Below are 124670 nucleotides of genomic sequence, written 5' to 3' on the forward strand. Positions count from 1 at the left end.
CTTTCAGAGCCTTAACCTTGGTGTAGGTCCTGGTGTTTGGTCCTGTTACCAGACTTTTCAAAATGGAAACTTAATATATATTTTTAATAAAGAGCCACCATAGGATATTTGTAAGGTTGTATGGTTTTGAAGAACCACATTTTTCATTTCAATTTTTAAGGTTTTAAAATAAAGGAAACACATAAAACCTTTATAAAAAGAGGATAGACAGACTTTCTTCTAAGGGATGTAGATATTTGTGGAAAATGCTGTAAAAGAAAAAAAAAGTCCCTGGTTTCCAACCTAATGACAAGAAAGATAGATTTAAAAAAATATTTTAGCCACGTATTTAGAGGCATTGTGGAAGGTCCAGATTCGCAGGTTAAACACCCCTGATGTGTGTTAGTAAACCAAAATTTACTGCATTTTCTTTATATAGCTGTAGGCCTTCTTTCAAAGGAAAGAGACATTTTGCACGTAAAGATTCGATTAATCGCGATTAAAAATTTTAATCGTTGCCCAGCACTAATATATATATATATATATATATATATATATATATATATATATATATATATATTAAATTACTTATATGTATATATAAGTAATTTAAAATATCTATCTATATCGTTCTTTGAATTTGAAGAAAGCGGGAAATGAACTTAAACATGAATTATAGGCTTTGATGTTTTTGTTGGTTTATTCCACTTGAGATCAACATACTCTGAATGTGGCCCCAGAACTAAAATTAGTTAGATTCTTGGTTTAGAGAACATGATTAATTATTTTACCACTAGATGGAGACATTAATCAACTTTCAGCATTTCAGACTCAGATGAGCTGTTTCACATCTCAGAAAGGTCTGACCACATCTTTGTGTATCTGTCATCTGGTTTTACTTTCTTCATTAGAAAGGCTCAATCTGACTTTTATTTAGCCAACCTAAATGAAGGAGTTCTGGAAAGCAACTGAATCTTCATATGGAAGTGAAACTACAGATGATCTGCTAGCCTGCATTATCAAAGATCCCCGTCATCTTACAGCATAATTGTCATCAATACAGCATAATGAACAGAGGGTTTGCCAGTAAACCCAGATCAACCCTACAGTGCCCTCATTTAGTTTCACTCCTTTAGATATGATGGATATTACAACTTATAACAAATCAGCTGGTCCAGACATGCTTGATCTTTATTTTATTAAGCTTGCACCAGACCTTATAGCAGAACTAATAACATACTATTTAATCTTACAATTTCTCATAATGTCATTCCTACTATTTGGAACTCTGCCTTTGGTCTTCCTTTGTTGAAAGGAGGAATCCTACAGTTCTTAATAACTTTAACCCTATTTCTAAATTGTGTATTTTAGCAAAAGTTCTTAAGTAGCTTATCAGTGAGAATCTCAAAGATGTTTTAGATACTAACAGTATTCTGTCTCCAAAGTCTTGAGCGCAGTAACACTTTTACTGTCAACATTTCTTAAGGTTTTATACTTTCACCAAAAAAGGCCAAATAGGCAAAATAGGCAGCAATCCGGATCACCCCCAAAATCTAATCACTTAATCCTTTATTCCATTTCGAGATTTCTTGAACATTTAATCAAAATCCACTCGACCCATAACTTTTTAAGCCATGTTGCTAACAGACAGACGCAGTTGAATACAGCACCTTGACAGAGGCAATAAATTGTCTTAAAAATATAAAATAAAGATAAATATTTTAACTCTTTTGTTAGTGCTTTGTCTACACAGGCAAGGACATTTCCTCCATTACTACCTGGATGATGCAGATGTGTGGTGCATGGGCTGTTCTCAGCTTCTGAGTCAAGTATCATCTATCTATCTATCTATCTATCTATCTATCTATCTATCTATCTATCTATCTATCTATCTATCTATCTATCTATTTTCTTCATGAAAATCAAAAAAACAAACTGAATCTTTTGTGGCATTTTCTTATTTTTTTCTTTTAATAAGCGCATTTCAAACCGGAATTTACGACACTCCGTGGCGTTATGACGTATTCCGAATTTGATTGGACGATCGCTCTTAAGTTGTACTTGACCAATGAGCTAACAGCTTCAAGGCCGGACTTTCTATTTATGAAAGAATCCGTAGGCGAATTGTATTGATTGCTGAATTGTAATTTGAAACAACAGAGGAAACATGTCTGGACGTGGAAAAACCGGCGGCAAAGCTAGAGCTAAGGCCAAGACTCGTTCATCTCGTGCTGGGCTGCAGTTTCCTGTTGGCCGTGTCCACAGGCTGCTTAGAAAGGGTAATTACGCCCAGCGCGTCGGTGCTGGTGCTCCAGTCTATCTGGCAGCGGTGCTTGAGTATCTGACTGCTGAGATTCTGGAGTTGGCTGGAAACGCTGCCCGCGACAACAAGAAAACCAGAATCATCCCCCGTCACCTTCAGCTGGCCGTTCGAAACGACGAGGAGCTCAACAAGCTGCTGGGCGGAGTGACCATCGCTCAAGGTGGCGTGCTTCCCAACATTCAGGCCGTTCTGCTGCCTAAAAAGACCGAGAAGCCCGCCAAGACCAAGTAAAGCTTCAATACCACAACACAACGGCTCTTTTCAGAGCCACCCACATCTTTTCAAGAGCTCACTTCCTCATAACATTTATATATAAACCTTTAAAACGCGTGGCAATGTTGCGAACCTCTGTCCATGTTTCTAGTTACGTTTTGTCTTCTGATCTTAAATGTATCGCCCTGCATAAATGTTAACAACGGTACATTTATTTTTAGTTTTTGTCTTGTGTGCCGGGTCAGAGACCAATGTCAGAAATGCTAAAAGTAAGATGCTGTTTTTTTTTTTTTGTTTTGTTTTTTTTTAAACACAATGACACATTTAGTTCCAACGTGGCTTTGTGTGTTTACTTTAAGCTGAGAATAAACTTGATAAATATGTTTTATAGTTTGTTTGAATGAGTAATTTTTTTTCGTATGGGTGACATGCCCCTAAAGTAATACGTTTAACGGTCTGTTGTTGGAATAGTATAAAAAAAAATTGCCGGCTACATGTCCTCTCTCACGTCCGCAACTCTATGTTAAATACGAATGCTTGATACAGTTGTTTTCAGTTCGGTTATTTAATCCTAACCTGACGTTGTTAGACAAGATGAGCGGTCGTGGAAAGGGCGGTAAAGGACTCGGTAAAGGAGGCGCTAAGCGTCACAGAAAAGTTCTGCGTGATAACATTCAGGGAATCACCAAACCCGCCATCCGCCGTTTGGCTCGTCGCGGTGGCGTCAAGCGGATCTCCGGCTTAATCTACGAGGAGACCCGTGGTGTGCTCAAGGTTTTCCTGGAGAACGTTATCCGGGACGCGGTCACCTACACTGAGCACGCGAAGAGGAAGACCGTCACCGCCATGGACGTGGTCTATGCTCTCAAAAGACAGGGCCGCACTCTGTACGGCTTCGGTGGTTAAACACCTTACCTTCACAATATAACGGCTCTTTTAAGAGCCACCCATATTTATTAAGAGATGATTCCGTCCTTTTAGTAGACAGAAATAGTGGTTTTATGCCAATATTAAATTCTTTGTTGCTTAAATTACAGAATGTTGGAGTGAATGATTTGTTACTTTTTGTTAAAGAGCTGCTACAGTGTTCACTACGTTTGTATGACATGCAGAAGCTCTGAATAGGGGTTAATTAGAGTAGATTTATTGAAATTTCATGTGATCAGTGACAAAAGGTTAAGAATGGGGCTTTTAACATATATTAAAATCACTATATATATTTATACATGTTATACTGTACTCTGTGTGTGTGTGTGTGTATATATATATATATATATATATATATATATATATACAGACACATTTAAATGTTGTATAGTGGGAATTTAACATGTTAAATTCGATTGTCTACAAAAAAAATCCCATTAAAAATGAAAAAAATAATCGCAGTTTGCATTCCAAAGTGGAACATTTGTCATGGCACGGTTTCCAGTATGGTTACAGTGACACATCAGAGCTTGGGCTGTATATTTTCCAGACTGCGTATAGAGCCATACGCAATAAATGCAACAGATTTTAACAGACTTTTTTTTTAATGATTAATGATGTTTTCTAGAAAATAATTAATAAGCTCTGTTAGTTCCAGGTTCAACACTTGCATCAAGGGGCAGTGGTAGCCTTGTGGTTACAGAAGTGGGCTTGGGTCTGGAGAACATGGCTTCCCCAAGCTGGTAACTCAGTGGGCCACTGAGCAATCCCCAGCTACTCCCTGTATGCTGAAATCTGGCCTGGCAGCCCACTGCTCCTAGCAACTAGAATGGGTTTAATGCAGAGAAAGAATGCCCTTGGATTAATAAAGTAGAATTAAAAAAAAAAAAAAATACAAGTTAGGTCCTTTTATATGAACATTGAACCAGTCTGGCCCTCATTCCATTTTTTTTATTTAAGCCCACTGTTTATTTGAGTTTTATACCCCTGCTTTAAAGCAACACAATAGTCTTTATGCTAGTGATGTGTAGATCAATACTGAAATATCAGTACCTCTGATATAAGCTTTTTATGTTCTTGAATCAATTTTTATATCAGAATATTGATATTTTAGTAAGTTGGGGTAAATATGTAGTTCATTACAAACTGGATAACAGTGTAAACTAACTATAATGTCAGGATCTTATTTAAATTATACCCAGTTTGTAGGAACTACTTCTTCCACCTGCCATAGTCATGTGTGAAATAAGGTACAACACAGCGGTGCAGCAGCGTGTTGATCGCTTCCTCAGTCCGTTCAGCTTACATGTGGAGCTGAACAGCAACAGTGCTATACAACCCTGGTGTGTAGCGCAGATGATTGGAGTGTTGGCTTCTAAGATGTGGGGTGGTAGGCTCAACTGCCAAGGTTTTTTTGTTTTTTTTTTTTTTTTTGTGCCAATTGTGGTTTATTGAAAGGATCAAATGTTGCAGCCCCCAAAGAATGAGTACTTTTATTCTATGTATATGATCCAAAATAATATAGATACACTTTAGAAAATACAACATATATAATAGAGGTGAAATCTGTGGTCGTTTTTAATCAGATAGTCTTTTTTTTTTTTTACATGAATGCATGTCACGAATCTTGCATTTTATCCTGCTGCTTGTTTTATACACTTCAGCCTTCCATGTGCACATGGAACCTCAAGAAATTATTCATTTTCTGAACCAATTTCTTGGAAAGCTTCAGTGCTTTATGAGGCTTTATCTGGCAATCATTTAATGATGAGGAAGAGGAGGAGAGGGACAACTGTTGCATGGGAAGGACATCACTTATGGAATCCTTTGATGCTGCAGGCAGGTAATAACCACCATTCAGATATGTAGAGATTTGTTTGCTGTTTTTTTGTTTATGCATGCGATGAAAGTTTTATTGAAATGTTAAACTAAATTAAGTAGTTTTGTATCAAAATAATTGCACAAAAGGGGGCAAATAAGGATTCTCTAAAAAAAATGCTGAATACAAAAGGGTTTTCAAAGCAATTCATTTTTTTTAGAAGTTAAGGAAAATTATGGGGCTACAAAAGATGCTAAAATAAGCCAGCATTTCTTTGGGAGCTGAGCCAAAAGAGCCATACATCCCATCACTAGTTGGTATTCAAACAACAGACGTTTTCAGTCTAAAAGACTGCTGCATCCTATACTGTTATGCATACAGCATTAAACATAGCTATGAAGTAGGTAAATGTTACTAGAGATGTGGCGTTCATGAACGAATCGATTCTTTTGAACGACTCTTTTAAATGAACGATGGGAACCGATTCACAGCTGTGAGCCGTTCATTTGTGAGCCGTTCTTTTTATATACAATTTTTTGACACTGCCTTCATCAAATCAAACTTTATTTATAAAGTGCTTTTCATGCCATAGGCAACACAAAGTTCTTTACATAATTAAAAACATTTATGCATATCTCAGTTCATATCCCTGTTCAATAAAACAAGCATTAACACATACATCACGCCATTGTTTGGTAAACAAATACTGTGAGTTCTATCCAAAACATTTACTAGAATTTGCACTGACTGCTCAGGTTTATCCTTTATCTATATTTTCCTATAATTTTTTAATCTTGTATAGTAGATTTTATATAGGTACATATTTTGATTGTTTGTCATTCTTATATATTGTGAAATTTTGTAAGATATTGTGAGAACGAGCCAGTCTTTTGAATGGCTCTTTGAAAGGAATGGCTCCTCAAGATCCAGCTCCCTTCAAAGAGCCATAAATCCCATCTCTAAATGTTACAATAGGAGTTCAGCTTGGAGTGATATGTCCCTGAGATCACCTCCAATAAATGCAGCAAGCCTAGAGCAGGCAGGTCTCATTTAATATTCAGTAAAACAGCAAATTTAGGGCTTAAGAAAAAAAACATTAATAATAAAACGGCTGAAAATGTTTAACAGGATAGGATAAGTGTTAAACGTGCAGTTAGTTTGGCATTAATGTAATTATGCATTTTAACTTCAGTTTGATAAAATAAGAATCTAAGCTACCTCTCCCCCTTCTAAAAAGCCAATTCATGTCTTCCACCTTCGGTTGGAGTTGTGATATTTACCTGCATGCCTTTGACTAATTAGTTTTGCCAATGCCACAAAAAAACAAGCGCATATTCACTTGTATACATTACATAGTGGAGAAAATAGGAGTTTTGCCTTATTATGAGCTGTGGGGCTCTTGAAAGAGCCGTTAGGTCTTCAATGTGTAGAAACAAGTTTACGCTCGTTCCCCTCGGATGCGGCGAGCCAGCTGGATGTCTTTGGGCATTATGGTGACCCTCTTAGCATGGATGGCACACAGGTTGGTGTCCTCAAACAGACCTACCAGGTAAGCCTCGCTGGCCCTCCTGCAGAGCCATTACGGCAGAACTCTGGAAGCGCAGGTCGGTCTTGAAGTCCTGGGCGATCTCTCTGACCAGCCGCTGGAAGGGCAACTTGCGGATCAGTAGCTCAGTGGACTTCTGATAACGACGGATTTCCCTCAGAGCCACGGTACCAGGCCTGTAGCGGTGAGGTTTCTTCACTCCACCGGTAGCTGGAGCGCTTTTACGGGCTGCCTTAGTTGCAAGTTGTTTCCTGGGAGCTTTCCCTCCGGTGGATTTACCGGCAGTCTGCTTGGATCAGGCCATCTTCTTAAAGAATGTTTCTCTTCGTGGGAAGTGAATGTACAACTGCTTCACGCAGATGTTAATTTATAGTCAGCGCCGGAGTGGCTGTAGGGCTGATTGGTCAAAACTGTGCACGTGACATTACCGCCGACGATAAGACGTTCAAAATTCAAACTGACCAATCAGAACAGACAGCCAGGAATAACCCAGGTACTTTTGTTTTCTTACATTACATACAACATTCAGATAACACAATTTATAAGCATAAACAACACAATACATTATTAACTGTTACAGTAATCAGAAAAACACTGAATAAAGCAGAATTAAGAAACTTGCAGCTGTATATTCAAACAGGCTTCATAGAAATAACAATTCCCCCAAAACCAAGAACAACCGGAATTTAATTCAAAGCTAAAATAGGACAGAGAATTGTGCTAAACGGTTATTCAAATTTGCTTTCATGTAGCAATAAACGATAAATAAATTATATTATTTATCACTCAAATACAACATGTTGTGTACATCCATGTGCATAAATGTTTATATGTGGTGATCTGGGGCTTATTGCACAAAAGCAGGATAGGGGAATGTGGGATCTGTTATGGCATGAGTAACCAAGATTTATTCTGTAGAGTTAGCTTGCTCCAGACCAGGCTAATTTCCAGGATTTATTTAATCTCATCTCTTCTTACAATCAGCAGTCACCACAAATGGAAACCACTATTTATTCTACTGCCTGCTACACGTTATCATATTCAACTAGACCCACTGTCATTATTTAAATACTTGTGATCAGTAACTGAAATAATTTCTTATAAATAGTTTTTACAATCATTAGATAATTTACAATTTCCCATAGACTCTATATTACTATGTGCAATGCTTGTTTATATTGTTTTATTAACTTATCTTATTGTTATTATTGTTATATTTATTACATTCTATTTGCCTCTATTTTGCTTTGTACTTGTATATATTGTGTCTTGTGCTTGTCCTGCTTTACTGTTCGTGTTGTATTACTGCTGGTACCCAAATTTCCCTGAGGGCTCTCTGAAGGGATTAACAAAGTATTTCTATTCTATTCTATTCTATTTTATTCTATTCTATTCTATATAAAATACACATCCCATATAAACACACAAAGAGTAACATGATGTTATTTTATTAAATAAGGATAAATAAAAACAACTGAACCATGAGCTCCATTCGAAACGGATATATATATATATATATATATATATATATATATATATATATATATATATATATGCTGTGTGTGTGTTTTTTTTTTTTTTTGTTTTTTTTTGTTTTTTTTTCTTGTGATTCTCTGAAATGATTTTGGGACCCCCACTTTAAAAGATACAAAAGACTGAAAGCACAGAATGAAAGCATAGCATGCAACACAAGAAAAGACAGACTTTCACAAAGGTATGTATATAATACACCCTCATGTCTGCACCAAGCAGCAACCTCAGGTGGTAAAATGTGAAGCCTGAGCATAAGTACAAAAAAATTGCAGTTACCCCCTTATCCACTAGGGGCTGGCCCACAAAACAGAGTCAATCCCCATAGACTCCCATGTTAAAAAGACCAACTTCACAGCAAAAATAAACATGTTTAAAGCCTGGTACAAAAACCCATTTTAGGATTATTAGGTCAAGGGTGATTTTTTTTTTCTAACTCATCCGTTGTTGTTATTTGTTGATGTTATTTAATCTTGAAATTCAGCATAACTAGGAGTGTGTCCTTTTGATTGACAGGTATCCAATATCCGAGACAAGAAGGGAGAGTGTAGCAAGTGCGGTTTTACACCAGCTAACAGTGTGCCTTATATCCGAATAGGCTCAGTTAGTTCTTAGCTACAGGCAGCTCGGAGTTTGATAGACGTCAGTCATCCACCCCCACGCTCACATCCAGGTCTCAGCTCCACCACTTTGCCCATTTTTGAATTTTTGCGAGGATCTATTTGTGGAAGCTGTGAGCGTGCACTAATCCAAGTTTCATCTGGCTTGATGAATTCATGTCTGCTCATCCTGGCTTCCACTTTATGCAACCAATTAAGCCTGGACACTCTTGTTTTGGTTTGGATGAGCCAGCTATTCATCCCAGATGTCTAAATCCTACTTTTGTGCAATAGGCCCCTGGTTAGATCACTAATGGTAATTGTTGCCAAGCTTAAAACCTGTTGTTGAGGAGGATATTTTTATTTCAGGATAAATGGGCTGGTAAAGTGTCAAAATTTCACTGAGGCAATGTGTGAAAGAAATTTTGCTGCATAATCACTCATATATACTCATATAATAATCACATGTATATTCAGTTTTCTTTATTAATTTATTATTCTTAATCAATTCACTATTACATTTTCATATTGTGTGTTCTCATTTTACAGAATACTGAAGTTACAGTTTTCATTGTGTGTGTGTGTGTGAGGTCAATACTTCTCCTGCAAATAAACCTTATATACTTGTACTCATTCCAGAGTCTTGGTAATTTTTCTACAACACAGTGTAGGACGAAGGATGAAAGAAGAGAGGGGGACAATGTTCATTTAGGACTCTGATGGCCTGGCTGTTAGCCATTCTGTTGGTTCTAGTGGGGAGTGACCTGCACCTCCGACCAGAGGGCAGCAGATGGAACAGGGAGTGTGCTGGGTGGAAGAAATCTCTTATGATGTTATGAGTTAGACGCAGGCAGGGGGACGTGTAAAGGGGAAATCTCTGGAACTTGTAGTGGAAATTTTATTATCAAAGATTACACACTAAGTGAGAATCAAACAAAATATTTTTATTAAGAACTGTTCAGCAATGAGAGTCACACAGTCAAACAGCTTTGGCTGAGCGAGTCCGAACAGATACACATGGGCTTGGTTAAAATAAAGCATCAAGGTCGCAGGTGCAAGTCCTCAGTACACTGTCTTCAGAACCTGCTCAAACTGGTTTTTTGACACACTTCTTCTCTCTTCTCCTTGATGAGTTACAGAGTTTGTGAAGAGCACAGATAAAGAATACTAACAGTAATGTGATAAGAAAGAGAAGCTCACTGCCAAATATTTGCAGGGTACAACTCGTTCTTACTCAGTGAAAAATATAAGGCCATGGTTTTAATACAAGGTGGAAGATTACATGTCTCATCTAAATATCACACAAAGATAAGAGTTATATGTATAATTTAATTACAAACTACATCTATGTTTGTTGCTTAGTACATTTTATAGAGTAGGAGCTCCAGAAAATCCACAAATAGAGCTAGAAAAGAAAGAGTCTTAGTTGGGTATTTGTGCCATCAAAATGTAACTACTTAGTGGCCTAAATGTTTCATTTCTGCACACATTTCTCATTGTCACTATTTTAGATCAGTGTAATTCTCCTGACAGACCATATTAAGGTAAAACATGCCGAATTTTTTTTTTTTTATCTATGCAGGTTTCTCTTATTATTGCTATTGAAAAACCTAAATTATATGTATATAAGTATAATTGCTCATAGTCATGTAATTTTTAAAAATCACACATAACACACAGTTTGATCTCTTTCTCACATATTTCTCTCTTTGCATGTCAGTAAAATTCCTTGTATATTGTTGTCATCTTTTTTATTAAGCCCAATATGACTTTTGACCTGTAATTATGTATTATTGCTTTTATTAAGCATGTTCTTTGTCACTGAGAAGATGCACACATTTGATGATTGTTCACAGAGGAAGCTGCTGACGTATAGCCCAGGATGAAACCTGCAATGTCTAAACATTTTAATCTTACAGAAAGTCACTCACTGCTGCAGACTCTACTATCCAGCAGCAGTAGTGAAAATGTTCTTAGCTTTAATCATCTGCAACAGTAATACCAATATTTTGGTAATGTGTTTAAAAGATTTGATACACACATACATGTGCTCACATGCTGGGTTTGATATGGACTTCCATCAATGTTATTTTCCCCAATTAAAGATTATTCAATGAAAAGCATGTGAAATGGTTTTAAACTTGCTTAGGAACTGTCAGTCTTCCAAGAATTTCTTGGTATTAAAGTCATATAGTGACATTTGTCAGAACATTAAACAGGACACATTAAAAACAGCTGCCAAAATATTCATGTGTACTTCTTGTCTCTTGCAGTGTTTAAAACTAAAGGAACAGATTCATTTTCATATCAGTTCATCTATAACTGAGGTTAATTTCCCCAAATATGGACCCCAGTTGATCATTTGTTTTATTTTCTTGTATTTTTATTTTAAAAATTATGGAAAAGTTAGACTTCCCTGCATTTTTAAGTATGCATGCTTATATTTATGAGGTTTCATTTCCATTATTATTACTTTGTAAATATTCAATGAAAAAAAGAAGAAAACAAGATTTTTTTGTAACCCATGAAGGAATGTCCCATGGAAAGCATCCCATAAATGTGGGCACAACCTCAACGCACCTGAACATGCTCATTTTCATTTCATTTCATTTTATTTCATTTCATTTCATTTCATTTCATTTCATTTCTATTAATTTAATTTAACCTTTAGGACATATGGTGAATCACATCAGACGTTAAACACAGACAGATTTTTGTCTCTTTTTGGGGCTAGATGAGAGTAATGGTGGACTGCCAATTTAGTCTTTAAAAATGTTTTCAGGGATGACTTGTTAATTCCTTATGCATAAATTGTGTGGTGTGAAATTAAACCAAATGCATAAATTTCAAAATTTTAGAATTTAAGAAAAGTGGGTTTGTATGATGTTTGTAGTCAGTACTGTGCACAGGTCTTCTTTGCAGACAACATGATATATTGGCTTGTCATGTTTTTTTTTGTTTTTTTTTCTGTGTTCACATTCATAATTTACAGAAATACACAGAATTGCAAAATGTATACAAGTCAAACCTTAGAATAAACCTAATTATAAACAAACATTAAAATCTGGAACCGTTTCTTTTCCACTTTACAAATTGAGATAAGACATCGCTCAATGCTCTGTGGGCCCCAGGGTAGCCTTATCTGTCTGCATAACCCTGTTTGTTGCAGTGGCATATAAATGTGTTTCAGATTTTAGACTGTAATGTCTATGATCCATTAAGGTTTCATTATTATAAAAAATAGTGTTAAATAAAGAATCTGCTCTGTCAGGCACTGCTTCCGCCATCATCAGTGTGTTTGCAGTCACATAATTAACCTCTGTTTTATGAAACACGGTCCCCGACAGATTCATTTCAAACATCAGGCGTGTAAACACACCTGACATCTTGTTGTCAGGTTTGCTATAGTAGGATTATTGTGGATTTTAAAAGCCTTTAAAATAGAATTCTGACAAAAACGTAGCGAAACAATGTCCAGCCTGGCGAAGGATGAGGCTGTTTTAAACTCTTCCCCCAGAAAATGAAGTTGTGTTTTCAAGTCTTTACGGCTTTATCGTGAAGAGAAACTTGTCTTCTATAAGTACAGTTATTTTTATATTAAATTATTTGCTACCGGTGTGTATTTTTAACATTATTTGGTGAAGAGAAAACACAAGAGCCGCTTTGTTCCTGCTGCGACTGCAAGAGGGCGGCTGGGTTGAGTCTACATGGGTCTCATGGTGTGTTTAAGATCCGGTTGTTGGAAAGTTTCATTCAGTCTTATCGGACAATCCACATTGAATCATTAGGATGGCAGAAGTCGCCCCAGCTGCACCCACTGCACCGGCTAAAGCCCCGAAGAAGAAGGCAACCAAACCGAAGAAGTCTTGTCCAAGCGCCAGGGAACTCGTCCTGAAAGCAGTGGCTGCTTCCAAGGATCGTAAAGGCCTTTCTTACGTGGCGGTGAAGAAGGCTCTGGCTGGTCAGGGTTACGACGTGGAGCATAACAGCGCTCAGATCAGACGCGCCGTGAAAACCTTGGTGGTCAAAGGAGCGCTTGTCCAAACCAAAGGAACTGGGGTTTCTGGATCCTTTAAGGCAGTGAAAGCTGCGGAGAAACCAAAGAAGACGCCGAAGAAAGAAGCTGTCAAAACCAAGAAACCCGCTGCAAAGAAGCTAAACGCCGCCAAGAAACCCAAAGCAGCTAAAACTACCCCGAAGAAGGCAAAAAAACCCGCCGCTGCCAAGAAACCAGCGACCAAGAAAGCTATAAAGAGTCCGAAAAAGGTGGAAATGAAGGCAGCAAAGCCCAAAAAGGTAGTGCAGAAGGCAGCGAAACCCAAAGCTGTTAAAGCAAAGAAGGCTCCAACAAAGAAAACGGCCAAGAAGTAAACCTGTGCTATTCTTCTTTAACAAAAGGCTCTTTTAAGAGCCATTCAACATGATACCACAAAGGGCATATTTCCTTTATTGTTGTGCTGTTATTTTATAGGTTTATATTTTCTATTAGCTTAGGTTGTTTCTGCACTATACTAATCATCTGTGTATGTATATGTATTTTTTTTTTATTTATTTTTGTCTGAAACAAAAATTATGCAATTATAGGAGCTTGTTTGTGAAACAGATCATGTAAGTACTAAGTGGGCTGACAAATCTAGAGATTTTTAGCATAGGCATTACTTTCTTTAATAGTCCAGAGTAACAAATTGTAGTTTTTAGTTTTTACTAGATATACTTTTAATTGCTCATAAAGCTGGAAAAGGGGTGGCAGCAGCACGAATTGGTATGGAAGACTCCAATAAACAAAAAATGATGTAACAAAACATACCAATCTACATAGCAGGGGCAGTATTCCACGAAGCCGAATTCAGGGAAAGTCGAGCTTATCTTGATAAATCTGGCTCATTTAAGCCAGAGTTCCATTCCATCAAGGTGGTTTATTTGAATGTCCCCTGAGTAACCATGGTAACCGGGACTAGCCTGCTGGGGGGCAGGCTTAATGCTAAGGTTAGCTTAGCTGTGTCTCAAAGGTCTGACACAGACTCCCAAAAGAAAGTTCCACCTGGTAGAACGCTGCACTCCCACCCTCATTCTTCTATAAACACATCACAACTTTGTCTTGAATAATCAACAAATCTGTCAGCGCCAGTGTACCTAAAGAAACGCAACTATACATGTACTGAACATGAAATTTAAATGAAAAAGAACATGGTGTTCATTAAAACTAATTAATACCTTATTAACCTCCTCCCCAGGTTCAGGAACACCTGACCTCCACTACCTCTGGTTGGCTAACAGTAAAACTGGGATCAGCTGAGTCCCGTCCACACAGGCCGAGGGTGTTTACCGAGCGAGATAGAGAAAGAGAAAGCTGATCCAAAGAGATGGACAGAGAAAGATATAGATAGATAGCCTTTTATTAATGACCCTGCAGAGGGTGCACGCTTCATTCAAAGTTCATTCAGGCCACCAGCCACATGGGTTTTCCGGGGGAGGACCCCGCAGTGGTCTCTGACTTGGTATCTACAGTGCAACATATTTACAGCTCAACACGTTTAAAACAAACAATTCTTCAAAGATACCTCCCACTCTGACATATGTTCTGGTTCTTTATTTCCACCTGCTGCAGGTAAGATGCTGCTGTTGATGTAACAGTGCAGAATTAATGTAGGTTGCACACACACACACACACACAGACATGCACACATGATGCATATTGATTATTGTGTTGTTAATAAATTAAGCAGGGCCAGTACATACAGAGACAATTCAGCTGCTTTATGTAAACAGATTTATAACAAGAGAAGACAGAAATAAATGAGGACAGTGAAATCAACAACTGACAGCAGTCCGAAGAGGTGTCATGATAAAAAAAAGGAAAAAGTAGATCAAATAAATATTAATATTTTCCACTGATCTGTGTTAAAAATGTATTTTCAGTATGACTAAAAATCACCGAATTCCCGATCAATTCTAGGGCAGAAATCCCAGGTGAGGCCATGGGGAGCTGGGCCTCCTCTGACTGGTGATCCAGTACAAACTGGGTTCATGACGCGTTTCTGTTCCTCAGCACATCGCCAATATGAACTTTACAGAAATATGTGTTATACACCATGACTCTCCACAGTCTGTGTAACGTCTTTATTGTGTGTGCGAGAATTATCCCTGTTGATCTACAATAAAGTGCAGAGAAAAGTCAGCAGGTGAGGCAGGCAGTACTTACCTCACCTCAAGGGGGCGTAGTTGCATGCTGGTGGATGAAAAGTGAAATAAGATGCTCTTTTCAGTTCTTACAATGTAAATCTCACTCCAGAAGAGTCAGTGCCTCGCCAGCCATGAACCCACCGCACGTCACTGATCTCCATCAGCATTCTTTGTTCAGCTGCTGAGAAAATGAAGCTCTCGGCTTGCTCTCTTTTTCTGCTGCTCCTCTTTTCCACCATCCACTCGTCAGGGCTTCCTACGCTGCTCATGATGCTGCTGAAATGTGTTAGTGGAACACTTGAGCCTTAATTCAGAGATGGTGTTGGTTCAAGCAAGGCTTTCCTGATACAGCTTGGCTTTCTTTAACTACGTTCGTGGAATCCCTGTCACATAATTAACAAAATATACAAATCTACTTACAACATATACAAATCAACAGAGCAAGATAGAATAACTAAGAATAGGCTATTTAAATAAGTGTGCAAAATGTAAGAAATCTGAAAAAATCAGAAAAGCAGAATAAATAAGTAGAAGCAGCAGGTAAAGCCTGTTATCTAAGCAGGCTCATACCAGTCTGCTAGAGGTGACTTACTGAACAGTGATGGAATGTGGCAAGAAAGATTTCCTGTATTTGTCCATACCACAGCAGAGCATCTGACCAGGGAATGGTGGAGAGGATGGTCAGGTTATCCATGATGGAAACCAGTTTGTTTTGCCACCTCCTCTCCACCACAGTTTCAAAATCGTCCAGTTTGTGAGTCTGTTATTCCTTTTTTTCACAAACAATTGTTTGAGAAAAATAAATTCTCATCACGCTGGTATCAACTGATACCAATACTAGCCCAGGTATTGAAAATATCACTATTTAAATCCAGCCCTATTTCAGACAATTGTGTATAAAATTAATGTTATGTTGTGGTAATGCACATTTATTTTATTTATCCATGCATACAGGTAAAAGTCAGTATTATATACTGAATATCTTAATTTAGGCTTGTCTATGAACTCAAACAATAAGCTTTTAAAGTTGCTGAAATAAAACAAAGACTTAAAAGAAGCTTTTACCTTCAACTTACCCCGCAGTCCTGCCACCACACTGTTTACCACGTTTACTAGATTTGCTTTTTTCTTTTTTAATCTATTTCTAACATAATGCTAGTATTTATAATACACTGTACAAAAGAGAAAGGAGGTAAAAAAGATGAAAACAAAGAAAAATTCAAACACTGACGGAAAACATTAAAAAACTGAAGAATAAAAATCAAGATTTGGTCAAGTCTTTAATTGATTAAAGATTGTCAAAATCATAATAACAGAATGACTAAACAAAAACAACAAAAAACTCTCACCCTATATTTATTTTACAACTTATTGTAATTTTACATATTCATATTCTTGCAGTCTGGGGAGTGATTCTGCTCACACATTATTGCATTTTTACATGTGTAATGACGTGACAAATAAACATCTTGATTTTTATTTTATTTTATTTATTTTTATTTTTTTTAAGATTTTGCTCTAACATGGTGACAGAAGTAACCTTTTTGTCTTTATGGACACGAAGTAAGAATTGCTGAAGGCCATTTTTCTTTATTTTTACAAATAGTGGCTTATTTTGTAAACCCCAATCACTGTGGAGCGGAAGTCTCATTCTTTCCTCAGTAACATGATCCAGACTTCTGATTGGACAATCACGCTACAGCTGCTTCTGTCCAATGGGTGAGCAGCAGCAGCTATAAAAGACGAGGTACGGCGTTGACAACTACTTCTCTCTTCTTTTGTATAGTAGTGTCACTGTTTTTATTTCGAATAACAAAGATGTCTGGACGCGGAAAAACCGGCGGCAAAGCTAGAGCTAAGGCAAAGACTCGCTCATCTCGCGCAGGATTGCAGTTTCCGGTCGGCCGTGTCCACAGATTGCTGAGGAAAGGTAACTATGCTGAGCGCGTCGGTGCTGGTGCTCCAGTCTATCTGGCAGCGGTGCTTGAGTATCTGACTGCTGAGATTCTGGAGTTGGCTGGAAACGCTGCCCGCGACAACAAGAAAACCAGAATCATCCCCCGTCACCTTCAGCTGGCCGTTCGAAACGACGAGGAGCTCAACAAGCTGCTGGGCGGAGTGACCATCGCTCAGGGTGGCGTGCTTCCCAACATTCAGGCCGTTCTGCTGCCTAAAAAGACCGAGAAGCCCGCCAAGGCCAAGTAAAGCTTCAATACCACAACACAACGGCTCTTTTCAGAGCCACCCACATCTTTTCAAGAGCTCACTTCCTCAAACTCCTAAGCAGCTACATACTGACTTAAGTTTTTTATTTTTATTTTTTAATGAACATTTATAATTACTTGGAATACCAAATCTTGAATTATTAAACTAATATGGTTTCTCAATGCCTGATAAGTCATGTTACATAGTTTCCTTTCAAAATACAAAATTTCACAATATGGCAATTAAAATATGTACCATGTAAAATCTACTATACAGGATTAAAAAAATCATAGGAAAAATGTAGATTGCTCGGGTTTATCCTTTCAATTAGTGCAGATTCTATTAAATGTTTTGTTTAGAACTCACAGCATTTGTTACCAAACAATACTCTGCCCATAGATGCGTCACATGAATGGAGCGTGTTGGACATCAGACTTCTATGATGTGACAAATGTTAATTTTTTTTTTTTTTTTCATTTTCAACTGTACTAATTTCTTCAGTCATTTTTAGCTGGAAGGGGGGTGAGGGGGATTGGGCTTGGCGTGTGTGTGGAAGATTTCATTGAGTGTTTTATGTTTTTAATCATGTAAAGAACTTTATTTATGGCATGAAAAGCGCGTTATAAAGATTTGATGAAGGCAGTGTCAAAAATTTGTATATAAAGAATGGCTCACAAATTAACTGCTCACAGCTGTGAATCAGTTCCCATTGTTCATTTAAAAGTCATTCAAAAGAATTGATTTGTTAATGAACGTCACATCTATTATGTATGACATAATTGTATCAATAACTACTAAATAAAAATTTAAAACAGGAATAGGGTAAAAACAACAAATTTTAGACAAGTTTGTAATCCGGTCTGTGCACGTAAACAAAGCACTTTTACAAAACAGTGGTGATGCGTGTTAAATGTACATAAGATAAAATAAAATTGCATATATTCAAACCATACTTTATTCCCAACAGAACATGAACAATAAAAGATGTCATTTAATGGACAATGCTCTTATTTACAACCTTTTTGGCATTGGGACGAGATTTTTGGATCTGAATTTACATTTGACAGGGGACATGCACAATAGATTGACCTGTAAGAGAAATATCTTTTGCCAGGCTTTAGCAAAGCTGGTAGTTTCCACCTTCAGTCCCTGGAAAAAAATACCATTTTAAAATTACAAACACGAACAACTTTTTTGATCCCGAAAGAAATTGTAATTAATAATAAAAATAAATAAAACATACTTGTTCACAGACATTCGCACACAACTGTCTTTCACCTTCTCATTATTTTCCTCTTCTGACCCTGATTCCTCATCAGTTGATTCTTCTTCCTCATGATGATCAGCATTGCTCTTCTTTTCCACTTCGTAAAAAATCACTTCATCAGTCCCCTCCATAGTAAAGTTTTGCTTTCTTATGTTGCTACATGTTTTTCTCGCACTAAAATGTGAAACATCCGTCAGAAAAGACCCTACTCGCAATTTTTAAGCCATTGCTTGACCTCACGACTTAAACAACCAAGATTATAGAGATTTTGTAAAACAGTGCGGCATGACCATTTGACTCATTGCTCCGCTTTGTGCTGCTAGGTGTAGTTTAAAAATGCATCTTACAATTTTCAAAGTAATTAGAAGTCAAAATGATAACCTTAACATAAGATTAATTTACTGTTGATGGTTCTCTTCACGTTATTTTGCTACCTGAATAAAACAACACTGTTATTTTGAAGGATGGCTTATGGAGGCGGAAATTCATTCACTGATAAAAGCAAACTCTCACAAGGAAGTAGAAAGTTTTCTGACATGTCCTCTCTCACGTCCGCAAATCGACTTTAAATGCGGATGCTTGTAGGAGTTGCATCGAAAGTTTGATTGCCAAGCTTGATCTCAATTGACAAGATGAGCGGTCGTGGAAAGGGCGGCAAAGGACTCGGTAAAGGAGGCGCTAAGCGTCACCGAAAAGTTCTGCGTGATAACATTCAGGGAATCACCAAACCCGCCATCCGCCGTTTGGCTCGTCGCGGTGGCGTCAAGCGGATCTCCGGCTTAATCTACGAGGAGACCCGTGGTGTGCTCAAGGTTTTCCTGGAGAACGTTATTCGGGACGCAGTCACCTACACTGAGCACGCGAAGAGGAAGACCGTCACCGCCATGGACGTGGTCTATGCTCTCAAAAGACAGGGCCGCACTCTGTACGGCTTTGGTGGTTAACACAACCTTTTCCCTCTTTCTTAAGACAAAGGCTCTTTTAAGAGCCACTCAAGCTTCTTAAAGAGATAATTCTAATATCAAATATAGTAATCAATTTGATTTATGCTCACGGTAAACTTCATCAAATTGTAATGTTCTCCGTACATAATTATTTTACAAATGTCAGCGTTTATGGCATGCAAAAAGGAGCAGGGTCCTCAGGTTGTGTGTGTGTGTGTGTGGTTTTTTTTTTTTTTTCCTAATAGTAATCATTCCATAAGGTGACTTTTATATCCTCACCCTATTTAGGGAAATCACTCATTTTGATTTTACCCTCACAAAAGAAACTCCCCATTCTACAAATAACTTATGCAAGATAACTTTAGTCCAAATATTTTCCACATTGACATTTTAGTAATGCAAAAAAATCAATGTGAATAATAAATGTACTAATAAAATCTACTATATCTATATCTATAAGATCTATATCTATATATATCTATATCTATATATATATATATATATATATATATCTATATCTATATCTATAAGATCTATAAGATCTATATCTATATATATATATATATATATATATATATATATATATATATATCTATAAGATATATATATATAAAATGAAACTTTAAAAAAAAAAAAAAAAAAAAACAGTGCAGATTTTAGTACATGTTTGGGAGAACTCAGTACTTACTCTGTACTCTGGCCATAGACGCATCACATAAATGCAGCATGTTGGACATCAGACTCCTACAATGGCACCGGTGTGAAAGCATTATGCAGAGTGGATCATTTGTAGATTAAAAAGAATGGCTCACAAATGAAGATCACAGCTGTGACTCAGCTTCCATCGTTCATTTAGAAGAGCCATCCAAAAGAATTGTTTCATTCATGAACATCACAGCTCTAATAAGGAAAGATCATGATCATTCAAACTTAAGCTGGATTTGTACTCGTGCGGTGTCTGCCTACTGTAGGGCGGTGCAGCTGACGCCGGTGAAATGTTCTCCCACACCCGAGCATTTGGTTAGGATGTCATGTTGCATTTTCTCCTCCACAGTAACCACACAAATTTAGCTAGAAGCTCCAAAAGTCTGGAAGGAGGTTATCACACACTGACCAATCACAAGGGAGTACTTGCACGTAACTGCGCTGCAAGCAGCATCAGGTCTGGAAGAGATACACATTGAGTCTCCACAGACTTACACAAAGCATATGGCGGTGACACCGTGACCGACCTCACACAAGTATAAATCCAGCTTTACACACCCCACCAATATACAGTATACAAGGACAGGGCAAATTTTGGTATCAATCCACTACCAAGCAAATCCAGGCAAGTATCGCCAATACTGATACCAATACATTCTGCTTGAAATTTCACAATGATTTAATGACTTTGTCTTTCATTATTGTTATCAGAATCAAGCACAGTATAAAGATTATTGTCAAATAAATTTTTTTTATTACCAAACTGAATGACAGAACTGAAAATTTAAAATTTAAGTTTTCTCTTTTTTATTTGTAAAGAATATAAAATAACAACATCAACATTGTAAGAAAAGAATAAAATAACTGTTATTCCCATTTATACATAACTATTTGAGAAAAATCAAGTCAAGAGTGCAAATCAGCTAAACAAAAGCATAACCTACTATTGGTTGGCTCTCATTCTCATTAATAAAAATGTACTTATTTAAAATTTACTATTAAAGATTTTAAAAAAAGTTATATGAAAAATATGAATAAAAAAATAAATCTGAACGACATCAAAGCAAATTTTTAGTAAAGTTTTAAATAGAACTCAGAACTGGAGTATTTGGTTCTGATACTTACTTTCTGCCTTTACATGCATCACATGAATGGAGCGTGTTGGACATCAGACTCATATGATGGCACACGTGTCCTGTAGAAGCAGAGCGGTTAATTTGTATATTAACAAGAATGACTCACAGCTGTGACTCAGTTCCCATCGTTCATTTAAAAGAGTCATTCAAAAGAATTGATTCGTTCATGAACATCACATCTCTATAATTATTATTTTTTTTATCTTTTTATACTTTATTTAATCCCAGCTGGGAATTTTTTCTCAGCATTTAACCCATCCTGGTTACTAGGAGCAGTGAGCTGACAGGTCAGATTCAGGTGCCCGGGGATACCACGCTATTTTAGAAATATACACACACTCTTGCTGAGAATAAAATTCTAAAGTTTTTGACAAAAAAGACAAATAGTAGAACTTCAAGGGAGAGGTTAACTTTTGATGCAAGAACAACAGAGGGAAACGTTAGCATTTTTGTCTGTGGTGTGATGTTGTGGGATGGATCAGCTGAAGAACAAAGCATGACCAGGTTAGTAAAAAAAAGACTTTTTATAGAATAGAAGAAAGGTTTTAACTGAGGGCTCACTATTATCGTAGTCCTTTTCCCTTTTAATTTTTTTTCTATTTTGTTTCAGGTTGTGCATGTGTGAATACCATCCATGTGGATATATCTAGGTTTTGTGTTTTGTTTTGTTTTAATCATCCACAGTGTACATGAAAAACAACTAGTGCATTGATATCCTTTGCTAGCATATGACGTGGCAGGTAAAGCAAAACTCAGCGCCCTGGAAGTGAAAGTAGCTAGCTGAGGTTTCTCATTCTCAGGATGCTGCTGGGAAATAACGGCTCAGGGAAATCACTGTGCCATCAAAACCAGCCAAAAGCACACTTGTTTAGGTCAGTCAAGTTATATTGATGCATTAAAATGAGTTAAATGACCCAAGAGGTGTAAGACAAAAAATAATAAACTGTTTCATTATCAGTGAATCAGTCTTTATTTCTAAAGCACTTTTTTGCCGACAAAAACTGTAACACAAATAGCTTTACACAATAAATAAATAAATAAATAAATAAATAAATAAATAAATAAATAAATAAATAAAACAGTAACATAAAATGTATTTTAACAGCTAAAACTTCTCTGAAACTGGTTCATGCAACAGAACAATGATGACAAACAGCTGCAGATCTACAACAGAATGACTGAAACAGAAAAGAATTAAGGTGCTGACAGTCGAAGTCCGGACCAACCAGGTTGAGATGCTGTGGCGGGACCTTCAGAGTGCTGCAGAAAACAATGCTGCAAACCTCAGTGAACTGAAACTCATACACTCCCTCAGAGTTACTTTATTTTAAGACCTAATTTTAAAACGTGGGTGTATGAAGTATATAAATTATCTTGTGCCATCCCTCTTTAATAAAAAAAAATCAATGTTGTAATTATGACATGGAGCTCAGTTTAAAAGGGTTACATGGGCAGAAATTATCATAACAATAACAGATGTATATATAATATGAGCAGCTAGACATAATCTTTTACAACTTTATGTGATAAATTCACACTTACTGGAGGAAAATGTTTGAACTTTTAACTGAGAGAAGTTACCTATTTACTTTGTAAAAACATCTTCCGCTCATGAACAATTCATTAATTAATGCCATACATTCAAACCCTTGCAGCGGAACAAAGTGATGTAGCTCAGGGGTTTGGCAGAGGAGAGATGGGGCCCCGGGGTCAGAGGTCATTCCTGCATCCTCGCTGATTGGCAAACAGATGTCGGCCATCTTGGATTGTAGCGGAGAAGACAGATTGATGCGGTGAGCTCTTTTTTTTTCTAATTAATTATATTTTCTTATTTATACCAAACACACTCCTCATTTAAATAAAACACGTTTCGTGTTGTTGATACAACAGAAACACGTTTTGAAGGAAAGGTCGTAAAATGCTTTCTGAAGGCTGCAGTCGTTCCGGTGCTTTTGTTGTTGTTTTGGGGGAAATAAGCTACCGAGGTACAACAGGCCAAAATACGAACCTTAAAGACGCTTTCCCGCCGGTCTCCTCTCCGCCTGGCCGTCTGTCCATTGGACTGCATAGGAACCAACGTTATTCGCGTGTGAAATAAAGTTTAACGTTGCACAGCTTCCCGGGCCTTGCTGGTTATACGTTGCTAATTGCTGTAAGCTTGCTTGGTACCAGTGTTAGCATTGCATGTTAGCTCTCGAATTCTATTAAGTTAGCTTTTAGCTGGGCTTAGCTAGTTAGCTAGAAGTAGTTTCTGATAGAATGAACAACAAACCAAAAGCAGTTAGAATTTTTATTACTCAAAATCATGAACAAATGAAAAGCTCAGCGAGGCAGTTGAACTAACTGGTAGCTTTGTGTTACAATGGCCCTATCCGGCATTAGCTGCTAGCATTAGCTTGCATGGCTACTGTTAGCTTTCTGCCACACTACTTAACTTGCAACGCTGCTTCCATATTAAACTTAAATTATTCTACTTCTTTTCGCAGATTATAGCGAAGGGTTATACTTTTTTCTAAAATGATGCACAGTGGAGGCAATAACTTTAAGTCCTCTGTACAACAGCCGTGTTTGAGCTCATTTAACCGACGTTTGCAGAGTATGTGTTGTCTTGTGTATGAGTTCAGCCTTGTTTAGTAAACAAAAGCAATATCAAGACACGAACGTTGTTGCAGGAATCAGGCTCAGTACGTTTTTTTGCCACTCCTGTTTCTTCCTTCAAGTTTTAAACGTTCTGGATCTCAGTGAGGATGTGTGATGATTATGTGCAAACTCAGTTCAGGATCTTTTAAGAACATTTTGATGGGATCATGTTGGCCTTTGTTTATTATAGTCACAAATAAATTATGAAGTCGGCCATAGTAACTCAAGATTTAGTTGCTTTTGTGCGATCTGATGCGATTTTTAGAAGTTGGCTTATGCTTTCATCTTTTGTTTCTTTGTTAATATAATACTGATTTTGCTGCATACTAAAACCAATCAACTTTAGTGGCATGTCAAAAAATGTCTGATTAGTATCCTTCAGTTTTCCTTTTTTAGTATAATGCATTTTTAAAAAGCAGAATGTTAACAAAAATTTAAAATTATACAATTGTCTTTTCCAATTCTGTTTTATGTTAGCCTTTTCTCTTATTTATCTGTGGGCACACGGCTTTCTGCACTGAGCTAATGCGTGCTCTGATTCCAGATATTCAGATTGTACAGAAATGTCCATCCAGTCCTCATTTCTTCATATCTGTCTTTATTGTATTTTTTTTAAAGTGGTCTTGATTAATAACTCTCCAGCTTTCACAAGGTCTTTCACAGTTTTTCTTCAAGGTCCAAGGAATCTTTATTATCCTATGCGGGTAATTTGCTGTGCAGCAAGCAGTGAAAACAATCAGTCAGTGCAAAATCATACAATCAAGGATAAATATCTAAAAAGAACATGAGAAATAGATACAAACAGAAAATGGAGCTACTTGTTCAACTTGTTAAGCAGAGCAATGGCTGCAGGGAGAAAAGAATATTTGTCCCTGTTAGTCCTGCTTTTAGGCAGGATGTACCTGTGCCCAGATGGAGGCAGCAGGAACTCATGAGCCAAGGTGTGGCTTTGATCCGCAAGGACTGATCAGGCCTTACTTAGGACTCAAACTCAGACCTGAACAGGTCTGAAGGAGGGATGGATCCTCTCCACTTCTGAGGTAGTGTGGGATGAGCTGGACAGAGAACAGAACAAAAGGCAGAAACATCCAAAGAAGATTTTTTTTTTAAAGTCCTTAAGTGATCCTGGATAACTATTCCTGGAAAGTCCTTCAAGGATTCTGGACAACTATTCCTGAAGCTTCTCTGAGAGGGTTCAGACTGGGAAAAATAATGGCTGTTGTGTTTCTGGATTGTTGAAGTCTTTTTTTCTTTAAGTCTGTGCCACTTTACAGATGTATGCTTTTTCATTAGACCCATGACGCTGCGGTGTCTCTTCAGCTTCCTGCAGTCTGTTACTTACTCTGATGGCGGGTTTTTCAGGTGACACGCGGCATGTTTGGTGCTAACCGGAAGAAGTTTATGGAGGGAGGGATAGAGAGCGACTACACGGATGACTCCAGCCTCTACTACAGCCAACAGTCTATGTTCCCTCCTCACCGAACTGACAAAGACGTAAGTCCATGATCCTTCAGCTTCAGAAGTTTGTGGTGTTAACAGAGATCCTAAAGATCAGGTGAATCCTCTCTTATCTGTTCATTAGTGTTTTCTAAATAGATCCCAAAACTGTTGTTGGTAAAACTTGTATCATAAGACTAAAGATGCCAAATGTTTTCTAGTTGGAGAGAAAACTGTTATTGTCCGGGGCGTTTCAGTCATGAGATGTTCAGAGATGTTGTCAGGATGGGAGGAAGAAGAGCTATCCAGGAGACGTGAAGTTGTGTCTGATACTGTTTTAGCTGCCAGTTTTAGTTTTTATATTTATTTTGTGCTGCATCAAGCAGCCTGATCCGCGCTGAAAGCTGCATTAGATGTGTTATTCTGGCTGTATATGATCAAGTGGGGGAAAAATCTAAGCTTCTTCTAAACTGTCATCAGTCATGATATTTGTTATTAATAATTATTTGTTATAATTTTATCTGAAAAATCCTCAGAAGTTCAGTCTGTCTTAAAAGGAGAGGAGAGTTACCGGAGAAACCACACAGCAGCCTGTTCCAGTTTCAGGACCATCACAGAACATCCACCATTTAGTATTTTCTGCTTAAAGTAAAAAAGTATGAAACAGAGAAACGCTTTCAGTTAATCACTGCAGGATCATTTAGTCCTACTCAGGGGTGCTCTCAGTTTTATTATAATCGCATCAAATTATTTTAAACCCCATGAAACTTTCTTTTCAGCTCAGCAGTGAAATTTCAGATTAGTACATCAGAAACAGCGTTTGACCCTAAACTGAATACATTGTGTGATTAATGATCGGTGCTGGCCACTTCTGCTTCTGTTATTTTTCATTTTATTGTTCTATCTGTTGGGGACCATGCACAAAAAAATTAATCTAGAAGAGAAAAGATGCTTTGTACCAGATTTAGCCACCGGTTAGCTTGCACCTGGGCAGTGATCAGACCCGGAAAGTTTCATCTGAAAAATACTTATTTTGGGGAAAGTGCATAAAACAATTAAATAATTGTTTTTCTTAAATCAATTGCTGTATTGATCATTGCTATAGACTTTCGTGTCTGTATGTTTCCTTACCAAGGAACACTGTTTATGCTCAAAACATCACCTTGATGTAGTAAAAGCTGATGGCAGAAAAAGTTTCTGACTCCAAATACGTGTTTGTGTGCAGCACCTAGAATTTGTCATGTGTTTTGTAGACTTTAACAGAAGCACATGCTACTGTTGTAAACAATGCATAAACATTGTTGTAAACAGACTATCGAGGGAAGTTTAGTTCAACAAAATAAGAAATTAGAAAACCTTCAATTCCAGCTCAGCTTAATTTTTTTACCATCAAATAGTTAATAAATGTATGACTAGTGATATTTTTCGAAGGATTTCTAAACAGACTACATCAGGCAACATCAAGCTGCTTTGTGGGAGCAGCTGTAAAGGAGCAGATGCTCTTGTCGGCTGATGTGCGGCTGTAGAGGAACACGGTGAATTGATGAATTGTTTATTTCCTTCTTTAGATGCTGGCGTCTTCCTCGGCCTCCTCTGCGGGTCAACTGTCACAGCTGGGGGCCAGTTTGTACGGCCCACAGAGTAAGTCCTGCCGTTAGCAGTAAGGGTGCACCAGAAACCTGCCAGACACGTGTTACATTATCAAGTTTTCATACATATTTCTGACTTTGACTTACAGAGTAAATGTCAGGTCCAGGTCAGTTCATCTGAAGATGGCTTCATGTTCTCTCACACATCTCTGCTGCAGTGAAAGTGACCAGTCAGACCAGTTAAGCTGACTGATTGGTGACATGAAGTGGAAATGTGATTGTAGAAGCCAGTTTTATATCGATGTTACATTAATGGAGCAGAAAGGTCAGACTACTCCACCTGGACATCTTCTATTTAATTATAATTGTGTCCTTTTTTTTTCAAATGTCAGATTTATTTTCTCAGCAGCTTTTTTTTTTATCTGATCTTTAGAAGTTTTACTGTGATACGCAGTGAGCAGATGCTTGTGGCTTAGTATCTCTTGGACGTGACTGCAGATGATGTTTCTGTTATACTAACTGTGACGCATCATGTTAAATAAATTACTTTTTTTTATACCTAATCTTCAGAACATATGCATGTGTCCTTTTATTTCATAAACATAGCATCAGACCTTCATGAATATCTGTAATGTTTCTGCTCTCAACTTCCTGTTAAGCAAACGATGAACGCAGACAGAGACGAACTAACTCTGATATTCAGCTTCAGCCATCGTTAGTTTGGGGTTTTGACAGCCATCTTGCTTCCTCTGTCTGCATGCAGGTGCTTTGGGGTTTCCCATGCGTGGGATGAACAGCAGCGCTGCAACTCAGCTGAGTCGAAGTGGACTGAACCAGTCTGCTAATCAGCTTTCCAGTCATGCCAGCACTCCCAACTCTGGCACAATGCACACGCCGCCCTCTCCAAGCAGGTACGCCACAGTAACATCTTCCTGCCCACTTTTCATCCGTCATGAGAACATTTAAGTGGGGCTTGAACATCTTGCCTGGAGCAGGATCTGTAAATGCTCGCTGACTTCATTCTGACACCTGACAGTTTATATAAAAACACCTGCACACAAAAATCCAGCTGCGAACGGTGAGTACGAATCCTGCTCTGTCGCTTTGAGCAGGACTCAAAACAAGACTGGTGAGAGAAAATGAACTCTGAACTCACGTTTTTCCTCTGCGGCTTCCTCTTCACATCAGGGTTCCAGCTCCGTTTTTATTGTCCTCTCTGGACCGAAGTAGACAAAATCCTGTACTGAACTTTAAACTGGAGTCAGATTTTCGCTGATCTGATTGGTCTCTGTAGCCCCGCTGCTGGTTTCAGCTGTTCTTTGCTCTGGATCGGAGTCTGAACTTTTATGCCTTTGTTTCTTGTTAAGATGCTGGAACGTAAATATTTGCAGCATCTTTAGCTTGTGAAGATACATTTTAGCTTCTCACCGTTGAAAAGAATTAGCTGGGAAATTCTGCTGGATGCAACACTGAAAGAAGCTGCAGTGTGTGTGTCCGCAGAAAGCAGCCAATCAGAAACAAAACATATCATTCACAACATTCATGGGTCCAAATGGATCATTTTGAGGAAAAAAGCTTGAGTCCAGGTAAATGTGGACTTAAGAAGTGAAACAGTAGCTGTATCCAGTAGTCCAGTTTCTCACACATTTTATGTCACGTACCACCTTTATGACTGACGTTGGCTCTGTGGAAAAACCTTCCTTTTCCATCAGGCGCGTTTCAGACAGGCAGGTTAGTTCTAAATGAAAGTATTTATTGTCGAGTTGCAAAGACTTAGCTTTGTAAAAGGGGTTCACGGGTAACCCCTCAGCAAAGTCCTGATAACCCTGAGGGTGGTAAGACTTTTCTCATTATTTTAATAATTTTGATAAATTCTTTATAGACCACATACAAAGAACGTTGATCACAGCCATCTTCAACACCTTCTCTAAGATCTGATCATTGTTTTCACTTTAACCTGCTTTATGTGAACACATTGGCCCCAAAACTCTTCAAATCCAAAAATACCTATCCAGGTACACCCTGGTAGCAGATTGTTATGACCTCGGTAATCTAGGGTGTAAGGTCGATAACAAACCGGGCCGGAGTCAAATCAAACAATATCAAAGATTTATTGTACAAAACAATTATCAAAATATAAACACAAATACTGCCTCCGGCTATAACCAAATATAACAAAAGGTGTCCACGGTAGGTGCTTTAACAATTATATCTACAAAAAAAAGGGTCCACCAGACAATTAACGTACTGGGACTATCAAAGAAATCAATAAAGAAACAAAACAATCGCTGAACAAACACAAATTCCTCCTCCTGTTGAGGGAAAAACCAAACCAAAAACAGTTAGCCAAAATCGCTCTAATAATGTAACTCAAACACAAATGTCTTTTCTTCAAACCAAACTTAAATCACTGTCACAGAAAGCTCTCACAAGTCCACTATGTCACAAAGAGTTCCCAAACCGGCAAGACTGTGCTCAATGCTCACAGCTGCCACGACTGAAGCTGGAATGAGCCATTTATGGGCGAGGCCTCCCAGCCGAACGGTCCTTCGGGCGAGTCCGGAATGCTGGTCGACCAATCCCGGTGGAGGAGGGCGGAGCCGAGGCGGCCGACGAGGCACAGCTGTTCCCAATATTACGGCCTCAGGCTGGCAGGCTGGGGGCCGTAACACAGATTAACAACCACTCACACTCACTCAAAGGGAGAATTTAGAGTGAACAGTTAATCTAACATACACGGGGAGAACATGCAAACTCCACACAGAAAGGCCGACGTTTGAGCCCCTCCCCAGCTGAGGCTTGAATCAACCTGCAGCCCCAGTAATACTAAAACATTTCTCTGTTATTTACAGATTAGCAGAATGTTCATGTTTTTAAAACCAGGGAAAAGGAAACGTTTAACTCGTCCTGCAGGGTTTTGTGATACCCGTAAATTTCTTCTTTATATTAAATCATACATTTGTACAAGCCGATCGAAGCAGCAGTGCTCTTCATCTCTCCTGCTGGGTTTCCGTGCAGGAGTATCCTACCCATGAGCAGCCGGAGCGTGCTGAACCACAACCAGCAGGTGGGCGGTCCGACGGGCCAGACAGGCGGGATTGGAGGAGACAGGGTAGGTGGCAGCGGTGGAGGAAGGAGTGGCAGCATGGGAAGTCCCAGCCGGTCGTCTCCCAGCATCATCGGCATGCCTAAACAGCAGCAGGCTCGGCAGCCCTTCACTATCAACAGGTAATACACACACACACACACACTCGTCATTTCCTGCCATTCTGTTGTCCATGTTGAACCTGATGATGCTTCACTGAGGAGATCAGTTCCTGTTCTAGGAAAACTCACTGTATGAGCATCACATCTATAACATGCTTCTGTTTTCAGCTGCTGAGCATGTTGTGTGTCTGTGTGTGTCAGTATGTCAGGGTTCGGGGTGAACAGGAATCCAGGCTTCAACATGAACAACTCCTTATCCAACAACATCTTCAACGGCACAGGTACTACAAAACTGAAAGATCTTCTCTGATTCCAGTTTGATTTCTGACAAGTAAATACAAACTTTATTTGAACTTACCAGAAACACATCTTATTTTGTTGGTGGATCTTTCCTTTCATTCTCTTTTCTTTTGACACAGACATCTATATAACCATCTCACCAGGAGACTATAGTCCCACCCAAACACTGATCAAATGCATCGATTAAATTAAAGATTTGATGTTCCAGAACTTCCTTCATTTAAATGAAGGAAAGCTGAAATAATAGATTTTGGAGAACTAAAGAAGAAAAGATTAAAAGTCAACACTCAGCTTCAAATAGTGAGGTTAAAAACCAACAACCAAGCCAGAAATCTGGGAGCCGACCTGGACCTGGACCTGACAGTTAACTGTCATCATCTGGGGCCTGTTCAAAAAATTTAATCCAGATAAAAGCTATCCGGATTTCATAATCCATTTTTTTGGACAGGGGATCACGTAATCCAGCTTCCTTTTACTCTGGTTGTTCAAAGGAAAATAGGACTGGATCACCCTGATCCAAATCCTGTTTTTCAGGATCACAAAATCCGGATTTCCAGCATGTAGATCAGTGTTCGCTGCCGGCCATGTGAAGAACAGCAGGTAGAAGAGACGGTTTACATGCTTTGGGAGTGGAACCACCGGGAGCATGTAACATAGTACGTGCATGTATTATCCTGCATGTGACCATGTTAATGATGCACTGTAGCCCCGGGTGGAAGTACCGGACCAACCTCTGTCATTCTGTCAGAAAGACGGACGGACGGGACGTGTAGAGGGATGAAATCTTTAGACATTTCTTTTTTGACAGGTTCTTTACTGATTGTGCAGTGATGAGTAACAGGAAAATTAAATATTTTATTCGTGTTTGTTATTGGATTTGTTTGGAGGTTTATTTAGTGGGGACATGATAATGTCATGTTTTTATGTTTTTTTTTACCATTTTATTTCACTACACTGAAGACTTAGCAGGAGCCTGTCCCTATGTGAACCTCTTTATCCCAGTAACGGTTAAACAAGTCAGGTGCAAAATACAAATACAAACATATGCGCCGAATACATCGGATTGTGTATGAACAACCGACCCCTACAGAACATCTGGAGGATTAACGGACCGATGACTCAGCAAGATTTCTTTTATCTTTAGTAGACTAGACTACTAGAACCCTGTCCTTGTTGTAGGTTACCAACATAAAACCCAAATCTGAATCTGGGATGCTGCAAAGCTGTGTCTGAAGACAGAGAGGTGCAGGGTGCGTTTATTGAGGCAGCATAAAAATATAGACAACAAATGAGTCAAGACCTGGATCTAGACTGGTTTTACTTTCCTTGGGTGCTGTGTTTACGCTGCTGCTCCAGTCCTCACTAAGACCAGGAAAGTAGATCCTAGAACTCCAGTCCTCACTAAGACCAGGAAAGTAGATCCTAGAACTCCAGTCCTCAGATCTTTACACTAACTTACTGTCTGTCAAAGGGTTGACTTGAATGGTTTAGGACCAAAATACATCTTCTGGTTCGTTAAGAACCAACCAGATCCCTCAGGTCTACTTTCTGTTCCTAGAGTCAGAACTAAATGTGGAGAGGCAGCGTTCAGCTTTTATGCTCCTCACATGTGGAACAAACTCCCAGAAAACTGCAGATCAGCTGACTCAGCAGTTTTACATCAGGGTTTAAATCTTTTCTGTTTGCTGCCTTTTATCAGAACTGCTGTTATTTCCCCACACTGTTAGTCTTTTACTTCTGCGTCTTATCTCTCTTTGAGTTTATCTAATTCTAGAAGCTCTTGGTGTCTGCTTTCTGTGCTGTTGCAACTTTTTTGGGAAGAAAAGAGAAAAAAGGTGGCGAGTGAAATAATTTTGAATCAAAGCTGCGTTTAGTAGTCCTTTGACTCTCTTGTTCATGCATCCAGGACTCGCAGATTTGACTTGTGCTGTCGAAACAGAACCGAGACTCATGGTGACGAGCATGTTTTAGTCTAATTGTAGATGAGGAACTCTGGGTTCCTTTTCACATCATTCAGATCGGGAACAGAAATAGCAGATTTGCCCAGATGGACAAATTTTGTTCTGTTTTTATTTTAGTTCTTTCATTCTTTTTATGTTTTTTCCCCATGGACAATATTTTATGGAAAGAAGTTTGAGTTGTTTGTCTGTGAAGTTTGCTTTACAAAAACCTGCCCTGCCTTCATGTTCTCGCCTGTTTGTTTCTTCCAGACGGCAGTGAGAATGTGACGGGGTTGGACCTGTCAGACTTCCCAGCATTGGCCGACCGGAGTCGGCGGGATGGAGGCTCGAATCCCACCCCATTGCTCAACCCGCTGGCCGGCCGGGCGCCTTATGGTAACACAACATGCACACAGCACAAGTTTTTTTTTGTTTTTTTTTTATTGTACTCTTAACTCATGTCTGTTCAGTTCATTTATATAGTTTTTAAGTATTTGTGAAAGAATATTTTTAATGAGCTGCCAGACCATAAAGTTCTCTCTGCCCATCCGCCCGCACTATAGTGCAAAAAGTATTCACTCGCCCATCCAAATAACTGAAATCAGGTGTTCCAGTCACTCCCATGGCCACAGGTATATAAAATCAAGCAGCAAGGCATGCAAGCTGTTTCTACAAGCATCTGTGAAGGAACGGGTCGTCCCAGGAGCTCAGTGAATTCCAGCGTGGTACTGTAATAGGATGCCATCTGTGCAACAAGCCCAGTCGAGAAATTTCCTCACTCCTAAATATTCCACAGTCAGCTGTCAGTGGTATCATAACAAAGTGGACTAAGCGGGGTCAGTTGTTGTTAAAGTGCATGGGGCTCAAAGTAGGGCTGCTCGATTATGGGAAAAATGATAATCATGATTATTTTGATTGAAATTGAGATCTCGATTATTTCACACGATTATAGATAAGAGGGGGGGGGGGGGGGTGACATTTAACGTGTTTACTGTGGTAATGCCGACCAGTTTCTTTCCACCAGGTCCTCATAGCTATTGTTTGTCTCAGACCAGCAGCTATGTTCCGTCTGGTGTGATCTGGAAAAAAAATAGTCTGGAGACATTTCGTTTTCACGTTGAAATCCTCGTCAATAAAATCTAGCGTGACATTTCTATACGGCTCTGGTGCGGCTTTACCACAGGTCCGTAGCGGTGGTGAAACATCGGACTGTCACCACGTCTTTCACAACACCCTCACTACACTCATCATACAGGGAAGAAAGAGACAGTCCACTAACATGGTGCTGACATGGCAGTGATGCCGTTTGTACAAAGTGTTGATGAGTTTCTTAAATCCCGGATTGTTCACTGTGTTAACTGAGAAAAAGGTTCTGTTTATAACGTATGTCTCTCTGTGACTTTGGGAGCTGGTGGATTATTTATCGACTCACAAAAATTGAACATTTTTCTATTTTTTTGTGTTGCGTCGCAAGCCCCCGTGTGCACGTCTGCGTGTACGAACGCAACATTTTACATGCACGACTGTCGCCTGTCGCTTGGCTGGAGGAGGGCAGCGATTTTCGCTTCCTCGCGCAAGTTTACATAGAAAATGATGGAGAAGGAGCGACGCCGCCTCCCGTGTGTCCAGGTGTCTGCAACTCGTTCTGAATAAAACTAAAGCGGTCGGGACTGTGGGAGGAGTCTGCAGCAAAGCGCTGCAATGACAGCTGCGCTCGATTTGAAAACAGCATAAATCGAAGGACAAAAAATAATCGGACCATTTCATTTTTATGATCGTTGAAAACCCAGATCGTAATTGCGATTAAAATTTGATTAATTGCCCAGCCCTAGCTCAAAGGTCGACAACTTTCTGCAGAGCCGATTGCTACAGACCTCCAAGCTTCATGTGGCCTTCAGATCAGCTCAACAGGGCGAAGAGAGCTTCATGGATCGGGTTTCCACGGCTGAGCAGCTGCATCCAGGCCAGACATCACCAGAATCAAAGCAAAGCATCGGATGCAGTGGTGTAGAAAACCACTGGACTCTGGATCCATGGAGAGGCGTTCTCTGGAGGGACAAATCATGCTTCATCATCTCGTGATCTGATGGAAGAGTCTGGGTCTGGCGGTTGCCAGGGGAACGGTACTTGTCTGACTGCATTGTGCCAAGTGTAAAGTTTGGTGGAGGGGGTATTATGGTTTGGGGTTGTTTCTCAGGAGCTGGGCTTGGCCCCTTAGTTCCAGCGTAAGGAGCGCTTAATGCTTCAGCATACCAAGAGATTTTTCATGCTCCCAACTTTGTGGGAACAGTTTGGGAATGACCCTTTCCTGTTCCAGCATGACTGTGCATACGAGAGTCAAGGCAGGTGAGCCAATACTTTAGGCAATATAGTCCATCCATCCTTCCATCCATGCAGTCAGTCACCACCTTTGTGTTTCTTCTGGTATAGGCACCTAGCTGAGCCCCTCCAGGTCTGCTGCTACTTATTCTTTTTCCAAGATGGCAGCTCACATGGAAGCAGCTGCATTGCTCCAAGTTGTTCTTCCTGCTGTTTGTTCTATTCTTTTCTTTCTCAATAAGCACCTCAGCATACAAATGAGACTTAATAAGAAATGCATCATTTTGTGGTGAATACAGTTTTCACAAAGGGGACATTCTGAGAGAGACCATGAGGTCTACGTGGATCGCCATGGTGGTGACAGAAACATGGCTGATCCCCGATGAAGCAATCATGCTAGCAAACCGGACAGTTGAGAGTTTTGTTTTTGTTTTTGTTTTTTTTTTGTTTTTTTATCTCTTTGTTTTTAACTTGAGTTGTCCAATATCGGGCCAGTCTCATCATGCTGAACATATTTTTTTTTGCCAAGACTAGTTTAATGGAGGATCAAAGGCTCCCATTGATGCGCGATTATTGATCGTTTAATGGGCAGGAAAAAAGGGTGGCAATGACAAATGAAGACAAAAAAATAAACAAATGGAACAATTGTACAACCAAAACAAAAGAGAAACTGGTAAGAAAAGAAAAGCAGACCGTTATCAGGAGCACCTACATGAAGACAGAGTGAGAAAAACATGAATAGCAACAACCCAGGGTTTTTTTTTATTAGGGATAGAAATAAGCTGTCAGCATTTTAGGGCATTTTAGGGACTGGCCATCGCTCCTTTTTTTCATCCCAGCATATTGAAGGTTTGGCCCGAGAGTACAATCTGTTGGACTACTTTAAGTCAGCAAGATCTTGCAGACTGTACAGCTACAATTTTATTTAACATCCAAACAACAAACCATGAATGACAAGGAATGTCAGGCAGCTGTCGAGGGACAGAGGTCCAGTCTTTGGGTCTGAAAATGTGGATTTATACTCACAGCCGGACCCAACCTGTAGAGTGGTTACCAAGGAGGTATTCTACAGAATAGAGACTGACCCCTCCTTTATACCGGATGCGTGTGCGTCACGTTATGGCTGCGCCACGGTTTTGTTCCGAACTGCGTGGCCCAGCATTTTATACAGGGAACGTGTCAGGTGTGTGCAGTCTACCTATCAGGATCCGCAAGATCACAAAATCAAAGGAGAAGCGGAGAATCTTGTGATTCTCCACTTCCAGGATAAACGTCTCATCGTCTACGACAACAAAAAAAAACCCACTATGAACTATAAACCCCTGATGGTTAAACACATAATGTTTTTATGCTTCAGCAGCACGAATCTGCACGGGGCTTTTATTTTAAATAGTTGATAGTCGGCTAGTCATCGACTATTAAAACGACTAGTCGACTAATTGGATTATGTATGTCATAATTATTATAAATGGCTCATATTTCACTTTCAGCTTTTAAATCATGAGGTTGTTATGTAAGTCCGAAGTTCCTTCTCCTTAAATGTTCGAGCATTGCAGACGTACTTCCATGGTATGCAAGGTCGGCTTTACAAATCTCACATGTATTTAATTTATTTTATAAGTTTAACGTGAAGTTATCCCAGACTTTAGACGTCTTCTGCCGTCGTTTTGTTCCCTGGTCCGCCGCCATATTTTTCCCCTGGTGGACTTTATTGTGCATGTGAAACTCTGCAGAGATAGGAAAGAGGACAAAGATGTCTCACTCTGTAGGATTTTTCTTTTTTGCTGACAATAGTCGACGATTAAATATGTTGATTATTTTCATTGTCGACTAATGCCAACAAAGTCGACTAATCGTTGCAGCCCTAATTTGTTCCTTAAAGTTAATGGTTTAGTTTTTAGTCTTTATTATAACCTAGAACCTCCCAAAATAAAACCAGCCATAGGCTGGTGCCTGGTCAGTGTGAAAGGGCTATGAGAGCTCAGAGGTCAGGAGAACGATCCAGTAGGACACACTGCACCAACCAGCTGGCAGAGGTATTTACTTCAACCTTTAACATCTCTTTGTCTTGCTGTTGCTGCCTTCAGCAGCTGCTTTTACAGCACATTAAGTCCACCCTACCTCCCAGGTTGGTTCAGCCAGCAGGTCCATGGGTGATGCTGTTAACGTGGCTCTACACGCTGTATTGTCCCACCTGGAGCAACCCTTTACCTATGTGCCTATGTGCGAATGCTGTTTGTAGACTCTCTCTCTGCTGTCCTGACCCTCAGCACTGGGATGGAGTGTGTGTTACATCTTCTGCTCTACACTCCATGCATCCACGACTCTACATGGACCCACAATAATAACCTCATTATCAAGTGTGAGGATGACATAGCTGTAATTGGACTGACATACATGATATGATTGGGTATGATACCAGGAAATGAAACCTGCTTTTTACATTTATCAAAGCCAACAGAGAAGTTTGGCAGGTTTTGTTTACTTTGTCAAGACACCAGATTACCTACAACGTCCGACACTAACTTTCACCTTCTTAATGTTTCTACTGCTGTACCACAGCACTGTTTATTCCAGGGTTTCCTCAGGACGGTGGCTCAACAACAAAAACCCCCTCAGAGAAATATCACCAAAGGGGTGAATCACATCACTAGTTCTTCAGTTTCTTGCATTTATTTGTTTTTAAACAGTTATTGTTCACAGCAAAGCAAACATGTAGATTTTACCAGAAGGTCTGAGATATGGTTGAAAGGTTTAGGTGCAATAAAATTTCTGTAATGATTGAGATGAATTCACGTTTTCTTCCCCCACGCTTCGGTTTGACTATTTTCTTTTTCTCTTTTTTTGTTTTTTTGTTTATTGTGGTCAGACACGTGGGCAAGTTTTATATTTTTATAATTTTTTATAAGTTTTATATTTTGCCTTTGTCTAGCTGTCTGAGGTGGGGTGTTTGTGTTTCGGGAATATGTTCTAAAAAGTAAAAAATGATTTACATGTCATATGTTGTAAATTTAATTGAGATTTCACTTAATAAACAGACCTTTGAAAGAAAGAAAGACACGTGGGCAGTCGGGCTCAGTCAGGCTTTAAGAATTAAACATTTTCTTTTACAAAACATCATAAAGTTAGTTTGTTGTGCATCTGTTTTCCTCTTATCTCGCTAATGTCTGTTTCATGTGTCTTGTTTTCAAGTTGGCATGGTAACCAAGCCGTCCAGTGAGCAGTCGCAGGACTTCTCCATCCACAATGAAGACTTCCCAGCTCTCCCCGGGTCAAACTACCAAACAAAAGACCCCACCAGCACCAACGAAGACAGCAAAACGGTTAGATTTCTAAATTTAAATTTCTGTATTTTGTTCTCTTTTTTTTTTCTCTAGCTCATTTAGAATTGCCTTTTCTCATCATGCAGCACTTTCCTGTTTTTGTCCAACCAGAATCTGAACTCATCAGGAAAGTCCACCTCTAGCTCAGATGGTCCAAAATTCCCCGGCGATAAAAGCTCCGCCCCTAGCAACAACAACCAGCAGAAGAAAGGGATTCAGGTGCTTCCTGATGGTGAGACAAGACAGTCATTAGAAGAAGAAGTGGTCAGTGAGTGAGGTCAGATTTCAATCTCAAATGTCCTCCTGTGTTTTTGTGTGTCTCAGGGCGTGTGACCAACATCCCTGTCGGCATGGTAACGGACCAATTTGGAATGATTGGCTTGCTGACGTTCATTCGGGCAGCAGAGACGGACCCCGGCATGGTCCATCTGGCGCTAGGTTCTGACCTCACCACACTTGGCCTCAACCTCAACTCACCAGAGTATGACGTGCTCTCACACACACACACACACACACACACACACACATCACTGTGGGCATTGTCCTTTCACACGATGGCGTTCCTCAGCTTCTTACCTTTACCTTAACCATCACCACTAAATGGCTGTGGGGGTGTTGGGCGATCTGGCCTATATCTAATATTGCAATACTTTTTTGACTTTACCATGATAGACGATATTTACCGTATCTTTATATTATGAAATCTCTAAAACACTACAAAACTGTTAAGTTTAACGTTAAAAAGATACCAGTAAAATGAAACATACAGGTGAGCTACACCAGCACAGCACCTGAGGAAAAGACAAAAATCTGTTTTTAAATGTTTCTGGTGTGGAAACACTGGCTCTTTGGCTCCGATTCTTCTGTCAAGAACTGCACGTACGTGCACAGCTGAACAATCAATCACAGCTTAAAGTCTCCCCTTCAGCTTCCACCTCTTAACGTTTGGAAACTAGCTTGATGTGAGTTTGCTGGGTGGACGCGGGAGTGAGAGAAGCCAAACTACAAAGTAAATCACATGTTCACTTTAAAGCCTTTTCATCTCATGTCAAACAACCCGGAACAGCTGGAGTATAGTCAACTTATCATCCGCCCCAACTGTCAGGGGAATTTTGATAGGGTTGAATTGAGGTAGATGTAATTATCAGGGAAACTGGTTCGTGGCTAAATGTCAGGTTCTTCAGTAGCTCCCGGCCTTTATTTCAGATGATATTTACATGTTATTGTCTCAGTCCTACAACTCCCCAGCAGCCGAACGGTGCAGCACAGAAACCAGTGGACATCTTTTCAGGGTAAACAGTCAACTGTGATGCAGATGAACACAGGATCAGCTGTGAGAATGACACCTTCACAGAGCACAAGGAGCAGTGACAGTGTTGGTGATGAACTCCTCTAGCAGATCAGTGCTCTGCAGTGAATTCTCTCATCAGCTGCTACTATCAGCTCAGTGTAAGCTGGACATGAGCAGGAGAGTGGAGTCAAAGTGAGATTAACACTGAGAAGGATTGCGTCACAGAAAATTGGACTTTTCAGATTTTTGTCCTTTTCATTTGAGTAAAACCTTATTTTCAGAAGCACAAAAAAACCTTCTGATCCCAAGTTTTCTAAGCTCAGCAGTTGGACTGAAATAAAGTAAATCTTATTTTCATGCCTGCATTAGAAAATGGTGTTTTTTTTATTTAAACATTATCTAAAGTAAAGGCTTTAATGTTATGATGAATCAGCAGCTTTTTAGTTCTGGTTTTCAGCTGAAACTTCTCATCTGACAGCATTGATTTCATTTTGTGCTTCTTTCTGTCTCTGTCAGGAATCTCTATCCTAAGTTTGCATCTCCGTGGGCTTCGGCTCCGTGTCGGCCGCAGGATATCGGTGAGTTTGACGCCAAATGTGTGATCATTTAAAGATTATCCCACACTGCTTCAGTGATGTTGAGGATTCATCGCCCCACCAGAGCTGTAGACGCTCATTTTCAGTCCATTTCTTATTTTGCGTGCTTAAGAGAAAAATCACTAGATACATCAAACAGGTGGAGACGAGCATCAGGATCTGTTGTCTAAATGACCTCCATCACAGTTAAAGACTCGTGGTACTACATGCCTGGAAGCAGCACGTTTGCAGTGCAGCAGTCCTTCACAGAATCAGAGCCACTTCTGCCCCCATGTGGCCAGAATGAATTACTGCAGTTTGAAGCAGACTGGGATTTATTTGCAACTTTTCTCTGTAAAGAAACTCCCCAGTTTCAATATTCTCATCTGTGTTTTCTTTCTCCTCTTCAGACTTCCACGTCCCCTCAGAATATTTAACCAACATTCACATAAGGGACAAGGTATGAACCTGAAATAACCCCCAGTAATATTTTACTGGTTGTATCTCAGCGTTGACATATGTTAGTCATTTTAATCTTTTCATTAGTCGACAGAATATTCCCTTTGAGGTTCATCCCATTGATTTTTAACAATCTCATATAAACTTTTGTTTTGTGTACAGTTAGCAGCCATCAAGTTGTCTCGGTATGGTGAAGATCTGCTGTTTTATCTTTACTACATGAACGGAGGAGACCTACTACAACTGCTGGCTGCAGTAGAACTGTGAGAACAACACAATGATAATCACACTTCCTGTTACGCCAACAACATTTATCCCTGTAACAGGTTTTCTAAATCTTGTACAGACAGAACTGTGGTGGTGTGAATGCTTTTTGGAGTTGACATGTTTTGTGTTTCCAGGTTTAACAGGGACTGGAGGTACCATAAAGAGGAGCGGGTTTGGATCACTCGGGCTCCTGGGATGGAGCCCACGCTGAAGACCAACGCCTATGAAAGAGGGACCTACTACTTCTTTGATTGTCTCAACTGGAGGAAGGTGGCCAAGGTGAACACACACACACAGTGCTTTTATGTCAGGGATGTACAAGACTCATTCATGTCTGGACAGGAGGAGGAACATGGTGTTAAATCAGATGTCAGATCAGTTTGATTAAAATCTGAACTGTCAGAACAGGAAGACGGAAATTCAATTACGGAGATGTGAAGATTTCTGTGTCATGAAGATGGATCTCTTTCAGCCCGCTAGATCACCATGGTAACAGATGCTGAAGTCAGAAGATTATATCTCAGAGATAAATGTCAAACTGAAGCAAAACCTAAACAGCGTTGATTTAGCACAGAATGAAACTAAATTCTAGCTTTTTTACCCGCTGGGGTCTTCTGTTTTTGACAAGCTTTGTTTTTACCTTTTATATTTCAGTTTTAAAGCAGTTTACCTTGTTTGGTTTTATTGTTTTCAGCATAACCTCAGAAAAAAAACAAAGTAGTTATTTTTTTCTTTCTGACCTCCTTTATTGACACACAGGACCTAAAATCTCACAAAAGTATAAAATAACTTAGAATGCAAATATAAATAGTTCATTAAACATTTGTAAAAGATTTAGCAAATAAAATTGTAAACAATTTTTTACATCAAAATGCAACAAAACTCTGTACAAAACAATCAGTTATCAGCATAAGATGCCTCATAAATAATAATTCCAGTCCAGAAATCACTTCCTGTCCTCTAAAATATAGAGCGGAGGTCACAGATTGGACATTTCTAGGGTATTTTAGTCCTCCATGACATAACTCTGGTGTGCAGAGTTTTTGCAGTGAATAAAAAAAGAGACGATTTAATAACCGGACGTGTGCGTCATGTTGTTACATTGAGTTCATCCACCAATGGAATGAGAGGAACGCTGCTTTGCTCTCAAACGCTTTACTAACCAATCAGAAGTGGAGGGGGCCTTGGAAGAGGTGTGGTCGGGATCCAGCTGCAGTTTAGATCTGCGCTATCTTTCAATACGCTGGAGCAGATACGCTGGTGAGAGTGTAGCTGGAAACATCGGTGCCTCAGTTCTGTTGGTGGGGGGAGGGTAAACTTGTGCAGCCTGGTTATTACTTATGCCACATATTTTCAGAGACATGTTCTCTGTGTGTCCACTGGAGGGACAGTGTTCACCGCACAGACTGAATATAAAGAATGGACGGAGCCGCCGTGATGTCACCCGTAGGTTTCTGAAGGGAAAAAGTGAAGCGGTGCCTACCATCGCCATCTTGTCAGCGTCACGCCTGCTGTTGCTCCTGGAAAATCCAAAAGTGGGCAAAGTGGTGGAGTTGAGAGGGGGACTGTGAAGGTGGGGGTGGATGATTAACGTCTAACAAACTCTGAGCTGGCTGTAGCTAAAAGCTAACTGAGCCAGCTCCGATCTAACGTGAGCTAACCAGCTAACGGAGGTAGGCAGGCTAAAGCTAAGGCACGCTGTTAGCCAGCTAAAAACTGTGGTTGTGCTGCACTCTCCCTTCTTGCCGCGGATATTGGTAAACTAAGAAGGCAGTATAGTATTGAAGAAGCCAGCTGCTTCACTTAGTCATCATAAACTCATGAACACATCGACAGAATTAAACTATCCCACTGCCATTGAAAGGAATCTACACCTGCTATGCTTTCTGCAAACAAGATGACAAGTTGAAAATGTCCGTGTCCCGGCCACAAATTTTAATATAATGTTATAAATACAACAACACAGTTACTATCTCAGTTACATAAGCACGGTGCTTCAACACTGACTTAAACACTGACAAATGAAAACAGCAACATAGGGTTGAGAACTTCCTTTATCAAACACTGAGTCAAGGATGAGACAGGGAGCTGCATTTCAGTATAGTATATAAGAGCATTTCAGTATAGTATATAAGAGCATTTCAGTATAGTATATAAGAGGCAGTTTCAGTATCATACATGAGAGGTTTCAGTATAATGTGTGAATGACTTAAATTTCGCGTGTCTGTGAGAGGGTAATTCTGAATAATGCCTCAAACGGCCCCTCATATTAAAGAGTGGAATGAGGTGACAATGGTTATATACAGGATGGAAAAAATAACCTTTTCTGTAAACTTTAGAAAAAACTCTTTTGTAAAACATTGGAAGAAATGGGAAGAATATGCCAGATAATATTTTCCTGAAACAGGAAAAGGTGGATAATCTTCCCTATTTTCCTTTCATTTATTAATGCTTTAAACTGCTGCATCCGCTTCTGTTTTTTTTTTTTTTGTTGTTGTTGTTGTTGTTTGGTTGTTTTTTTTTTCTTCCTTTTATTAATTTAATCATTATTAAATGAGAGAGATAAAAAAAAACAATGAGAAAAAATCTTTACCTTTTTTTTTCTTTTTTTCTTCCTTTTTTTTATATAACCGTATTATTTAGATTTGAAACTGTTTTACTATACATGGAATGTACATTTCAATCAATAAAAAAAATGAATAATAAAAAAAAAGTCATCCCCCTCACAGTTATCATGAAGGTAAACTTGACTTATTAATCCTAAAATGTCTTTTGTACCAGGTGTTAAACATGTTTATTTCTGCTGTGAAGTTGGTCTTTTTAACATGGGAGTTTATGGGGATTTGCTCTGTTTTGGAGCCGGAGGTTGCCGCTTGGTTCACCCATAGATCAGTGGTTCTCAAACTGGGGTTTGTGAGATAATTTCACACGGTTGCCAGATAATTGTAAAAAATATATAGGTTACATTTATAAAATAAATTTGGGATTTTTTTACCAGGGCTGTCAAAATTAAACCATTTATGAAGAGATAAACCTTTAAAATAGAGAATGATCTTTTTTTTTTTAACACATAAACACCAAAGTTAGTACACATGCAAAAGAAAATTGCATGTGTACTTACTGTCGTGAAAAAGCTGATTTTAGGCATATAGGTGCCTTGTCACAGCAGTGAACCACCAAAAACCACTTAACATACCACAAAATTAACCACTAAGTCCTTGCGTGGGTGTGGGGGTCTCAAACACCCACAACGTATGTTGGCTTAGGGGCTGAAGCTTAAAAAGTTTGAGAACCACTAGTACACCACAATAATCCCCCTCCAACCCACCCAAAAAAAATACATAAATATTTTTAACTTTAAAAAAAAATTTACCATTTTAAAGCTGGTTCAGTTTGTAGTGCACCGTGTGGACAGACATTGGAATGGAGACTGCGTGGCTGCATGTTGCTGATAGGTCATCTTAGATCGATTATACAACGTGCTGCTGCGTCTGTCGAACCCAGAGGATATAAACTATCGGAAATTTTCAGTCAGTCATATAAGGTTTGTTTTCCCGTGCATTTTTATTTAAAGACTATAATCACATATAAGAACCTTTCCCAGCTGTGCAAATATGACATGTATGTGTTAATGCCTTTTACTATTTCTAAATAACTGTAATGCCTTTGTTTTATGTAAAGCACTTTGAATTGTCCTGTACAAATAAACTGCCTTGCCATGTAAACCGTGCGAGCTGCAGCTGCATCGTACACATCAGCGTCTGAATAAAAATGTACATTTAAATTTTTGTAACGCACAGTTTTTATTAAATATGGTTAGGCGAATCTCTGTCTTCGTGGGTTTTTTTTGTTGTTGTATTTTTAACTCACTTGAGGTTTTCTGGCAGCCATCACTCAGCTGTCTCCATGACGACGGCTTAGCACACAGTGATGTAGGACTGATGCGCTTCTGTTTGGGACGAGGAGGAACCGTAGCGGGTTGACAAGTTTTTTTCCTGTGAGACAAAATAAAGACTGGCTGATTCTCAGCTTTTATTCAGGACTTGTACCCTTTTTGGTCATCAGGAATTAAAGTTGTGTTTTAAAACAAGGAGCAGAGGATGTGATGAATAAACACTCCTGCTTTTGTCTTCTTCCTTTCAGGAGTTTCATCTGGAGTACGACAAACTAGAAGAGCGACCTCATGTTCCCTCCACCTTTAACTACAATCCTGCCCAGCAGGCCTTCTGATTGGCTCTCCCTTCTGCTGCCTGCCTACTATTGGCCCTCCTGGTTCATCAGCCACCACCCCTTAGGTTTTCCACTTCAACACACTCAAATGAATCTGACCTGTAAGGACTCGGGACAGTAGAGGACTTCCTCGCTCCTGTCCAAATCTCTGACAGACGTTCTCATTTGAACTTTTTCTGATTTATGTTTGTTCTTTACCTCATTTCCCCCCTTTTTAATTTTATTCCCACTTCTCCACACAGAGACACAAGCACTGCAAATAACTCTCCATCTGATCCAGAGATTCTGGTTTCTACTCAGTCTTAAGAATTGAATATTTTTGTCTATAGAAGCTTTTAAAAAGAAGCAGATTTTAACACAGAAGACAGGATTTGATTAGCGGTCAGGATGGATGGTTATTTCTCTCTGTGCTGCACCTCTTTGACTCTGTGCAGAAGCTGAAAATATTTATCCTTTTTAACAGAATTTTCCAGCGTTACAAATCAGAACACATCAGTCAGGAAAGAAATGCAATGTACATTGTAGCACTATTTCTTAATAAAAGAGGAAAAAATGGCTTTTTTTTTCTTTTGGTTTTGTTGTAAGCTGTTCAGCAGCCAGAAAAACCAAACGCAGAAAATGCAATTTCCACATTTTAAAGCTTTTCATTTTTTCTTTCTTTTTTTTTCTTTTACTTATATTTGTTTGTTTGTTTTTTTGTCTAGTTTATTTTGTTTTGTCAACAAATCGTATTGACAGATCCAAACCAACAACACATTTATTCATCTTTTAACCCTTTTGGTTGCTTCAATTTACAACCCTTTCAGGTCATTAGAGGACAAAAAATCACTAAGGGTGGGACTCAATTAAAAATGTCTAATTGATTACAGGCTTGTAATTATTTAATCTTCATTAATTGAATTTTAATTGCACAACAGTATTTGCTCCAAAAAGCTAAATTTCTGAGTTTACATGGATATTAACGGACGACTAAATCAAATAACAGACATTGACATTGTAAATTCAAGCTCTAGTAATGTCTGGATAAAACCATTTCACATTAGACTTTTTTTCCTCATGTCTTTCAGTTAAGTTTAGTACTAATAAAAATACCAAATATATAATTATTAAAATTATTTTAAACCTTTAAATTCCACTTTGATTACATAATGTCACCATTTTATTTTTTTCTTTAAAAATCATAAAAATTAGGTAATTTCTTAAGTAATAGATTTGAGGTGGTTGACAGTTTTATTCAAAGCTCAGTCTTAAATATACAAAAATCATAAATACATACCAAAAAGATCATTTACTACTCGGTCATTGGATAACAAAAAAAGTGTTAACAAAAACAGCAATGAAAATATTACAGTTTAGTGTTTTTTCTAATTATTTGGGGGCTTACATCCTTCAGTTAAAATATGGAAAAAATATTTTAAAAGAGGACTTTTGTCCTCTAATGACCTGTCCCCGTGTCCTGCTGACCTTTTATAAAAAAAAAACAAAAAGTGAACACAATCAAATTGGTCGGCAGTAATTTAGTTAAAAATTTTTTGGAAAGAACACAAAAGGCCCTGAAATACCCTGGATTTGTGGCGAATTTCTTTTAGTGGCGGATTAAGAAACATTGGTGCTCTTCTTCAGTTCTTCACTGTGTTTTCGGCCATTTAATTGTGGGTGGGGCCGATGCAGACTACTGGAGACGACCAATCAGAGAAGACTGGACTTTTCCTTTTTTTTAGTGAACTATTTTATGGGAACTTAGATTAAATCTAATTGAAATGAGAGAAAAAGAAGCTAAAACCACAGAAATTTGGAAAATATTTTGAAGTTGTGAAACAGCAGAAATGTTTTGACCAGTTAAAGTCCTTTTTTACTTTGGTCCCAGACTTTGTTGGTTTGGATTTGTTGACAGTAGAAACACACAACATGATTCTGTTTATTTCATTTGTATCAAAAGAAATATCGGGAGCACTTTGCTGAGTTTAATTTCCCTCTCATGCTAAAATGAAAAGTACATCTTTGTCCCACCAGCATCACTTTCAGGTTTCATCCACTGCATTTCTTTTGTTTTTGTTTTTTATCACTTTTATCCCACGTTTAGACTTTCTTCATTTTAAACCTCCTGTTTATTCTACAGTTCCTATCTTCCACTGCATCTTCTGTTGTTTTTCTTGCCATATTTGTTTACAGTTTTGTTCCTGCTGAAAGTCGAACCCATCATACATTTTGTCATTACTGAGAGTCAGATCTTCCAGAAGCCTGTTAGCATAGCTTAGCATAAAACAGAGAAAACGAGAATAAACTGCAGCCTGGTTCTGTCCAAAGACGAAGTTCATCCCTCAGCATCTCCCTCATTTGCAAACATCTTTTTTTTCATTAAATTAAGTGGAAATGATGTTCAGAGTTCATGCAGAGTCAGGTTAGCGGTTCTTCCCGCTCCAGGCATCATGCTAAGCTAAGCTAACTTATCGTTGTCTGTAATTCAGTAGACAGAAACTGAAGATTGATCTGACTCTCTGTAAGGAAACAAAATGTATTTTCTAAACATGTCAAACCTTCACAAAAAGCTAAATCAGCCCAAGAAGTCTTTACTTAAAGGCTGCAATTTATTATTTCCCTTCATATAAATTTTAAACTCTCTCCAGGAGGCACCAGTGTACAGTTATGTGTATATATTCTAAATATATATACATAAGTGCAAGGCAGCATTTTAAGAAAAAAATAAATAAACCCGTTAAAATGAATAAAAAAGAAAATTAGTCCCAAATGAGGAGACTTGGCCTCCTTCAATCGCCAACAGTTTAAAAACTGCAATACTGACTTCCTGTTACCACGGCAACCACCACAGATGGTTCATAAAGGATCATGCCCGACAACAGCCCTCTGACCACAACAGTCGCTGCCATGGCAGCAACATCTATCGCCGTGACAACAGGGCCCAGCTCAATCATACTGCAGGAACAAGCCAAGGACACGCCCACAGACACATGTGATCCGTCTGAGAGGACTTGATTGGATGATGAGGACTGAGACACTTGGCCGTTGGCTGTTTTGTTAAATATGGCAGCTAGTGTTTTAATAGGAAAAAAAAATAAAATAAATATTCTGGTAATGAAACTGAAGCTGGAGTCCTGAGTGTTTGTGTGTCTGCAAAATGATTCATCAACTTCTGAAGATTCATATTATCTTTGCCACCTCAGCACAGCCGATGTAGAACAGACGGTGTCTGGTCAGGCTGCCAGATAATGAATGTAAGCTTATATGATGCCTTGAACTTCTGCATCAAAGTGGATTTATAAAGAGAGAATGTGGAGAGACTGCTCCAGAAGAGTGAAAACAAGCCTTTTTATTATCAGAACTTCAGATAGTCTATCACACATTAACAGTAGTTTTTAAGTCATGAAAGACGTTTTCCAACATCGAAAACATCGTTTTGACTCAAGTAAAATTTCGAAAAGTGTTTTTCTCAGTTTATTTATGGTGAGGCTCCAGCACACGTTCCTTTCTATTTCATAGCAGTTGGTGATTCTGCTTCTGTTTCCCTTGGTTTTACAAACGTTCTTCTTTTGGCTTAAATCAATCGGACCATGAGAGCACCATGTGACCCAGGAGGTAGAAGCAGAACATCTCAATCTGCTCTTTAATTCCCTCAAATAAAATATAATAAGTCTCGAGTATTTAAAAGAGTGTCTGATCCATTACTTCTAATATGTTCACATTTGTCACATATGTTTGTTTCAGCTGTCAGTTCAGGTTGAGATAACTGAGTTGTGTTTCAGTGTTGCTCCACAGGAGGGCGCCATCCAACAGAAAATCCACAGACGGGACATAAGGTGGGCTTTAAAAACAGCTTTTTAGTGACTTTTACTCATGAGTAAAAGTGCATGTTATGCATAATAATGACAGAAGGCTGGCAGATCACTGATCAGTTTCTGTGGTTTATGGTTGGCATAAAGACATTTTGTCATTAACTGATCAGTTATTTGACCTTTTTTTTGCTGCAGTTGAAAGAAAAAAATAAAGCTCAACAGAGACACGGATCTGCAGAACACACAGCTTTCCCACCTGGAGGTAAACACACAGAAAACTAAGAAGGCAGAAAGTGAACAAAGAGCTGGAAGGTGTTTATTACAGGCTTAATGAAGCTGTGGAAACAAAGTGGAGATTAAAGCTGTTAACTTCAGGAAAGTCATCTGGGATTTCAGTCAGAGACAGGAAATCCTGTCAGATTTACTTTCTTTTCTCCCTCTAATTTGTCCCTTTAGTCCAACAAGTGAAGGGATATCAACAGTCTTTTGTGAAACTCGTATAATTTTGTTGTTTTTTAATGTTTCGCTGAACCAGAGAAAAAGTCATCTAAAAAAGTGCAGCAGAGTGTGAGCGAGTGGGCGAATGTGGGAAATTAAAACCGTACTTTATCTGTTAATGAGCTCATTTGTTTTTTGTAGGAGTTTTTTTTTCATCACAGCCACAAAAGAAACTTTTTAATGTCACGCAACATTAACTTAGGACAACGTCGTGACTCAGTGTTTACTGTTACGGGAAAACAACAGTCGTCTTTAGATGCAGAAACACGAGTTCAGGATGGTGGAATCATTCGTCTTGTTGGTGTTAAATGTATATGAACATTTTTACTGACTTAATGTTGCATTTATGACCTCCATCCTCTGTGTGTTACATGGAACCAGTCCTTGATTAAAACATGTTTAAGAGTCACTAAATTAATTAAGGGAAAACTTAAAGTATAATTAAGAAACATAGTTTTTTTTTTTTCCTCTTTACAGTCATTTCACATCAGCTTTCAGTGTTTTTGTGCCTACAAATCTAAGTGTAATATGTCTCTCTTCACTTCAGCGAATGAAAAATGTATGTTGTGGTAAATCAACAATTCTGTGAAGTCCTCTTTAAATGGTCACCTCAGGGATTTTATATTTTACATGTCTTAAAGTTCAAAAGGGTGCATAGTCTCTGCAGATGAGCATCCACCCAGAAATTTATGGTGATGAGACATACCTGTCTGTTAATTCACTGTACAGGAACGAGCAAACATCCACAGTACATTAGCAACTCCGTGTAATCAGCCTGTGGTCTAAGTAAGTTGTATAAAAACAGCAAAGAATGTGTGCCTTTCTGTTTTGGACAGTTCTGTTAAAAGTCCTGATTACAGTCCTAGTTTCTTCACTTCTGACTTTGTTGTAGTCTTTTAAAGTGGTCTTGATAAGTAGTTTTCCAGCCGTTTCTTTCATTTTCAGGTCAGGTCCTGGTACAGAACCATTTTCAGAGCAACTTACCTCTGACCTCTGAGTCCTTCAAGCAGAAAAAGGCTTCTAACTCGGGATGAACCAGAGTTGTGTCGGCACATAACAGACAACTGAGAGAAGAACCAGTTTAAACTGGATCTTTAGTCCCTTTGTCACAAAGTCGCATCATTTGTTCCCATTTCTTTAGTTTCACCTGTAAAACCAGCAAAGATCAGACAGTCTGAAAGATAGAAAACAGGATTTTAGCAGCAACAAGGTGATTCCCAAACAGCTGGTACCTGGAAACTTGGCGTTTGTCAGCATGGAGGCAGAAACTGGACACATGGAGGACTAAAGAAGAAGAGTCAGGACTAAAAAACTCCGCAAAGACCTGAACCAGGACCTAAGAGATGCATCTGGACCTTCAGTTGGTACATCTACTGTTGGCTGAAGCCTCATTAGAAATGGTCTCCATAGAAACGTGGATGAACAAAAACTGAACTGAAGATCAGTGCCAACAGGTCTGATGGAGGGATGGATCCTCCCCAGAACCCAGACCTCAATACTATTGAAGCAGTGTGGGATCATCTGGACAGGAAAAGGTACAAAAGGCAGAAACACCCAAAGAAGAGCTTTCAAAAGTCCTTCAGTGATCCTGGAGTACTATTCCTGGAAAGTCTTTCAAGGATCCTGGAGAACTGTCCCTGAAGACTTAAAGAAATGACAGAAAGCTTCTCTAAGAGGGTTCAGACTGGGATGAAGAATAAAGCTGCTCAGACCAGATCTTCACTTCCAGGCTTCTTAGAACTAGACAAACTGGTTTTATCTCAACAAATGTTTGCACATGTTTTAATAAATCAACATTTTTCTTGACATCTGAAGAAATAAAAAGGAGCTCAAAACAGTTGCCCAGTATCTTCTAGTATTCAGAAGTCTGAGTAGAAACAAAGTGGAAAAAAGGCAAAAATAGACATCGAACGTAAGTAATGGATTAATGTTAGGAATATCCATCGGCCCTCCACAAAGTATAAGTAGCAACTGCACTTCTATAAACACGTGTGATAAAGGAAGTGATGATGCAGTTTAAATCAGAAACATGACAGAAAGCAAAGCACGTAGCATGTTCAAGGAAGCTGAAGTCTTGTCACCTGTTTGGGATCAAGCAAAATAGTTAAAAAGTCAACATGCTGCCTTAAACCTGCCACCTGAACTCCCATGATCCTTCCAGACGGTTGTTTGCTGTTGATAGTGGGATTTCCAGCCAAATGCTTCCTCTGTTGCAGCGCTGCCACTGTGTTGTTTCAGCACAGCAGGAGCAAATATTTTGCAGATTAATTGCATCATCCATAAGTCGATTTCGGCTCGATGAGGTCTTTTGTTTATGTTTTGTTTTGTTTCCTGAAAAGTCCAAATCTGGTCCACAGAGGATACCAGCTGTCCTGATAGCATGCCAAAACCGTGTCAGTTTCTATCAGTTCTGTTTGTTCTTACGGAGTCTAAATCTCAGATGTGAAACTTGTTTTAACAGTCTGTGATGGTTCTGCTCCAGACTGTTCTGCAGACGTGGCCCGTGTTCTTCACTCTGATGGTTGCTATTATTTGTAATCTGTTGATCTGCAGAGATAATAATCCTGCCACATGCCTCCCTGATTACCAGCACATAATGCCGAGGCTTTGCACTGCAGCAGGCCGACACTGAGCTTGATAACTGCAGAGGTTGAAGGAGATGGTCATTTAAAAAGTGATATTGATATTTTTTAGAGAGGCATATTCACTACTTAGCTTTTTAAAAGTTAAACATTGTTTTAAAAACCAGTAAGATGTCAAGTTGCGGCCCCCTTTTATTTATTTTTTTTTCTGTAGTGAGGATAACTCTGGTTCTTTGTTGCGGATAACTCTGGTTCTGTACTGGGGATAATTCTGGTTCTGTGCTGGGGATAACTCTGGTTCTGTACTGGGGATAATTCTGGTTCTGGTTCTCGCTGGGGATAACTCTGGTTGTGGTTCTCTGCTGGGAAAACTCTGGTTCTGGTTCTCTGCTGGGGATAACTCTGGTTCTGATTCTTTGCTGGGGATAACTCTGGTTGTGATTCTGTGCTGGGGATAACTCTAGTTCTGGTTCTCTGCTAGGGATAACTCTGGTTCTGGGTCTGTACTGGGGATAACTCTAGTTCTGGTTCTCTGCTGGGGATAACTCTGGTTCTCTGCTAGAGATAACTCTGGTTCTGGTTCACTGCTGGGGATAACTCTAGTTCTGGTTCTCTGCTGGGGATAACTCTGGTTCTCTGCTAGAGATAACTCTGGTTCTGGTTCACTGCTGGGGATAACTCTGGTTCTGGGTCTGTGTTGGGGATAACTCTGGTTCTCTGCTAGAGATAACTCCGGTGGTTCTGGTTCTGTACTGGGGATTACTGGTTCTGGTTCTGTGCTGGGGAGAACTCTGGTTCTGGTTCTCTGCTGGGGATAACTCTGGTTCTCTGCTAGAGATAACTCTGGTTCTGGTTCTGTGCTGGGGATTACTGGTTCTGGTTCTGTGCTGGGGATAACTCTGGTTCTGGTTCTCTGCTGGGGATAACTCTGGTTCTGGTTGTGTGTTGGGGATAACTCTGGTTCTGGTTCTCTGCTGGGGATAACTCTGGTTCTGGTTGTGTGTTGGGGATAACTCTGGTTTTGGTTCTGTGGTGGTAAATTTATTTGGTGATCTTTAAATCACCAGAAAAATTTACGAGTGTTGTTCACAAGTGAGGGAAGGATGGAGCGGGAGATGGATATGCGGATCGGTGCGGCGTCTGCAGTGATGCAGACTCTGCATCGGTCCGTCGTGGTAAAGAGGGAGCTGAGCCAAAAGGCAAAGCTCTGGGTTTACCAGTCGATCTACGTTCCTACCCTCACCTATGGTCACATAGTGACCGAAAGAACATCATGAATACAAGCGGCCAAAATGCATTTTCATCGCACGGTGGCTGGGTTCTCCCTTAGAGATAGGGTGAGAAGCTCTGTGATCCGGGAGGAGCTCAGAGTAGAACCAGTGCTCCTCCGCATCGAGAAGAGCCAGATGAGGTGGCTTGGGCATCTGGTTAGGATGCCTCCTGGTGAGGTGGCAAGTCCCACCGGGAGGAGGCCCTGAGGAAGACCTAGGACACGCTGGAGGGACCACATCTCTCGGCAAGAGAAGCTAATTTTTAAAGTTAAGTATGAATGTAACTCCACATTATAGAGCTAACGAAGGTTTCCATCTTAGTCTCTGTTTATGTGGTTCTGTCAGCTGGTGATGGATGATGATTCTGGATGCAGGTCCTTCTGAGGGATCAGAGATCACTGTGTCCAGATTAGGTTTAAGCCAAGCCAACTTTATGTAAAAACAGTAGGTACTGACCAAATGGCTGAAAAGAAAGAATATATAAAGCATTTTAAAAATATTTTAAAATAACATAAATTGAAGAATATAATAAAACAATGTAAAATAAAACTAAAATAGTGAAAAGACAAAATCAATATATAATGAGTTTCTGATTGTAGGAGAAATATGGAAATTTCTCCCACTTGTGGTGACAAACTGGAGATCCTCAAACACTCAGCCTGTCCTGGATGCTGCTTTTAGTCCACCTGTTGACATCACCTTTCTCTCGCTATCTCTTTCTTTTTGCCTTATTTCAGCCCAAAGTTATCTCCATAGTCACTTAATGCAGAATGCTTTGCAGCCTGGAATGTTAAATAAACAAGTGACTTAAACATGAAATAACTGGTTTATATGTGTAGAATTAAATTAAAAGTCAAAGTAAACGTAGGAAACAGATACGGGTTGTTGATTTTGGCCTTTAAGCAAAGCAGCTGTGAATAATAACCACTTCCAGATGAAATGGATTCATTTTGAGCAGAATCTCAGGTAATTGTCTCATCGTTTGTCTGTGGCCTCTCTCTATGACAAAACAGACGTGTGTTATGTAAAAGTGAACCAGGTGTCCAGGGGGAGGATTTTTCTGAGCGAGAGTGATGTGCTCTCCCTCCACTAAGAGGCTTATCTCATGCAGCATGTAACAGTGAGAGAACAAGCAGCCAGCAGAAAATAAAAACTCAAATCTGGATTGAATCATCAGGCCACCAGAGCGACTGAGCATCGCTCAGTCTGCAAAGAGAGAGAGAGAGAGAGAGGTGAAACCATGGAAATGTGTCTCTGCCGCCAGCTGTACCATGTGACCTGATGTATGTCAACACCTGATACCGAGCGAGCTTTTTCATCCTGAAGACTTTCCTGCTTACACTGCCTACACTTGGCTCTCTGCAGGTAAAGGAGTGTAGCCAGAATATTTTAGAAGGAAGTCTACTGGACTCTGCAGACGTGCACAACCCCTCTACACGCTAATTTTTGGGTTGGCTGTGCTGAAGCTTCCCCTGCGTGGAAATGTTATCAGTTTACAATCTGCTGTGGAAGTGTGAATGACGGCAGATCTCATCTAAGATTTTGGCTGCACTTTCAACAACAGAGGTACCATGAGGAACCCCTGGAGACAGATTGGGATGACGAAAGACCTTGTGGCTGACTAGATCTGCAAAGCAGGAATTGTCTTAAAGAAAAAGATCCCAGTGGAAGCTCCAGTGCTCACATGGACTCCGGTCAGGGGAGTTGGTACTAAAAATATGGCTACAACTGCCCCAGATCTTCTATGAATATGTCCCCTAATCCACACACCTGTCCATTAACATCAGGGGTGGGGGAACCCTGGTCCTTTTGGGCTGCTGTCATTCAGGTTTTATATGTTTCTGACCTGCAACACAAAGTTCTGCATAACCTTCCCAATGACTCATTAATTTGAATCAAGTATGTTGCAGCAAGGAAACATTTAAAACAGTGTCAGGACATATAGACCTTTCTCAGCTTTCATCACTCATCACATGACTAGCACATCGGCAACATTCGTGGGTTGCAAAAAGATAAAGCAGGCGTACTGCTATGAGGCTCAGATCTACAGATAGCATTCATTCATTTAATTCTTGAACAGATATTCTGGTTCATTCATCAAGAAATACAAAAAAGATGTCCATGTGTAACTGGGAGGACAGTCAGATAAGAAGTTTATACATAAGTCATGTTTTATGTGAAGTCGCAAATGAACAAAACATTCTCCAGTTTCTCTCAGTGTAAATGCGACCACTGTGAAACTGGTTGGTTGTTCAACTAATCCAGCCTCCACCAAGGATCACCACGGTGACAGCAGTTTTCAGTGTTAATGAAAAGTTGGACATGTATCTTCCTTTGTGGTCTCAATAAATGAAACAGTCTTTAAATAGCAATGCTTTTCTCACAGTAATTTAGTTAGTAAGTTAGTAACGTTAACTCCTAAATATCTCACCGGGACATTCCTACTCTTTACATCACATTAACGTTCTGCATCTGCTGGTTTCTTACTCGACTTTGACATGAAGAGGAAATACTTTGTTTGGGGATCTTTCCACAGCTGAAGGTCTGATTCCCATCCAGCCACGAAATATTTATAAGCCTCTAATCTGACTTGTATGCTTTTAATTCTGCACCTGTGAAGTGCGACTGTCCATTGACCAGGTGATTGTAAATTTCAAGGTAAGGTAAATCAGGTAGCAATGTCTCCGTTGGTTGGATGTTTTTTTAACCAGGAATTTGGAAAATCATACAGATTTTCAGCACCAACAAGAATAAGTTTTTTAAAGTATCGCTGTCTGACCACATAAGTGCTTAACTGGTTTGGAAAGTGTGAAGTCCGCTAGTGCCATCCCTGATGAGAAACAGTTAATAGTCACTATAGTGGGAGCAGGTCCCAGCTAGCTTTTTGCCACCCAACATGGCAGTATAAACAAGCAGTGTGGCGTCACTGAGAGTGGTCTATACTAAAGCAGGACAGTGGACCAACAGGTCTGGAGTTAGCGATCCCTGCATTAATGGTGATTTTGGGGAGGGGCACCCCTGAAATTTCATTGGCCCAGAGTTCCTTAAGGCTCTGGATGCTGTAGGGCTGTTTTGGCATAGCATCACGTGGACATCGGGGACAGTTCCCCTGGACTGGCAGACTGGGGTGTGGGTCTTCCTCTTCAAAAAGGGGGACCGGAGGGTGTGCTCCAATTACACTGGGATCACACTCCTCAGCCTCCCCGGTAATGTCTATTCAGGGGTGCTGGAGAGGAGGGTCCGTCGGATAGTCGAACCTCGGATTGAGGAGGAGCAGTGTGGTTTTCGTCCTGGTCGTGGAACAGTGGACCAGCTCTACACTCTCTTCAGGGTCGTGGAGGGGGCATGGGAGTTCGCTGAACCAGTATACATGTACTTTGTGGACTTAGAGAAGGCATTCGACCGTGTCTCCTGGCGTATGGAGTGAAGGTCCCGCTTGTACGAGCTGTCCGGTCCCTGTACGACTGGCGTCAGAGCTTGGTCCACATCGCCGGCAGTAAATCAGAGTTGCTTCCAGTGAGAGTTGGACTCCGCCAAGGCTGCCCTTTGTCACCGCTTCTGTTCATAAATTTTATGGACAGAATTTCTAGGCGCAGCCGAGGTGTTAGGGGGATCCAGTTTGGTGGCCTCAGGATTGGGTCTCTGCTCTTTGCTGATGATGTGGTTCTATTGGCTTCATCGGGCTGCGATCTTCAGCTCTCAGTGGAGCGATTCGCAGCCGAGTGTGAAACGACTGGGATGAGAATCGGCACCTCCAAGTCCAAGACCATGGTCCTCAGCCGGAAAAGCGTGGAGTGCTCTCTCCGGGTCAGCAATGAGGTCTTGCCCCAAGTGGAGGAGTTCAAGTATCTCTGGGTCTTGTTCACAAGTGAGGGAAGGATGGAGCGGGAGATGGACAGGCGGATAGGTGCGGCGTTTGCAGTGATGCGGACTCTGCATCGGTCTGTCGTGGTGAAGAGGAAGCTGAGCCAAAAGGCAAAGCTCTCGATTTACCGGTCGATCTACGTTCCTACCCTTACCTATGGTCAAGAGCTGTGGGTAGTGACCGAAAGAACAAGATCACGAATACAAGCAGCTGGCCTGGGAACGCCTTTGGATCCCCCCGGATGAGCTGGTGAATGTGGCCTGTGAGAGGGCAGTCTGGGTTTCCCTACATAGGTAGCTGCCCCTGTGACCCGACTCCGGATATGTCATGGACTGCCCTTGCCAGTGCGGCTTCCGCCTTTTTCCTTATTTGGAGGAAGGGCAGCTTAGCCAATCAGGACCGCACAGCTGAGGTGCATCAGGCTGGTTAGAAGATGGTATAAAGACTCCAGGATCTTCTCTAGTCTTCGCTGGATCGTACTACTAAACGTGCCCCTGCCCTGGATAAATCCGTGGATTCATGGATCCTGTCTGCCCGCTCACCGCTCTTCCTACCAGCCTGCTCCTTGCTTCACTACTCACCGGATTACACCTAGCACCAGCATCACTTTGTAAATAAAGACTCACAGAACACCAACCTTGCCTTCTCCTTCTTGGGTCCAGCTCCAGACCTTGACAGGATAAGCAGCAATGGATGGATGGATGGATGAATGGATGGATGGAAGTTTTGGAAATGGTTCACAATTATTATTTAATAGATTCCAGACACTCAGTAATTCCTGTATTTAACACACTGATTCCAACTGAAGCTAACTGATCCTGCTGGACATTGTAGTCATTGATATCTATTGATTGGCTACCCCACACTAGCATCTGTCTTAACTTGGCCACACCATTTAAAATTTCCTGGATACGCCCCTGCCCTACATTAGCACCAGATCCAAACCATCTTTTCTTCACCTGAAGTTTCCTGCGCTGGCTCCTGGTGAGTTTTTGGGACCTGTCTGCTCTGGATATCTTGTTTCCTGCACCACTACAACCAATTCTACGAACATGTCATTGTGAGGCTTCTGCAGTTAGATTATTAGTTTCCTCATCTGCTGAATCAAGTGTGTTCGAGCAGAAGCAGAGGTTCTCCAGAAATTAAACCATTCTGGTGAAAAATGGATTCTCAATAAGTTAGTGGTTTTTCATGTGCACTCGCTTTACTCAAATAGGCTACTGTGTATCCTGTTGGACATCTGGCAGCATGATCATTACACCAGGACTTGCAAACTCTGGTCCTCTTGGGTCAGTGTCCTGCAGGTTTTCCTGATTCAAATCAAATGAATCCCACAGCTTGACGTCAGGTTCTGCATTAATATGAGTCAGGTTTGTTACGAGAGGTAAACGTCTCAATCCTGCAAGACAGGACCAGGGTTTAGACATAAGATTTTACAAGCATTGAAGTCTCAGATTAATCTTTCATGGCATACAAAATATATTCTTTGTTTTAAGCATAATTAAAATTAAGAGATTAAAGCTAAGCCGCCAAAGACTCAACTGCTGTTTTTATTTGGCCTTTATTAAACGTGTTCAGCTGAAGCTATATGAAATCAGACACCTCTTCAAAAATACAAAGAACGGATCGTTGTATATCGTTAAAGCTTCTTTTTCTAACTTTTAAGTCTTGCATTTTGCTGGGAAGTTTTAACCTCGCGGCTCTTGAAGTCTGTAGCGCATTTTTTACGAACTGAGCCTTTAAAGTTGGAGTTATTCGTTGAGCAGAATTAGATCAAACAGTAGATAAACGACAGAAATGGGAAAGTAGGAAGGCAAGTTGTGGAAAGCAGAGATAAATTGATGCAGCGAGTGATGACAGACTGAGAGCTTGAGGATGGAGATGTGGAGAGGGAGTGGAGGGTGGAGGGAGGGCGGCTAAATGAAGCCTGAGGGAGATGAAACGGATTCAGAGAAAGAAAGCAGTCTGTGATTAAACTCAACAGTTTCTCAGCAGCAGGCGAACAGCGTCGCCTCCTCCCTTTTCCTCTTCCTGCTCCTCCATCCGTCCGTCCCTTCCCATCCTCCTCCGTTCCTCTTCTCCATGCCGGCGGAGATCTCCGCGGGGCTGCCATGGCGAAGATCCGGGTGTCGTACGAGTATTCCGAGGCCGAGGACAAGAGTATCCGACTGGGCTTATTCCTGATCGCCTGCGGGATCCTCAGCCTCTTCATCCTGGGCTTCTGCTGGCTCAGCCCGACGCTGCATAGCCTCCAGAGCAAACCGGCCAACTGCACGGTGAGCCCTGTCCCCAGCTCCGCCAGATCTGAGCTTGCGGACCACAGTTGTTATTGCTGCTTCTGATGCCTCTCTAAACTGGGACCTTTTAATTCTACACGGATTCATTCAACTCTTTACTGTAGTTTATCCTGTTTAGGTTACTGGAACAAGTTTTCATCAGTGTCGGGGGCTGAAATTGTAACAAAAGTAGATTTCAAAGCACCAAGAACTGTTGTTTTTCATAGGCTTTTAATGGGTTAACACCACATTTACCATCATTTAGAGATATCCAGCTCAAATACATAAAAATGCCTTTTAATTTTATTTATGTATTTATTTACAGATTTTACAGTTACGATCAGTAAGCTATGTCAGCATGTTTATTTGGATTAAATACCAGGAGTTTAAGTCTAACACTTTAATGAATATTGTTTCTAATAGTAAGTTTGGGTGTCAGCGATGTTGCTGATTGCTATAGTTGTACTCTTGATGTTAAGCTGCAGACATTAAATTACAGTGTAGTATTTTTACTAGAATGACACAGACTTCTATAACAGAGGTTTTTGCTATTACATACAGCTCTCATTGGGGCTAATAATGTCAGAAATACTTAAATCATTGTTTAGTCCTGAAACATGGGGATATAAATCAAGTCAGCCAAAAGTCTCACAAGTTTCAGATATGTTTAAACTTAGCAATTTAGTGTTTAAAACAAGACAAATACAATAAACAACAAAAGTAAATGTATTAAATGTTTAATCTGTCACAGTTAACTGATAATGTGATAACTAAGTTAACTGACAGTTTATTCAACATAATTTCATGTTGTAGCCATTATTATAACCGAGATCTGTAAAAACGTTATTTGTTCATGTTTCTGTTCAACAGTAATGTCCAAATCAGTCTCTTTGCTGGACAGTTATGCTTTAATTTTTAAACACATGCTGTGATGAATAATACATGAAACTGTCCTGATAAACGTTTTTTCAATCCAGTCTTCATATTAAACATGTATTTCACTGAGGACGCAGCATTTTGAGGAAAAGCTGAAATGAAAATCGATAGCACGGGATTTTGTACTTGGATTGAGATTATCTGGTAATCTCCCTCAGCCACTCAGGAAGGGTAAAGTGTTCAGGAATAAATCAGGACAAACCCCAATGCAGATCAGTTCCATCAGTCCTAGAATGGGACTGGGTTTTCATCATGTTGATGGGCGGCAAAGGTGATCACCCTGACCTGATTGATCTGATCTGACAGAATCACCGAGCTGTCAGTCAACTAGTGAAACTGCACCCACTGTTGGTGCAGAGTTAGATTCACAGGGATCTTTATTTTTAGATTCTGTGTTTTCCCTGCATTTAAATGTAAATATCCCTCACAATTTTCTGGAAACGAATAAAATTATCTCTAACTTTTTTGGTAACTAGTCCTATTTTGCATAGACAGGCCCAAGGCTTCCTTGGGTGAATTGATCTGAAAATTGTGCACTTACACTTGGACTGCTTATTTCTGACGGGCACAAAAACTCATGTTAATTATTAGGTATCCAGTTGGCGTTTAATGTTTATTTGTTCATACAGAGCAACAGTTACTGCAATCACAAGACTTTATATTTGGAGATACTTAGAGATTATCTTACAGATGTCTGCTAGAATTTCAGATTTTTGAGCCGTTTCCTTTGTCTACAGCTTCTTCAGAGAATCATAAGACTGATGTTTAGTGAATCTGTAGCTGTTTGAAGGACCAATCAGGTTCCTAAGCTGGAGACAGAAGAAAAAATGATAGAAACATGGCAACAAGCACAAATGAAATAGAGGCAACTATGATCCCACCATAGCAAGTCATTTCAGCTTTCACATTATGTCTTTAATAATAAACAAATTAGATGTTATGGGCTTTAAATATTGCATACATATTTCCATCCACTCCCACTGGGGAGCGGCTCTAGGGGGGTCCAGGGGTCCTACTGTGGGCAGAGCCAGTGGCTTTTATTATTTTTTATTTATTTAAATATTTTATTATTTTGTTTGTGTGTGTGATAATTCACCTGACCAAGGTTTGTTCAGTTTTCCAGTCCATCAAAGCTGTAGCTAGTGATGCTACATTCGAGAGATCCATCACAGAGCTGTAGCTAGTGATGCTACGTTGGAGAAATCCATCAAAGCTGTAGCTAGTGATGCTACATCGGAGAGATCCATCACAGAGCTGTAGCTAGTGATGCTACGTTGGAGAGATCCATCACAGAGCTGTAGCTAGTGATGCTACATCGGAGAGATCCATCACAGAGCTGTAGCTAGTGATGCTACATTGGAGAGATCCATCACAGAGCTGTAGCTAGTGATGCTACATTGGAGAGATCCATCACAGAGCTGTAGCTAGTGATGCTACGTTGGAGAGATCCATCAAAGCTGTAGCTAGTGATGCTGCATCGGAGAGATCCATCAAAGCTGTAGCTAGTGATGCTGCATCGGAGAGATCCATCACAGAGCTGTAGCTAGTGATGCTACGTTAGAGAGATCCATCAAAGCTGTAGCTAGTGATCCTGTGTTCGAGAGATCCATCACAGAGCTGTAGCTAGTGATGCTACGTCAGAGGGATCCATCAAAGCTGTAGCTAGTGATGCTACATCGGAGAGATCCATCACAGAGCTGTAGCTAGTGATGCTACGTTGGAGAAATCCATCAAAGCTGTAGCTAGTGATGCTACATCGGAGAGATCCATCACAGAGCTGTAGCTAGTGATGCTACGTTAGAGAGATCCATCACAGAGCTGAGGCTAGTGATGCTACGTTGGAGAGATCCATCACAGAGCTGAGGCTAGTGATGCTACGTTGGAGAGATCCATCACAGAGCTGAGGCTAGTGATGCTACATCGGAGAGATCCATCACAGAGCTGTAGCTAGTGATGCTACATTGGAGAGATCCATCACAGAGCTGTAGCTAGTGATGCTACGTTGGAGAGATCCATCAAAGCTGTAGCTAGTGATGCTACATCGGAGAGATCCATCACAGAGCTGTAGCTAGTGATGCTACGTTGGAGAGATCCATCACAGAGCTGAGGCTAGTGATGCTACATCGGAGAGATCCATCACAGAGCTGTAGCTAGTGATGCTACATCGGAGAGATCCATCACAGAGCTGTAGCTAGTGATGCTACATCGGAGAGATCCATCAAAGCTGTAGCTAGTGATGCTACGTTGGAGAGATCCATCAAAGCTGTAGCTAGTGATGCTACATTGGAGAGATCCATCACAGAGCTGTAGCTAGTGATGCTACGTTGGAGAGATCCATCAAAGCTGTAGCTAGTGATGCTACATCGGAGAGATCCATCACAGAGCTGTAGCTAGTGATGCTACGTTGGAGAGATCCATCACAGAGCTGAGGCTAGTGATGCTACATCGGAGAGATCCATCACAGAGCTGTAGATAGTGATGCTACATCGGAGAGATCCATCACAGAGCTGTAGCTAGTGATGCTACATCGGAGAGATCCATCACAGAGCTGTAGCTAGTGATGCTACATCGGAGAGATCCATCACAGAGCTGTAGCTAGTGATGCTACGTTGGAGAGATCCATCAAAGCTGTAGCTAGTGATGTTGCATCGGAGAGATCCATCAAAGCTGTAGCTAGTGATGCTGCATCGGAGAGATCCATCACAGAGCTGTAGCTAGTGATGCTACGTTAGAGAGATCCATCAAAGCTGTAGCTAGTGATCCTGTGTTCGAGAGATCCATCACAGAGCTGTAGCTATTGATGCTACGTCAGAGGGATCCATCAAAGCTGTAGCTAGTGATGCTCGATCGGAGAGATCCATCACAGAGCTGTAGCTAGTGATGCTACATCGGAGAGATCCATCACAGAGCTGTAGCTAGTGATGCTACGTTGGAGAGATCCATCAAAGCTGTAGCTAGTGATGCTACATTGGAGAGATCCATCACAGAGCTGTAGCTAGTGATGCTACGTTGGAGAGATCCATCAAAGCTGTAGCTAGTGATCCTATGTTCGAGAAATCCATCACAGAACTGTAGCTAGTGATGCTACGTTGGAGAAATCCATCAAAGCTGTAGCTAGTGATGCTACATCGGAGAGATCCATCACAGAGCTGTAGCTAGTGATGCTACGTTGGAGAGATCCATCAAAGCTGTAGCTAGTGATGCTGCATCGGAGAGATCCATCACAGAGCTGTAGCTAGTGATGCTACGTTAGAGAGATCCATCAAAGCTGTAGCTAGTGATCCTGTGTTCGAGAGATCCATCACAGAGCTGTAGCTAGTGATGCTACGTCAGAGGGATCCATCAAAGCTGTAGCTAGTGATGCTACATCGGAGAGATCCATCACAGAGCTGTAGCTAGTGATGCTACGTTGGAGAAATCCATCAAAGCTGTAGCTAGTGATGCTACATCGGAGAGATCCATCACAGAGCTGTAGCTAGTGATGCTACGTTAGAGAGATCCATCACAGAGCTGAGGCTAGTGATGCTACGTTGGAGAGATCCATCACAGAGCTGAGGCTAGTGATGCTACGTTGGAGAGATCCATCACAGAGCTGAGGCTAGTGATGCTACATCGGAGAGATCCATCACAGAGCTGTAGCTAGTGATGCTACATTGGAGAGATCCATCACAGAGCTGTAGCTAGTGATGCTACGTTGGAGAGATCCATCAAAGCTGTAGCTAGTGATGCTACATCGGAGAGATCCATCACAGAGCTGTAGCTAGTGATGCTACGTTGGAGAGATCCATCACAGAGCTGAGGCTAGTGATGCTACATCGGAGAGATCCATCAAAGCTGTAGCTAGTGATGCTGCATCGGAGAGATCCATCACAGAGCTGTAGCTAGTGATGCTACGTTAGAGAGATCCATCAAAGCTGTAGCTAGTGATCCTGTGTTCGAGAGATCCATCACAGAGCTGTAGCTAGTGATGCTACGTCAGAGGGATCCATCAAAGCTGTAGCTAGTGATGCTACATCGGAGAGATCCATCACAGAGCTGTAGCTAGTGATGCTACGTTGGAGAAATCCATCAAAGCTGTAGCTAGTGATGCTACATCGGAGAGATCCATCACAGAGCTGTAGCTAGTGATGCTACGTTAGAGAGATCCATCACAGAGCTGAGGCTAGTGATGCTACGTTGGAGAGATCCATCACAGAGCTGAGGCTAGTGATGCTACGTTGGAGAGATCCATCACAGAGCTGAGGCTAGTGATGCTACATCGGAGAGATCCATCACAGAGCTGTAGCTAGTGATGCTACATTGGAGAGATCCATCACAGAGCTGTAGCTAGTGATGCTACGTTGGAGAGATCCATCAAAGCTGTAGCTAGTGATGCTACATCGGAGAGATCCATCACAGAGCTGTAGCTAGTGATGCTACGTTGGAGAGATCCATCACAGAGCTGAGGCTAGTGATGCTACATCGGAGAGATCCATCACAGAGCTGTAGCTAGTGATGCTACATCGGAGAGATCCATCACAGAGCTGTAGCTAGTGATGCTACATCGGAGAGATCCATCAAAGCTGTAGCTAGTGATGCTACATCGGAGAGATCCATCACAGAGCTGTAGCTAGTGATGCTACGTTGGAGAGATCCATCACAGAGCTGAGGCTAGTGATGCTACATCGGAGAGATCCATCACAGAGCTGTAGCTAGTGATGCTACATCGGAGAGATCCATCACAGAGCTGTAGCTAGTGATGCTACATCGGAGAGATCCATCACAGAGCTGTAGCTAGTGATGCTACATCGGAGAGATCCATCACAGAGCTGTAGCTAGTGATGCTACGTTGGAGAGATCCATCAAAGCTGTAGCTAGTGATGCTGCATCGGAGAGATCCATCAAAGCTGTAGCTAGTGATGCTGCATCGGAGAGATCCATCACAGAGCTGTAGCTAGTGATGCTACGTTAGAGAGATCCATCAAAGCTGTAGCTAGTGATCCTGTGTTCGAGAGATCCATCACAGAGCTGTAGCTAGTGATGCTACGTCAGAGGGATCCATCAAAGCTGTAGCTAGTGATGCTAGATCGGAGAGATCCATCACAGAGCTGTAGCTAGTGATGCTACATCGGAGAGATCCATCACAGAGCTGTAGCTAGTGATGCTACGTTGGAGAGATCCATCAAAGCTGTAGCTAGTGATGCTACATTGGAGAGATCCATCACAGAGCTGTAGCTAGTGATGCTACGTTGGAGAGATCCATCAAAGCTGTAGCTAGTGATCCTATGTTCGAGAAATCCATCACAGAACTGTAGCTAGTGATCCTATGTTCGAGAGATCCATCACAGAGCTGTAGCTAGTGATGCTACATCGGATAGATCCATTACAGAGCTGTAGCTAGTGATGCTAAATTGGAGACATCCATCAAAGCTATAGCTAGTGATGCTATGTTGGAGAGATCCATGACAGAGCTGTAGCTAGTGAAGCTATGTTGAACAGATCCATCAAAGCTGTAGCTAGTGATGCCACATTGGAGAGCGCCATCACAGAGCTGTAGCTAGTGATGCTACGTTGGAGAGATCCATCAAAGCTGTAGCTAGTGATGCTACGTTGGAGAGATCCATCAAAGCTGTAGCTAGTGATGCTACATTGGATAAATCCATTACAGAGCTGTAGCTAGTGATGCTACGTTAGAGAGACCCATCACAGAGCTGTAGCTAGTGATGCTACGTTGGAGAGATCCATCAAAGCTGTAGCTAGTGATCCTATGTTCGAGAGATCCATCACAGAGCTGTAGCTAGTGATGCTACATTGGAGACATCCATCAAAGCTGTAGCTAGTGATGCTACGTTGGGGAGATCCATCAAAGCTGTAGCTAGTGATGCTATGTTGGCGAGATCCATCAAAGCTGTAGCTAGTGATGCTACATTGCATAGATCCATCACAGAGCTGTAGCTAGTGATGCTACGTTGGAGAGATCCATCAAAGCTGTAGCTAGTGATGCTACATTGGAGACATCCATCAAAGCTATAGCTAGTGATGCTATGTTGCCTTTAACTGTGTTTTAATTAAAGAAAAATGTTTAGTTTTGTTATTATTTACCTGAAGTTGAGAGGAGATGCTGAGAAAAAAACTTTCATATCCTCACTGAGATACAGAACTGAGATTCACACGTTTTAGTCATGATTTTAGTCAAATATTTAGAAAATATCTACAGCTTTTACTACACGTATAAGTTTAAACATTTTTAGTTAAAGCAGCTCTACTTCTACGTTCAGCAGGACATGAAATGTAAAGTGACCTTTAGTTTGGACAGAAAGCTAAACTTATTGTTGGAATCTGCAGTATCTCAACCAGCCTCAGGCCATTTTTGATTTGGTTATTTTAATGTTTGTCAAGTGAATTTGTCCATTTCCAGCTGCTTCAGTCTCCTTCTGCTGCATCATTCTTCAGCGAGGATCATTAAAGCTGTTTGTGTCGCATACTGAAGCCACTGGAAGTTTTCATGCTTCCACAGCCTGCACTCCTTGCTGTTTTCTGTGGATGATGAATTGAAACCAGCCTGAGTTATTTGGCTGTTAGCCTATTGCATCATCTTGGAATAATGTTTATTTATTATGGAGAGTGAAAGGCTTTTGTTTTTATTGTTTTGGTTTTTGATAATTTCTAATCCATGGCTTAATAAAACATAAATCACAATACTTGGTTTATTGCAGCTCACTAAACTCTTAGCTAATGACTGTCTGGGTTTCATCAAATCAACAAAGATTGATCAGAGTTTTTCCTGTATTGATCTTTGTTTTCATCCTGCTGGTAGCTGTTTCGGTCATCAGTGTGAAATGCCATCTACATTCCAGACATACAGATGACAACCATTTATTTAATCTACGTTCTGTTTTTTACACGCATTTAAGCAGCTGTTTCACTACGACATCAAGATGTTTTTTTTTTTTTTGTTTTTTTTTTTGTGTGTGTGTGTGTGTGTTTAGTTTTTTGTGTTCTTTGTTTTGCTTTATTTTTTTTTATTGCATTGGGTCTTTAGATTGCACATGTGATGCTCATACTAATATTTATAGTTTTAGTATTCAAAGTTTTAGTAATTATTAGCAGGTTTTAGCTCTATTTGAAAGTTCTGTGCTCAACTCTACTTGTATTTTTTATGTTTTAATGTTAAAACTAGAAGTCTAAAATAACTATATGAAATTAACTGCTACATGAAAATAATGAGACTAGTAAGGATTCTTGGCTAATAATGTGGTAATTGGGGAAAAAAAAACACTTGGTAACAAGCGTTGGTAGTACGCTAGTTAGCAAGACAAGATACTTAAGTGTTGACACAGATAATCTTCACAAATCGCTTCCTTCTTTGGAGAGGTCACACTGATCTTACAGCAGGTATGTGTGTAAACAAATCAGATTTCCCAGATTTTGACTTTCTTATAAAGTTATAGGATGTAGTTTAATTGACAATATGGCAACCAGAACACTTCCAACAGAATTTATTGACAATAAACTTTCTCTTTAGAAGTCTGGGCTCTTAATTTTTAATTTCTCTGATTTTATTATTATTTATTATCGAAAACATGTCTCTGCTAAGGTTTTGTTTAAAATACCTTTGAAGTTTTTCTTAATATTTAGGTCACTTGCTGCTAAGTTGTATATTTTATATGACATGAGTTCTATGAGGATGTTTCCAATGAGTAGTTTTAAAATCAAATCAAATCAAATCAAACTTTATTTATATAGCACTTTTCATGCAGGATTGCAGCACAAAGTGCTTCACATAATAAAAATGCAACAGTTTTTGCATCTTAAAAACCTAAGTCACAACAAAGTTTCAATCAAAGCACACACACGCAGATAAAAAAAAACAAAAAAACACACACAATTCAATTCATGTGTATTAAAACCAAAATAAGCCTTTACACATGAGGAATCCCCATGAGGAAAACACTGGAGTTAAAACGAAAATTAAATTACCTTAAGAAACAGTAAGAACAGCTAAGATTGAATAAATAAATAAATGTATAAATAAAAATAATAAATAAATAAGAAGTAATACAGTTGAGTAAAATGAAAAGAAATTAATGTGAAATAAAATTATGTAAAATAAATTAAGATCAAATAAAATTTAGTTGAAAGCTAAGCTAAAAAGGTAGGTCTTAAGCCTCTTTTTAAAAACATCAGCGTTCTCTGCAGCCCTGAGGTTCTCTGGCAGGTCGTTCCACAGTCGAGGGCCATGACAATGGAAAGAGGCCTCGTCATATGTCCTGGTCCTTACCCTTGGAACAACTAATAGACTGTTACCAGAGGACCTCAGGGTCCGCGAGGGTTCATAATTTAAAAGCAAGTCGGATTAATAAGAGGGCCCAAGACCATTAAGACATTTATAAACTACTAAAAAAGAACCTTAAAATCAATCCTGAAACGCACGGGGAGTCAATGCAGTGATTTTAAAACTGGTGTGATGTGTTCCCGCCCTCTGGTCCTCGTCAGAACTCGTGCCGCCGAGTTCTGTAGTAGCTGTAGGTTTGAAATTGACTTTTTGGGAAGACCAGAGAGCAGGGCGTTACAGTAATCTAATCTACTAAAAATAAAATCATTAAAGCAACAATTGTTTCTTCAGTGTTTAGGATATAATATTATATTCTAAATGCTCCTTTTTCTAACTGACTGACTGCTGTGAACCCAGCAGATGGTCTGAGAATTAAAAATTAGTTGTTTTTTTTTTTTTTTTTTTTTCAAACTGAATGAACTATTTGAGTTTTAGCAAACTGATATTCCATTAATCAATCAGCGAATTATATCAGATACAGTCTGGTGCCCAGAGCAGCTCCTTCACACACCAAACTATTTTATAGGTTTAAGTTCATAATGCAAAGACAGAAGTCTTAGAAAATTTCTCATGGCAGTGTGAATGTAAAATATGAACCTTTTCCAAGCCTACCCAGGAAGGTTCAATGTTTGTATCTGAAAAAGAAACTAAATCTGTAAAAGTTGAGACACAAACCTCCTTCTTCTGGGGGAAAGTCCTTAGACCAGTGTGTTTTGTGCTGAGACAGGTTTGTGAGGGGAAATGATTGACCCATCTCGTAATGGAGGTTAGGGGGTTAATCTGTGGTGCTCCCATTCATCAATGCTGTCTTCTTTCTTTAGGTGGTGTCGGTGTTGCATCCCGAGGAGATGTTTGAGTGTGTTTTTACATGTGGAGCAGACTGTAAGGGGACATCCCTGTATCCCTGCCTCCAGATCTTTGTCAACAACTCGGAGTCCAACTCTGTGGCGCTGCTGCACTTCGACGAACAGCAGCTGGTCCTCAATCCAAAGGTACAAAAAACTGTTCCACAGTATTTTTAAAAGAGATGGATTTTTACTCAAACAAAAAGAGTTACGTTCAGACCTTATCATTTGTTTTCAAGTAAATTTGCGTACATCATGGAAATCTTATGAAATTGGTTGGCACAAGCTTAGTGGAGGCAACAGTAGAAGCAAGCTGAGCAAGAAGCCAAGGCTCTTAGCCTGCCGAGTGACCCACAGCAGGCCAGGACCGGTTGCTAAGCTAGCCAACTTAGATTCACTCAGCTAAACGTTTGGGAGCAATAAGCTCAACAACTAGTTGGAACTTTGCTTCAGTTGGAGTTTAGCAAGATAAACTACTTCAAGGACAGCAGTTCAAAGATAGCCAAATATGCTTTCCTGAAAGTTTGGCTGGGAGTTAGTAGTGAACGAGGGAGACCTCTGGAGCCTCATGTCTCTATGCAGACTACTAAGCTAGAGAGCTATCTTGGCTAGATTCTGAGTTGCTGAATGGGAGACTTAAAGTATAACTACACCTCGTATTTTTTGCGGAACTCCAACCACTTCCAATGCCAGAAACTGCAAGGGTTGCAGTGCAAGGTGTGGGGTGATCAGGGGGTGGAAAGTGGGCAGGTCGGGAAGAAACAGCAGCTCAGCAGCCAGTAGCAAGATGGAAAGTGAGATTCACAAAGCTTCTACACCTCAGAGCGGTCTTTGAGGTGGAAGACGTCCCCCTCCTGATTCTCCTCAGCTACACATGAACCAGGTGGTCCTGAAGCGTATCAGTCTGAACCGTTAGCGCTGTTAGCTGCCTGTCAGCTGCCTGTCAGCAGCTCCAGCAGCTGTGGAAACTTGCGGCAGGTTGTGGCAGCTGCAGGAAGAGCTGCTGGAAGTTGCTGCTGCTACGATTTGAGCGGCTGTCTGTCGGGCAGATGAGGATCAGCAGGTAAAGAATAAAGTCCGGTGTTACTTTTACATCCCTCAGAAGCACAAATCTGTCCCATTGCAGGAAGATTTCATCAGAAACTCTGTGAAAGAATAGAAGTCTGAAACTAGCAGATCTACACCAGATAAGTTCACATCCCTTCATGTGCGTTGATGGTTTCTATGCCTGCAAGGTGAGGACCCATCTGTTTGCATCTGGAGGTAGGGGCTGTGGGGTTTTTAAATTTTCTCATGTCGTAAAGATGCGGCTCAAATACAGCTCTACATCATGAAAAAACAAACCTGGCGTTTTGAGCCATTTTTGACCAACAAAATCCAGTTTTTTTAAAGAAATGAAAAAATTACAAATGTTTTCAATAGTATAGGTGGTTTTCATCACAATTAAGTAATACTGTGTTGTTTACAGCTCAAAAAACACATTTTAAGGTGCAACACGCCTTTAAATCCCGTTTCCACTGAGGGGTCCAGATGGGACAATTTAGTGTGGTCTGATGCAGTAAACCCTGATCTCTGTTGGAAGTGATGATTCTTTCCACCAATCAATGGAGTGCAGTGTGTCAAGGTCCACCCTTTTGGTTTTGATCAGTAAAACTAGGACCCCGACAGAAGGGTCTCGAAAATGTAGGATGGCTCAGATTTTCTGGCACCCCTCCTAGTTTTTGCTTGTGGAAACTAAATAGGCATATCAACCATCTGCCCTGAATATTGAAAGAAAGCAAAGAGCCAGCTACAAGCGATCGTAATGACTGATTTCTTGAGGCAAAAACTTCTCATTTTGATGAAAGCGAATGAACGTTTTAATAGATTGATTAATGCTGAAGAAGAACTTTGAACTTTGAGCATGTATGTAAAGATGAAAAAGATGAAAACAGTCAGCAAATTGTGAAATGTAAAAGGAGGTGACCCAGACATTAAATGGCCGGTAATATTGAAGTTAAAAGTGGAATTATATTTGGGACAGATTCTTACTCCAGTTGTTGGAAAGTGGCACCACAAACTTGTTTTATTGTCCTGAAAACCTCTTGTACTGCATAGAAGAGCTGTAGCTGGAGGAGTCACTGTGCAGTCAGAGTTAGAGCTGGTGATAGCTTTAAAGATGTAGGCTACTGCTTGAGGATGGAGATTAATCTGGGCTGAAAGGTGAGATGGATGTCTTATGTTCTAGAGATTATGTAGCAAACATGTAACTCGAGCCAGAGAACCAACTATTCTTAAACATCTATTGTGTTTATAATAAGAAGACTTGCTTCATATATACAGTAGATGGGTATTTCTGAAGCATAAAAAATCATACTTAATTTAAAGTGATCTGCATGTGAGACTAAATATTTTGAAAGCTTGACTTGAAAAGACCTCCTGTCCAGCTGAACATGTCACATAAACCCATCAGATCTGATTAGAGTGTGTTAGACACAGTAAGTGTTGGAACAGGGGCAACAAAGATGTGGTTCAGCATCATCTTGCTGAAACCTGCAAGACCTTCCCTGAAAGAGACGTTGTCTGGATGGGAGCAGATGTTGCTCTAAAACCTCCATGTACTTTTCAGCATTGATGGAGCTTCACAGATGTGGAAGCTGCCCACACCATAGACACTAATGCAGCCCCATCCCATCAGAGATGCAGCTTTTCACCTGTCCACTGATAACAAGCTGGATGCTCCCTCTCCTCTTTAGTCTGCAGGACACGCTGTCCATGCTTTCCACAAACCAGTTCACATCTTCATCCAGATTTCCACTTTGCCTCAGACCATTTAAAATGAGCTTTGGTCCAGAGAAGACAAAAGAAGCTGGTTCTGGATCCTGTTCACATCTGGCTTCTTTCTGCATGATGGAGCTTTAACCTGCATTTGTGGATTTCAGGGTGAACTGTGTTCACAGACAATGGTTTCTGGAAGTTTTTCTGAGTCCATGCAGTGGTTTCCAATAGAGAATCATGTCTGCTTTTAATGCAGAAGATCACCAGCATCCAGCCTTGTCCCATGCATACAGAGATTCCTCCTGATTCTCTGAATCTGTTGATATCATACACTATAGATAATGGACAGTGGGTCCTAAGAACCGCTGGTCTAAACCACAGTGTCTGCTAAATGTATGAACTCTAATAAAATGTAAATATAAAACTAAACTCATAGATTATATTTTATGGTAGGGTTCATGTTATTAAGAAGAAGCGCAAGTTCAAAGTCAAAATAATAAAACACAGGTAAATAAACACACTGTAAAAGTTCACTCTTCTTTTACCTTGAGTGCACGTCCAGCCAGAGTAAAAGTTCACTCAAATTTATGTGGAAGTAAAAATAAAAAATAATAAAAATATGGTCAAACTCAAAGATTAACACTACGTAATATATCTTTCAAAACATTTTTAACTAACAGAGTAACTATAATCCACCTTTTGTGTTCACATTTGTTTCTATGTTAAACCCATCTCTGCTCTGTTTATTTTATTTTGCCAAGAATGAATGAATAAATAAAAGAATAAGTTGCCAGCTCCTCTGCAGCTAGTTCACATAGTTGAATAGCAAAGTCCAGCTGAGTGAGAGCTTTGTCTTTCTGCGAAACATGACCAATAATTACCTTTCCACGAACTAAAACACATTTTAAATAAAAGAAAACAAATAGGAAATAACTTGGATGCAAACGTTGAAGTTTGGTCTTCTTTTTCTGAGAGATACTGACGTGAAACCTCCCTCCCAGTCTGCCCTGTTGGTGGCTTAGCTGTTGTTTAACAGTTCTTTGCAATATTAAAGAAATATTAAGGTGCTCTGCAGTCAGCCTCGTACATGTTTGCTGTTGCTTCTGCACATTTTCAGAGATTTCAGAAGGTTCTTTTAATTTAGTTCACTTTAGATAATAATCTGCCTCGCAATCAGCCTGCAAGCTGCTGCTGTAGACAGTGTGAGTTCTTTGTGTTGCACCAACAAACCTACTGGAAAGAAGTTAAATGTGAACTAGCTTAACTTGACAGTGTTTCTGATGCTAAAGCTAAAATATTAAAATCCTGCAGGCAGACAAAACCAGACTATAGAGTCGATCATTTCTGACTAACAGAATGTTAATCTGCTCATTTTACTTTAAACATTGAAGCATCCACATTTTTTGTTCAAACTGGAGTTAATGTTTAATAAATTGAGACAATTAGGGGTTAAATGAATCCCTACAATTGAATTTAAGAGTAAAACCAGATCAGATGATGCTGTTAGAAGTAAAAACCTCATTACATGATAAGATTGAGTTAAAAGCCAAAATAATAACAATAATAACACCATAGAATAAACACAGAAGTTTACTCCTCTTCTCCTTCAGTGCTCATCCAGGCAGTCACTACAGCAACAGAGTAAATATAGAGGGCAGAGATGTCGCGTCATCGATGCTGCTTGGTCGCCATGGTGACGGTGATGTGGAAACACAGGGACAGAGGGAGACGAGTCACGCTTCATTCAGAAATCCTTTAATGTCTCTCACAGTGAGAGGTTGGATTGGAAAGGATGGAAGTCACGCTGACTTCCAAAAGGAAAGCGTTGTTGCTCCGCCCACTTCCAGGACTGAAACTGGAGTAAAAACATCATTAATATTTTCAGCAAAAACACCAAAATGTTGATGCTCGGCAGGCCACAGAGGTGTCATCTGCTCCTCTCAGACTCCAAACTCAGATTATACAGAATCAAATATTGTTCATGGAGGGATGTAATCTTCTTACATCTCTATTATCGGGGCTGTATCTCGTGATTAGTGTAGTTTCTGAGGCTCCATGTAGATATTTGATTCCTGTAGTTTGAGGTGCATTTTTATCAACTAGACAAGAAAAACATGATAATTATGATAATGATTATTATATATAATTATGATAATGATTATTATATATGTAAGTGGTCCTGTCATCAAATGGAATATAAAAAAATATCTCTTAAAATTCTCACAAAAACATTTTTGAGCTAAAGAATCAAAACGGTGAATGTTTTTATCCACCTCCTCTATATGTGAAGTTCCAGTTTGCTCATTTAGAAGGACGAGCTGAAAAAAAAAACAAACTAAAAAACAAAACAAAGAAAAGTCACAAAGTGGAAAATGGGCCATTTTATATTAAAAAAAAGTGCAGAAAGATGCAATAAAAACACGTCCACTGAAGCTTATTCCCAGCCAGAAACCTTGGAATAGATTTGGTTATTTTAGACCAGGGGTGCCCAAGTCCAGTCCTCAAGATCTGCTATCCTGGAACTTTTTGATGCAACCCTTCTCCTATACACCTCGATCAAATGGCTCAATTCCCTCATCCACATGTCATTCAGCTCTGCAGACGCCTGGTAACGAAACATTCATTTGATTCAGGTGTGTTGGGAAAGGGTTGCAGGATAGTAGATCTCGAGGACTGGACTTGGGCAACCCTGTTTTAGATAGATGGATGGATAGATGTCCTTCCACATCTACACCAAAGCTGATTTTCTCAGCCAGAGAAAACAACATCTTGAACTTGGACAACTCTGAAAGGAGCATACAAGGCTTCTCCCCTCCCCCACATCGGACTCTCTGACCACATCACTATCCTGTTTAGACCAGCATACAGGCCCAGGGTGAAGACTACCAAACCCCACCTGAAGCAGGTACATGTGTGACCAGAGGGGCTTCCTCTGCACTCCAACACTGCTTTGACACAACTGACTGGGAAGAGTTCAAGCAAGCAGCCACACAGAGATTGACGAGTACACAGACTAATAGGAGTATACTTCCCACATCAGGAAATGCATAGATGATGTAACCCACACACGGACATCATCACCATCACCAGAGCTAACCAGAAAACCTGGCTGGGAATGTTGCCTTCAGAGCTGGGGATGCAGAAGGCAGAAGAGCCAACCTGTCCCAAAGCATCTGGAAAGCCAAACTACACAGAAAGGATAACCAGACACTTTAAACAACAGAGATGCAGGGAGCCTGTGGCAGGGTATGCAGTCAATCACAGACTACAAACCCTCACCACAGGTCTGTTACAGGAACACCCCTCTACTAAACAACCTCAACGGCTTCTTTGCCTCTCCCACCTCACGACCAGGCTGTGTGTCTGTCTGCAGCCAACCTGTGAAGAGGACACTCTCCACCATCAACACCTGCAAAACTGTAGGTCCAGACAACATTCCTGGACATGTGCTGAAGCACTGTGCAGAGGAGTTCAAAGATGTCTTCACGGACATCTGTAACACATCTCTGAGCCAGGCAGCTGTTCCAGTATGCTTCAAAATCACCACCATCATACCCTTGACAAAGAAGTCTACTCCCAGCTCTTTTAATGACTATCGCCCTGTCGCACTCACCCCCATCATAATGAAGTGCTTTGGACGGCATCAGATCCACTCTCCCATCCATCCTTGACCCATTCCAGTTTGTATACCGTGCTAACCTGTCAATCAAGGATGAAATCTGTGTTGCTCTCCATCCTGATCTCACCCGCCTGGACACCAAGGACTCATATGTATGAATGTTGTTCATAGACTTCAGCTCAGCAACACTATCATCCCATAACAGCTCATCATCAAACTGGACCATCTAGGACTCAACACCACACTGTACAACTGGTTGCTGGACTTCCTCAGTGAGAGGCCACAAGTAGTACGGGTTGGCAATAACACCTCGAGCACCATCACACAGCACAGGAGCCCCACAGGGATGTGTGCTCAGCGCCCTGCTGACCCATGACTGCACACCAACGTTCCACACCAGTTTGCGGACTGTGGTGGTCTCATCTCTAACAGCGATGAGACAAACTACAGGAAGGGGTCAGCCATCTGTCCATGTGGTGTAGCAATAATAATAATAAGCCCCCACTGACCATCAATGGTGCAGCTGCGGAGAGTGACCAACACCAAGGTTCTGCACATCGGCTGCACATCTGTGAGGACCTGTCCTGGACAGCCAACTGCACATCATTAGTGAAGAAAGCCCAGTGGCGCCTCTACCTCCTGCAGCACACAGTGAACACAGCAGGAAGGATCACTGGTGTCCCACTTTCCCCTCTCCTGGACATTTATAACATCTGCCTCACCCACAAAGCAGTCAGCATTGTGAGGGACACCAGCCACCTTTTGCAAGCCTGTTCAGCCTCCTGCCTTCTGGAAGAAGGTACTGACGCCTCCAGGCCTGCTGTAGCTTCTCCCACCAGGCTGGCATAAAGGCTGAACTCCCTCCTGTCCCTGCCACCCCCTCCCTCTGCCCCCTGAGACATTGAACTCTGAACCCTCCCTCAACCCTTACTGGACACACAGAAATTATACTATTAAAAAATAAATAAAAACACTGATGCTGCTGTTGCCACAGAATCTCCTGGTTCTGTATTCTGCACTGTAGGTTTGCATGTTTATAAAAATTAAAGTACAGTATATATTCACAGACATACTACTTTAAAATTTTGTTTTTTTTTTCTCTACTGTATTTTTCATACAGTTTTTCTGTTCTTCATAATATTCTTGTATTTTTGCACCATGGGATGGAGAGAAATATCTTTTTTGATTTCTGTGTAAGTACTCACATACTGCAGACTAGATAGATGTTTGTAGTTCAGCCTTTAGTTTCTTCAGTATTTGGAGCTGTGAACTGAGTTCTTAAGTTGGGTTTGTTGTTGTGCATTAATATTTTACTTCAGTTTTACCGCCAGTCCATTTATTTAATGTCTTGGTTATGGTCAGATTGGATCCTTTGTGCTCCATCAGGTCATCAGAAAGCCAAACCTGTTCCTTAGTCACCAAACCTATGGCGTACTTCCATGATGCAACATCAGCCTCATTTACAATTAACCAAATACTTGGGAGATCTTTAAACCTTAACATGGCATCAATGTATAGATCCATCTGCATCCTAAAGATTTAATATGTTTACCAGCAGTCAAATTATCAATGATAAAGAAGCTAAAATATAAACTCACCATCTACTTTATCTGGTCCATCTGTTCAACTGTTAACACTCATATCCAACCAGCCAATCACATGGCAGCATTTAGTCATGTACATTTGGTGAAGACAACTTGCTGAAGTTCAAACTGAGCATCAGAATGAGGAAAAAAGGGGATTTAAGTGACTTTGAATGTGGCATGGTTGTTGGTCTGAGTATTTACTGGGATTTTCACACAACCATCTCTAGGGTTTCCAGAGAATGGTCTGAAGAAGAAAATAGATATCTGCAGATGGACTACAGCAGCAGAAGACCACACTGGGTGCCACTCCTGTCAGCTAAGATCAGAAAACTGATGCTACAATTCACACAGACTCACCCAGTTCTAGAAGGTGGTCCTGATGAAGAGGACATAGTGTGGAAGTTACTGGAAGGCAGAAAAGTTGATCTCTCAAATACCAAGATTTGTTTTTCTTTCTGGAAAGTTGTTCAGATGAAACACAGAACAAGACAATAGGCACGTTTGTCTTTTCACCAATATGCAAATTTAAAAGATAAAACAAGCCAGAAGCTGCATTGGCATCACGTACATTCACATGACTCCAGTCACTGGAATCACTGCCAATGTTGCTGATGAACTGGGAAGCAGTTGTTAACATTTATCTGAAAGCTGTGCCTTAGCTGTAAATACTGAAGTTTCTGGATGATTCAATGGACACCAGGTAATAAAAAGATGTGATTTACTTGGACCTCGTCATGAGCTCTGTGACCTTTCAGCAGCAGTAATTGCAGTTATCTAAAATGGACTTTGTGGGGGGGGAAACAGCTGAAAGAGCACCAGATGAAGAGAGAGGCTCTTGGAGTTAATTGGTGTTGTGTCTACGGGGGGGTGTTGGTTAATGGGTCCACCTGCAGACCAGATGACTGACATGACATTATGAACATCACCCTCCTGCTGCAAACTGAAGAGAACTCCTTCTCAAAGAAAGTTCCTGAATTTTTATTTATTGCTGAGTCACAAATGAGTGGTGAAAGAGAATGGATGGTGTTAACATCTGTAAATGAGAACTCCAAAAGCCCAGATTTTATTTTTAATTAGCATCTGAAGAATTTTGAGGATTTCTGGGCTCATAGGTTTTAACTTTGTTCTTGATGTCGCCTTCCTCTGGTTTGGGAGCCTAGAAGTCCAGACTCCCAAACCAGTTGGGCTATGCCCCAAATCTCTCTAGAAATCGCCATCAGCTTTTCAAAACTCTGCCAGTGTTTTGTCTCCCTTCCGCTCTTGGTCCTTCTCTGAACCTGTGACATTAACCCATATCTCTGTCTACCTGGATAAAATGAAACCCTCTCTCTGCCCCAGCTGTGTTTAAGAGTTTTTGAGTCTATTGGTCCATGTATGGTTAGTGCAGTGGTTTCCCAAACTGGGAAACTGGGGGGCCCGTCGCAGCAGGGCTAAGCAGGGCTACGCAAAATTTACAGTTTTTGCACTGCTAGCAAAACATGGACAAATGTAAAAGTACCAATGGGCAAACAAGATAAATCAAACAGAAAGATTTAAAATGCCATAAAAAGACAAGAAAATATGTATGTGGTATGTCTTGCCCTTGGCTTTACCAGTTAATGATCAAGTAATGGTAATGGTCAATGGCCGGTAATGAAGAGAAACCACAGTGTGTTGAATGTATCAAAATATCAGCATCTGACAGTATGAAGCCACTTGGGGACATCTAATCCTGGACACAAAGTCAAGCCTGTTGTTTCTTTGGAAATAAATCACTCACCTGTTGTATGTAGCAGAGCTGTTTTACTAAAGCAGCATCCGTGCCATCGACAGCTCAACTCACCTGAAGTAGTTTGCAGAGCTTCCTGGCTTAAACGCCTCACGCTGTAGCAGAAGACAGGATGATTCCTCTCTTAACTATAGTTAACAAAGTAGCAGCCAATAATTATTTTGTGGCACATTTCTTTGTATGTTTCTCTGTAAGCATCGGGGGGCATGTGATATGATGAAAAGGGGGCCCTGCAGCGAAAGTTTGTGAACCATTGGGTTACTGTATGCAATCCCCTTCTTTTAACTGGGCTGTTTCCTTGCTTCTTAAACTTGCTGTTGTTAAACCAAGTCTTAAAAAGCCCAGTTTGGACCCAACTCAACCTAAGAACTATAGGCCTGTATCTAAACTGTTATTGATTATAACTTTCTAATCAACAGACTCCAGGATCTGGTTGGGAAGTCTGGCTCAGTTTCAAAGTGGTTTTTATCTTGCCTTCACATGAAGTTTGAACGTTCATGTGAACCTGATCATGTCAGATCCTGCTGAACTGTCACATAGAGTTCCACAGGGTTCAGTTTTAGGGCCCATCCTGTTCCTCTTGTGTATTCTTACCCTTGGCTGTACAGCCAGAACATTTACAGATGTTTTTCTGCTTCACATCCTGAAACTACACAAGGAATAATCATGAATTGAAAAAATAGAACCGTAAAACAGGATTTGTGTTAACGCATCATTAACACGCTAACACTAACAGTCCTTGAACATTATATATATCTATAGTGTGAGTATGCGTGTGAGTACGCCCTGAGATTTCCCTCAGACTCTCTAAATCTTTCACCAGGATTCTGCCCTGTAGATACAAAGTTCTTTCAAATCTTTCATTTAAAGATATTTGTTACATTTATTGATGATTCTCTGATGGCATTTGAACCAAAGTGGTGAGCTGCGACCCATCTTTGTTTGGAAAGATTAAACCTATTGTGTATGCTGCTTTTATACCCAACCCTGACACCCTTACCTGTCATCAGTTAATTTGCTGGTTGAAGAATCTTCCAGAACTGAAATCTTATTTGACTTTATTTGACTCTTGAACAGCTTTACCTGAGTGTGTTTCTGCATCACATTCTACTTTGTTTTTATAGTTTACATATAAATACAAGTCTAAAGAAAATCATTTAATTTACATGAGCACACTGCATTCATTTACATAGTAATGCATGAATACACACCTGTGAACACGTGCACTGTGCATACACACATCAGTTTGATGGGTTTGTCACATTTTTAAAGAGAGCTGCAGATAAGCGGTTATCTGATCAGAAACAGCAGCTCCTGTTTGAGGAGCAGCTGACGTGTTTTAAATCACTGCAAACGCATTTATACTTTTGTCTTTGAAAGGACCTTCATCAAACTATCATTTTGACTCAACCTTAAAGCTAAACCAGGTCTCCTTTAGAGCCAGGAGCATAAAGATGTCCTCACAAGGTCTGAGACTGGTGTTAATCCTTACAAAGATAGATGTACAGACCCTCAGCCATGTGTTAAAGTCTGTTGGTCATTTCTTGTTTTTCTCTTATGTCCACACCTCATTTTTGTTCCTACTTAAATGAAATGAACTTCTGACCTCAATAAACGACAGGTGCTTCAGGAGGTCTGTGTCACGGTGTGTGTGGAAATGAATGTGTGTATGTGTGTTTCCTCTACTATATTGTTCTGGGAGGTTGGCAGACATGTTTATAAACTGAAGCAGTTCTTCTGTTCATCTCAGACCCCACCAGCCCTAAGAGACATTTTTGTAATGATGTTTTTCTAAAACAACATTCAGGAAACTTCAAATGGCACAAAATAAAGCAGCAAGAGTGGCCCTCTGCTGTGGAATACGGACAAACATAAGTAAAATGCATGACCATCTTCATTGGCTAGAGGTGAAATATAGATTATTATTTCTGTTGATGGTCTTCATTAGAAACATAATTACTTCAAAAAAGCCTACTATTTTGTATAGTAAATTGTCCTTCAGTTCAGAGATGCATAACTATACAACAAGACATGCTAGTGGAGGTTTTTTTACTTTGCCAATAAGCAAGACAGTTGTCAAATCTACAGTGATATTTAGAGCAATGAAGGAATGGAACTCACTTCCTGATTATATAATAAAACAGAATAATATGGTAAATTTTAAAATGAAATTAAAAGATTATTATTTAGCACGTAATTTTGATTAATAATATAGCTTATTTAGGTTGATTGTAACAGTCTGTACTGATTTGAGTTGACTGTTATTTCTTTGTGTTCAGGCCTGTTGAGGGGTCATGGTATCCTAGAGTAAGACAATTATTTTGTTGTATATTTAACTATTTTTTTTTTTTTTTATATTTTTTTCTTTAATGATGTTTCAGTGTAGGAGCTTGTGATGTGTGTTGCAGTCTTAGTGTTATATTTGTGTTACGGAGAGTGGGTATGTTGTGTGAGTTTGTGTTCATGTACTATATGTACTGTCTTGTATTATGTGTGTATTGTGCTTTTATTGTCAATTGCAAAAATTTAAAGACCCCAGAAAGAATAGCTGATGCCTTGCAAAAGCTAATGGGGATCTTAATAAAGAAAGAAAGAAAGACTCGGTTCATTCCCAGAAACCATCTTTTTCTGCTCCAGTAGAACTAATGGAACACCAGCTGTTAGAGTTGTGTTTTCAGATGTTTTCATTCAGCTTCAGGGACAAATTATGTTTAAATAAAGTGTCCGTGACAGATTTTATTTCCCAAACGAAGCCTCGCTAGACCGACTCCATTATCAGATTAGCCTTCACCTTTACTGTGATATGTTTATGTAAAATGCTAGAAACAGCTGGACATTTGTCCTGTTGAGAAAGCTTCCCAGAGAAGATGTCTAAGGCCAGGTTTCTCAAACGGGGGTTCATGTACCCCTTGGGGTACTTGGAGACACTGCAGGGATACATGAAAACTAAAACAGAGGGATAACCTGTTCTATCTTTTCTATCTTTCTGGCTTAATAGATGTGTATGATTTGTATGATGAGGTGAGTCAGTCCAGGTGGTCAGGATTACTACATACATGTGAAAATGTACACATATGTACATTTAAAATAACTTCTAGATCTGGAAAAGCTACTCTGATCATCATGTGTAATACTGGATTTTCCCTTCCAGATACGTGGAATTGAATGTTTTGCTGGTTTTATAGATACATGCTGGTCTGGAAGCTGGAATGAACCTGGAAATGTGGAAATATGACAAATAAGTAAAATATGTAAATTAAAGGAAATCTAAAATGCAATCGAATAAAATGAAATATATTTCATATATATATGAAATTAATACAATTTATTAAAAAATATGTAAGATTGATCAAGTTTGTAAATAAAATTTAAATAAAGGATGTATATTAAATAATTGTGAGTGTGAGTGTATATATACACACACACACACACACACACACACCAAAATTACAACCAACTTACACGTGTAAGCGACGCAGAAGACGGATTAAACTGTCCGTCACTCGGCGTATCCTTCGTCTGCTTCATTGGGTGGCAGCACAACTCTTGTGTGCGGAAATGCTCCTTAAACAGCTGAGTCTTTAGCTTGCTCTTAAAAGCGGATAAGGACTCCATGGATCGGACAGAGTTCGGTAGATCATTCCACCACCAGGGAACAACCGAGGGAAAGAGTCTAGCTACTGATTTTACGCCACATTGTGGAGGGAGGACTAGGCGTCTTTCACTGGCAGAGCGTGACTGTGGAGACCATGTAAAACCATGGACATGACGTCCATGATGTCCAGCCCTAGAACAGAGAGCTGCTTGAACATCTAAGTGGTCGATCAGTCACTAGTTTGATACTTCATTAGTAAAAAAAAGTCCATTTCTGTAGCAGTTTTTCAGATTCCAGAGACTGGATTCAGTCTGTAACACCCCCCCAAAAAACAAAAAAAAACTGCTTGAGCCTTAAATTACAGAGCTAAAAGTTAGAATCCTGGCTCAGATTAATTGATCAAGTGGATTAACTCCAGCCTTACTTTGTACTTTATTGGTCTGAGTTCATAATGTTTCTCTGGCTTTGCATCAAATATAATAACTCACACAGACTAATGTATCCAGCCGAGCTTTGCTTTGCAGACTCTATTAAACTTGAAATGGATTGAAAATAGTGTGTTTTTACTTTAGAGCACACACACAGGTCTACTGTTTACCCAGAGTGCTCCTCTGTGTGTAGCTGTGTGTGTTCTGCACGGTGCTGAAATCCCTCTTTAAAGTCTTACCATAAGACTAAAGCGGCTTTAGCTTCAGCAGAGATCTGCCATATCTCTGCACGTGCACGCAGCTGTGCAGATGTTTGCTTCATGATGAGGATTACTCCATGATTCCAGAGCTCTAAGGTTGGATTCTTGTCCATAAAACCACAATTGTGTCACTTCTGGAAGGGTTTTTATAGATTTCTTATCATGTCAGATGAGGCTTTAGTTGCTCCTGTAATTATATTCGACTCAGACATTTTTTGGGGGGATTTTTGTTAATCAGGAATCTGGAGATTCTGGACAGTTTTGCTCTGTGTTTTACTCTTTGCAGTTTATATTCCATGGTCTAACATAAATGCCAAAACACCCCCAGCACTGCAGTGATGAAAGGCCTTAAACAGACGGGTTGTTTTTATTCAGTTTCCTGAAAAAATAGAGTTGATATTGACCCCATTTTTATTTACTTTTATTTTATTTTCATTTATTTTTATTACTGATCATTTCAGGCCCTCTGTGATGTGGAGTACTGTCTTGATCCATATTTCCAGGAAAAAAGGAAATATTTGCAGGGATTTACTGAAACATGCAAACATAAATATAACTACAGCAGAACAGAGTCGGTCCAGGTCTAAGGAGCTTAAAGAGAATATTTTTTATTCTTCATCCCAGTCTGAACCCTTTCTGTCATATCTTCAATAGTTCTCCAGGATCATTGAAGGACTTTCCAGGAATAGCTCTCTAGGATCCTTGAAGGACTTTCCAGGAATAGTTCTCCAGGATCATTGAAGGACTTTCCAGGAATAGTTCTCCAGGATCCTTGAAGGACTTTCCAAAACTCTTTGGATATTTTTGTCCTTTGTTCTGTTCTCTGTTTAGTTGATTCTTTAATAATGTTGAGGTCCGGGTTCTGGGCAGGATCCGTCCCTCCATCAGACCTGTTGAGGTCCGGGTTCTGGGCAGGATCTGTCCCTCCATCAGACCTGTTGAGATAAGGGTTCTGGGGAGGATCTGTCCTTCCATCAGACCTGTTGAGATCTGGGTTCTTGGGAGGACCCGTCCCTCCATCAGACCTGTTGAGGTCCGGGTTCTGGCGAGGACCCGTCCCTCCATCAGACCTGTTGAGGCCCGGGTTCTGGGGAGGATCCGTCCCTCCATCAGACCTGTTGAGGTCCGGGTTCTGGGGAGGATTCGTCCCTCCATCAGACCTGTTGAGATCTGGGTTCTGGCGAGGATCCGTCCCTCCATCAGACCTGTTGAGGTCCGGGTTCTTGGGAGGACCCGTCCCTCCATCAGACCTGTTGAGCTTCGGGTTCTGGGGAGGATCCGTCCCTCCATCAGACCTGTTTCCACTGATCTTCAGTCTAGTTCAAGCCTTTGCCAAGGAGACCATTTCTGATGAGGCTTCAGCCTTCAACAGTAGCTGGATCAGCTGAAGGTCCAGATGCACCTCTCAGGTCCCAGTTCAGGTCGTTGGGAATGACCTTTTAGCTGCTAAAGTTCTTGTTTATGTCTGTCAGGCTTTGCTGGTTTTTCAGATGAAACTAAAGAAATGGGAACAAACGATGCGTCTTTGTGACAAAGAACCTGTATATGTATGTATGTGGGTGGGTGTGCATAATGTAAAGATTTATGTAAATAACAAAATTTCTAATGTAATATAGAGGAGACCCCAGGAAGAATAGTTACTGATGTTTCAGTAGCTAATGGGGATTGTTATGTATTGACGTTTATAAGTAGTCAGACTTATTGTGAAAGGTCTGACAGCACTTCCTTTGTTTTGTATCGCCACTTCCGTGTGACTGAGATATACTGTTGTGATGCCGTGAAGAGCAATACACGAGCATGAAGTAGACCGGGCTCCGTGTCGTTTTTATTAGTTAGGACACTCCGTGTGCAAGTAACGATATAACAAAACTGGCGACGAGGTGCTACGCTCTCACGTCGTGTTTCTGGAGAAGTGTTGGCCTGTCAAGTTTTTGTTTTTTTTGTCGCGGTACGTCGCGCACATTATGCTAGCAGTACTGGCTGTGCTACATGCTACCTGCGACTCCAGGAGCACTGAGACGGAGCGGCTGCTGAGAGGAGTGGCATAACGGGAGCGTGAGGATACTTCATGGACAGTAGGGAAAACCGATTTTTTCCCAAAGATGGCTGGTCTGGTAGGAAATATTGGACCATTTGATGAAAACTCTGAACAATGGAGTGCCTACACAGAGAGGTTTGAGTATTTTATGCTCGCTAACAGTATTAAAGCAGCGGTTGTTGTACCAACATTTTTGAGCGTTATGGGAGGAAAAACATTCAATCTCCTGCGGAGCCTTGTACAACCAGGAAAACCTGGAGAAAAGTCCTATGACGAAATAGTGAAAATTCTGGGAAGTCACTACGCTCCTAAGCCACTCATAATAGCTGAGAGGTTCAGATTCCATAAAAGAAACCAAGAGGACGGGGAATCTGTGGCAAAGTTTGTGGCTGTTCTCAAGCAGCTTTCTGAACATTGTGATTTTGGACAAGCTTTGAATGACACCATACGTGATAGATTGGTGTGTGGTCTGCGCAGTGAGGCTATACAAAAACGGCTACTCACGGAGGCTAGCCTGACTTTAGAAAAGGCCATAGAAATTAGCATGTCAATGGAAATGGCTGCAAGGGAAGCACAGCAGCTGAGTGCCTCAACCCAAGTGCATAAGTTGTCTACAGAGAACAAACACAAAGCAGTTGGCAAAGCCTGCTACAGATGTGGAAAATCTGGACATGAAGCAGCAGAATGCTGGTGTAGGGAGTTAGACTGCAGGAAGTGTGGTAAAAAGGGGCACATTGAACGAGCCTGCAAAACTAAGAAGACACAGTCACACCGACAGCCCAGTGAGGTGAAGAAAAGTGGGTTCTACAAAAAGAAACATGTGAACAAAATACAAGATGACGATAGTGACAATTTTGATGGGGATGCTGTACACGTACTGTCTGTCACAGATGGTGATGACGGATACTGGATTACACCCTTGTTGGAGAACAAAATGGTGAGAATGCAAGTAGACACTGGTACAAGAGTATCGCTGGTCTCAGAAGTTGTTTTTAAGGAAACACTTCAACACCTTTCTCTGCAACCAACCACGCTGAAATTAAGGACTTACACTGGTCAGCAGGTCCCAGTGTTGGGAAGGGTGAACGTAAAGGTGGAGCACAACAACCAGACAAAGACTCTGCCACTGTATATTGTTAAAGGTAAACACCCAGCCTTGTTAGGACGTGGCTGGTTAAAGGAACTGAGATTGAACTGGCAAGAAGTTTTCCTGCTGAACGCTAAAGGAAATGACTCACTGCAGGATATCTTAAGCAAACACTCAAAACTTTTTGATGGAGAGCTTGGCAGTATGAAGGACATCGCAGCGAAACTGGTGGTGAAACCAGAGAGTACACCAAAGTATTTAAAGGCAAGACCCGTCCCATATGCCATAAAACCGAAAGTGGAGGCGGAACTTGACAGACTGGTGAAGAGTGGAGTGCTGCAACCCGTGACTGTGAGTGAGTGGGCTACACCAATTGTCCCAGTCATGAAAAAGGATGGCACACCAAGGATTTGTGGTGACTTCAAGGTAACAGTGAACCCTGTCTTGGTCACAGAACAATACCCATTACCACACATTGATGACCTTTTTGCAGGTCTGGCTGGAGGACAGAAATTCAGTAAAATTGATTTGTGCCAGGCATATCTTCAAATGCATGTTGATCCAAATTCACAAGAATTGCTAACTATTGTGACACACAAAGGACTGTACAGATACAGAAGGCTTCCTTTTGGGATCACATCCGCCCCTGCACTCTTCCAAAGAGCAATGGACCAGATCTTAAGTGGATTACCAGGAGTTCAGTGTTACTTGGATGACTTGCTCATCACAGGACCTGACGAGGAATCACACTTAAAGAATCTGGATGCCACATTACAGAGGCTAGAGGAATATGGGTTGAAAGTCCGGAAAGACAAATGTGAATTTTTCAAACCTTCCGTGGAATATTTGGGGCACGTGATCGACAGCAATGGACTCCACAAGGCACCATCAAAGGTAAAGGCCATAGTGGAAGCTCCATCTCCACAGAACATAAGTCAGCTGAGATCCTTTCTGGGGTTACTGACTTATTATGCCAGGTTTGTGCCTGATCTGGCCAACAAGCTAAAACCACTTCATGCATTGCTGAACAAATCTCAGCCATGGACATGGACAGATACATGTGAATCAGCATTTAAAGAAGTAAAAATGGCTCTCTCCACATCCAACGCTCTGACACATTTTGACCCTACCTTGCCACTCCAGTTGGCATGTGATGCTTCACCTTATGGGGTTGGTGCGGTGGTGTCACACATCATGCCATCAGGTGAGGAGAGACCAATCGCTTTTGCATCAAGAACACTGAGCAAAGCAGAAAGTAACTACGCTCAGATAGAACGAGAAGCCCTGTCAATAGTTTTTGGGGTGAAGAAGTTCCACCAATATCTGTTTGGGAGGAAATTTACACTATTGACAGACCACCGGCCTTTGACCTCTATCTTTGGCCCCCATACTGGTATCCCCTCGCTGGCAGCCAGTCGTATGCAGCGATGGGCACTGCTCCTGTCAGCACATCAGTATGACATCAAGTACAGACGTTCAGAGCAGCATGGAAACGCTGATGGACTCTCAAGACTTCCGCTGCCAGTCACTCATCCTGTGTCAACACAAGGAGAAATCCTCTACTTCAAAGAAGTTGCTGCTGTTCCATTAACTGCAGTTGATGTAAAGAAACATACTCGCACCGATCCGGTCATGTCTGAGGTAATGGAGATCATTTCTCATGGAAGAGGGGGAGAAATGACAGCAGAACTAAAACCCTATATGGTGAGGAGAAATGAACTTACAGTTCAGTCAGGTTGCTTACTGTGGGGTTATCGTGTCATTATCCCGTCATGTAGATTTTGCTGGCCCAATGGAAAATCACATGTTCTTGGTTGTAGTGGATGCCCACAGTAAGTGGCCAGAGGTGGCAGTTATGAAAAGCACTTCCTCAGAAAGAACTATTGAAGAATTAAGATCTATCTTCAGCCTTTTTGGCTTACCACAACAACTGGTCAGTGATAACGGCCCACAACTAGTGTCAGAGGAGTTTGAGACATTCATGAAGGAGAACGGTATCCAGCACATCAAGTCTGCTCCATATCATCCAGCCACAAATGGACTTGCAGAAAGATTTGTACAGACAATGAAGCAAGCCCTCATGTCCTCTAGGGGTGTACAGTCCCTTAACAGACGCTTAAGTGCTTTCCTTCTGTCATACCGGAACACCCCTCATTCAACAACAAAGGTGTCTCCTGCGTCAGCTATGTACAAGAGGCAACTTCGTACCCGGCTTGACCTGCTGAGACCTCGTAAAACAAAGGAGGTTGTACAACACCAACAGAGAGCTCAGGTTGAGAGACGATCAAAAGCAAAATCTAGAAGCTTGAAAGCTGGAGAGCAAGTTCTTGCCCGGAACTACACTTCCAAAGATAAGTGGACACCAGCGACGGTAATCACACAGACTGGTCCTGTTTCATATATGGTGGAAACAAATGATCATCTCATCTGGAGAAGACATGTTGATCAACTATTGCACACATGTGGCTCACCGGATCCTGCACCCCAGCCACCATCTTCTAATCTGGACAGCCACACATGCAAAGGACCATCTGCAAAATTAGAAGATCCTCTGAAACACCTTGGTACAGGAGACATTGTCTCTAAACCACTGGACTCGCCACCTGTGCTTTTGTCTGACATCTTTCCTTCCGGAGAGGGGCTTGTGCAGTCCCCATCCAGTGATGCTGTGACTGTTGCACCTTCGGGTCACCCTTATCCAAGGAGAAACAGACGACCCCCCGACAGACTATCTTATTAGTTTAGGAACTGACCCACAGCATTGGGACAGAATAATTCCCAGGGTTCAGTTGGACAGAGAGGTAGTCTACCCTCTCTTTCCTAGTTCAGCCAAATGGTAATTTAAGGAAGGCTAGAGTGCTTTAGTTATTAAAGTTGTTGGATATCTACTTTAAGAGATATAACCCAGAATACCTGTTATAATGTTTAACTTTGCACTGGGGAGTTTCATGATAAGGGGGAAGGAGATATGTTATGTATTGACGTTTATAAGTAGTCAGACTTATTGTGAAAGGTCTGACAGCACTTCCTTTGTTTTGTATCGCCACTTCCGTGTGACTGAGATATACTGTTGTGATGCCGTGAAGAGCAATACACGAGCATGAAGTAGACCGGGCTCCGTGTCGTTTTTATTAGTTAGGACACTCCGTGTGCAAGTAACGATATAACAGGGATGTTAATAAATTAAATGAAAAAAATGAAATAAAGATCAAGATAAAGATCCAGTTTAAACTGGTTTTGCCAAGTTGTCTGTTACGTGTCGACACAACTCTGGTTCATCCCCTGAGTTAGGAGCCTTTTTCCTGCCTGAATGAATTACAACAAACCAATCTGTGGACCAATCCTGTCAGTTTCCGAGCTTATTCCTGTAATCGTGTTTTGAGGGTTTGTGGGGATGCAGCTGGAATAAAGGAGAGCACTCAGCCTGGTGGTTAGGTGTGAACTCTGCACATCAAGAAAACAGCAGCTGCTGGAAAACATCTTCACACTGGGAACATCTGAGCCCCAAAACCTGTCAACAAATGCAAATACAGAAACCCTGCAATCAGCCGACAGCTACAGCGTTTCAGAGAAGAAAACAATCCAATATGTTTTTAAAAGATTTCAAAAGATCTGCTGTTAAAAGCTGATAACATCTAATGACATTTTCATTCATAGATTTTAATTTCTAATGGTTTATATCTGATAGTAACTGAATAAATTTAATCTTCCGCCCCAGAAAGAATATAAAACAAGCCCCAGAATGATCTCTTTGCCCCTGGGCAGAGCCCCTTGAATTTAAAAGCAGCTGTGTTAGCAAAAAGTCCTCTGCACTTCTAAATTCTCCAAAATGTTAGATTGATGGTCAGGGAATCGTTGAGCCGCAGGCATCAATCAGCAACCACATCAAACCCTGCAGATTTCTGGAGAAGCAGAAGGTCCATGTGAGACCCTCCAGTTTCTGTCATTTAAAGAGCAAATCAGCTCTAAATCAGCAGATGTGAGCTGTAAAACGATGATGTGGAGTCTGAATAATGAGACGGCAACATGGACGCAGCGTGACAGCAGCCAGAAAGAGGAAGCAGAGAGGAGATGAAGGCAGGTGGGTGGTTTCACTCAGCCAATTACTCGCAGACTAATTTCCTCATTTATGACTTAACTATGTTAGAAATGTAAATGACAAGAGCTGCAGGTAACCAGAGGTCAACACACACACACACATTCATCATTTTATATTAGTTTACTCTCAGAGCAATCAGCTTTATTTTAATATTAATGATAAACCCTCATCACAAGCCAATAATTTCTCCAGAAACCAGTCAGGAACACTGATTTCTTCTTCATGTCCTTATTCATATGAGAACATTTGGATATTTTTACTTTGCAGGGTGTGTGTACATCTTTAAAGAGTCTTAATTAGATTTATTTAAAGTCAAATCTGTAAAGATTTTAATCATGAAACAGCCTAAAGTTATGATGACTTCGCTCTTGCATGATAAATCATACTCAGATGAGGATATTTGGACCTTTAAAGTTTGTTTCCAGCTGTCTGGAAATGGAAGAAGCTAAACATTTGTATATGGATGAGAGATGGGCCACAGCAATATTAACATGTGTGTGATGTCAATGTGAACTAATGAGCTAAGTGTCTGTCCAGCCAGAAAGCATCTGTCCCCAGAGACAATGTCTCCAGAGTAAAGATTCACATGAAAGATCAGCTGCAGAACCAGCTGAGAAAATATGTTGGTGGCTTGTGTTTCTGAAGATCATCAGAGGTTAAAGCTGTTACACTGAAGCCTCTGAAGTCTGAATACTTTACAGATTTGACTTCTGCCTACTGAAGTGTCTGTCAGTTTAAGGAGGGTTTCTTTAGACGACCGTTGTGATGTCTGAGTGAAAGAGAACAAATCGGTCAGAGACTATGAGGATGGTCGGAGATGCAGCTCTTCAGAAGAACATTTACTTCACTGCTGTGATCACAGGGTCATGTTAAAGATGTAGCACAGAGAACACAGCAGACCCTTCATGTATGTTATTTCTGCTGCCAGACCATGCAGACTTCATTGTGTTTTGTCAGAGTTTTTTGTACCTGGTTGACGTAGAGGTGATTATACCTGTAGTTTGAGTAGCTTGGTGTATATTATCTTAACCCTTTAACTACCAGCTGTATTGTTTGATAGAGCAAAGTTTTAGTGATTCTGATGAATCTTTGTGGAAATAAACCAGCCTGAGTCATCATCAAGTGTTTATCCCATTACTGTTTCAGGTTTTTATCATTTAACTGTTGTTATTGTATTATTCATTCTATTCATTCAATTTGTTTTCAATTTTCAATTCAATATTTGTTAAAAGCCATTGATTCTTATTATTGTTGTCCCAAGGAAAAGAAAACATGTCAAAAAGACTTTTACCATGTTTTTATGTTTGTTTGTTTGTTTGTTTGTTTGTTTGTTTGTTTTTTCTTGATCAGGTTGTTAAAGTGTTGCTATCCAGTTGCTAGCATGTGACAAGGTGCCATAAAGTGATGGAAACTAAACTTATGAAGTCCAGTTTCTCAGTCTCAGGATGCTTCAGTGTAACAACAGTTTCAGGAATGTCCATCATAAATGTCCATCAATACCAGTCAGAAACACATTGTTTTAAGGTCGGGAAGTTATGTGTTATATTAATCACACCTGGCCTTTAGAAGAAATTGTCCAATCAATAAGAGCTGCTGTACTTTGGTTTGATTATTCTTTAGTGGATGGATCAGTCCCTTTTTATAGAAGAAACTTAAAAATGTTAGCTTCTATGGCGTTATATCTCACCCAAATACCTTGAGGAGCGTATTTATCAATTCAACAGCGAGTTTCTTAATTGAGAGAGCACATTGCTGTGATCGCAGGAGTTCTCCACTGAGATGTAACGCCATACTTTCTCTGGTTTCAGATTCTGAACTGTAATTTAAAAATGTCATTTCATTGTATTTAGAAAAAAAAGCGAAAGACTGGAAGATTCTCCAGCCAGCAGACTAACTGTTAACAGATGAGGATGTCATGATTGGGTATAAAAACAGCCTCCATCAAAGGCTGTTTTACAACAAAGATAAATCAAGTGTTCAAGTCAAAAACATTTTTCATCTCTATTCTGGAAGTTTAAGTCAAATATTAAATTATATGTGATGCACATATACACATTTTATTTCAATCTGATTTTTTACTATTTACATGCATTTACTAATTACATTCATTTATTACTATTTATTACTATTTACGTTTTACATTTACATTACTATTACTATTTACATATTTACATAGTAATAAATAGCTTTTAAAAACTAATCATTTCAAGTTTGTTTTAAAGTTTTTAATGTTTCAGATTGTCCATGTCAGCTCAGTTTTATATTCTATCTGAAAATGTATTATGTTAGTTGTGAGGTTTGGACCTTGATCATCTATTAGCAGTAGAAATAAAGGTTAAAGCTAAATACCAGAGTGTGACATTTCTTTCTGACTTACTCTGGTTGCGTCAGAGTAATGAAAAGCAGCCCTGGTTTGTAGGTTACTGACAGAGATGTAAGACAGCTGCTAAAAGAGTTAGCCCAATGCTGCTAAAAGAGTTAGCCCAATGCTGCTAAAAGAGTTAGCCCTATGCTGCTGAAGAAGTTAGGATCATGCAGTTGCTAAAGGTGTTAGCACGATGCTGCTAAAAGAGTTAGCCCTATGCTGTGAGTAGCAGATGTGTTCAGACCTGTTCCGACCTGCTGATTCATCAGTGTCCTGATCATCCAGAGAGGCAGACAGGTAGATGAGGCCTAGTGTTAATCTGTTTAGCCCAGTCAGACAGAAAGGCAGCAGCGGGTCACTGACAACAAAGACCTCCCACAGATGCTGATTATCTGTTTAAATTCATTATAGAGCTGCAAGACAGAAACACTGTTGGTCTCATCATGTCTGTGTGGTTAATACCGTGTTTTCGTATTGTTGCTTGTCTTCCTCCATTTTCCTGAAACCGCAGGATCCTTTCACATAAGGTGGTCATTTTGGACATTTTGTGTCAGAAAAAAGATGGCGTCTGGCCGTCTGCTGCTCCTGCTATGTATGTAATGTAAGCAGCGCACTGTTTTATCCCCACTCTCCAGCTTTAAAGTGACTTTATTTGAGGTGGGTCTCCCAGTGCTGGGTGCTGTCATGTACCAAACACCCAAATATAATAAAGACTTTGTGAAAGACTTCTGATCTTCTGGCTGAAATTGTGCCAAAGTATAACCGTGCACTTTTTGGGGGATTTTAATATTCATGTGTGTTGTCCTGATAGGCTGCTGGTGAAGGACTTTTTAAACCTTATTGACTCTTTTAATCTGGTGCAGTGTGTGTCCGTAAACATCAGGGCCATATTAAAAGTGCATGGTCCCCTGGGCACAGTGTCCAAGGGCCACAGCAATATTGTGAAAATTGTCCATGAAACAATATAAAACTACATTTCTAATATTTCTCAGTCAGCAACAAACCACACATTGTGGTGTAACTCACTGACTTATGTACATTTTGGTTCATGTCTATCAAGGCGGTCTGCATTTCAGATTTTTCCATTACTCAATCACAAACACAGTCACACATACTAATGTTGTTGGACTGGCTTTTGGCCTTTTTGGGGCCTTAATTATCAGCTGATGGTGGTGAAAACATATGAAAAGTCTGACTATATGACTTTTATTATGCTGGATTTTTAAAGCAAACCTCCAGATTCATGTAAGACAGAAGTCACTAAGACAGAAGTCACTAACAAGCGTACCGTGGTTCGGATCCGGATCCAGAACCTGTCCCACATGGACCCGGAGTTAAAATATAAAATCTGACCAGGTGCTTTTATTTTAACTGGTGCAACTTTTACAGTCTTTACGGTAGTGGTCAGGAAACACTTGGACCAATTGCACGTGAGCCACCCCACATGGTTCACTCAGCCAATCAGTGTGTGAAGCTCCCAGTGCAGCGGCAAACTGCCCATAGATGAAAAAACAAGTCAGGAATGAAGACGACTGCGCCAGAGAAAGGCAGCACAGTTGCTAAATCTGCAAGAAAACTTGGAAGACGATGTGCCACCACCTCATTAAGCACTGTGGTTCTCTTGTTTGACTTGGAAAAAAAGGAAGAAAATCTTCCGATATCAGAAAAAAGTGACTGATCTGTGGGATGTGGCTTGTTGCATAACTAAGTTTAACTCGTGGGCATAACAGTGAATATAATAAGCATTTCCATAGGTGTCCTGGACCTTTTCGCTCCTCCAGTGGTACCCCTTTTCACTGATGCAGGAGTATGGAGTGCTGGACCCTCTTGTATGAGCTGTCCGGTCCCTGTACGAGTGGAGTGAGAGCTTGGTCTGCATCGCCGGCAGTAAATCAGCGTCGTTTCCAGTGAGGGTTGGACTCCACCAAGGCTGCCCTTTGTCACAGATTCTGTTCATAACCTTCATGAATCTTGCATGAGGTTGTAATGTAAGTCCGACGTTCCTCCTCCTAAAATGTTCGAGCATTGCAGACGTACTTCCGTGTCACGCAAGGTCGGTTTTACTAATCTTACACATATTTAATTTATTTTGTAAGTTTAACATCAAGTTATCCCAGACTTTTGGCCTCCTCTGCCGCCGTTTTGCTCCCTTGTCCATATTTTTCCCCTGGTGGACTCTCAGTAGAGATAGTGAAAGAAGACAATGATGTCTCACTTTAGTTTTTTCTTTTTTTTTTTTTTTTTTGCATGTGCATTGTGCAACTCTTAGCAGAGATAAAGAAGACGATTTTTATTGTTGACAATTGTCGACAACTTCAACTAATCGTTGCAGCCCTAATGACTTCTCTAAAGTTTCCTCCCTGTAAAGCTGCATAAAGTCCATAAAAGATCGGATGCCTGATAACTTTATTCAGCTAAACAGAGATGAAACGGAGTCCTTGTCTCTGCTTTATGTCTCTGCTCTGCTTCATGTGTAACAGAGAATCTTGATTTTTTTTTTCTTCTTCTTTTTCTTTTACCTACTGCACTGTATGTAATCTTGGCATCCCTGTAAGCCAGGGTTGAATCTGGACCAATATGTTCATAATCTAATTAGCTCTTGTTTTTATCAGTTTAGAAATATTTCCAAGATAAAGCTAGTTGTCACATTAAATTAAATGCATCCATGAATGATCATTTATTATATTGTAAGTCATTCCAACACTTATTAATACATGCATTGATTATGCATCTATATAAACCAGCAGTGTCAGACCAGGTGCAGCATGGTGATGTCAGCTCAGGCGCCAGAGTTAAATTATTGGTCAAGAAGTCAAAGGCACAGCTCAGCAACACACACACACACATACACACAAGTGGATGACTGAATGAGAGTCATCTCTGAAGGCATCAGTGCATCATGGTAGGTCCTCTAACTGCCAGGGTGGTGGTTTCTATTAATAAAAACTATTATATTTGTAAAGAAGTTCACAGAGTCATTACTCTGAAGCATGCTTACCTTAGAGTTAGTATCATCTTTACTCTCGTACTGCAAGCCAGTGAAGTGGTGGTCAAACAAACCAAAATAACCAATAATGTTCAGGAAAATGTGAGACATCTGAGTTTTTCCACAGTTTAGATGTTCTAACCTTAAAAAGTTGATTATGTGAGGTCACACACCCTTATACTTTACCCAAGAAAGGCTGAAGCTTTGAACTGGAGAAATACATTTCAGTTTCTGATATCTGGAAGCAACTGCTGCTTCAGACCAGCTTCTACACAGCCAAGCAGATAAAAACATGAAAAATCTTAGAAGTCTTGAAATTGTGTTTGGCATAAACAAATCAGAACTGGCTGTTTCACTCTATCATAGATTATTTGTAGAAGTCCGGGACATCCCGGTGGATGAAGCTAGAATATAAGCTCAAGTTGAAATGAGCTCGATTTATGTGTTGTTGTTGGTTCTAGCTTAACAACCGCAATCTTGAGGAGTAAAACAAGAAAGGTCTGTTTTAGTTTATGGAGATGTTCTGTACATTCATGCCTCTTCTCAGAGTCCATGTGCTATGGATACTGTGTTTCACAAGGCTTGGAGAATCATTACAAATTTTAAATCTCTTACTCGCCATTGTTTATTGTTTATTGTTTATTGCTGCTCTTTGTCCATACGAAGGCTGAGATGTTGGTATATTCTTATTTACAAAGCTATTCTTGATCTGCTTCCTTCCTCCCTCTCAACCTTTCTCCATCTTTTAGTCTCTGTTAACCTGAGTTTTTATTGTTTTAGTCCCCAAGGTGCAAACTGAGGTGTGAAAAGGCCTTTTATGTCTGCTGCTCCCTTTGATTGGAAGGAACTGCAAAAAGTCTTAAAACTTTATGAACTTCTCTCTTTGGACACTTTTAATAAATGCTTCATGATTTAGAGGCAGTTACATCTGTTTGTAGATGTTCTGCTTGGTGTTTTATTTATTTTCTATTTGTTTTTATTTTGTTTTTAAAAGCCAGAATATGTGTTGCTTTTGTGTTTGTAAACTTTTGTCACGCCCAGGATACAATGAGGCTTTTCCTGGTTAAATAGAGGTTGAGTTGGAAAAAAAAGAAAGTAAGTTACTGCAGCCTTTATCACCCCATGAGCTTTTATTTAGCCCCAGCTAACAAAGAAGGACCCAGAGCAACAGAAGGGAAGTTATTTACAAACCTTTACACCAAACCTTTCAACTACATGATCACTGACTAATCAGACCACTGGAACGGACCAATCAATATAGACCGGGCTTTTTGGGGGGAGGTAGCATTCTAACACTCTATTCTGTATTTGTGAAAATCCATTGAAACACAGAGGTTAATATTATTCTCCTAAGTTATTCATGAGCATTTTAGTTGTTGTATTGCTCAAACTTAAAGGAGAACTACTGAACTTTGGCAGGTTTCCATACTTTGACACCACCCAACGACAGCTAATCCATCATCATCTTCATCCTGGCTCTTCTCTGCAATCACTTTGGCCAGCAAAAGTCAGTCTGATGTTGGTTGCATCTCTTGCTCTGTCCCTTTCTCTTGCTTTATCTCTCTTTATCCAGTAGATGCTGACTCAGCTGTGGTGTAATGATACTGGGGTGTGATGTGATGCTCTGGCTGGAAAAAAGTCAAACCTAAAACAGCTCTTACCATTTTCAAAGCAACAACAATTTACTTCCAGGTAACAATCAAAACAATGTTTAAAGACAGAGACAGGGTTATAATCTAAGAGGTCAACTAAATTTTACTAGAAGCACTTTGAGACCTCCACCAAGCTCACTCACCTGAGAAAAACCCCAAAAGGCCCAACAGCCCACCCTCTCTTGTTCTTTTATTCCATTGTTTAAACTTCCTGAAAATGAAGTCAAAATTCCTCCATAACTTTTAATAATAATAATAATAATAATACATTTTATCTGTATTGCACACTTTAAAATCTTACGACATCTCCAGGTGCTTTATAGTTCTTAGATAAACAAGGTTAAAAAAATAGTTCTAAAATGATCAAGATTAAAACATAATTGTTTTAAAACCATATTAAAAGTAGCATTCAATTTACAGTTAAGAACATAAAAAACCAATGGAGGCAGTTGGCTACAAGTCTATTTGTTAAAGGCAGCACAGAGCAGATGGTTCTAGAGTTATGAAGCTAACAGACAGACAAAACCTAATAAAAAATGAAGAGAAGCAGAAGAATGAATGCAGAAGAAGCTTCGGTTATCCTCCATCAAAGACTCAGATGGAGGAGAAATAATCAGTTCCTCTTGACTACAACAGGTCCAAATTAGGAGTAGACATCCATGACATGATGCAGAGGCAGTTTTCATCTGGAGCTGCAACTAGAAGATGGACTGCTGTATTGTTTTATGATGTTCTGGACATGGCTGCACTGAATGCAGGGTCCTCTACCAGAGCTGCATCCATGCCAGAATGACCCGCCATGCATTCATCAGCCGACATCCAGTGCTGTGTTTCCTTGCTTTAACATTATATGATGCTTTTTTCTAATAGTTCCCCCTCAAATAACTGATAAAAATAAAATGATTTAATGTTATGGTAGCTGATGAGTGAATGTTGTAAGCTAGCAAGTATTTGACTTTTTATATTTGAAATACAAGCCCAAAGTAATCCCACATGCTAACCAATTAATTATTAATCAAACTTTTGTCTACTTCTGAATGATAAAAAAGATTCAAAGGGAAAAAATGGGCCTCTGTAAACGCCACCTTTATTATTTTTATGCTGCATTCAGGGTCGTCAAAATGACCCCCTCTGACGGTTCTACTGTTGAAAAAATTTCTGGATCCAGGCGGTGATCTGGATCACCCCCAAAATCTAATCTGTTGTTCCTTTATTTAATTTCTGACATTTCATCAAAATCATTCATAACTTTTAGAGTTATGTTGCTGACGGACAGACGGACAGGACATGACCTCCACTTTGGCAGAGGTACAAAACGTACCTGTACCACACAGAGGAGGATGTGTGTGTCATTTCATGGCGTGAATTTCTGGAATTCATTGAGGAGTTAAATCCAAGCTCAAATGTAAATAAACTTACAATAGAGATGGGATTTATGGCTTTTTGAAGGAAGCCTGATCTTGAGGAGCTGTTCCTTTCAAAGAGCCATTCAAAAGACTGGCTCATTCTCACAATATCTTACAAAATGTCACAATATATAAGAATGACAAACAATCAAAATATGTACCTATATAAAATCTACTATACAAGATTAAAAAATTATAGGAAAATAAAGATAAAAAAGGATAAACCTGAGCAGTCAGTGCAAATTCTAGTAAATGTTTTGGATAGAACTCACAGTATTTGTTTCCAAACAATACTCTCTGCCCATACATGCTTCACATGAATGGAGGTGTTGGACATCAGACTTCTATTATTGTTTTTTTATTCATTCAGTCATTTTCAGCTGAAGGCAGGGGGGCTTTATCAGAATTGCACCACCACACTACAGCTTTGATACTGACCTAATGGCAGTGTGGACACCATTAGAGTACTAAATTAATTAAGTGAATAAACTAATTAATTCAAGCTAGTCAAATCAATCAGTCATCAATCAATCAGTCTCAGGGCCCTAATAATGTGAATTCTTAATTCATAACATGATTCAAAGGAGAAGATCAAAATAACCAGACCAGTTTAGATTAAATATCACCTCCTATGTCCAAAACTGTTATTTTTCAAAAAATGAACAAAATTATATGGTTTTTGTAATAATTGACATAATGTCATCAAACTTGGTATTGTGTTATACATCATATATCTTTGGTTAAATATTTGTAAAACTACAGACAGACAAAAAGGGTGATTAATAGAACTGATTCATGAAGGAAAAAGAAAATCACGAATTTTAGACATAGGAGGTTTTTGCCCGACAGCAACGAAATGAGATATTTATTACTAGACTAAACATGCATAAATGAAAAAGGAATATTTACAAAGGACTTCATGGGAAAATGAATCAAACATTGTAAATGCAGAATATGGTGTCCAAACCAGATGCTTATTTCAATCTAATGTATCAAAATGAATAAAATGTGTGTAAGAAATTAAGCAAAAGTTAATTAACCTGGGGTGTTAATTAAACTAATGTTTGGAAAACTGAAAAAGAATCTCTGAATCTTAAGAGGAAAGAGGAAAACTGTTTAAGCTGGAAGTTTGAATAAGATGTTAAACTACTAAGATCATTGTCAGGCGACCAACCATTCCTTGGCAGACAAGCAGAGGAGAACCCGGCAGGACCAGTCCGGTTCTGTTCGGACCAGAGGCAACTTACAACCGTTGTGGTGACTCTCAGCTCCAGGAGAAGCTTGAGTAGGTGGTAGCTCCAACTCGCAGCTTCCAGAGAGAACGGAGGTTTGTCCCATGTGCCTGTTCGTAGGCTTGGGTCTGAAGGCACTGTCTGCTGGGGCGGTCTCGTTTCGCCGCTGTATCGATGGTGTTGCTGGTGGTGGACAGTGATCTGGCTTGTCGTGGTATGGCACAAGATTAAGAGTCCAGCTTTGGATCGGTCCGAAAGGAAAACTCTGTACAACTGGTTCTGAAGCGTTTGTCAGGCTCAGTTAACCAGTTATCTAAATTAAAGATCAAAATTTATGATCAATATTAAAAAATCCAAAAAGATAAAAACATAACTAAAAAGAGTAGTATCAGCTGGAAAAGACATGAACTAAACTGAGTTAATCAGTCCAAAAAGGAACTAAATCAATCATGCATCTTGAATGCAGGCCCAAACTTTAGTATCTGATGATGTTCTTACATCACGGCAAACTTAATTCTTCATGCCTCATCTCTCTCTCGCATTCCGAAGAAGTGTGAAGAAGAAAATCATCTGTCTAGGACCTCTGAAAAAAATCTGAGTGATTCTGGAAAGGAGCCATGTCTGAAGAAGATTGGGGTACAACTTCAGGGGAAGTTGAAAACAGATTTAAACTCTTAGTGTTTGAGTTTCAAAAGTGTTAATGCGATGACACGCCCCCACGGGTGGATGTGGGACCCAGAGCCGTTGATAAACTCAGAGTTGTGACTTCCGTTGACTTCGCTGTAAGAGCGGCCACGTGGGTCATGGATCCTCCAATAGTTCCAAACAAAGCCGCGCTGCTAGACTCTACTACGGAATAGACAGCAGCGATCGGATTACTGAGGGTGAAAACTAAATAAACATATTATTGCTGCACATACACGTTTGTCACTGAATGCTTTATTATGTTAATGTTGATTTAAGTAATGATCAAATCATGTTTGACAATAGATTAAATAAGTGTAACCCGCACTCCATTTTTGGAGGGAAATATTCATCTTAAACAACAAGCTAGCATTTATTAAAGATCAGACATGATGGTCCTCATTATCCTCTATATTTCTTACTGATAACCGTCCTTACAATTCACTTTTGTAAGATTAAATGATTATGTTGTTAGGGCTTACTTTCATCTAATTATTAAAGGCAGCCGTGTGGTAGCATGTAATATCCCAGCAGTATGGAGTTAAAGTCAAAGACACAATGCAGACAACACCGAAGATCCCCTTCAGACAGGACTCTGTCTCTCAGCTGCATTTCAATGGTTTGTATGTAAATCTAAATCTGTACTGTCTCTCTTAAGCTTGATTTTTTTTTTTAAAAACTTGATCATGCTTAGTTTATGTTCTTCCCTTATGGTCTTGTTTTTATTTTAAATTATGCTTCATATATTCTTATGTTTTTAATGTCTCTGTAAAGCCATTTGAATCACCATGTTGTTGAATTGTGCAGTACAAATAAAGTTGATTTGCTTTGAAGTTTATAATAAGGAATAAATTTAGGTGATTTTTAGGTGATTATTGGTCAGTTGTTGGTGGAACATGGTAAGCTAAAGGGGACAAGGCAGTTTTAATAAATATTTAAACAGTTTAAATAAAATTAAATGGAGAAAAGTCACTAAGCTCTGGATAATTACCTAACAGGTCATCTGCTCTGTGATTTTCTGTTATATGTAATGTCATCAAAAGCATTACCAACCCCCAGGCTTTCCCTGCTACTACGCATTAAAATCCACAGTACATGAAAAAAACTCTTCACCTTAAAATAAAACAAAGGACCCCGAAAAGTCATCTCTGGGCACCAGACTAAACCAGCAATAAGAGAACACAGTGATAATACCACTAACCTAAGTAATATTGAACATCAAATTCTATAAATTTATGAATAACAATGCACTTGATCAGTACACTGAAATAAATAATGTAAGACCGTGACCACACTTATTCGAACTAAACAAAAAAGCTGGGAGGCCATGGGGTAAAAGGACAATATCTATAACACACAAAGGCAAAACACAAACAAAAACTTATCACATTGAACAGACATAATTATTTTATTGCAAGACCTCCGACAGAATGTATATGCATTTTCGTGACTTATAAGCCTGAAATTGCACCGACTTACCTCTGAAAACTAATGGAACGCATTGGCGATGACCGCAGTCTGATCTGGTGTTTGGACCTATTGAATGTCTACAGTAACCCAAAAGTGCGCCACCATGTTTTGTGCACGGGAGTCAATGAGAGTGTCGCCACTCTGAGTATATCGACGGCTCTGGTGGGACCATTAGTTTTGACCAATGAGCATTCAGGACTTTGGTGGTCGGCTCAGATAACAGACATAGGTGCTAAACTCTGATTATTTTGTAAAGAGTATCAAATTAAACATTTAGTAAATATATCTGTATGTCCAAATTATTAAAGCCTTAAATGAAACATAAAAAAAACAATAATCACACAATTTAAATAGTTAGAAGGCGATACTTTGAAAAGATAAACATGTTAATAAAGTTTCAGGTCAAATTAATCAAGCTTGTTGATTAAACCTTGTACAAAATGATAATGATTATATGCATGGTATGCAAATATCAAAATAAAACACACACTTATAAATGAAAATTACTTTAAAATGATAAAGACAGAATTTTTACTCTCTTTGAGCAAAGAAAGTCTTTTCTGTGGTGGGATCAGACAGACCTCAAATTAATTTATTACCCTTTGGAATGTAAGATAAACATATCTTGGTGTGGCCAGATGGTCCTGGTTTCCATAAGGGGTTGAAACCTGTAGGAAAGGGAGTTTATCAGTTGAAGAAAAACAAGTTTTGAAGGACGGAGGTCCTGGTGATGAGTTCCATCTGAAATCCATAAAACATTCAGTTTGTTGCAAGGCAAATCCTGGCAGATTTGTGGCTGCAGAAGATTAAATTTCAGAAACTTCCCAGATCTTTGATATAACTTAACAAAGTACTCCCCCAGTCCAGGTTGGAGAGTTGACCTTTGTTGACCTGTGGAACTAGAAACCAAGTCATAAATCTGAGTCCTGGGTTGTTACCAGTCAGACCCCCACGTTTGGAATTAGAGCTGTTTTGTAAGGAGAAAAATCACTCAAATGTTTTATTCAGTCAGAATTAAACCAAAGTTCCAATCTTAATTTTGAAGATGCTGGAATCCACTACACAATATATTTAAATAAATAAAGAAAACAATCGGATTAGGAAGAGCCTTATACCCATAAAGCTCCCCTTGGCAAAGCAAATATGTTTGGCACAACATGGCAGCCAGACCATCATTCTGCCACCACCAGGACAAGGTAAAAAGGTAAAAAAATGATAATAATTAAATACATAAATAAATAAATAAATAATAATAATAATCATGACAATAATAATAATAATAATAGTAATAATAATAAAGAAATAAAAGCCAAAACAAGCGTTGAGACTGTAATTTAATTCCACTATAGGTAAGTAAAATATACATTCACAGTAAAATAGTGCTATGCAGCAGTATTGATCAGGAAGAGACAGGAGCATTATCAACTAAACTGAGTCTTCAAAGGTATCAATAAGCTCTCGCTTTACATTACTGAGGGCATCACCTGAGGATGGGAGTGAAATGTAGAAGCAACTGTTTTCACCACATCCTGATCAGAGTGATGGCTCAGCCTGTAAACACTCCAGATCAAACTCATCCAGCCCGTTTTTTACACACACACACACACACACACAGGTGTGGAATTGTAGCCTCAGCCCGTTGGCATAGCAACCACAATCATCCAGCAGGGCAGCCCACCTGTGATGTCACAGGGTGCAGTGTGTGCATGATTGGCCGGTGATGAATGGCTGCTGAACCAGAGCAAGCCTGGTAGCGTTGAGTCAGACAGAAACCAGTCAGCTCTTTCATGCCCACTGTCACTTTCACCACCCCGTCTCTCTGAATCTGCAGTGATGCCCTGATATCGGGACATGTGACAGATGGTTTCTTCTAGAGCTTCTCCAGATGTTCTCCAGGCAGATGTGTTAACATCTATCAGTTTATTATCACAGCAACAGAAAGAATCCCACATATAAATGTCCCACTTGCAGGATTTACACAGCTGTGACTCTGGCTCTGCTGATGGCAGCTTCAAGGCCGTAGGACAGCGACGTGTGATAGACATTTATTTGCTGGATCATGTAACTGAGTGGATAGAAAATATAAACAAGCAGAAGTATATAATGCAGATTCTTCTACTCCTGGATAGACAAGAAATCCACGACTCAAGTTCATCAACTTAATGAAACCTTGAAGGAAAATATGAGCATTAACTGGCAGAGTCACAAACACAGTGATAAACTATTATTATGGAACATCATCATCATCATCATTATATATATATATATATTTTTTTTTAAATGCCGCTCTAGGAAACGGCTGCCTTACCAGTGTCTCTTACACAACCGAGTGATTCTTTCTTTCTTTCCTATCGTTTTATTCCTTATTTTTTGTATATATATGCTATTTTTTGATTCTATTGAATATTTTTTTAACTCTAGTATGGCATTTACACATCTTGTTTATTCAAGAGATGAACTTTTTGCATGGAGGACTAACGTCGGAATGCAGCACAACGTACCGACAGAGCTGAGGAGGAAGTACAGAGGCTGCAAGTCAGGATCTAAGCTAAAGGCTGCTCGACGACTTTTTAAGCCAGTGATCCCCTCTGTACTAATGGGGAACGTCAACTCACTACCTAACAAGATGGACGAGCTGTTGGCACTGAACAATCAACAGAATTATCTCGCTTGCAGCTTATACACCTTCACAGAGACATGGCTCACTGATGCGATACCGGACGCTAACTTGGATCTACCGAGTTTCACTGCTGTGAGAGCTGACAGAGACATGAACGCCTGCGGTAAGAGCAGAGGTGGGGGGCTCATCATGTATGTGAACAAACGTTGGTGTTGCCCAGGACATGTCTCAGTGAAAAAGGAACTGTGTTGCCATGACTTGAAACTGTTAGCCGTTAGTCTGCGGCCATATTACTTGCCGAGGGAGCTTAGTCACGTGATCGTACTCTGTGTTTACATCCCGCCCAGCGCGGAAGCATCAGCTTCCTGTGAGAAGATACACACAGTAACAGCAAGGCTGCAGACTAAGCACCCCGAGGCGTTTATGGTCATATCTGGGGATTTTAATCATGCTTCCCTGGACTCTACCTTGGCCTCCTTCTACCAGGCTGTAGACTGTCCCACAAGGAACAACAGAACAATAGACCTGCTGTACTCCAATGTGAAGGATGCCTACAGAGCCACCCCCCTCCCCCCACTTGGAAAGTCTGACCACAACCTGGTATACCTACAGCCACAGTACACCCCCCTGGTCAAAAGGATGTCTAAAACCACACGCTCGATCAGGAAGTGGTCACCTGAGGCAGAGGATGCTCTGAGAGACTGCTTTGACATCACTGACTGGGATGTACTGCTGAGACAACATGGTGAGGACATAGATGAGCACTGTCTGACGGACTACATCAACTTCTCGCTGGATGTAGTCTCCCCCAATAAGACTGTCCGTTGTTATCCAAATAACAAACCTTGGATAACACAAGATGTCAAAGCTGCCCTCAACAGGAAGAAGGTGGCTTTCATGAACCATGACAGGAAGCAAAGCAATTAGCACAACGGGAGGTGAAACAATGCCTGAAGGTGGCGAGGGACACCTACAGAAGGAAGGTGGAGGATAAACTGAGTGAGAGCCGTATGAAGGAGGTCTGGGATAGTGTCAACACCATCACAGGCTTCAGATCAAAGGCCATGACAGCGGGGGGGACAGTGGAAGAAGCAAACAGGCTGAACATCTTCTTTAACCGCTTTGACCAGCCCACTGTCCCCCCTCCCCCACTTCAGTACACATCCTCCCTGACTTCATCCCCTGTGCAGCCCCCCTGTCAACCTTTACCCCTCCCCCCATCTCAACACCCTTCACACATAACAGCTGAACAGGTGAGGGGAGAACTGAGGAAGCTCCACCCATGGAAAGCAGCAGGCCCTGACAGAGTGCCTCCTCGTCTGCTTAGGACCTGTGCTGATGAACTGGGGGAACCACTCCAGCATGTCTTCAACCACAGTCTACAGCTGGGGAAAGTGCCTACCCTGTGGAAAACATCCTGTATTGTTCAAGTTCCAAAGAAAAAAAAACCTGGTGAGCTGAACGATTACAGACCGGTGGCACTTACATCCCAGCTGACGATGGAGCGGCTCATCCTCAATCTCCTCAAGCCCCAAGTGCAACAGGCCCAGGCCCCTACAGTTTGCCTATCGCGCAGGTGTGGGTGTGGAGGATGCTATTCTCTACCTCCTACACCGTGTCCAAGTACATCTGGATAAGGGGAGGGGCACAGTGAGGATCCTCTTCTTGGATTTTTCAAGCGCCTTCAACACAATCCAGCCCCTGATGCTTCTGGACAAACTGAGGGAGATGCAGGTGGACCCCTGCTTGGTGTCCTGGATTGGTAACTACCTCACAGAGAAACCGCAGTACGTCAGGCTAAAGGACACCACATCTGACACTGTTATTAGCAGCACAGGAGCACCCCAGGGGACGGTGCTGCCCCCCCTCCTCTTCACACTCTACACCTCAGACTTCTGTTACAACTCAGAGCTGTGTCACATCCAGAAGTTTGCAAATGACACAGCCATCGTGGAGTGTATTAGGGATGATGGAGAGGACGAGTACAGGAATCTGGTCAGTGACTTTGTCTCCCGGAGTCAGATGAACCATCTCCAGCTTAACACCTCAAAGACTAAGGAGCTGGTTATTGACTTCAGGAAGTCCAGCCCACAACCACGTCCAGTGACCATCAGGGACGATAAGGTGGAGATTGTAGACAACTACAGGTACCTCGGGTTGTGGCTGGATAACAAGCTGGACTGGACATGCTGTACAGATCACCTGTACAAGAAGGGCCAAAGCCGTCTGTACTTCCTGCGAAGACTGAGATCTTTTAACATCTGCAGGAAACTCCTGTGGATGTTCTATCAGTCTGTGGTGGCTAGTACGCTTTTTTATGCTGTTGTCTGCTGGGGGGGTAACATGAAAAAAAGGTGTGCTTACAGGCTGGAAAAACTCATCAGGCGGGCGGGCTCTGTGGTTGGCATGAAGCTGGACTCCCTGGTGACAGTGGCAGAGAGGAGAACACTAAAAAAACTACTGGCTATTGTGAATGATGCCAGTGACCCTCTGCACACTGTCATCAGTGCACAGAGAAGCCTGACCAGTAACAGGCTGCTCCTCCCCAAGAGTAGGACCAACCGGCTCAGAGACTCCTTTGTCCCCCGAGCCATCAAACTGTACAACTCTGCATTAGGCAGGAGGGGGAGAAGGAGGGGGGAGAGGGAGGTGTGCAGTCCGCCTGATACAACACATGTACAATAAGTTCTTTATTAATTTTTACTCATACAAACAGTTGCAATAACTTATACATGCAATAGTGAACTGGGAATCTGTACCACGTCTACTGTGTGCAATGCTTGTTTATATTATTTATTTAACTTATCTTATTGTTATTATTATATTTATTTCATTCTATTTGCCTCTATTTTGCTTTGTACCTGTATATATTGTGTCTTGTGCTTGTCCTGCTTTACTGTTGGTGTTGTATTGCTACTGGTACCCAAATTTCCCTGAGGGCTCTCTGAAGGGATTAATAAAGTATTTCTATTCTATTCTATTCTATTCTATTCTAAAGAAAAGAAAGAGAAAATCTATATCTGATCATTTTTACTTGCTGTAATTGCCTAGAATTTGTGATGTTAGAAAGAATGTTTTCAATTCTACATCATTATTCTCATTTTAATTTAAAAACATGTTAAAATCATTATGATTAATTTTTTCAGGTATCTTTATCAAACAGAAACGTTTTCTTTCAGACCCATTTCTGCTCCCTCATGTACGTAAACAGATACGCCCATTTGAAACGTTGCTGCTCTCACCCCTGCATTCATCTTTTACATTGCCACGCTTAAGTAAGTTCATCCACTAGTAGGCAGTGTTGAGTTCAGAGTTCACTTCCATGTTCTGACGTCAGGTTCAGACACGGGTTGGTGGCAGTTATGCATCACTACAAACTGCCTGAAACACTCACACAGCTTTTCTTCAAAGCTCCCGCCTACGTGGAGCGACAGATCCACAGGGCCTGAAAACTGACCAAATTATGCACGTAAACAACGCAGAAGATGGACGAAAGTGTCCGTTCGTCCGCGTGTCCGTCCGTCTGCGTGTTTGTCCATCTGCGTCCAGCATTAATGGGCTTTTAGTCTTTACAATATTGTATGAAGGTCAGGTAACATATCAGTATGACATATTATGACTTGGATTATTTTTCAGTTAATTATGTAGCCCCAGTCTTCCTCAGCATCTCCTCTGACCTACCTGGCAGCTTTGATTTTATCGCAACAAAATAACACAATGATTTATGAAAAAAAAAATAAATAAATAAATGTAAAAAATAAATAATAATTTCTGTCCACTGTCTCCTCTTGCAGCTCAGGGTGGAGGATTGAATCAAAGAGAAGATTTATTTCAATCCATTAGTTTTCTTAGCTCAGTCATTATTTTAATACATTGGTTTGTATGGACACATTTATTATAAATTGGACTAATGTGGATTTATTTTAATTAGATCACAATAAATAAAGTGTCTTGAAACGGCACTGTACAAATGCAACCCATAACCAAACACAGCTCTTTCTTTACATTTCCAAACAGTAACTGAGCCAGTGTCCTGCAGCTTTAATCTCCCGTATCTACAGGTATGTTTTCATAAACATATTTGTTCTTCCTGTAGGTGCTCCTGATGGTTTCTGCTTAGCGTTCTTACAGAAGTTGCAGGATGTTTTCTGTTAAGTGTCTTTACAGATGCAGCAGTTTGATTACAGATGGGTTTTTTTGTTTGTTTTTATGATGATAGTATGCTGTTGTTCTCAATATCGATCGATGTCTGGAGAATGCAAACTTTTGCATCTTTGTCTCTTTTCTCCTATGTTCACTCTCCCACTCATATGTGCCCCATATCCCTGAAGTTTTACATCCCTTATATCCATAAACCACCTCTTGGCTAGGGGCAGCCAGACCTTTATGTTGTCATGAACCTGGACAGGACAAGTCTCCATCATTAATAGTTAGAAAAATAAACAAAAAAGAAAATGTTCACAGGATGTTAGTTGATTGCCCTGGATGTGGTCACTAAAGTCCATACTGCCTACACCGAAAAGAAGGAAAACTGTTTGATTATAGAAGATGAAGAAAGGAAAACCTAAAGCATTGATCCCTAATTGAAAACGTCACCAAGGAAACAGACCCAGGACGATGCCACGTTTGAAAGGGGATGCGTGAAAAAGCCCAACTGGAGTTGATAAAAATGCATGTTGACAAGTTACAGAGCTTCATGGAGAAGTGGAGGGGGGTTAGTCACATTAGTTCAGTGTTTTCACATGGAGGAGACTCGGGTGTGTCATGTGGTTGCCATGGAAACTGAGCATGCCCGATGTCAGAGTCACACCTCAGTTTTACCAGCGACTGATGCCACGTGTGTCAGCACAGGCTCCCAAACTGGAGAGAGAAGTCAGAACAGCCTTCGGAAAAGCTTTCTTCCAACACATTGCACGTTAAAGAGATAAAGTGTTGGTTTTGTAAAGTTCACAGACTAGTTCAGGCGTATCTGCAGCCAGAGAGGCTCGATGCAGGTGAGCCAATCACAACGACCTGCATCGGCATCCTTTTTGTTCCGTAGTTAGTATTTTAATGAGCCACAACATGCTCCTCCTCCTCTTTGCCATACCAGTCACACCATCGCCATAGCAACTAGTTGATCCACCTGCCAGGCTGTAATCAGCCTCCTGCTATGAAATATGTGTGAGAAGCTGTGCTTGGTTGCTGGAACTCAAAACTGAGGAGGAACGCAGCAGCACAGACCACCTTTGGGCCAATCAGTGTTGAATTTTTCAGCCTGTTTTGACCTTATTACGGCGCCACCTGCTGGGTAATCAGGGGATTTTCTTTAGACTGCCTCAACACTAAAGTCACACATTATTCAGTGTCAGTTGAAGCCTGATCAGCAGACTGCGACATTATTAGAAGCATCAACCCGAATGTATGGGGGACGAAAAGTTCCACAATACAATATTAACACAGCAGTGAACAGTTAATACAACTGGAATAAATACATGTATAAATACTAAATATGTCATTAATTAAATTTCAGTGGTCACTAGTCTTCCCGGGGGCCTGGCAACAACAATTAAAAAGATGCATAGATCCATACAATACAATAATAATAAAACAGAAACCGCATAATAACACACATTAACCAGCCACCTAATCGTTGTACATATAAATTAACCAACCACCAATAAAAGGTTCAAAGATCTACATAGCACTATCAAATAAAGCAAAATTAAAAAAAGAAGCCGCATAACAGCATACACTAATCAAGCGATAAGTCACAGTAAATTTAAATCAACCAACCACCAATTAAAAAAATACAAAGATCATTACACTATAAAATAAAACAAAAGCCAACAGCATGACACTAATCGACAAATAAATCACATTACATAAATAATCAGCCAACAATAACCCAATTAATTAAAAAATATTTGTTTTTAAGTAACTTTATAAAAGATCATTAAAAAGGAGTTAATTCCAAGGCAATGAAGCCCTATAATGTACCATCTTAATCATAGCATTAATTAGTGGTTTTGGAACCACCAAATGACCAGTGCTCACTTGTCGGGTGTTATGACCATGGCAAGACCCTAAAAATGTTATCTGCTCCTGAAAAAAATGCAGAGTACCCTTCCATGTCACATTGTGCATAAACATCATAAGACAATGTTTTAATTATATATCTACAGTTAACTAGTTTCTTGTGCATCTCACTTACATTGGCCCTAAAAGAACAATGAAGAACTAATCTTGCAGCTCTCTTCTGAGCAATTTGAAGTTTTCTAAGATGCGTAGCAGCGGCATCTGACCACATAACAGGGCAATTCTCCAGATGAGACAGAACAAGTGACCTAACTACATTCTGCATCACAGAAGGCGGAACATAGAGCATTTCCTAGAAACTGCAATGCCTCTTCCCATCTTAGAAACAATATGATCGGTCTGGTCAGACTATGTCAATAGATTATCTAATTTGACACCCAACAGTTTGCTCTTAGCTGACTCCACAAATGATACTTCTCCGACAAGCAAATTAAGCCCTGTAGCATTAGCAAGAGCATGCTTCTTACCCAATACAATGGATTTAGTTTTAGCAGAATTTAATACCAGCTGGTTCATTCTAACCCATTTGATTATGTTGTTTAATTCCACCTGAGGTTTCTCACACAACATGGCTGACGGTGAAGAACAGAACAAAGTGGAATCAGCAGCATACATGATCGGGTCAGCATGTTTTACAGCACAAGGTTGATCATTAATGAAAACTGAAAATAAAAGAGGACCCAGACAACTGCCCCGCGGGACTCCACAAGACATTCATACTGGCAGAATAGCTACCATTAAAGAATACTTGCTGTGTTCTGCCTAACAGGTAACTTTTGATCCAAGGCAACGCTGGGTGAGAGAAGCCTTAACATTGGTCTGAAGTTAAGGCTCTGCTAAAATGACATCAGTCTTCTTCTGTAATCATGGTAGCTAATAGGTTTAGCCATAGATTTCTACAATAAAGGCTAGATGGTCTCATCTGTGCTGTTGGCCAATGGGGTTGAACGTCCATGCTGGCGGCCATCTTGCCTCAGTCAGCTCGCTCATAACATTGTTTTAATGGTGCATGCACTTTATAAATAACCATAACTTGTTCACTTTTAAAGCAATTTTTTGGGTTTGGTTTGATATAAACACCAGAGATGTAGCACTGAAAATGCATACTTATGAATAATATTTATGAATAATGATAATGAATTATTTTAGCCAAAGATTCTAGTGCAGAGCTTTAACCATTTATGTTAAATAAATATCTAGACTAATAAACTCAGCATACAGAATGACATGATTATATATGTGTGTGTGTGTGTGTGTGTGTGTGTGTGTGTGTGTGTGTGTGTGTGTGTGTGTGTGTGTGTGTGTGTGTGTGTGAATATTAACTATATCAAATAATTTGATTTAAACATGTAATAAATCAAATTATTTTAATTATATTAGTAATATATTATCATAACATTATTCAATACATTATTCTACATTATTCAATTCAATGTCTGTAACATCTTGGACATAAAAGTGACATTTACTTGCAACACAAAATAGGTACAAGATTTACAATTTTACGTGAAGGACTGCACCTTGTTGAAATCCCCACCCTGTACAGAGAACTGGACTATTGTAGAGATTTACAAATGGAGGACAGAGATAAACATAGAGAGATGTGAGTGAAACCGTGGAATTTACTTTAACACTGAAAAGGCTCCGAGTTACACTCAAACAATTAAATTACACAACTTAAGATTTCACTAGACAGATACAAGGGGCCTAGCAGAGAGAGAGAGAACTTCACACAACACAAACTACACCTCAGTAATCAAAGTACAAGCTTTTGTAAAACAAAATTGAAAATAAAATATATAAATAAATAATAAAAAAAACAGCCTAAAAAACATGACTTGGCTAAAACCCTTTGAACAGGACTGTGTTGTTGAGCTTCTGGTGCATGTTGTTTCTCTGGAAGTTAAGTGTTGCCATCTTGGCAATGTGGTGCAGACTTAGCTTAAAAACACACAGCTAATGTCAGCAGCATGGTGGTGACTGTCTACGCCATACTGTGTGCAGCCGATGTGCTCCTTTAGCAAAAACACATCCTCCGACCCGATCCTTTTCCGTACCATGTACAGGGCCTCCAACAGTCTGATGGGTTGTGACTGGCTCGAACTTGCTGAAGCCTGGCTAATGAGCCGCTCTGCTGCTCTGATGAGCTTTACCATCATCACCATCCTTCTGATGGAGAACACAACTACGTTGAAGTAATTTTTCACAGACAAAAGCTGCAGTTTCAACATGATCAAGTATCCAGAATTGTAGCCACATTAATAACTTTTATAAGAAACCAAACCATTTGTAAATCAGTAAAGATTTCAGCAAAATAAGAGTATTTATGTTTGTGCAGATCACTCACCTTCCTTCAAATACCACAGATCCTGCGAGAGAGCAAGCCTGTGGCAAGATGGCCACCGGGTGAGGATGTTCGAAGCTCCGCCATAAAACATCTAACCTTTGTAGAGATATCTATGGGTTTAGCCATCACTGCACTAAATGCATGGGTGTTTTATTTAGGACTGATTAATAGTGACTTGAGGAGCAGGATTAACCAATTAGATGTCCTGATCTCTTGATGAGCCGCAGTGACAGTTTTCAATGAATTTATGATGCACTGCAGCTCAGAAAACATGAAGTAAATAAATAGTGAAATAATTATACATATTTTTCATTCATTTACTTAATTTAAATTACTTTTAAAACACAATCAATTAATACATTTATTTTCTATTTTTATTAACTACTTACATATTTAAGTAAATATATATTTGATTCACTATATCTGTATTTATTTTCATTTTCCATATTATTTATCACTTAAAACTCCGCTAGATCGCTGGCATCCCCGAGGTCTACCTTTTTTGTCTCGGGAGTGGTGGTTACCCCTTAGGTGATCTACGGAAGTTTTCCAGGCATTTCTATCCCGTCCAGGTTTACAATCCAGCCATTAAATGTTTATTCAGAGACTAACTGGTAAATCCACAATGATACCAGCATTATTTATCACATTTCATCATTAAAACATCACTATCACTACTATGTTGCTAAGAGACCGCTATTTAGACCTGGACATGATGATAAAGCCACTTCCTGTCAAACTATTTGAAACTTTTAATGCACGGTGGCACCAAAAAGCAGCTGAGTTAGAGCATAGCTGGAATAAAAAGTGTAAATATGTAAATAGTTTCTGTTGTGTGTTTGTTTCAATGCCAATATTTTGACTTGAGAGAATGATGTAGATGAGAAAAGGCTTGGTCACTGTGTGTTATTTCTACAAAGTTCTGTTAGTAATAAATTCTGCTTTCTTCTTCTGGTCGGCCTTTATGCTGCTACATCTATTCATACATTCATTTTACATCATTTTAGCCTCATAATCTGACAGCTTAGGTCTTCCTGAAACATCATGTTTCCATGGTGACTGGGGTTAAAAGCTTCAGCTTCTACAGGCTGGTTAATATATATATATATATATATATATATATATATATATATATATATATATATATAAATATAGATAGATAGATAGATAGATAGATAGATAGATAGATAGATAGATAGATAGATAGATATAGATATATAAAAGAACAAGTTGATTAAATTTAGAAAGAAATGGCTTGGAGTTTTGAGGGTTATTTATTGGTACATTTAAGTAGTTACAGATAAAACATTAATTCATTAATTAAATTTATGTATTTTACTGTGGCACTTTTCTCCCTCCATAAAATAATGCAAGAAAGAAAAAATGTCAAAACTAGGCATGTGACATGTTAACAAGACACCACTGTCCACATTTAGTCATGAAACGAATTTTAGTAGCACGAATCCCAAATGTTTGTGAATCTGTCCTTCGTGTCTTTCAGTGCTCGTACGTCCCCCCCTGTGAGAGGGACAACCAGAAGAACAAAGACAGTGTTCTTTGGTGGGAAGATTATTTCACCAAAGAGGTCAGCAATCAGTCTTTCACCTGTTTCTTCAACCAACAGAGGAGGTGAGACACACAAAATCACACACATCTATTTTTCAGGTGTGATGGAGACAAATCTGGAAGCAGGAACACGTGTGATGCTGTGAAATTATCCTCGCTGCAGATGTCCAGCTTTACCGAGGCTTTGTTTTCTCAGAAGCTTCTCTGCTTCTCATTTAACCCCAAGAAAGGAACAGCTGACCTCAATTTATTGGTCCTTATGTGTCAGGATGCTATCAATCCTGTAAAACTTTCGGAACATTTTATTTTTTCATTTTTTTTAACAGAAAAATTTGATTTATACTGAATTTTCAATGCAAGCCCTCTTTGCATCCTGCAAAACAAAGTATTAATGCTGCAGCTTACAACAGCAGGATAAAATAGAAAACAATACGATTTAATCAGCACCATTTTAAACCAGAGGTCGTACATGTATTATCACCACACAGTACTTCAAAAGCAGGAAATGAAAGCAAAATAATCACAGCAGAAAAACAAGACAAGCAAGGCAAGCATATGTGATTTTTGTCTCTGGGAAATGAGGAGTGATTTTAGAATTACAGACTCTGGTTTTTCAGCCAGTCCTTTTGCTTTTCTGAGAAAATGTATGTTACAGTCTGATGGAGGCACATTAACAGCAGCCTTTTAGGCCCATTTGGGAACCTGTAGAAAAACAGAAAGAAATGAAAGCTGTCAGCTGAAAGCTCGGCTTCTGCTAAGTGACTCCCTTTTCCAGGTGAGACCAGACTGGGACACAGACTGGGACCAGAAAGGGACACAGACAGGGACACAGACAGGGACCAGACAGGGACACAGACAAGGACCAGACAGGGACACAGACTGGGACACAGACAGGGATCAGACAGGGACACAGACTAGGACCAGACAGGGACAGACTGGGACCAGACAGGGACAGATTGAGACACAGACTGGGACCAGACTTGGACCACACTGGGACACAGAGTGAACAGACTGGGACACAGACTGGGACCAGACAGGGCAACAGACAAGGGCCAAACTGGGACACAGACAGGGACACAGAGGAGGACCAGACAGGGACACAGACTGGGAAATAGACAGGGACAGATTGAGACACAGACTGGGACCAGACTTGGACCACACTGGGACACAGAGTGAACAGACTGGGACACATACTGGGACACAGACTGGGAAATAGACTGGAACCAAACAGGGACATAGACTGGGACCAGACAGGGACACAGAGGAGGACCAGACAGGGACACAGACTGGGACACAGACAGGGACACAAACAGGGACACAGACTGGGACCAGACAGGGACACATACTGGGACACAGACTGGGAAATAGACTGGAACCAGACAGGGACATAGACTGGGACCAGACAGGGACACAGACTGGGACCAGACAAGGATACAGACAGGGACACAGACTGGGACCAGACAGGGACACAGACTGGGAAATAGACTGGAACCAGACAGGGACACAGAGAAGGACCAGACAGGGACACAGAGTGGGACCAGAAAAGGACACAGCCTGGGAAATAGACTGGAACCAGACAGGGACACAGACTGGGACCAGACAGGGATACACAGTGGGACCAGACAGGGACACAGACTGGGACATAGACTGGGGCCAGACAGGGACACAGAGAAGGACCAGACAGGGACACAGACTGGGACACAGACAGGAACACAGAAAGGGACACAAACAGGGACACAGACAGGGACCAGACAGGGACACAAACAGGGACACAGACTGGGACACAGACTGGGACCAGACAGGGCAACAGACAAGGGCCAGACAGGCACACAGACTGGGACACAGACAGTGACACAGCCTTGGACACAGACTGGGAAATAGACTGGAACCAGACAGGGACACGGTGGAGAACCAGACAGGGACACAGACTGGGACATAGAGTGGGACCAGACAGGGACACGGTGGAAGACCAGACAGGGACACAGACTGGGAACAGACAGGGACCCACATTGGGACCAGGCAGGGACACAGACAGGGACACAAACAGGGACCAGACAGGGACACAAACAGGGCACAGACAGGTACACAGACTGGGAACAGACAGGGACATAGACTGGGACCAGACAGGGACACAGAGGAGGACCAGACAGAGACACAGAGTGGGAAATAGACTTGAACCAGACAGGGACACAGACTGGGACCAGACAGGGACACAGACTGGGACATAGACTGGGACCAGACAGAGACACAGAGGAGGACCAGACAGGGAGACAGACTGGGACCAGACAGAGACACAGACAGGGACACAGACTGGGAAATAGACTGGAACCAAATAGGGACATAGACTGGAACCAGACAGGGACACAGAGGAGGACCAGACAGGGACACAGACTGGGACACAGACAGGGACACAAACAGGGACACAGACTGGGACCAGACAGGGACACATACTGGGACACAGACTGGGAAATAGACTGGAACCAGACAGAGACATAGACTGGGACCAGACAGGGACACAGACTGGGACCGGACAAGGATATAGACAGGGACACAAACTGGGAAATAGACTGGAACCAGACAGGGACACAGTGAGGGGCCAGACAGGGACACAGAGTGGGACCAGAAAAGGACACAGCCTGGGAAATAGACTGGAACCAGACAGGGACACAGACTGGGACCAGACAGGGATACACAGTGGGACCAGACAGGGACACAGACTGGGACATAGACTGGGGCCAGACAGGGACACAGACTGGGACACAGACAGGAACACAGAAAGGGACACAAACAGGGACACAAACAGAGACCAGACAGGGACACAAACAGGGACACAGACTGGGACACAGACTGGGACCAGACAGGGCAACAGACAAAGGCCATACAGGCACACAGACTGGGACACAGACAGGGACACAGCCTTGGACACAGACTGGGAAATAGACTGGAACCAGACAGCGACACGGTGGAGAACCAGACAGGGACACAGACTGGGACATAGAGTGGGACCAGACAGCAACACAGACTGGGACACCGACTGGGACACAGACAGGGACACAAACAGAGACCAGACAGGAACACAGACTGGGACACAGACAGGGTTCAGACAGGGACACAAACAGGGACACAGACAGGAACCAGACAGAGACCAGACAGCGCAACAGACAAGGGTCAGACAGGTGCACAGACAGGGACCAGACTGGGACACAGAGAAGGGCCAGACTGGTACACAGACTGGGACACAGACTGGGACCAGACAGGGACACAGACTGGGACCAGACAGGGACACAGAGGAGGACCAGACAGGGACACAGACTGGGACCAGATAAGGAGACAGACAGGGACACAAACAGGGACACAGACTGGGACCAGACAGGGACACAGACTGGGAAATAGACTGGAACCAGACAGGGACATAGACTGGGTCCAGACAGGGACACAGAGGAGGACCAGACAGGGACACAGAGTGGGAAATAGACAGGGACCAGACAGGGACACAGACTGGGACCAGACAGGGACACAGAGGAGGACCAGACAGGGACACAGAGTGGGACCAGACAAGGACACAAACAGGGACACAGACTGGGAAATAGACTGGAACTAGACAGGGACATAGACAGGGACCAGACAGGGCCACAGAGGGGGTTAAAATCAGGTTATAATCGCCAAAATCAGTACTGTACTGTTGATGTAAGCGATCAATATTCTGGATTTTAATTAATACTTTGGAGTGAAGATTTAAACCTCAGTTTTGACAGTGGTGGAGGAAATATCCCGACAAAATGGAAAAGATGGAGAGTGATCTCTTAACGCTAATTGGAAAAAAGAATAAAAAAAATCTTAGAACTAAAGGAAACATGTTCCCAAGTATTTTCCTTCTGACCATTGTACTGGTCAAAAAGAGAGAATCTAGCTAATGACACCATAATAACTTTATTGACATGATATTTCCTGACAGATGTTGCCTTGTGGTTTAAATAACTTCTAAAATACTTAACAGAGCATGATGTGCTCGCCTTATACTTTCTCTTAGTTTGGAGGTTGAGCTTTTTACATATTGGCTAGATTATAATATTGTTTTAGCTCATTTAACATGACTACACTCCATGTTTTATACACTGGTAAAATGAGCTTTTCATGAGTAAAAACACTTAAATGGAGAAGATTCAAACTATAGTCAGGTGAAATGATCTGTCCGTGCAGTAAGATAATTACACATGGTAAGAGTTCCAGAAATAAGAAAAAATATCTAGACTTTAGACAAATAAGAAACATCTTAAAACAATTCATTTAAATTCCCTTATTAAGTGACAACAACTACAACAACTGGTAGTGCTTCTTCTCACTTTATGCATAACTAATATGCATGCAAAATAACCAATTTTAAGATTAACTTCCTAAGTAAGAAATGAAAGACGGATGTTCTCTAGACAAGTTTAATAATTTCACACATTCGGCTCTTGTCGCGTTTATTACTCTCCAAACAAGATCCTAAAGACTTTTTGGCTGAATATTAGATTGTAGGACCTGGTTAGATGTTTTGCTGTGTAGTCGCTGGTGTATTATTTTTGAATTAATGCAGGACCAGCTTGAAGAAAAAGTCTAATAACACAGTCCTGCTCGATTAGATCATATATCTGATGTTATGACTGTGTTAAATTTCCCTCAGCGAGGTGCAGGTGGCATGAAGAGCTGAGACAAATGTAGGTCTGCTGGTAACAGAGGTGAGCAGGAGACGCAGACCTTTACAGCTGAAGGATGTTGAGTTGCCAGCCTTAAAACACACCCTGCAGCTGCAGCAGAGGAGCCAGATGAATGTTTGCAGGTCTGCTAAAGGCCTGTTGAGAACCAGTCTTTTTTAAGCTGTGACCAAAACTGATGAGACAAAGAAAAGCAAGAGGATCTGCTGTAGTGTGTCAGCTTAATCTTCGCAGACAGTGCTTACCTGTGACCTTGGCTGGACTTATTTTTATCTCTGCACCAGGGTGAGAAAACTGCTTCATAAATGAGGCCCCAGCGGGAGCTCATTGATGCTCCTACGTTGTTCTGAGGAAAAACTGGAACACTTTGCAGTTTTTTTTCAAGTCAGAAAAAATCCACTTGGTCTCTGGATGTAGAGATGTGGTTCAGTTGTGGCATAAGATCCACAAAGTTTCTGATAGGTCGGACCTGAAATCATAGAGTCCACACCTGCAGTCCAAAGATTTCCTGTTTTATAGAAAAGCTTCTCCTTCAGAAAAAGATAATAATGAAATTAACTGTACTTATAATTTTACATAATTAACAGGATTTCTTGTCACATTAGCAAGCTAATGTTATGCTAACTTTGTTTTTTTCAATCAATTACTTTATTTTCATGCAAGCCAGCAAACAAAGTATTGCTGAGGGATATCTGACATTTAACTAATAATTCCCTTATTTGGTTACAGAAATAATTTTACAGTACCTCTGGCACATTTCATGAAATTAGATGTTGGGGCCATGGAGGATTAGGAGATGCATTAGTTGGGTATGAAATATACATGTATGAAATATAAATGACATATAAATTTAAAATATTAGCAGAAAGTGTGGGTTTTAACTTAAAAAAAGGCCTTCAGAGGTAAAATATTAGAAAAGCAAAGTACTGAATAATTAATCAACTGGATACGTTCCCATTTTACTGCCTATTTCTCCTTCTTCTCTTTGTGATTTTAGGCCGGATGATGTGCTTTGGCACCGTTCCCATGACGCCAGCATCTTGTTGCACTGTGTCCTCTGGCCAATGGTGTCTCTCCTACTGGGCACGCTCATTGTGCTCCTGACGGTGTGTGCTCGCTCTCTGGCTGTTCGAGCCGAAGCCCTACAGAAGAGGAAATGTTCCTACGAAGTGTGCCAGGACCTGTCGGCCTCAGATCGCCTTGGCAACAAAGCCAGAGACCCCCTGACAACGAACTCTGACCCTGAACTGTCGTCACCCACAAGGACTCTGCCACTGTTTGCAGTGCCGGTGCGGCGGCGTGATCGTGAACACTGAGAAAAATCAGAAATCTGTTTACACAACATGGAATTACTTTAGATTTAAATCATGGATCCCACAAACAACCCGCTGCTGGGTGGAGGTCTTATATGGTCTTCAGCAGAACAGAAATGCAGTGAAGATGAGGGTAAACCCATCCTGTTGCCTTTAGAGTTCAGCAGAAAGACTGTAGAAAAACTTTGGCACCTTTCCTGAAATAACCTGATCAGCTAGACCAGCAGGACTTGGATGATGCTGAGCTGAATCTGCTGAGTTGAGAGGGTTGTGTAAATAAAGTAGTTCCACGTGTTTTCTGGTAGATGATATCATTATAGATCTGGTTTCTAGTTCAAAACAAACCTGGACTTAATTCTGTTCCAGCATTGACAAATCTCTTATTGAATATCTTACATTTATTAATCTCAGCAAAAATCGAAGTTTATGAGTAAAAAGCTGCACCAAACTTCCAGTCTGGAGCTCGTTTAGTAATTTCCTTTGTCTCTGCCCTGTGCTGAGTGAAACCACCAATCAGAACGATTTTCTAACCAGTGCCAACCATTCCACTTAGGCAGTTGCCAATCTCTTCTGCAGAGGGAGGGGTTTTGAAGGTAGAGCTGAAGCACAGCAGAGAGGGAGGAAGAGAAAGAAGGGTCTGTAAGTTGCTTTAAAGTCTTTTTTCTTCGCAGCATTACCAAGTTCTGCTTCAAGATTACAATAATGAAAATTTGAGGTGCAACAATTATTATGAATCTTCAATTTTTTTTTTTATTAACCAACTGGCTGTGCATCTTTAGCTCCATTTCCAGTAAGGGGTCCGACATGGGATGGTTTGGTTCAGAAAACCCCGGTCTGTTGCATTTCTACAGCGGGGTATCAGCCACTCATCTAGCACTGGGGTCCAGGTCCCCTCAATGGGGTCCCCCAAAGAGCATAGGGGTCTCTGAGGCTTTAAACATTCAGAGTCATTGTGATTAATGTCCACAAATTGTCCTTATTTTAAAGAAAAAAAGTAAGGCTCTATGTTGTTAATTTAACTTTGGCTTTATGGAAGGACAGGACTCAGCCAGAATACATTATTTAAGATGAGAATCTCACTTTAGAAAGCATAAAACCAAGCATGATTTCAGCACGGGGTGGGGCAGGGGGTCCATGGCTTTTAGTGTGAACATTAGGGCGGTCCTGAGGAAAATAGGTTGGGAACCACTGGGAACACCATAGCTTGACATCATAGATAAATGGCATCGAGTTTGCATTCTAACAGAGAAGATATTTAAATGTATTTAAACATGAAGCTGTTCCTGCTTTGTTCCTATTTGCGATATCAACAGATTACAGTGTGTCAACCCTTTAGGGTCGGATCGGTAAGACTGGTACCCCAATTGAAAGGTCCCAAAAAAGCAGGATGGGTTGGATGGGATATTCTGGGACCCTTTCTTTGTCTGTGAAAGCACAAAAAAATATGTACTGACCTGTACTGGGCTGGACCCCCTGGTGGAAAATAATCCTGAAGTCTTTCCTAAAACATTCAGTCTTAGTTACATAAATGGATAAAAAAAATCTTCCAATTCTTTGCTTTTACGTAATCTCTATCAAGAAATTGTAAATAGGTATCATATTTAAGAACCACTCAAATATTTAGTAAAAAATAATGAAGTAGTCATAAAGTAGTAAAACAAAATTATCAAAAAACATAGTTGATGTTGCTTCTAACCAGCAACAGGAGTTGCCAACTTATTTCATGTTTTACTGGTTTATTAACTTTATCCTAGTTTTGGAAATAATTGTAGTTTATTGCTGATGATGCTGATTAGTATTTCCAGCTTTTCCTGCTGACACTGATCATTTTTGTCTTTTAGAGCTTTAGTTGCAAATGATGAAAGAACTGAATGAGATTCAATAAGAGATTTGACTCCGATGCTATCCACGTCCACCCAGACCTCCTGTGCTGTGAGCAGCAGGAGCCTGGATGAAACATGGGATGTAAATGCTCTTCACTGTAGCTCTCCTGTTAATGCAGCATCAGTAGCCATAAATGTTTTAAAATAGAGATCCAAAGATCTGACATCCCCTTCAGGATAGCCTGTACTCATCACTCTTAATGATTATAAGATTTTATATTATTTTTCTGAAGATGATCTAGTTCCTTCTACAGCACTTTAACTGGACAATCTGACCGCTGAAAGAACAAAATGTTGATTTTTAAGCATTCAGGCTACAGCTCATAACTGGATTCTTTGGCATCTATAAATAGATTTTATTTTAAAGATGGAAAATATCTATTTTGGTCCAAGTATTGTCACATTGTTTGTTTATAAGTTTGTAAGTGTACCAGTTAAGCTGTAACCTCGGGTCTGAATAGGTTATTCCAATCAGGGTTATAGAAACACCATTAGAACTGGGATGAGGAATATCAGAGGTTTACTGGGAGCACATCAAGCACCATCACTGCAGACGTTACTGAGCAGAATTCCCTTCAAGTCAAACCAAAACAAAGATGTCTTTATGTTGTGGTGAGTGAAAACCAGCTGCACCATCACTTCTCTCTGTAATTGTGGAGAACTGGTAGCAGACACCCTCGGGTTCGCCTCAATGCTTCACTTCATGTCCAAAACATAATCAGAAAAGGATCCAGGGGATGGAACATTTGGTGCTCTACATTTTGGTTTATTTCATTTTCCTAAAGGAACAGGACTGGCCTGAATGTGTCAGAACGAATGGAAAAACTGTCCCTTTTCATGATCCAAGCTTCTGTCCAAATGTGGCAGAAATTTAGAGCAAATCAGCTACAGAAACTAAGTGAATGTTAAGACAAACAGCAGCTAATTCTTATTTTCTTGTTAAAATTTTTCTTTTTGATAAACTTTTCTGGTGGTTTTTTATGCCTAAAATATTTTAGCTTTTCCTCTATGTTTTAAGATGCTTCTGGTCCCAAAATCTAAAGAAGCATCTGCAGAAAGATGCTTCATAAAAACATCCCATCATTTCCAAGTAATTCATTGTTGAGTAAGCCAGAGTTTTATAAACACTAGAATTGATTTCCGATAGGGAAGATTTGAACCAGAAGTTTAGGGCTTTGAGCAGATGGTGTGTATTCAGAGTGTTTGCATTTAAATTAGCATTTTGCAACAAGCTGGAGCAGAATTAAAACAGGTGATCTCTAAATGGATATTTTATGAAACAGCTGAGTCATCATCACACAGTGTAGAAACCCTGGAGCCACTGAGGAGATATCAACCTGTAGCACAACTGGTTTTCAAGTTCTTTATCAATTTAATTATTAGATGGGTTGACCTGCTAAAAGAAGCAGATTAAATCCCCATCTCCACCAGTAGTGCATTTATTCTCTGCCCTCTGGGGGCCTCCATGGAAGAAGCCTGTAACTATGACAACATGAAAGAATGATATTACATCCTGTGGGCTGCGTTGGACCACAGACTCTGATAGTCACGACTTTCTGAGATATGTAGTGTAGCGTATTATTTCTGACAGCAGACGTCAGCCCACACCACACCTCATCATCCTTTGTGAAAACCAGCATATAATCCAAGATTTTGTCTGTGCTGATTTTAGCCGGAGCTGATAGATACCTGCAACCACTACTATCAGGCAGGTGCTCCTTTGCACTCATTCTGTGCAGAAGAGCAGAGCATCCATCAGGTCTTTGGAGAGAGGAAGGTAATAAAATGATTCAGTAGCAAAGC

The 124670-nt window shown here is 40.5% G+C and overlaps 5 protein-coding genes and 1 pseudogene across 6 annotated transcripts; 5 read left to right on the forward strand and 1 right to left on the reverse strand.

The window, feature by feature from the left end:
- The first annotated feature begins 2046 nt into the window (after positions 1-2046).
- On the forward strand, positions 2047-2910 carry LOC121634971 (histone H2A-like). The gene has a single exon (XM_041977943.1). It carries the CDS (start codon positions 2147-2149, stop codon positions 2531-2533), a length of 387 nt encoding a protein of 128 aa, XP_041833877.1. The 5' UTR covers positions 2047-2146; the 3' UTR covers positions 2534-2910.
- A 3335-nt stretch (positions 2911-6245) lies between these two features.
- LOC121634968 lies at positions 6246-7111 on the reverse strand (annotated as a pseudogene).
- Positions 7112-12725: 5614 nt separating this feature from the next.
- On the forward strand, positions 12726-13307 carry LOC121634967 (histone H1-like). The gene has a single exon (XM_041977941.1). The coding sequence runs from the start codon at positions 12726-12728 to the stop codon at positions 13305-13307; it is 582 nt and encodes a 193-aa protein (XP_041833875.1).
- A 3593-nt stretch (positions 13308-16900) lies between these two features.
- Positions 16901-17796, forward strand: LOC121634970 (histone H2A). The gene has a single exon (XM_041977942.1). The coding sequence runs from the start codon at positions 16938-16940 to the stop codon at positions 17322-17324; it is 387 nt and encodes a 128-aa protein (XP_041833876.1). The 5' UTR covers positions 16901-16937; the 3' UTR covers positions 17325-17796.
- A 5256-nt stretch (positions 17797-23052) lies between these two features.
- LOC121634966 (CCR4-NOT transcription complex subunit 2-like) lies at positions 23053-45508 on the forward strand. Of its 2 annotated transcripts, none has more exons than XM_041977939.1 (15): positions 23053-23169; positions 25379-25510; positions 27022-27094; positions 27806-27953; positions 30061-30270; positions 30451-30530; positions 32760-32885; positions 38001-38131; positions 38243-38363; positions 38456-38612; positions 39939-40000; positions 40408-40457; positions 40619-40719; positions 40858-41002; positions 44867-45508. In XM_041977939.1, the coding sequence occupies exons 2-15, from the start codon at positions 25391-25393 to the stop codon at positions 44951-44953; spliced, it is 1611 nt and encodes a 536-aa protein (XP_041833873.1). In that variant the 5' UTR covers positions 23053-23169; positions 25379-25390; the 3' UTR covers positions 44954-45508. The 2 variants fall into 2 exon arrangements, with proteins under 2 accessions (XP_041833873.1, XP_041833874.1); XM_041977940.1 differs by lacking the exon at positions 23053-23169 and adding an exon at positions 23397-23528.
- A 13265-nt stretch (positions 45509-58773) lies between these two features.
- Positions 58774-121138, forward strand: LOC121634369 (calcium-activated potassium channel subunit beta-4-like). The gene is made up of 4 exons (XM_041976934.1): positions 58774-59236; positions 69308-69478; positions 114910-115037; positions 120669-121138. Exons 1-4 carry the CDS (start codon positions 59072-59074, stop codon positions 120985-120987), a joined length of 783 nt encoding a protein of 260 aa, XP_041832868.1. The 5' UTR covers positions 58774-59071; the 3' UTR covers positions 120988-121138.
- Positions 121139-124670: the final 3532 nt, after the last annotated feature.

The sequence above is a fragment of the Melanotaenia boesemani genome, chromosome 23 (assembly GCF_017639745.1).
Source record: "Melanotaenia boesemani isolate fMelBoe1 chromosome 23, fMelBoe1.pri, whole genome shotgun sequence".
Classification (NCBI taxonomy): Eukaryota; Metazoa; Chordata; class Actinopteri; order Atheriniformes; family Melanotaeniidae; genus Melanotaenia; species Melanotaenia boesemani.

What these genes read in the sequence shown, in the direction of transcription:
- LOC121634967 (XM_041977941.1), top strand. Translation starts at nt 12,726, where the DNA reads ATGGCAGAAGTCGCCCCAGCTGCACCCACTGCACCGGCTAAAGCCCCG.
- LOC121634369 (XM_041976934.1), top strand. Translation starts at nt 59,072, where the DNA reads ATGGCGAAGATCCGGGTGTCGTACGAGTATTCCGAGGCCGAGGACAAG. An exon ending in GCAAACCGGCCAACTGCACG is followed by an intron (nt 59,237 to 69,307) that starts GTGAGCCCTGTC and finishes TTCTTTCTTTAG; the next exon opens with GTGGTGTCGGTGTTGCATCC. An exon ending in TTCTTCAACCAACAGAGGAG is followed by an intron (nt 115,038 to 120,668) that starts GTGAGACACACA and finishes TTGTGATTTTAG; the next exon opens with GCCGGATGATGTGCTTTGGC.
- LOC121634966 (XM_041977939.1), top strand. Translation starts at nt 25,391, where the DNA reads ATGTTTGGTGCTAACCGGAAGAAGTTTATGGAGGGAGGGATAGAGAGC. An exon ending in CTCAACCTCAACTCACCAGA is followed by an intron (nt 38,613 to 39,938) that starts GTATGACGTGCT and finishes TGTCTCTGTCAG; the next exon opens with GAATCTCTATCCTAAGTTTG. An exon ending in ACTGGAGGAAGGTGGCCAAG is followed by an intron (nt 41,003 to 44,866) that starts GTGAACACACAC and finishes TCTTCCTTTCAG; the next exon opens with GAGTTTCATCTGGAGTACGA.
- LOC121634971 (XM_041977943.1), top strand. Translation starts at nt 2,147, where the DNA reads ATGTCTGGACGTGGAAAAACCGGCGGCAAAGCTAGAGCTAAGGCCAAG.
- LOC121634970 (XM_041977942.1), top strand. Translation starts at nt 16,938, where the DNA reads ATGTCTGGACGCGGAAAAACCGGCGGCAAAGCTAGAGCTAAGGCAAAG.